General features: G+C 45.8%; 1 protein-coding gene across 1 annotated transcript; it reads left to right on the top strand.

Annotated features, from left to right (window-relative positions):
- The first annotated feature begins 47160 nt into the window (after nt 1-47160).
- On the top strand, nt 47161-138082 carry TLR8 (toll like receptor 8). The gene is made up of 2 exons (XM_069639385.1): nt 47161-47379; nt 134598-138082. The coding sequence occupies exon 2, from the start codon at nt 134606-134608 to the stop codon at nt 137801-137803; it is 3198 nt and encodes a 1065-aa protein (XP_069495486.1). The 5' UTR covers nt 47161-47379; nt 134598-134605; the 3' UTR covers nt 137804-138082.
- The last annotated feature ends 6097 nt before the right edge of the window (nt 138083-144179 follow it).

Raw genomic sequence — 144179 nt, 5'->3', positions numbered from 1 at the left:
AATAAGTCTTGTGGGTTTGATCTTGCTCTTGATTGGCCGTCCCGCTCAAGTTAGAGCCAGACTGCGTCTCGAGGGGCTGGGCTACACTTCTCTCCACTCCTCATCAGAAACTTCTATGTCTCGCAAGTAAGAATCGTCCAGCTCTCCCAGGGACCAGTCGTCTGCTGGTGCATCCCTCGGCCCAATCAACTCTTCAGTGTCTGTCCCCTCTGCATTCTCTGAAGTGGGATACATTTCGGGTGGTTTTACATCCGTCATTGTCCTCTGCGGTGATCATGGTTCCCTTCACCTACCTGACAGTAAGGGGTATTGGTGCAAAGCTGGTGTCCTCTTTCCAGTGTTGTTTCTGGCATACCACCACTTTGTCCCCTACTTCAAATGTCCTTTCTTGTGCACCCCTTCTTGCATCGGCCATCATTTTCATCTTTATTTTCTCCCTCAAATTCTCCTCTCCAATCTCAAAATCAGATGGCATGGACACCTCGGTAGATGAAACCTGGGGTTTTCGAGTTCTTTGTCAAGGGCCGAACATGCGATCCTCTGGACTTCTGCCAGTGGTGCTGTGAGGCATGTGGTTCTAGTCTCGCAGCAGTTGGTATAGGGTCTGCTCAAAAGGTTTGCTAGACACATGGGCAACTTGCAATTACCTCTTGTTGTTCCTCATGAAGCGCTCAACCATGCCGTTGGCCTGGGGCCAGAGGGGCATGATCTTCCGATGCTTAAACCCCATATATTGTGCAAAGTTGGCAGAGTGCAGGCTGGTCAACGGCAGACCGTTGTCTGACTTAATTATTTTTGGGATGCCATACGCTGTCAGTATGCGGTCCAGGGTCAGTATGACGGCCAAAGCTGCCGTGAATGACACAATCTGCACCTTCGGGAGTCTTGAATATTTATCCATTACCACCAGAGCATAAGTGCCATCTCGGAGTGGGCCGAAGAAGTTGATTGCCAACTCCTCCCAGACACCTTCCAGCAATGGGGACATCTACAGCGGGTTTGGCCGTGCAGTTGATGCTACTACACAACAGATCGCACAGTTCTTCAGTGTCTCTTCAACTTGTTTATTCAGGCCGGGGAACCATATCTTTTGTCAGAGCAGTTTTTGTGTGGACACCACCACCTGGTGCCCATCGTGCACCAAAGCCATGACTTTCTGATGCAATGACTTAGGCAGGATGATCTTACACCCTTTCATCACAATATGGTCCTCAGTGACAGTGAGCTAATCCTGCACTAGCATCATGTTCCTGACATCCTCTTAGGATGCAAGGTTAAGGTGTTTAGCCATTTCCTTTGCATATTTTAGCCTTGATTGGACAATGCACTGGGAGAAAAGGGAAGAGCTGCATCGGCTGCCAATTCTTGTTGTCATGTTCTCCATGCTATGGAAAATGGCTACATTTGGTGGCTAACATAGTGCAGATAGGCACCTGCGATTGAGTGTTCTGGTTATAAGGTCTCAGCAGGATGGCGGGAGAGGTAGTCAGCTGGCTTCTTGTCCTTCCCTGGTCTGTGGCAGACTGTGAACTTGTAATCTTGAAACCGGCCACCCCATCTCGCAATGCGTGGTAGCATCCTTGCTTTTGGGTTTCCGTAGATGGTGAGGAGGGCCTGGTGGTCTGTGGCGATTGTGAAAGCCTTCCCAAAGGAAGAGATGAATGTGCTTGCAGGCCCAGAAGACTGCCAGGCTTTCCTTCTTGGCCTGCAAGTATTTCTGCTCCATGATCATCAGGCTTCGGTTGGCATAGCACAAAACCCTTGGGTCAGGTCGTGGGGTCATATTGGGACAACACCACGCCAAGACCCACTAGGCTGGCGTTAACGGTCACTTCCATTTCCTTAGCTGAGATGAAATATTCCATATCAGTGGCGTATGCAATGTTCATCCTTATAGTCCCAAAGCTAGTTTCACACTCCAGGGACTAGATGAACTTCTTTCTATCTCTGGTACACTCCCAGAGTGGGGCGCTCACCCCTTCATACATTTCCACATAACTGGAGCAGTTGCTTGCAAGGCCTAGGAATGACCTCAGGTCTGATAAATTTGTTGGGCAATGGGCCCCTTTGAGGGATGCAACTTTGTCAGGGTCAGGGCTCATACCTTTCTCTGAAAATATGTGCAGAAGAATTTTAGTGTTTTTTTCCTGAATTTGCATTTGTCTTTGTTAGTTGTCACCCTAGCAGCTTCTAGTGCCTGATACACTCGATGCAGCATGTCGTCCTGCTTCTGGGTGGAGTTGCCAAAGTCTAAAATGTAATCGCTGTAATTAAGGTAATTTGGGATGTCTTCGATGACTTGGTGAATCTCCTCTTGGAAGATTTCTGCTGCAATGATATCCCAAAATACAGTCTTTTGTAGCAATATATCCCATGTGTGTCACAAACGTGGTACAGTAGAGTGACTCTGGGGCAAGCTCCAGCTAGTGGTAGCCCTTGTTGAGATCCAGCTTTGACTACGGTTCCCTCATTAAGGAGGTGAATCATGTCTGTAATTCTGGGGGCCTGGTGACATTCCCACTTTATGGCTATATTCGGACACCACATGTCAACACAGAACCGAATGGACCCTTCTGCAGATTTCTTCGGGACTGGTACAATCGGTGAGACCCATGGGGTGGCACCTCCCACCGGTTCGATCATGTTGAGATCCAGTAGGCACCAGATTTCCTCTTCCACTTGCTTCTGGATATTAATAGGGATACCCCGATAATTTTGGGCAACTGGTTTGACTATCGGGTCAATTTGGAGATGCACCTTTCAGTTATGCAGCTTGCCAAGGCCTTTGAAGATGTTGGGAAATGCAGTGACGACATCACCGTCCGGTGCCAAGTATTTGTGGGCCTTCATGTGATTTAGAATGTGGACAAGGCCCATATGAATGGAGGTTTGGCAACTCAGTATGCATCCACTGTTAGCTTCGGTAGAGAGCATGTGCAACTGGTTGCGGGCAGTGTGTGACTAGTGTGCGCACACTGTTGTGAACATCCCTTTGCTTGGCAGTGGTGTGTTGGAGCCGTATGGGAAAATGTTCACCCTGGATGGCCTCAGTCATGTCAGATGTGGTAGCCGGTTATAGACATCTTCACTCATGATGTTCATCATTGAACCAGAGTCAATCAAGAATTCAGTCGGGGTGTCATTGACTTGCAGGGCTAATGTGGGGCTGTGTTCCTTTGGGAATTTATTGCCCAGCACCCACATGCAGCCACTTTTTTGTTGATCAACTGGAGAGGATGAGGATTCACTCCCTGACTGTGATCTCAGTTCCACATATCATACATTTCTCCTCAATTTGTAGGATTCTCTTTTGTTTGGGGACCTGCATGATATTCAAAATTGCTCCTTGTCACCTTCACCGTCGGCTGGGCGAAAGATCCCGATATTCACAACCTGACTTCCGGTCATCAGAGCAATGTTTCAGGTGTCGTTGTCTGCTCCTGGGGGAGGTGTGGGGTTTGTAAGATATTTTGTCTTATTGCAGTAAATTTGGGGTTTGGCAGTATTTTCTTACCGTAAAAATATTGGCGGTAATTTGGTGGTAAATTTTCTCTGCATTTAGATTGGCTTTGGCCTCATATTATTTTAGTGACCATACTTTGTTAGCTTACATTGGTGGTAATTTTAGTGGTGTGTTATTTTACGGTATTTAGTGGTGAGCATGGTTTTCTCCCTTATACTATAACCCCATCATTAAACAAAACCTTACTTTCTATTATGATACCTCTTAGTTGTCTGTAGAGAGCCCCAGACCTATGCACTGTTGGGACCCAATAATTGTATTCAGAGCGCCACCTACAGTTTGTGGTTGGTATCACTGGCTTATCTACATCCAGCGATCTATGCGCCCTTAGATATCACTGGCTCATGCACGTCCAGCAATCTATATTATATCAGATTCCTTCCAATCAGCATGCAAGGAAGGTACACACGCACACACAAACCTTTTCTGTCACTAAATATTATTAGCTCCTTCTGGGTTGTTATTTTACCTGCAGTAGTAAATTGACAAATGCACTACTGAAAAGAAATTAACATCATCTCTACTGTATACTTTATATGTATATAAATATGTTCACAGAGGCAAAAATGACACCAAAATCCCATTTGTTTTTATATACTCTCATTATATTATATAGAAATATAATTCACAATCATTAATTCTTACCATGGATACATTGCATCGTCATCTGGAATACAAAGAGAAAACAAAATAGAACAAGCAGATGTTTTAAAATAAACATGCATTGACTTCCCTGCCTTTCTGCCCTGTACTAAAGCTCAGTCATTCATGCAGCATTTCACAGTGTCCTCACTTGTACGTATCTTACCAAAAGTGTTTCTTTGAAGTTCCGAGCATGACCTCACTACTTTCGCAAATGCAGGTCCAGTATCAGCATTGACAGCTTCTGTAAACTTGTGTGTGTGTGGGGAGCGCTGGCAGATATCTTCTCAAGCCAGTGCTCTGTGGCCCCTTGGATTCCGTCTGTCTTCACAGCCCAGTCTCCACTAACTGCTCTCTGCAAAATTTGCCATTAGCAAAACTCAGAGCCTTCCTACTTTATTTACGTGGCATGTCTGCAGACACTTTCTTCCAATCAGGTTGAAAGAATGTTTTCTGCGCCACCCTTAATTTTTAGAACAATGAAATCCTTGCTCTCTGAGCAAATGTTTCAATTCATTTCCTGCTGCGCATACTTTCCCTCTGCTCTCCAAAAGTTAACACAGAAGAAAAAGAAGGAATAAAAATGCCATTGTGCATTTAAACTGCATTACAGCAGTGTCACAAAAATATGTATTTTCACCTCATTTTGCACATGAGACTACATTATAATGTTAAGAAAGTTAGAATTAGTATTTAGTAATGTTAATTGAGTTACTTAGTTATATGAATAATATAGTCTTACATGCATGAGGTATCCAAAAGAAAAATGGTGCACTTCATTTTTGTCCTGGCAGCACTAAGCTTCTATGCGTGCCTTTCTCTGACGTTTCAAGTTGTGCTTGGCTGTCTTGTAAATTATTGTCACGGTCCTGCTCGTCTGCCACCCAGCACCAATACATGCGCCTTTTCCTTTATTTCCTTTTTTTACCACTGCAGTTTTGAACTAATCTAATTGCATGTTCCATTCCGGATTTTGGATTAAACCAGCAGATGCATTCTGGGACATGTATGCTGTCCAAAAAGCAGAGGGCTGGAGGAGGCCTATTAAATACATTTGTTTGCAGCAAGCTACCAAGAGCTGCAGAGGGCCTGATTGCATTCACCTGTTCCAAGGTACTGCAGGCTAGGCTGCAGAAAGCTTGAGAGCATTTGATTAGAAACCAATGCTGCTACTGCTGCAGGCTACTGGAGCCAGGGCTGGGCTTAATTGAACCCAGCTGCCAGAGTCTGCAATCAGCTCCACCCTGCTGACCTGCTGGCTGGGAGGGCCTTTATAAGCTCACTTTGAACAGAGGCAGTTGTCAGTCAACTGCTTCCACTGGGAGTTCGTGCTTGTGCTCCTGTTACCAGTTTTCTTTGACCTTTCCTGGGAATACTCTTTTGGCGATTTGATTCCTGTTGCTGTTTATGCTTGCAGCTCCCTCTCCAGTCTGCTGCAGCCTTCTGCCCTGCTCCTCTGAGCTCCCACCTGACGGCTCTGCTGCACTCCACTGCCTTCTGCCCTGCTCCTCTGGGCTCCCACCTGACGGCTCTGCCGCACTCCGCTGCCTTCCACCCTGCTCCTCTGGGCTCCCACCTGACGGCTCTGCCGCACTCCGCTGCCTTCCGCCCTGCTCCTCTGGGCTCCAACCTGACGGCTCTGCCGCACTCCGCTGCCCTCTGCCCTGCTCCTCTGGGCTCCTACCTGACGGCTCTGCCGCACTCCGCTGCCTTCCGCCCTGCTCCTCTGGGCTCCCACCTTACGGCTTTGCTGCACTCCGCTGCCTTCTGCCCTTCTCCTCTGGGCTTCCCTGCCTGGCAGCCTTGCCACACTCCTCCGCCTTCTGCCCTGTTCCTCTGTTCTCCTTGCCTTGCTTCCTGCCTGTTCCAACTTCTGATGTACTATCCTGTCCTGGTTATTTCTTTCAACACTGCTTTCTACTTGTATACATCTTGGTCCACTGTTGTGTCTCCACTTGAATCCGTTTTACAGTGTGACCCTGGGTTGGTCTCTGCTCAGATCAGATAAGGGAAGACTTCTGTTGCCTTCATGTAGTCTGTTGAAGTCGTACCTGCCTCAGTATATGGTCTTTCAGTTTTACCCTTGCACTGAGTACCACAGTTTCCTCGGCACGCCCAAGTCATGACGTTGCTGTATGACTGTTGTTAAGAGTAATCTGCTGGTACCTATCCCAAGGACTTTCCTTGAACCCTGAAGACCCCATATCATATTCCAGTACACCCTTATTTCTGAACAATCCGTGTTGCCCAGTGTACTTGCTTGTCTTTGCCTTTCCTTTGTCTCTTTGTTTACAGCCTGCAGTTCCTGTGTATTCCTGTTTCAACTAACAGCTTGATATGTACCTTTAATCTGTTATTTGCTAGCATTGTCTCGGGAATCTCCCTTAAATCTACTTGCATACAGGGAGAGATAGCCTCTGCCCTGTGCTCTCCGCCTAGACTTGTGACAGATTGACTGAATCAAAAAGAACATTCTGATTCTTGGGCCAATGCTTGTTTGATCCAAGATGCCTTTGAAGAAAAACAAGAACCCTTGGCGTACCCCTATATTCTCCAAGCAAACTGTCAGCACCCAGTTCCTTGAGACTTTTACCCATAATGAAGCTACCGCCCTCAGAGAGAATGGGTATCTCCGTGCCAAATATTTTTCACTTTTTTTCTGCCAAACCAAGTACTCCGGGGTGGGACTCTGTGTTTTCTCCTAATCCCGACTTGTTGAGCACAGAACAGTTACAGGAAGAAAGTATTGCCCTGTCACTATTCTGTGTGTTAGGGCTGACATCATGAAGCAAGATTCTAAGACGCTTTATGTTGGTGCTATGCATTATCCTGACTAACACAATGCCACTCATGCCTCTGGACTTGGTTCTGTTCCACAGATCTACTCTGAAACCTCAGAGTATTATGCTAAGATAACAGCTGATCCTGAGCCTTCTACCAATAAACCGTATGTTAAAGAAAGACCAGCTAAATCCCCTGAGGACATCTTTGCTTTGGGAAATATCCAGAAACAGCTATTTGCTCTAAAGAAGCAATCCATGGATTTATATGAAGACTATGCCATACTGTACGAGCTTAACGTAAGAGAGGGATACATTTCATCTTCAGATAACCCATATCACCCTGAACCAGACATTCTCTCTCTAATTATTGATGACATTTGGGTTCCTCATGAGTTGCGTAAGTTAAAAGAAAGAACATTGGAGAAAATAGAAAGATTGAAGCAGGAATATGCTTACCAGTTGCAGGTTAACTTGGAGTGCGAGTGCTCTTTTCCTTCTGTTCAAGATGCCAGCCAGGTTTTCCTAAACTACGATCTATTTGGTGAAGACCTGTCCTCCTGTACCTCCCTGGGTGACTCCTTTGAAAGGCCTCTTCTGTTGCCTGCTGAAACTACCTCTGCTATCATTTCTGACACTTCTGCAGATTCGGTACAAGACCTTTTCCAGGAGCCTAACCCTAGTCTAACTCCAATGCTGTCCTCTGCCCAAACTCCTTCCTTGGTTCCAACACCAGTATCCAGCACTGCCTCGCACATGGACAGCAATGCAATTGACCTTTCTAGTGTTTACAACCCCACAATTACTCCAGTATCTGAAACAAGTGCCAGTCCAACAACCCTCTTTTTCAAAGACTGTGTTTCAATGCTTGCTCATGCCTGTGACCTGAATCGGTGTCCAGTCATTTGGTCGAAAATAAATGGTCGAATGACCATTTGATCGAATCAAAATGGTTGAAAAAAAAGGTCGAATTTATTTATTTATTTATATATTTTTTTTAGTTTTGGTTGCTTAAAAAATATTTTTTAATAAAGAAAAAGGGGGGTTGGGAGGGAATGCCCCCCATCCAAAAAAAAAAAAAAAAAAAAAAAAAACTTTTTTTCGACCATTTTACTTCCATCAAATGGTCATTCGACCATTTGGTTTTCGACCAAATGACTGGTAACCACCTGAATCAAGACTGTGCATCCATTCTTATCCCGGTGTCTACTTCATCACCTGAAGTAATTCAAATGCCCATAACTGAAATGAATGAAGATTACCTTGAATGCAAAAGCCACCAAGATAGTTCAGTTATGCCACAGCCATCTGAAGGTAAAACATTTTCCTTCCGTTCTGAGTTACATTCAAAACCGCTGTATCCAAAGAACAACCTGAAACCAGCAATTCCTGTGTCTGTGCCAGCCTCTATCGCTGTATCCTCTAAAGAGCTTCAGTCTACAATTCTGTTTTCCTGCACACCCACCTTACGTACTGATGTACCTTGCGAGTCGTTTGGTCTGGTGGTGAAGAACAATCATCCCTTTGCATATTCTGATCAAAGTACTACACTGAAGGAATATGAAATCTTTACCTGGGCATTGATTTCGACTTTAGTGCTTCAAGCCTTACTCTTTCTACTGCTGGAAAGACACAATGGACTATGCCTTCTTTTGGGGCACAAGGAGGGGCCCTGTGAGGGGGGCATGCTGTCACAATCCTGCTCGCCTGCCACCCAGCACCGCTACATGCGCCTCTTCCTTTATTTCCTTGTTTTACCGCTGCAGTTTTTGACTAATCTAATTGCATGTTCGATTTTTATTTATTTATAAAGCGCAGAAAACCAGGCCCAGGGGCAACCGGGCGCATACTATTAAACATGTTACAATAAAACATTAGTTACACAGTAAGTTACAAAATATACAGCATATATACATAAACAGAGGGGTACCATTAACAGAATATAATACAAGTACAGAGCAGACAGACATGTATATACATGTCCTGTACCACACAGGGAGACTGAACTGAGTAAGGGTATCATGGATCTTGGGAGAACAGCCATGTTTTAGCATTGTTCTTGAAGTAGTGGAACAATGGTTCAGTTCTAATAGGCGTGGGCAGAGCGTTCCAAAGTTTGGAAGCTGGGACAGGGAAACTCACCCCACCAGCTTTTTGGAGTTTACATCTAGGCACGATGAGGCTGTGAGTTTGGGCTCCTCTAGTGGGTCGAGTGGATGTGTGGAGTGTGAAGCGAGCGGACAGGTAAGGTGGGGCGTTGTTGCTCAGGCATTTGTGAGTCAGGGCTAGGATTTTCAGGGCAATTCTTTGTTTTACTGGGAGCCAACGTAAGTCCGATCTGATGGAGGAGATATGGGAACGTCTCGGGATGTTTAAGGCTGCCCTTAAGGCATTGTTTCGTACAGTTTGCAATTTATTAAGGTTAGACTGACTAGTCCCAAGGTAGAGAGCACTGGAGTAGTCAATTATGGCCATGACAAATGTTCTGGCGAGGGTGATGCAGTTGGTAGAGTTTAGGAAGGGTCTTCAGGCGGTGATAAGTTTGCAAGTATAAGCCGAAGCTGACTTAGTTTGTCTGCATTAGTTTGTCTGTTCATGGAGAGCATGGAGTCGAGATAGATGCCTAGAGTCTTGGTGTCTTTGGAGACTTTAATATCGTTGCCGTCAATAATGAAGGACTTGTAAGTTTGGTCTAATTTGTTGAGCCAATGATTTGAACCTAGAAGTAGGAGCTCGGTCTTATCATCGCTAAGGCAAAGTTCGTGATGTGCCATCTAGGCCTGCATGACCAAGTAAACATCGTTAAGGGCTTTGGTGTCAGCTGTGTAGTCACCCGTGATGGGGATGAGTATCTGGGTGTCATCCGTGTAGTTGGTGTAGGAGACACCCAGATAGTCAAGCACATCGAAGAGGGGCTTGGTGAATACGTTATACAACGTAGGGGATACACACAAGCCTTGAGGAACGCCACAATGAATGGGGGAGGGGTCCGGTGAGGCCATGGGTGAGAAGACCCTCATAGATCTGTTGCTCAGGAATGAATGGATCCAGGCATTGGCAGAGTCAGAGAAGTGGGCTGCAGATTTGAGATGCTGGCAGAGTATTTGGTGGTTGACCAGATCAAAAGCCGCGGAGAGGTCAAGGAGGAGGAGAAGAGCTAACTTCCCTTTGTCCTTTAGTGACTCCATCTGAGTTTTCAGGTCAATCAGAGCTGATTCCGTGCCATGTTTAGGGCGGAACCCTGATTGTCTTAAGCCCAGAAGATTGTTTAGTTCGAGGTAATCCTGAATCTGCAGGTAGGCTGCACGGTCCAGGATCTTGAGCAGGAATGGGACTGTAGTGATTGGTCTGAAGTTAGTTGGGATATTAGGGTCAAGGGAGGGTTTTTTTGAGGAGTGGGATAACCCATGCATCCTTTAGGTTGTCAGGGACAATACCCGTCCTGAAAGAAGCATTTATGAATGCTGTGATGAACGGGGCTAACTCATGAGATGCTTCCTTGATAATAGGTGCTGGGCAAGGGTCACCTTGGCAATTGGATGGTTTTAAATTGTTTCTGATGCCTCCTACTTCGAGAGTAGTGAGCGGGGAGAAGGAGAAAGGTTTATGAGAAGGGTTGGCTAGGTGTGTATTGAGTGTGAGTGTGGTCAGTGGTTGGTAAAGCTGTAGGGATTTCTGTTTGTCTATGATTTTGGATTGGAGGGTGGCAATTTTACCCAAGAGTGCTGACTGAATGTTGGAGCACCAAGTGCTGTCTTTGGTACAAGAGTCAGGGGGGGCTGCAGGTGTCTCAAGTTCCTTAAGAATATTAAAGAGTTCTTTGGTGTTAGACTGGGCTGATATAATGTGGTTATTGTAAGAATCTTTTTTGCCTGGAGTACAGCTTCTTTATAGTTAAGGGTGGCTATTAGAAGACTGCCCTTGTGGGCGTCAGAGTGGTGACTTCTCCAGCGTGACTCTGCAGTACGTTTCTCTTTACGTAACACTCTAAACTGGGGGGTGAACCACGAGTTTAGGTGTGCTCGTTGTTTGGGTTTCCTCAGTATGAGCGGGGCAATGGAGTTGATGGCTGCAAGCACTGACTGGTTGTACATGTCGGCTAGGGTGGTGGGGTCTGAGCAAGTGTCAGGAGCATTATTTAATGTGTGAAGGATGAGGGGGAGTAGTTTTTCAGTCGTTATGTTCTTTTTATTTCTGGTGAGGGTGGCTGGGGCGACCAGAGGCATGGGTGGTGAAGCTGCTTCGATACTGAAAGTGATGACGCGGTGGTCAGACCAGATGCAAGGGGCGTTGGATAGTACGCTAATATTGCAAATGGTGTCACTAAGCCAGTCAAGGTACCGCCCTTTAATGTGGGTGGGTTCCTGTATGTGGTGTGAGAAGCCTAAATGTGTTAAGGTATTAGCGAGGTCGAGGGCCGCAGGGTCATTGTGGTCTTGGTGTCCTAGATTAAGGTCACCAAGAATGATTGTTTGAGAGTTAGATTTCCACTCCATTCCATTCCATTCCGGATTTTGGATTAAACCAGAAGATGCATTCTGGGACATGTATGCTGTCCAAAAGGCATAGGGCTGGAGGAGGCCTATTAAATACATTTGTTTGCAGCAAGCTAACAAGAGCTGCAGGGGGCCTGACTGCATTCACCTGTTCCAAGCTACTGCAGGCTAGGCTGCAGAAAGCTGGAGAGTATTTGATTAGAAACCAATGCTGCTACTGCTGCAGGCTACTGGAGCCAGGGCTGGGCCTAATTGAACACAGCTGCCAGAGTCTGCAATCAGCTCCACCCTGCTGGCCTGCTGGCTGGGAGGGTCCTTGTGAGCTCTCTTTGAACAGAAGCAGCAGCCTACTGAAGCCAGGGCTGGGCTTAATTGAACCCAGCTGCCAGAGTCTGCAATCAGCTCCACCCTGCTGGCCTGCTGGCTGGGAGGGCCTTTATAAGCTCACTTTGAACAGAGGCAGTTGTCAGTCAACTGCTTTCACTGGGAGTTTGTGCTCCTGTTACCAGTTTTCTTTGACCTTTCCTGGGAATCCTCTTTTGGCGATTTGATTCCTGTTGCTGTTTATGCTTGCAGCTCCCTCTCCAGTATGCTGCAGCCTTCTGCCCTGCTCCTCTGGGCTCCCACCTGACGGATCTGCCGCACTCCGCTGCCTTCCGCCCTGCTCCTCTGGGCTCCCACCTGACGGCTCTGCCGCACTCTGCTGCCTTCCGCCCTGTTCCTCTGGGCTCCCACCTGACGGCTCTGCTGCACTCTGCTGCCTTCCGCCCTGCTTCTCTGGGCTCCTACCTGACGGCTCTGCCGCGCTCCGCTGCCTTCCGCCCTACTCCTCTGGGCTCCTACCTGACGGCTCAGCCGCACTCTGCTGCCATCCGCCCTGCTCCTCTGGGCTCCTACCTGACGGCTCTGCCGCACTCCGCTGCCTTCCGCACTGCCCCTCAAGGCTCCTACCTGACGGCTCTGCCGCACTCCGCTGCCTTCCGCCCTGCTCCTCTGGGCTCCCACCTGACGGCTCTGCCGCACTCCTCTGCCTTCCGCCCTGCTCCTCTGGGCTCCCAACTGACGGCTCTGCTGCACTCTGCTGCCTTCCGCCCTGCTTCTCTGGGCTCCTACCTGACGGCTCTGCCGCACTCCGCTGCCTTCCGCCCTGCTCCGCTGGGCTCCCACCTCTGCCCTGCTCCTCTGGGCTCCTACCTGACGGCTCTGCCGCACTCCGCTGCCTTCTGCCCTGCTCCTCTGGGCTCCCGCCTTATGGCATTGCTGCACTCCACTGCCTTCTGCCCTTCTCCTCTGGGCTTCCCTGCCTGGCAGCCTTGCCACACTCCTCCGCCTTCTGCCCTGTTCCTCTGGGCTCCTTGCCTTGCTTCCTGCCTGTTCCAACTTCTGATATACTATCCTGTCCTGTACCTGGTTATTTCTTTCAACACTGCTTTCTACTTGTATACATCTTGGTCCACTGTTGTGTCTCCACTTGAATCCGTTTTACAGTGTGACCCTGGGTTGGTCTCCGCTCAGATCAGATAAGGGAAGACTTCTGTTGCCTTCATGTAGTCCGTTGAAGTCGTACCTGCCTCAGTATATGGTCTTTCAGTTTTACCCTTGCACTGAGTACAACAGTTTCTCGGCACGCCCAAGTCATGACGTTGCTGTATGACTGTTGTTAAGAGTAATCTGCTGGTACCTATCCCAAGGGCTTTCCTTAAACCCTGGAGACCCCTTATCATATTCCAGTACACCCTTATGTCTGATCAATCCATGTTGCCCAGTGTACTTGCTTGTCTTTGCCTTTCCTCTGTCTCTTTGTTTACAGCCTGCTCCTGTAGTTCCTGTGTATTCCTGTTTCAACTAACAGCTTGATATGTACCTTTAATCTGTTATTTTCTAGCAATGTCTCCGGAATCTCCCTTAAATCTACTTGCTTACAGGGAGAGATAGCCTCTGCCCTGTGCTCTCCGCCTAGACTTGTGACAATTATGTACTTTGCATGCCACCAACAACACCTTTACATGTCATCCTGGCTAAATAAAAAGAAAACATATATATATATATATATATTACATGGCCAGGGTAGTGGCCATGTAGTTATGGTTAAGTTGCTGTTTCCATAGGAAGAGCACTTTTTGGGCAGCTTTTAACTTCGCTCCCCCTGGACTAATCCTCTCCAAACATTGCAAAAAAAGTATATGGCCCACTCTGAATTTTTTTGCAAAGTTTGGTGAGGATTTGCCCAGGGGGGGCAAAGTTAGATGGGGGTCCCAAAACTTTTTTTTTCCCATAACTGAATGGGAAAAAAACTTTGCTCGCGCCTACAGCTCAAACCGCTGGACGGACTTTCACCAAATTTGGACCAGGAGCAGCGGCTTGGTCCGAAAGCGTGCTTTTGGAAATTTGGTGAAAATCCGTCCAGTGGTTTTTAAAAAAATGACCAAAAAGTAGGCCAGAAAAAATTAGTGATATCTGACACACTTCCCTGTTCGCGCCGCGAACAGGACAGGGATTGGGCAAGCGGGTTGCGTGGTGTCTGCGGACATGTTACGTGCTTTCCCATTGGCTGTGGTGCAGCATGCAGTGCGTCGTATTTTGCAAGACGCCCTCCATCTTTGTTTGTGGTTTGTCTGAGAGCCAAGGAACGGTATGTGCCGCCTGCTAGTAAGTGTCTTCCTTCTGTTCCCTCCACCCCCGCTCATGCCCGTGTCTTCCTCCCGTTCCCCCCAACCCCCGCTCATGCCCCGTGTCTCCCCTGTTCCTCCAGCCCCCGCTCACGCCATCGGCACGCGGTGGCCTGCGGAGGGCCGAGGAGTGGGATTTGCCGCCTGCACACTAAGATTATGTCCATTTCTCCCTCTCGATTCCTCCCCCCAACGCCCGCTCATCTCCCGTGTCTCCCCTCTTCCCTCCCACCCTCTGCTCATCCCCCGTGTTTCCTCTGTTCCCCCCGCTCATCCCCTGTGTCTCCCCTGTTAACCCCCACCCCCCGCTCATGTCTCCCCTGTCCCCCCACTCATGACCTGTGTCTCCCTTGTTCCCCCCCGCTCATGCCTTGTGTCTCCCTCCTGTCCCCCCCACCCCAGCTCATGCCCCGTGTCTCCCTCACGATCCCCCACTCCCCCACTCATGCCCCGTGTCTCCCTCCTGTACCCCCCACAACTCGCTCATGTCCCGTGTCTCCCTCCTGTACCCCCCACCCCCCGCTCATGCCCCGTGTCTGCCCTGTTCCCCCCACCCCGCTCATGTCTCCTCCTTTCCCCCCACCCCCTGCTCGCTCATGCCCCGTGTCTCCCTCCCGTTCCCCCCCACCCCCGCTCAAGACCCGTGTTTCCCTGCTGTCCACCCCTCACCCTCTCCTGCCCCGTGTCTCCCTCACGATCCCCCCACCCATGCCTCGCGTCTCCCCTGTTCCCCCGAGCCCCCTGCTCATGACCCGTGTCTCCCTTGTTCCCGCACCCCCCGCTCATGCCTCGTGTCTCCCTCATGTTGCCCCCACCCCCTGCTCATGCCCTGTGTCTCCCTCGTGTTGTCCCCCACCCCCCACTCATAAGCCCAGTGTCTCCCTCCAGTACCCCCACCCCCGCTCAGGACCCGTGTCTCCCTTGTCCCCCCCGCCCCCCGCTCATGCCTTGTGTCTCCCTCCTGTCCCCCCCACCCCCCTCTCATGCCCCGTGTCTCCCGCTCATGCCCCGTGTCTGCCCTGCTCCCCCCACCCCCCTCTCATGACCCGTGTCTCCCTCACGATCCCCCCACCCATGCCTCGTGTCTCCCCGGTTCCCCCACGCTCATGACCCATGTCTCCCTTGTTCCCCCCACCCCCCACTCTTGCCCTGTGTCTCCCTCCTGTTGACCCCTACCCCCACCCATGCCTTGTGTCTCCTGTTTCCTCCGCTCATGCCCCGTGCCTCCCTCCTGTTGCCCCCCACGCCCTGCTCATGTCTCCATTGTTCCCCCCACCCCCGCTCATGACCCGTGTCTCCCTCATGATCCCCCCCACCCATGCCTCATGTCTCCCCTGTTCCCCCGCTCATGACCTGTGTCTCTCTTGTTCCCCCCACCCCCCACTCATGCCCCGTGACTCCCTCCTGTTGCTCCCCCACCCATGCCTCATGTCTCCCCTGTTCCCCCCGCTCATGCCCCGTGTCTGCCCTGTCCCCCCACCCCCGCTCATGTCTCCTATGTCACCCCTGCTCCCCCCGCTCATGACCCGTGTCTCTCTTGTTCCCCCCACCCCCCACTCATGCCCCGTGTCTGCCTCCTGTTGCCCCCCACCCCCGCTCATGCCCCGTGTCTGCCCTGTTCCCCCACCCCCTGCTCATGTCTCCTCTGTTCCCCCCCACCCCCCGCTCATGACCCGTGTCTCCCTTGCCCCCCCCACCCCTGCTCATGACCTGTGTCTCCCTTGTTCCCCCCTGACCCACCTCTGATGACCCGTAAATCCCTCATGATCCCCCCACCCATGCCTCGTGTCTCCCCTGTTCCCCCCCACCCCCTGCTCATGACCAGTATCTCCCTTGTTCCCCCCACCCCCGCTCATGCCCCGTGTCTCCCTCCTGTTGCCCCCCACCCCCCGCTCATGCCCCGTGTATGCCCTGTTCCCCCCACCCCCCGCTCATGTCTCCTCTGTTCCCCTCCAACCCTCGCTCATGACCCGTGTCTCCCTCCTGTCCCCCCACCCCCTCTCATGCCCCGTGTCTCCCTCACGATCCCCCCCAACAAAGCCTTGTGTTTCCCCTGTTCCCCCCACACCCCGCTCATGACCAGTGTCTCCCTGTTCTCCCCACCCCGCTCATGTCTCCCACCTGTCCCCCCCACCGCCTCTCATGCCCCGTCCGTGTCTCCCTCACGATCCCCCCACGCCCCCTCATGACCAGTGTCTCCCTTGTTCTCCCCCACCCTCCCCACTCATGCCCCGTGTCTCCCTCCTGTTGCCCCCACCACCCGCTCATGCCCCGTGTCTCCCTTGTGTTGCCCACCACCCCCCGCTCATGCCCTGTGTCTCCCTCGTGTTGCCCACCACCCCCCGCTCATGTCTCCTCTTTTCCCCCCTGCTCATGCCCCGTGTCTCCCTCCTGTCCCCCCACCCGCCTGTCATGCCCCGTGTCTCCCTCCTGTCCCCCCCACCCCCCTCTCATGCCCTGTCTCCCTCACGATGACCCCCACCCATGCCTCGTGTCTCCCCTGTTCCCCTCCACCCCCGCTCATGACCAGTGTCTCCCTTGTCCCCCCCACCCCTCCGCTCATGCCCCATGTCTCCCTCCTGTTGCCCCCAGCCCCCGCTCATGCCCTGTGTCTGCCCTGTTCCCCCCACCCTCGCTCATGTCTCCTCTGTTCCCCCACCCCCCGCTCATGACCCATGTCTCCCTTGCTTGTCCCTCCAACCCCCACTCATGCCACGTGTCTGCCCTGTTCCCTCCACCCCCCGCTCATGTCTCCTCTGTTCCTCCCACACCCCGTTCATGCCCCGTGTCTCCCTCCTGTCACCCCCACCCCCTTCTCATGCCTGTGTCTCCCTCCTGTCCCCCCAACCATGCCTCGTGTCTCCCCTGTTCCCCCCACCCCCGCTCATAACAAGTGTCTCCCTTGTTCCCCCCACCACCCGCTCATGCCCCGTGTCTCCGCCCTGTTCCCCCCACCCCCCGTTCATGCCCCGTGTCTCACTTGTGTTGCCCCCACCCTCCGCTCATTCCCGTGTCTCCCTCGTGTTGCCCCCCACCCCCGCTCAGGCCCCGTGTCTCTCTTGTGTTACCCCCCACCCCCGCTCATGCCCTGTGTCTCCCCCTGCTCCCCCCACCCCCCGCTCATGTCTCCTCTGTTCCCCACCACCCCCCGCTCATGACCCGTGTCTCCCTCACGATCCCCCCCACCCATGCCTCATGTCTCCCCTGTTCCCCCCCTCTCATGACCCGTGTCTCCCTTGTTCCCCCCACCCCCGCTCATGACCAGTGTCTCCCTTGTTGCCCCCACCTCCCTGCTCATGCCCCGTGTCTGCCCTGTTCCCCCCACCCCCCGCTCATGTCTCCTCTGTCCCCCCCACCCCCCACTCATGACCCATGTCTCCCTCCTGTCCCCCCCACCCATGCCTCATGTCTCCCCTGTTCCCCCCCACCCCCCGCTCATGCCCTGTGTCTCCCTCCTGTCCCCCCCACCCACCTCTCATGCCCCGTGTCTCCCTCTCGATCCCCCCCACCCATGCCTTGTGTCTCCCCTGTTCCCCCCCGCTCATGACCCGTGTCTCCCTTGTTCTCCCCCCACCCCCCGCTCATGACCAGTGTCTCCCTTGTTCCCCCACACCCCCTGCTCATGCCCCGTGTCTCCCTCGTGTTGCCCCACCACCTGCTCATGCCCCGTGTCTCCCTCGTGTTGTTGCCACCCCCCGCTCATGCCCTGTGTCTCCCTCGTGTTGCCCACCACCCCCCGCTCATGCCCCGTGTCTCCCTCGTGTTGCCCCCCACCCCCCGCTCATGCCCCGTGTCTCCCTCGTGTTATCCCCACCCCCAGCTCATGCCCCGTGTCTCCCTCCTGTTCTCCCCCACCCCCCGCTTATACCCCGTGTCTCCCTCGTGTTACCCCCCACCCCCGCTCATGCCCCGTGTCTCCCTCATGTTGCCCCCCACACCCCGCTCATGCCCTGTGTCTCCCTCCTGTACCCCCCACCCCCCGCTCATGCCCCGTGTCTGTCCTGTTCCCCTTAACCCCCGCTCATGCCCCGTGTCTTCCTCCTGTCCCCCCATCCCCCGCTCATGCCCCATGTCTCCCTCACGATCCCCCCCACCCATGCCTCGTGTCTCTCCTGTTCCCCTCGCTGATGACCCGTGTCTCCCTTGTTCCCCCCCACCCCCCACTCATGACCAGTGTCTCCCTCCTGTTGCCCCCCGCTCATGCCCCGTGTCTGCCCTGTTCCCCCCACCCCCTGCTCATGTCTCCTCTGTTCCCCCCACCCCCACTCATGACTCATGTCTCCCTTGTTCCCCACCCACCCCCCGCTCATGACAAGTGTCTCCCTTGTTCCCCCCGCTCATGCCCCGTGTCTCCCTCGTGTTGCCCCACCACCTGCTCATGCCCTGTGTCTCCCTGGTGTTGCCCCCACCCCCCGCTCATGCCCCGTGTCTCCCTCGTATTGCCCACCACCCCCCGCTCATGCCCCGTGTCTCCCTCGTGTTGCCCACCACCCCCTGCTCATGCCCCGTGTCTCCCTCCTGTACCCCCCACCCCCCGCTCATGCCCCGTGTCTCCCTCCTGTCCCCCCACCCCCCGCTCATGCCCCGTGTCTCCCTCGTGTTGCCCCACCACCTGCTCATGCCCTGTGTCTCCCTGGTGTTGCCCTCACCCCCCGCTCATGCCCCATGTCTCCCATGTGTTGCCCACCACCCCCCACTCATGCCCCGTGTCTCCCTCGTGTTGCCCAACACCCCCCGCTCATGCCCCGTGTCTCCCTCGTGATGCCCACCACCCCCTGCTCATGCCCCGTGTCTCCCTCCTGTATCCCCCACCCCCCGCTCATGCCCCATGTCTGTCCTGTTCCCCCCACCCCCGCTTATACCCCGTGTCTCCCTCGTGTTACCCCCCACCCCCACTCATGCCCTGTGTCTCCCTCGTGTTGCCCCCCACCCCCGCTCATGACCAGTGTCTCCCTCCTGTTGCCCCCCACTCATGCCCCGTGTCTGCCCTGTTCCCCCCACCCCCTGCTTATGCCCCGTGTCTCCCTCGTGTTGCCCCCCACCCCCCCTCATGCCCCGTGTCTCCCTCGTGTTATCCCCACCCCCTGCTCATGCCCCGTGTCTCCCTCCTGTTCCCGCCCACCCCCGCGCATGCCTGTGTCTGTTCCGTCTCCCTCGTGTTACCCCACACCCCCGCTCATGCCCGTGTCTCCCTTGTGTTGCCCCCCACCCCCCCTCATGCCCCGTGTCTCCCTCGTGTTATCCCCACCCCCTGCTCATGCCCCGTGTCTCCCTCCTGTTCCCGCCCACCCCCGCGCATGCCTGTGTCTGTTCCGTCTCCCTCGTGTTACCCCACACCCCCGCTCATGCCCGTGTCTCCCTTGTGTTGCCCCCCACCCCACGCTCATGCCCCGTGTCTCCCTCCTGTACACCCTACCCCCCGCTCATGCCCCGTGTCTGTCCTGTTCCCCTCACCCCCCGCTAATGCCCCGTGTCTCCCTCCTGTCCCCCCACCCCCCGCTCATGCCCCGTGTCTCCCTCACGATCCCCCCACCCATGCCTCGTGTCTCCCCTGTTCCCCCCGCTCATGGCCCGTGTCTCCCTTGTTCCCCCCCACCACCCGCTCATGACCAGTGTCTCCCTCCTGTTGCCCCCCGCTTATGCCCCGTGTCTGCCCTGTTCCCCCCACCCCCTGCTCATGTCTCCTCTGTTCCCCCCACCCCCGCTCATGACCCGTGTCTCCCTTGTTCCCCACCCACCCCCGGCTCATGACCAGTGTCCCCCTTGTTCCCCCCACACCCCCCGCGCATGCCCCGTGTCTCCCTCGTGTTGCCCCACCACCTGCTCATGCCCCGTGTCTCCCCGTTGTTGCCCCCACCCCCGATCATGCTCAGTTTCTCAAATGTGTTGCCCAACAACCCCCCGCTCATGCCCCGAGTCTCACTCGTGTTGCCCACCACCCCCCGCTCATGCCCTGTGTCTCCTCGTGTTGCCCACCACCCCCTGCTCATGCCCCGTGTCTCCCTCCTGTACCCCCCACCCCCCGCTCATGCCCCATGTCTGTCCTGTTCCCCCCCACCCCCCGTGCATGCCCCGTGTCTGCCCTGTTCCCCCCACCCCCTGCTCATGTCTCCTCTGTTCCCCCACCCCCGCTCATGACCTGTGTCTCCCTTGTTCCCCACCCACCCCCGGCTCATGACCAGTGTCCCCCTTGTTCCCCCCACACCCCCCGCGCATGCCCCGTGTCTCCCTCGTGTTGCCCCACCACCTGCTCATGCCCCGTGTCTCCCCGTTGTTGCCCCCACCCCCGATCATGCTCCGTTTCTCAAATGTGTTGCCCAACAACCCCCCGCTCATGCCCCGTGTCTCACTCGTGTTGCCCACCACCCCCCGCTCATGCCCTGTGTCTCCTCGTGTTGCCCACCACCCCCTGCTCATGCCCCGTGTCTCCCTCCTGTACCCCCCACCCCCCGCTCATGCCCCATGTCTGTCCTGTTCCCCCCCACCCCCGTGCATGCCCCGTGTCTGTCCTGTTCCCCCCACCCTCCGCTTATACCCCGTGTCTCCCTCCTGTTACCCCCCACCCCCACTCATGCCCCGTGTCTCCCTCGTGTTGCCCCCCACCCCCCGCTCATGACCAGTGTCTCCCTCCTGTTGCCCCCCCGCTCATGCCCCGTGTCTGCCCTGTTCCCCCACCCCCTGCTCATGTCTCCACTGTTCCCCCCACCCCCCCGCTCATGCCCCGTGTCTCCCTCCTGTTGCCCCCCACCCCCCGCTCATGCCCCGTGTCTGCCCTGTTCCCCCGCACCTCCCGCTTATGACCTGTGTCTCCCTTGTTCCCCCCTCACCCCTGGCTCATGCCCCGTGTCTCCCTCCTGTCCCCCCCACCCATGCCTCGTGTCTCCCCTGTTCCCCCCGCTCATGACCCGTGTCTCCCTTGTTCCCCCCACCCCCCGCTCTTGCCCCGTGTCTCCTTCCTGTTGCCGCCCACCCCCGCTTATGCCCCGTGTCTTCGTGTTGCCTCACCACCTGCTCATGCCCCGTGTCTCCCTCGTGTTGCCCCCACCCCCGCTCATGCCCCATGTCTCCCTCGTGTTTCCCCCCACCCCCTGCTCATGCCCTTTGTCTCCCTGCTGTACCCCCCACCCCCCACTCATCCCCCGTGTCTGTCATGTTCCCCTCATGCCCCGTGTCTCCCTCCTGTCCCCCCACCCATGCCTCGTGTCTCCCCTGTGCCCCCCGCTCATGACCCGTGTCTCCCTTGTTCCCCCCACCCCCCGCTCATGCCCCGTGTCTCCTTCCTGTTGCCCCCCACCTCCGCTTTTGCCCCGTGTCTTTGTGTTGCCCCACCACCTGCTCATGCCCCGTGTCTCCCTTGTGTTGCCCCCACCCCTGCTCATGCCCCATGTCTCCCTCGTGTTGCCCCGCTCATGCCCTGTGTCTCCCTCCTGTACCCCCCACCCCCCACTCATGCACCGTGTCTGTCCTCTTCCCCTCACCCCCCGCTCATGCCCCGTGTCTCCCTCCTGTCCCCCCACACCCCTCTCATGCCCCGTGTCTCCCTCACGATCCCCCCACCCATCATGCCTCGTGTCTCCCCTGTTCTCCCGCTCATGACCCGTGTCTCCCTTGTTCCCCACCCACCCCCGCTCATGACCAGTGTCTCCCTTGTTCCCCCCACACCCCCCGCTCATGCTCCATGTCTCCCTCGTGTTGCCCACCACCCCCCGCTCATGCCTCGTGTCTCCCTCCTGTTGCCACCCACCCCCTGCTCATGCCCCGTGTCTCCCTTGTGTTATCCCCACCCCCCACTCATGCCCCGTGTCTCTGTCCTGTTCCCCCCACCCCCCTGTGAATGCCCCGTGTCTGTCCTGTTCCCCCCACCCCCTGCTTATACCCCGTGTCTCCCTCGTGTTACCCCCCACCCCCGCTCATGCCCTGTGTCTCCCTCTTGTTGCCCCCCACCCCCGCTCATGCCCCGTGTCTCCCTCCTGTACCCCCCACCCCCTGCTCATGCCCCATGTTTGTCCTGTTCCCCTCACCCCCGCTCATGCCCCGTGTCTCCCTACTGTCCCCCCACCCCCCGCTCATGCCCCGTGTCTCCCTCACGATCACCCCCCACCCATGCCTCGTGTCTCCCCTGTTCCCCCCGCTCATGACCCGTGTCTCCCTTGTTCCCTCCACCCCCCGCTCATGACCAGTGTCTCCCTCCTGTTGCCCCCCCACTCATGCCCCGTGTCTGCTTTGTTCCCCCACCCCCTGCTCATGTCTCCTCTGTTCCCCCCACCCCCGCTCATGACCCGTGTCTCCCTTGTTCCCCCCCAACCCCCGCTCATGCCCCGTGTTTCCCTCCTGTCCCCCACCCCCTTCTCATGCCCCGTGTCTCACTCACGATCCCCCACCCATGCCTCGTGTCTCCCTTGTTCCCCCCACCCCCGCTCATGACAAGTGTCTCCCTTGTTCCCCCCACCTCCCCGCTCATGCCCCTTGTCTGCCCTGTTCCCCCCACCCCCGCTCATGTCTCCTCTGTTCCCTCCGCACCCCCGCTCATGACCCGTGTCTCCCTTGTTCCCCCCACCCCGCGCTCATGACCAGTGTCTCCCTTGTTACCCCCCACCCCCGTTCATGCCCCGTGTCTCCTTCCTGTTGCCCCCCACCCCTGCTCATGCCCCATGTCTTCCTCGTGTTGCCCCACCACCTGCTCATGCCCCGTGTCCCCCTCGTGTTGCCCCTACTCCCGCTAATGCCCCGTGTCTCCCTCGTGTTGCCCCCCACCCCCGCTCATGCCCCATGTCTCCCTCCTGTTCCCCCACCCCCCGCTCATGCCCCGTGTCTCCCCTGTTCCCCCCCACCCCCCGCTCATACCCTGTGTCTCCCTCGTGTTGCCCCCCACCCTACGCTCATGCCCCGTGTCTCCCTCCTGTATCCCCCACCCCCCGCTCATGCCCTGGGTCTGCCCTGTTCCCCCCCACCCCTGCTCATGTCTCCTCTGTCCCCCCACCCCCGCTCATGCCCCGTGTCTCCCTCCCGTTACCCCCACCCCCTGCTCATGCCCCGTGGCTGTCCTGTTCCATTCCCCCACCCCCTGCTCATGCTCCGTGTCTGCCCTGTTCCCCCGACCCCCCGCTCATGTCTCCTCTGTTCCCCCCACCCGCCGCTCATGACCCGTGTCTCCCTTGTTCCCCCCGCTCATGCCCCATGTCTCCCTCCTGTCCCCCCACCCCCTCTCATGCCTCGTGTCTCCCTCACGATCCCCCCCACCCATGCCTCGTGTCTCCCCTGTTCCTCCCCACCCCCGTTCATGACCAGTGTCTCCCTTGTTCTCCCCACCCCCTCGCTCATGCCCTGTGTCTCCCTCCTGTTGCCCCCCACCCCCGCTCATGCCCAGTGTCTCCCTTGTGTTGCCCCCCACCCCCTCTCATGCCCAGTGTCTCCCTCGTGTTACCCCACCCCCGCTCATGTCCTGTGTTTCCCTCCTGTACCCCCCAGCCCCCGCCCATGTCCCGTGTCTGCCCTGTACCTCCCACCCCCCGCTCTTGCCCCGTGTCTCCCTCGTTTTTGCCCCTACCCCCGCTCATGCCCCATGTCTCCCCTGTTCCCCCCCACCCCCGCTCATGTCCTGTGTGTGCCCTGTTCCCCCCAGCCCGGCTTATGCCCCGTGTCTCCCCTGTTCCCCCCTGCTCATGCCCTGTGTCTCCCTCGTGTTACCCCCCACCCCCCGCTCATGCCCCGTGTCTCCCTCCGGTTCCCCCCCACCCCCCGCTCATTCCCTGTGTCTCCCTCATGATCCCCCCCCACCCACCGCTCATGCCCCGTGTCTCCCTGTTGGGACACATACCTGGAAGGCTGCGGGTCGCCACTTCCCTTGGCAGCTCTATTCCAGGTATCGGATCGTCGGGAGGGGGATTCCCCGACGTCCAAGCGTGCTGCCTGGTTTAGTTTACGGGCGCACGTGTGTGCCACGGACCAAGGCGACCGATGGCTTATGTTCCAAGCCTCGTTCCATCCCCGGCAGGACCGCGGCACATGCGTGGGCCATCCGCGCTCCAAGCCTCGGCTTCATGCCACGGCTGTAAATAGCAGTCGGGTGCGGGGACGAATCGCGTCTTAACGTGGTTCGTTCCTGACCCACCGTTGTTTCGCCGCCCTACTTCTGGCTCCAGTTTGGATCTTGTTCCCGCTCTATTCTTTGCCCTTCAGTTGCTGGGTCTGGGTTTCCTGTTCCCACCTACGCCTGGTTCCTATCTCTAGTGGGGAGCTTCCCCTGCCTGGTCTCCCTTCTCCCTGGGTCCTCCTCCTCCTTGGCTTCCCTGGGGGTCCTTGGGTTCTCCTTCTTGGAATCCCTGTCTCGCTGCCTTGCTGGGGTACCAGCCTGCTTGCTTGCCCCTAAGGAGCCTCACTTGGACTCGTCTTGGGCTGAACTACTTCCGCTTCTCTGGCTATCCAGCATTCCTCAGCCAGCATTTAGACTGTCCTTTGGAATCCTTTTGGAACTGTGTGTGTGTCAAGTCCTTCACTACGATATACAGAGAGCTCCTCCTGGGGTCCACGACCAGAGCATTGCATCTCTTTGGACTCCCATACCATCTTGCAGCCAGTCCTGCCTGTGTTTGCTTCTTCTGGACATCAATCTACCACAGGGAGAAGGTCTGTGGCGTCGGGGGGTGGTCCCCGTCCATTCCTGTGCCCCCGAGACTGGATTGAGGCTACTTCCTTCTGCCATCATCTCTACTACTGGTTTCCCTGAACTGCAGTCTGGCTCCTCCAACACGGACGTCTTCTGGAAGCAGAGGTACGTTCAAGTTACGTGACGCACAATTAACAGATTAAGACGCCTTACTACCAGTTCTGATTCTGAGATGGATGAAACCGAAGACTTAAGAAACGAAATCAGGGCCTTACGTGCCGAGGTGTCCCTCCTACGTCAAGAGAATCTTACCTTGCAACAAGCAGTAGCTCATGGGTCCAGCTCTGTTATCTCTGCTGAGACTGTTATGGCTCAGACCTGTCCGGTTAAGTTTGATGGTGATCCTCGCCGAGTGTCTGAATTTTGTAACCATTGTAGGATCCATTTCTTGTGTCGTCCAACGCATTTCAACCAAGACAAGGCCAAGATAGGATACATCTTGGTCAATTTAGTTGGAAATGCATTGGCCTGGGCTACGCCTCTGGTGGTAGCCAAAAGCCCTATTCTCGAGGACTTTGTTGCTTTTGAAAAAGCATTTTTGGAAGTGTTTCAATCTCCTAACCTTGCGGCCACAGCTCAGAATCAACTCATGGATTTGAAACAGGGGTCAAGTGACATTATTTCCTACATCAGTCGTTTCTGGCAATTAGCCACTGGTTCTCAATGGCCAGAGGTTACCCAGAAGACACTGTTTTGAAGGGGTTTAAGAGAGGAATACAAGGACAAGCTATTGCATATTCCTGAACCTGATACCTTACAGTCCCTCCAAGAACAGGTCCTACGAATTGACCACAGGTTGGCTGAAAGGCGGAGTGAGAGACGTTGTTCGGAGAAAACACTTCCACGATTCCTGAATTTACCACCCAAGGTGTCGAGTCCCACTGAATCGGCGCCTGAACTGATGCAACTGGGAGCCTTCAGAGGCCCCTTATCGGATGCGGAGAAGAAGAGAAGAAGAGATCTCAGGTTGTGCCTGTATTGTGGGGCCTCAGGACATTATCTCAGTACCTGTCCACTACGACCACTCCGGAAGTCGGAAAACTAAATGGCCTGTCATACGTAGGGAAGGCAACGACAGGCCCCTCCTCTTTTCCAGTCCTTCCGGATAAAAGACAGGAGAAACAGCCAATGCAGCCTGTGGTCCTCATGGCTCTGCCTATTAAAGTCTCCTGGTTTGGTAACGAACCCGTTGAGGTGTTGGGCTTGTTGGATTGCGGAGCTTCTGGCAATTATATTGATGTCGATTTTGTGGCCAGGAATGGGATCACCTTGCTTGAGAAGAAGCGTGCTTCAATGGTGGAGGTTATTGATGGGACTCCTCTGTCTTCTGCCCCAGTTCACCAACATACAGGAACCCTGCAACTACAGATCGAAGGGCATCATGAACAGATCTCCCTGGACGTGATTAAAACACCCACATAGCCCATTATTTTGGAGTTACCTTGGTTGTTGCATCATAATCCAAAAATCAACTGGGAGACTCGAACATTGGTATTCTGTTCTGATCGTTGCACCAAGGAATGTTGTGGTAGTGGTCCCTCACTGACAACTGTGTCTACTTCAACACAGACCGATGGGGAGAACAGATCCTGCCTTTATTCAGTCATTTCAATACCACCTGAGTACATCGAATTTCAAGAAGTTTTCTCTGAGCAAAAGGATATTCCATTACCTCCTCACAGATCTTTTGACTGCACCATAGACCTGTTAACAGATTCAGTGATACCACATGGTAAAGTGTATTCTTTGACGTCCCAAGAGAAGGAGGTACTACGAGAATATCTACAAGAATGAATCCAGAAAGGTTATATGGCACCCTCAAATTCTCCAGCTGGGTTTCCATTATTCTTTGTCAAGAAGAAGGAGGGTACCCTACGGCCATGCGTCGACTACAGACAACTGAATGACATTACCAGAAAGGACAGATACCCACTTCCTTTGATTCAAACTATTATGGAATCCCTACACAAAGCCTGAGTGTTTACTAGCTCGACCTATGAGGGGCTTATCATTTGGTGCGCATAAAGCCTGGAGATGAATGGAAAACCGCATTCAAGACACCATTGGGACATTACGAATATCGGGTAATGCCTTTTGGCCTGTGCAATGCCCCTTCTGTCTTTCAGCGCCTGATGGATCATGTATTTGCTGACCTAATTGGAATCTCTGTCTAGGTGTACTTGGACGATATCCTAGTATTTTCCGAAGACCTGAAAGAACACACTACTCAGGTGAAGGAGGTCCTTAAGAGACTACAACAGAATCATCTATACGCTAAACCGGAGAAGTGCCTGTTTCATCAGGATCATATCGAATTCCTTGGATACGTGATCAGTGCCTCCGGAATACATATGGATCCTGCAAAGGTCCGTGCCATCATGGAATGGAATACCCCCAACGATCAACAGTCTCTTCAATGCTTCCTTGGTTTCGTCAATTTCTATCGCCGTTTTATACCGGCTTTTTCCAAGGTGACCGCCCCTCTGTCCAGCTTGACCAGCATCAAGAAGATTTTTGAGTGGGGACCAGAAGCCGTGGCCTCTTTTCAACAGGTGAAGGTGGCTTTCAGTACCTCTCCGCTACTTTGTCATCCTCGGGAGGATAGGCCGTTCATTGTGGAGGCCGATGCTTCCGACTTTGCGATAGGGACTGTTCTGTTACAATATGACCCTAAATTAGACATGGAATTTCCTGGGCATATTATTCCAGGAAACTCACGGCCAGTGAACGGAATTATCCATTTATAGAAAAGGAACTTCTGGCCATTAAGACCGCCTTTGAAGAGTGGCGTCACCATCTTCTGGGGGGCCGGTTTCCGATGGAGGTACGCACAGACCATCGCAATCTACAGTTTTTATGATCTCTTCAATGTAGAACTTCACGGCAGGCTTGGTGGGCATTCTTCTTTTCGCATTTTGATTTCAACATCACCTATGTACCGAACCCCCGGAATGTGAAAGCAGATGCACTGTCTCGATCCCTTGAGGATGATATCAAACATGAAGGCAGAGATCAACCAGTGCTGGCCCCGAAACATTTCCTTTTGGCCTTGGTACCATACTTACAGAAAGTTGCCCAGGAAACGTCAGTGGATCCTAGACGGTCTGCCTTACTGACACATCCGCAAGTGCGTGAAAAGGATGGCTTGCTGCTCTTTTGAAATAGGTTATACTTACCCACCGAAGCTCTACGTAAAGCCATACTGCAAGGTTTACATGATTCCAAGATTGGGGGACATCGAGGAATCCGATCTACACAGGAAGTGATAGCGCGCCAATTCTGGTGGCCTGGATGGGCTACTCAGGTCAAGCATTATGTGGAATCCTGTCCTATCTGTGCCCAAGTCAAGATTCCCCGTAGGACACCTTTGGGCTTATTGCAACCTACTGAAAGACCACCTATTGTGGATCTACCTAGTTCTGAAGGAAACACCTGTATCATGGTGGTGGGAGACTGTTTCACTAAAATGGCTCACTTCATTCCCTTTGAGAAGATTCCCACAGCAACTCAGATGGCCCGATCCTTTCTAAAAAACATCTTTCGTCTGCATGGGTTACCAGAAAAAATAATATCAGAACGAGGCTCTCAGTTTATCTCAGCTTTTTCGAGTCAACTGTGTCAACATCTGGGAATTCATCGAGCCCTTAGTTCTGGTCATCATCCTCAAACTAATGGGCAGACTGAGAGGACAAATCAGACTTTGGAACAGTACCTACTATGTTTCACAAATGCATCTCAGTCTAATTGGATGTCACATCTTGCTTTGGCTGAAGTGGCCTATAATAATTCAGTTCATTCTGCAACCGGATTCAGTCCTTTCTAATGTTCGTCTGGGCTTCATCCCAAGCTGCTGCCTCTTTCTCCTGTTCAACCCAGCCCAGTCCCTTCTGCGGATCAGTTGGTTTCCGAGATCCAGACCCTTCACCTTCGGGCAGCTGGTACCCTGGCTCAGGCACAAGAATGCATGAAAAAGACTGCCGATAAACATCAGAGTCCTGATCCTCTGTTCCAAGTGGGAGATCGGGTGTGGCTCTCTTCTAAGAATTTGCCAGCTCGAAATCTACCACTGAAATTGGCCACCAGATTCCTTGGTCCCTTCTGTATAACCAGACAGGTTTCCCCGGTAGCCTTTAGGTTAGCTCTACCAGCATCCTGGCATGTTCATCCAGTGTTTCACGTTTCCTTGTTTAAAGCCTATCGCCCGACCCTTATGGTCGTTCCCCTTCACGTCCAGTGGCCATTGAGGTTGAGGGTACGGCCGAATTTGAGGTCCAGAAGATATGTGATTCCCGTTACCATACGGGGAGGTTGCAATTTTTGGTTGACTGGAAGGGTTACCCTGTCTGTGATCGCACTTGGGAGCCTGTGGGTAATGTCCATGCACCTCGTTTGGTGAGGGAGTTTTATCGCCTTCATCCCTGGAAACCTGGTGCTCCTAGTCTTTCTGGAGGGTGTCATGGTGTTAGGACACATACCTGGAAGGCTGCGGGTCGCCACTTCCCTTGGCAGCTCTATTCCAGATATCGGATCGTCGGGAGGGGGATTCCTCGGCGTCTGAGCCTGCTGCCTGGTTCCGTTTACAGGCGCACGCGTGTGCCGCGGACCAAGGCGACCGATGGCTTGTGTGCCAAGCCTCGTTCTCGCCGTGGCAGGACCGCGGCGCATGCATGGGACCATCCGCGCTCCAAGCCTCGGCTTCATGCCGCGGCTGTAAATAGCGGTCGGGTGCGGGAACGAATTGCGTCTTAACGCGGTTCGTTCCTGACCCACCGTTGTTTCGCCGCCCTACTTCTGGCTCCAGTTTTGATCTTGTTCCCGCTCTATTCTTTGCCCTTTAGTTGCTGGGTCTGGGTTTCCTGTTCCCACCTACGCCTGGTTCCTGTCTCTAGTGGGGAGCTTCCCCTGCCTGGTCTCCCTTCTCCCTGGGTCCTCCTCCTCCTCCTGGGTTTCCCTGGGGGTCCTTGGGTTCTCCTTCTTGGAATCCCTGTCTCGCTGCCTTGCTGGGGTACCAGCCTGCTTGCTTGCCCCTACGGAGCCTCAGCTTCACTTGGACTCGTCTTGGGCTGAACTACTTCCGCTTCTCTGGCTATCCAGCATTCCTCAGCCAGCATTTAGACTAGACTGTCCTTTGGAATCCTTTTGGAACTGTGTGTGTGTCAAGTCCTTCACTGCGATATACAGAGAGCTCCTCCTGGGGTCCACGACCAGAGCATCACATCTCTTTGGACTCCCATACCATCTTGCAGCCAGTCCTGCCTGTGTTTGCTTCTTCTGGACATCAATATACCACAGGGAGAAGGTCCGTGGCGTCGGGGGGTGGTCACCGTACATTCCTGTGCCCTCAGGACTGGATTGAGGCTACTTCCTTGTGCCATCATCTCTACTACTGGTTTCCCTGAACTGCAGCCTGGCTTCTCCAACACGGACGTCATCTGGAAGCAGAGGTACGTCCAAGTTACGTGACGCACAACATGACACTCCTCACGATCCCCCCACCCCCCGCTCATGTCTCCTCTGTTCCCCCACCCCCCGCTCATGCCCCGTGTCTCCCTCCCTTTCCCCCCACCCCCTCGGTCATGCCCCATGTCTGCCCTTTTCCCCCATCCCCCGCTCATGTCCCATGTCTCCCGCGTGTTGCCCCCACCCCCCGCACTTGCCCTGTGCCGCCTCTGTTCCCCCCACCCCCGCTCATGCACTGTGTTACCCCCCCCCGCTCATGCCCAGTGTCTCCCTCCTGTACCCTCCCACCCCGCGCTGATGCCCCGTGCCTCCCCTGTTCCCCCCACCCCCCGCTCATGCCCCGTGTTTTCCCTGTTCCCCCCACCCCCTGCTCATGCCCCGTGTCTCCCCTGCCACCCCCACCCCCTGCTCATGCCCTGTGTGTGCCCTGTTCCCCCCCACTCCCTGCTCATGCCCTGTTGAGTTCTCTTTATACACCCCGCCTTCCCTTTCCAGGGTGGCCATCTTGGTAAAAGATTTTTCTTCCTACACCGTGACGCTGCAGGCGTCCCGGTTTGGGAAGAAACATCTTTTTTTTTACCACCCGGGGTTCCCACTTTGAGGACCTAAGATGCTAGTGGTCTTCATCTATTGAAAAGGATGTTATGGTGACGTTGCACTAATAAAAACCTATGAAATTCAATGAAAAAACTTTATTAAAGGGACGTTATGGTTAAGTTGCACTAATAAAAACCTATGAAATTCAATGAAAAAACTTTGTTAAAGGGACGTTATGGTTAAGTTGCGCTACTAAAAACCTATGAAATTCAGTGAAAAAACTTTGTTAAAGGGATGTTATGGTTAAGTTGCGCTACTAAAAACCTATGAAATTCAGTGAAAAAAATGTGTTAAAGGGACGTTATGGTTCCAAGTAAAACCGAAAAACCCCTGAAATTCGCCAGTTATGGTAAGCTAAGCAACCATAACTCGCGCCACCACCGTGCACTGCTAAGACTAACACCCACAACATCAAAGATGACATCCCACATGTCATTGATGACATCACTGATGACATCACATGTCTGGCTCACTCTTTTTTCTTTTGCTGACATATCTAGGCCACATGGTTTTCTTCAGTAACATTCAGAAACTAAAAATGTTATTTTATTTGTAGACATATCCTTCAAGTAGGTTCTTACAGTAATTCCCTTAGAGTCCAGTCACATCATATGAAACATATACATACGGGAAGACACAAGCTTGTAAAACAGCAATCCTTTTTGTGCATAAAGATAATCAATAGACTTATTAGCACTTTCTGATAGTTCTGTTTTTTTTATGGCTGTACTGTCCCTGTATATGGTCATATTTGTATACATTGTACTCAGACTACTTTCCTTAGGGTCCAATCACATCAAGTGATACATATACATAGGGTAAATAGCAGCTTTGAAACAGAGCAATCATTTATTTGCATGAAAATAATCAGTTAAGTTATGAATTGTTTCTGCTACTACTTTTGCTTTTTTGCTAACTTCACTTTCCCTGTATATACCCATATTGGTATGTGTTCTTGTCTCTTTGTGTTTTGTCTATAATAATGCAATTATGTAATACATGAGGTTTATTACCTACTTATTACATATTTCACAGTACACAACAATCTATTAAGAAAACAATTATTTCATTATTCAACATATTAACATTACGAATATTATACCTCCATCTTGTACGCTGCACACAATGCTATGTTTCTGCATGAGTAGCTTAGTATACTAGATAGAACCCCATAATAGAATGCTATTTATATCAATGCATCGTTCAATGCACTAATTAGGTTATGATATTTATTGCAATGATCCGTGACACTTTTTTTCGCAACATTATAATAAGAATCCCTTGTACACATATTTCATGAAAAGTACATACACATGTGATGTCATCAGTGATGTAATCAATGACATTTGTGATGTCATCTTTGATGTCGTGGGTGTTAGTTTTAGCAGTGCACGGTGGTGGCGCGAGTTATGGTTGCTTAGCTTACCATAACTGGCGAATTTCAGGGGTTTTTCGGTTTTACTTGGAACCATAACGTCCCTTTAACAAAGTTTTTTCAGTGAATTTCATGGGTTTTTAGTAGCGCAACTTACCCATAACGTCCCTTTAACACATTTTTTTCACTGATATATATATCATATTACTGCTGGCAAAATACCACTACATGCTGGCAATAAAATGCCATTGCATTTTGGTAAAATATATCTGTTCTTACATATTCCCTCCTTTTCCGACAATTCTGGCTACCCAAATCCACAATTTGAGGAAAACCAAATTGTTATTATTTCTTTTCATCATGTGAATCACAATTGAAATATTAGCTACCTAATATAATGAACATTGAAATATTTCATAATAAACCACTGCTTAATCACAATAGCAGTAACATCTCCCAAATGTGTCCATGAGTCCTCATACACATGTGCATATGTATGTATAGTTTTTCTTTTTTTAAAACAAAGTGTCCGCTATCAATATTTTATGTATAATAACAAAACAATAAAATAAAATAAATAAATAAAATAAATGCCTAATATAATTAACTAAAACAAATAATTAAAATAACAAACATGTATTTCTCCACCACAGAATGTTCAGTTCCATAGAATAATACTATGCTTCATCAGGAACGCTGTAGAATTAAGTTCAGTTCATTACTGTTCTTTTAAAAATGTTCACCAATTTTATGATTGACATGCACCTCTACGGTTCATTCGGTGAAATCCATTTTGGCACCCTTGTATTCTTTTCCAGAGAAGCCATCTCTTCGGGCATCCCAGTTACTTTGTCTTCACCTCCATATTTTGGTCTGGAAGCATAACTTGAGCTTCATCTCGTGGACTCCAGGACTCCGTCATCTCTCGTTTCTTCCAGTCCTGCGACCTCAGACCTCAAAAGATATATTAGTCATTCTAAATCAAATAGAAAAGAGACAGATTAAGCACATAGCACAATACCAATTTCACCCTTTTTACCATGAAAAAAAAAATATATATATAGTCCAAAATATTCCGCTTCATTCTGAAACTAAGCACATGTTAAAGAGAAAACAAACATGCACAAAACACCATTAGACATCAAAATCAACATTGTACCATAATAATTCAATTTGCTTCAGCCCCTTATGTCAATGTTTATCACCCATGGTATTTTCATTTACATTTGTCTCTATAATAAGGACCATAACTATTTTTATTTCTATGATGTGGAATATTATGAAAACAGCCACTGCATCTTCCCTCATATGTCTTCAGGGCACTTAAGCTGTTTCTACTTGCTCAAGTCTCCTGATTTCATGTTTGGGATGATAGGGCTTGATTTGGTTACCATGAACAAATTGCTCCGTTACCATTTCACCCTCTGTCTTCAATATTTTATAAGCTACTGGAGACACCTTCTCCACAATTTTAAATGGCCCTTGCCAGGCTGCAAGAAATTTTGAATTTTTCTGTTTACCTTTTCCAAAGTGAAACTTAAATACCTGATCCCCTACATTATACTCTTTCACGGACATCTTTCTATCATAATATGACTTTGTACTGTCAGCAGCTCTCTCCAAATTTTGCTGCACAAAAGCAAATGTGTGTTGTAAATGCTTCCTCTGCTCTTCCACACATTCATGAGCTGTAGATCCACTCACAAGTGTTTGCTCATGTGTCCTGTATACTAAATGTTGCGGCAGTACCATCTTCCTACCTGTCAATACCTCATGAGGACTGATACCTGTTGCTTTGGCAGGAGTCAATCTGATTGCCATCAAAACCAGGGGTAATCGTAAATCCCAGCTGGAACCTGCCTCTGCTACAAATTTCTTTAATATTTCCACAACAGATCTATTGCAATGTCAATATTCCCAGAAGAGGCGGGTCGGTATGCAATATGCAGTTTTCTTTTCACCCCCAGTATCTGCCACACTTTACTCATTAAAGCGCTTGTAAAATGACTTTGTCTGTCTGACTCTATTCTTTGTAGTAACCCAAATCTTGAAAATATATGATTTACCAGTAATGTAGCTGCGGTTTGCGCACTACAATCTGGTGCAGGAATACACTCTATCCATTTTGACATCAAACAAACCACGCTCAAAATATAATGGTTCCCCCTACTCGACCTTTTTACAGGCCCTACATAGTCTACTTGCAAGTCTGACCATGGAAGGGTTAAGCCTCTTTTCATCAGTGGAGCTCTATGCATTGGTGAAGCGGGTTTAACTTGGGTAGATACTAGGCACACCCTAGTATATAATTCCACATCTTGGGACATATGTGGCCAATAAGCATAATCTTTCAATATCTCTAAGGTTTTTTGTGAACCTCTGTGTCCTGCAGTTATTGCATCATGTTAGCATTAGCCCTCTGAATGAAAGGGCTACCACCCACTGTATTTGTCCTGTTATGGATTCCCTGATCATGAGTCCATCCTGTAGTCTAATTCGTTTTTTATTCTTTAACAATACCCTCAACTCTTCTTTTTCTGTAAAATCATTCTCAGTTAAAGGATTTTGTTCGGGGTCCATTAAATGATTATAATATATTCCCAAAATTGGATCATCTTTTTGTGCCTTAATCAGATCTTGATCTGGTGTATCATAACTCCATTGGACTACTGGTTGTTCTACCTCTTTTGGAGCCTCAGAGCGTGTAACTGCATCTATTTGTATTTCACCAATTAAGTGTTCAATGGGTAGCAACTCTCCCATTGCAGCCCCTAAATGATCTGCTTTATCAATTCCCTCCTTATCTTCTCCTGGAGTTTTTAAATGTCCACAAATTGTCCTCCAATATATTGTTAAATCATCTCTGACACTAATTTGGCTATAGCCTGTATAATTTGTCCATGTTTGAGTGGCTTTTTATTATATGTAAGCATGCCTCTTGCTTTCCAGCCAGGCAAATATTCCACAAAGCTATTTCGTGAATAATCAGAATCAGTCACCAGGACAATTTCACTGAATTTATTATCAACTGCAGTAGTAATTGCTTTATAAATGGCTGCCAATTCTGCTACCTGACTACTCCTAGCCCCAATTCTAATCCCTATACTAGGAATGCCTTCACATTTCAACCAGAAATTCCCAATTCTTGATACCAGCTGTTTACTGCTGTCATTTTCAATGTGAAAAGCACAACCGTCAACATATACGGTTGGTAAATTCTTGCATGTTTTTTCATCAAAAGGTTTGTTTGTGATTGTTCAAACTCCTGCAAACTAGATTCTACCTCTACTTCGTCTGATACACATTCAGCTGCACAATCTGCTGATCCTTTAGCAATTGGGCTCTTTTTATTTTGGCCATACCTCACTTTCACAGGAAAGCCTTGTAATGCTAATGTTCATTAAGTAATTCTGGACTGTGCTAGGTTGCCTGACCTAATCCTTTTACTCTGTAAAAACTGCAATGGTTGATGATTTGTCTCAATGATTACCTTTTCTCTTTGAACAATGGGGTGGAAATGCTGCAACGCCCACACAGTGTTCAAAAGGGCCTTTTCAAATTCACTGAATTTAATTTCAACTTGAGAAAAAGCCTTACTTGCATAAGCAATGGTTTTTTGGTTCAAATCATGTTTTTGAGATAACACTGCTGACATACATTGTTCAGTGAAATCTATTTCTATAAAGAAATCCCTGTTTTTTATGGGGTATGCTAAACATGGTGCCTTTATGAGACATTCCTTTAATTTAGCAACTGCCTCAGATTGCTCCTTTTCCCATTTACAGGGCGCATTCAGCTTCAATAGTTTAGTTAATGGTTGAGTAATTTCAGCATAATTTTCAATACATTTCCTGTTATATCCCGTCATTCCTAATAAACTTTTTAAACTTTTCACATTTCTAGGATCTTTCAATTTCTGTATGGCCTCTACCTTTTGCTTTTGTGGGTTTAGTCCATGTTCAGTTACTTCATTCACCTTTTTCTTGCACCATTGTGCTTTCTGTAAAGATACTTTGGCACCCGCCTTTTGTAATTGGCCAAGTACATGTCTAATTTCATCAAAATGGCATTTTAAGTTTTCATTTTTTATCAGGACATCATCCACATAAACTATAGTTCCTATTTCCGCTGCATCAGGCATAGCCTTTCTCAAAAATATGCCAAATTCGCTCCCACTATTAACGTACCCGAATGGTGTTCTAGCCCTTGCATATTGCGTTTTATCAAATGAAAATGAAAACAAATTCTGAATATCCTCTTCCAGTGGCACACACCAATATCCAGATGTGAGATCTAATGTAGTAAACACCTTTGAGCCATGTACCTGAGCAAGGCCTTGATCAATGAATGGCAGTGGCCATCTGGACACTGGCACTCTTTTATTTAACTCCCTCAAGTCTGCACACAGAGGCCATTGACCATTTGGCTTTAACACACCCAATATAGAAGTGTTGGAGGTGCTATGAATGGGCCTGATAATTCCCAGAGACTCCAAATGTTTAATTATCTCTGCCAATGACTCTAAACATTCCAGTGGTAACCGATATTGGAGCACAAATACTGGATTTCTACCACACCCCGTCGGTAATGTGGCAACATGTAAATTAGTTAGACCGCAATCATATGCATCTTTGGCAAAAATTTCTTTAAATTCCATAAATATTTTCTTCAATTCATTTGTATCCTCTTCGCTATCACATGCATTTGCTAACAAAATCTGTTCCTCCACCATTTTTGAAAATTCTGGAGGAATCTCTGTGCCTTCTTCTAACTGTGTGGCCATATCTCTCTGTAAAGCTGCCACTTTTAAATGTTTTGGCATATCAGCTTCAACTTCAATGTGCTGATTTTCTGTTTCATTTTCATTTAAATTAAATAATATACAATTCTCTTGATGACAGCACACTGTCTCATTGGAATCATAAGGATACACAGATTGAATTTTAAAAATCCCTTTGGGTTGAGAATCCAGATATTCTGGCAACACACCCTGTGCATCTACATATCTCTCAGGGATCTTTCCAGTCACTATGTTATCGAAATCTACAGTATAATGTGATTTTTGTATGGCCATTCCTAATGAAGAATTTTCATCTAAATGAATATCCTGACATCCTTTATTGTTCATCATAATTTTAACAGACCCTTCCCCAACATCTATCAATGGGGTGTATTCATAATTCAGGCCTTGTTGCTTCATGGATTCATTCAGGCACAAAAATGCATCAGAATCTTTCATTTGCTGTCCATTCTTCCACTTCAGTGTTATAGCAACCTGCTTGGTGAATGCAGGAATAGTAATATCCCTTTTCACCTGTAATTCAATTGCATATGGTACCAATTGTGCGCAATGATAAGCCTTTCTCTTGTCTTCAAATTCAGGTGCAGGCCTGCCTAGCTGGGACCATATTTTTTGGTTAAGGAAATCTAATACCATGCACATTCTGTGCATAATATCATTACCCATGTAAAAATAATTGAGTGTTCCACTCACTATCCACACATTGAGGTATATGGTTTTCTGTCCAATATTAATCTTTAGCATGCATCTTCCGGCAATTTGGTTTTCAAAATCTGGGTTGTCCAAACCAGACACATATTGGTTTTTAATTCTAAATTTTGGGATGTCCTCCCTCTCCATTATTTTCTGCAGTGATTTCTCATTAATAAAGCTCCGTTCCTGTTCAAGCGCCAAGGTAGCTTTTACCACTTTACATTGGTCATGTATACCAATGTGAACCATGGCTGCTCATCTTCCATGTGTATTTCAGCAAGAGTGGTAATGTGTTTTTCTTTGTCTGTTTTAGGAATAGTATTCTGTTTGCATTTCTTCTCTTTTAAATAAAAGTACAATGTGTGTTCATCAATTTCAGTTTGCCATTTCTTCCTGGGATCCAAATAAATCTGCACAGATTAGTTTTCTTTTTAATTTTGCATTTTATACTGACACATAAAAATGACAGTGACACTAGGCACACAGCTATTCTGTAAGTATACCTCCACTGCATCATTCATTTTGGCAACGGTATGGCATTCATTTATACTGCTGTTTTGTGATTTTATTTACTTAGGTCTTAATGGTTTTTTGGTTAAGGACCACAGTACTCCATTTACCCCATCTATGAGAGGAGACAAACTTTTCAGGCAATCTGTCCCCATCAAAAATGGAATTTCACAAATAGATGTGATCAACACTTCCTGTTTCATTCTGTGTTTTCCTATCTTTATGTCAACCTCAGTGACACCCACGATAGGCACCTCCTCACCATTAAAGTTATGCACTGGTCCTTCACTCTGCCTCACAGTGATCTTGTTCTGTGGAGATCTCCCTTCATTGATAATTTTTACCAATTCTTTGGACATAATTGTGGCCTGTGCGCCGGTGTCAATCATTGCAAATGTATTGCATTTCTCTTCCACTGTAATGGGAGCATAATATCTGTCTTCAACTTCCTCTAACACACACAAAACATGCAAATTCGTACTAATTTCAGGATTTATTTTTCTCAAACCTTTTTCACTTTTGGCTAAGCACATTGGTAAATGGAAAGACATTTTTCCCTCCTTTTTGTCCATATCCGTTTCAGAAACCTTACTCATTTCCCCATATTCAGAGATCCTTTGGAATGTGGCCACTGTACGCCCTTCCATCCGGGGGTCATCGGAATTCACACTAGACTTTTCCAACTGAATATGCGTAGAAACATTATTTGGTAATTTGTAATTTTCTAATTCTAGGCATTTGTGGATATTTGACATGGAATCCATCTTTTTAACTTCCTCAACAATCTGTGGCTGCTCAAAGAACTCTTCAGGTGATTGATCTGTACCCTCTTTTTGAGTACTTATTCTTTCTGCCTGTATTTGGTTAGTGTTTTGATTGTCTAGGGAAAGCGTTCTAGCATCCCCACTTACTCCCTGTTCAATTGCATTACCCATGCATGAGTTGTCTTTCTTAATATGTCCCTTTGTTCTTTTGGAATTTCATGTTTTCCTTTTTCATTGGTGCAAATGTCCAACATTTGATTTAACTCCAGGTTAAAAAGAACTTCTTTTTTAGATGTATTTGCAATTCCTGTCACATGTTCAATTGCCGGTAACTTCCTTTTTAAATCATTAGGCATCTCAGAGTCATTATGCAAAATCAAATCAAGGCAATCTGTCTTTTTAGCATTGCAGGTATCATTAATATTTAGTCACTTATTATCGGAAACCACCCGGTAATTGCTATGGCCTTCTGCCCCCTCCTTTGATGACTGTTTTTGTGCTGTACAGAGCTTTCCTATTTGTTCAGCCAACATTTTCACTTGAGCCTTGAGACACTGGAATCTTTCCATCTCTCTAGAACCTTCTCTTTGTGGCCTAGATTGATATTGGTTGTTTTCCCCCTGATTGAATCTATTCTGATATCTCTCAGGAGAATGGTTTCTATTGGGGTTGTTTCGGAATTCTTAGTTCATATGTGGAGGTGAGCGGGGTGCACCTATCCTTTGGTCGTTGTCTCCCGGTGATGGTGATTCATTGTATTGACATGGGGCATAATTCTCTGCCTCATGTCCTGTCTCTCATTTTGTGAGTATTGTCCCATATGCTGATTCCCATTTTCAGTAAATCGATCAACATATCGGGGTCTATCCTGATTACCACAGATCATGGTGTTAGGGTCAAATCTGCTCTGTGTCCCCAATGCCTGGTAGGGACCATTATTTCTTTGATCTTGACTTTGTCTCTGATTATTGTTCATACTGACATATCAGGCCGACATCCTGCCCGGAGCCTGTCTCCTAAGTACCTAGGGCTAATATAGCTCTCCCTATTACTAGGATCATGTGATTGAAACATTGGTGCAGGGAGCGACAACCTCTGTTGATTACCCCTTTGTTCAGGTGTCACATTATTTTTACCTGGACTTTGAGCGGACTCAAGGGACCTTTTGGCTGACCTGATCTCCATCTCTGTTGCTGAGGATTCTTTAAATTTTGGTCTAGTGTCTTTCATTTTATCACTCTCTCTACCCTGACAATATAGCACCTGATATAGTTTTGTACTTTGGTGCACAATCCATTCAAGGGACTTATCATGGTCAAATTCACGGACTAACTGTGATATGATGTCTTTCTGTAGCCATAGAAGTAGGCAGTTTTAAACTCATTGGAATTGGGGTCAAAAGATACATCAAAGTGAGAAAAAGCTCTTTTTAAATCTTGCAAAAACTGGCGAGGTGACGTATTAGGCCCAGCCGTAATTGTGCAAGCAACTTTCTTCGCCTCCTGTATTGATTGGAATGGAGAAAATACGTCTAATCTCTTTTTCAAACTCTGCCCATGTCATGTTCTGCTCTTCATTTAATCCCCTAATGATGCTGGCTGTAGGAGCGTCCAGAGTTAAGTGAAAGTATTGTCTGTATTGTTCTTTAGGTATCTGGAGGTCTTTAAATATATCGTCCACCGCTTCTAAGTGGTCCTCTATACAGCACTCCCCTCCTTTTTAAATGGTTTGATCAGAGCCTTGATTGATTTCATTATTTTAATAGGGCTACTCATTGCTATGTATGAAATTGCACTACTCTGTGATTCAACCCTTGTTTCAGGTGTAAGGGATTGGTGGCGGCCCCCAATGGGTGTGTGAAATCCCCCAAGGGTGCTGCAACCAAGCTCAGTCACCGGCCCAGCCACTGGGGCACTAGTTCTGGGTGCAGAAATACAATTCGCCTCAACTCCATTGAATGTGGTGCCCTGTCCTTTATCCTGGGACCTGGAAATGTATATTTGCTGTTCCAAATCCTTGCACTTTTTAAGGAGCCCATCTGCCTCCTTACGCAAATAATTGGTTTCATCACTCATCTTATTAATCACACTTTGCATATCGCTCATTTGCATTCATTGAATTCTTTGTCTCTTTTGTCACTTTCTTGAAACATTTTAACTATCTCTTGTTCAGCATTTTGAAGATCACTTTCTTTCTCAAAATGTTCTTTTTGTAAAATCTGCATTTCCAAAACAACTTCATCTTTATCTTGTCTAATATGCTCTACCAACGCTTTCCAGTGTTTTAATTCTTGCTCACTATCCTCAAACTATTTCTTTCTTTGAGCCAATTGAGTGTCGAGATCTTTACATTTTGACTGCATGTCCTTTTGACATACCTCTAGTTCTGCTCTTAATTTTTCCTCTTGTTCACTAGCTCCATCCAGTTAAATTTTTAATCTGCTAATCAGCTTGGCATAATTTTCTTGCATTCGCAGAGACCTATTTAAAATGAACCATGTCTTGGCACATAGCCGTATCAGACAATCTTTCTCTGCATGTTTAATTGACAAATGCACTACTAAAGAGAAATGAACATCCCCTGTACTGTATACTTTATATGTATATAAATAAGTTCACAGATGCAAAAATGACACCAAAATCCCGTTTGTCTTTATATACTCTCATTATATTATATAGAAATATAATTCCCAATCATTAATTCTTACCATGGATACATTGCATCGTCATCTGGAATACAAAGAGAAAACAAAATAGAACAAGCAGATCTTTTAAAATAAACATGCATTGACTTCCCTGCCTTTCTGCCCTGTACTAAAGCTCAGTCATTCATGCAGCATTTCACAGTGTCCTCACTTGTACATATCTTACCAAAAGTGTTTCTTTGAAGTTCCAAGCGTGACCTCGCTACTTTCGCAAATGCAGGCCCAGTATCAGCATCGACAGCTCCTGTAATCTTGTGTGTGTGTGTGGGGAGCGTCAGCGAGATATCTTCTCAAGCTAGCGCTCAGTGACCCCTTGGACTTCCGTCTGTCTTCACAGTCCAGTCTCCACTAACTCCTCTCCGCAAGTTCTGCCATTAGCAAAACTCAGAGCCTTCCCACTTTATTTACGTGGCATGTCTGCAGACACTTTCTTCCAATCAGGTCGAAAGAATGTTTTCTGCGCCACCCTTAATTTTTAGAACAATGAAATTCCTGCTCTCTGAGCAACTGTTTCAATTTATTTCCTGCTGCACATACTTTCCCTCTGCTCTCCACAAGTTAACACAGAAGAAAAAGAAGAAAGAAATAAAATGCCAGTGTGCATTTAAACTGCATTAGAGCAGTGTCACCAAAATATGTATTTTCACCTCATTTTGCACATGAGCCTACATTATAATGTTAAGAAAGTTAGAATTAGTATTTAGTAATGTTAATTGAGTTAGTTAGTTATATGAATAATGTAGTCTCCCATGTATGAGGTATCCTAAAGAAAAATGGTGCACTTCATTTTTTGGCATGGCAGCACTAAGCTTCTATGCATGCCTTTCGGTGAAGTTTCAAGTTGTGCTTGGCTGTGTTGTAAAATTATGTACTTTGCATGCCACCAACAACATCTTTACATGTCATCCTGGCTAAATAATTATAAAAATAAAATAAAAAATAAAAAATATATATATATACACTAAAAATAAATCTTTGTTGAGGAGACGATATGGTTAAGTTGCCCTAATAAAAACCTGTACACTTCACTACAAAAATACTTTCCACCTCCCCTTTATGCTTCAAATTAAAACTGAAAACCCCCTGAAATTCGACAGTTATGGTAAACTAAGCCCCCAACCCTGCCACCGCCTCTGTGCACTTCTAACACTAACACCCAGACAATGAAAGATGTCATCTCAAATGTCAATGATGACATCAATGATGACATCACTTGTTTAGCCCCTTTCTTTTCCTTCCCTGTCATACATATATATGTGCATTCAGTAAAAACAATTCACTTAGTATGTTATACTTCACAGTGCAACCAAAAACCACTGCACATTCCCCCATTATAATAAGCTAAGCAACCACAACTTGCACCATCTACGTACATTGCTAAGACTAACACCCAGGACATCAAAGATGACATCACAAATATCATTGATGACATCACTGATGGCATCACATGTGTGCCTCCCTTATTTGGGGCTCTTGGACTCAAGGTAAAAAAACAATTGCCCCTTTACTTTCACTCGGATGCGCGGGCGTACTGAGGGGTCAACCAAAAAAGCAACTTGTGTGGCCTTCACTCAGAAGGCAAATACATTCTTGCTTTGAAGCAACATAATGAAATCTAATTATGATAACCTGTACTCCCATACAGCTTCAGAAGCGTTGTTTCAAGCAATCAGTGCAGATGATGGCCTTAGTTCTCAAAACTGTAGAGGCCAATCTGAGGGAAATATTAGTGCAAAACACATTTTAATCCACACGCTGTAATTGGTCGTGGTGCAGTGAGCACCAACTTCCATTTGAACGTATCATTTTGCAGACAAGAAAACTGCACTTTTTCACTTTGTGCTTCCACAGCTCATTGGGCCCCCTCAAAGGTCACCTTGTGAAATACTATTACTTGAGTGTGAGAAGTCTAATGCTCTCTTGTTTTGGAGCTATTTCTGGCGGTATCCGTGCACACGAAAACAATAGTAGAAGAGAGGGGGCCACCGAACAAAGCTACCGTACTGCACGCTATTTTGCAAACAATCTGGGAAAGAGCCACATGGTTGTGAGCACAACCTTTTCCCCCATTCAGTGTGAGGGGAAAAAAGACGTTTTGAGAACCCCTCCCCCTTATAACTTTCGCCCTCCTGCACCAAACATGACCAAACTTTCCAACCAAAGTCAGAGTGGGTGATATATATTTTTTCCAAAGTTTGGCGACGATTAGTCCAGGGGTAGGACATTTATAAGGCAGCCAAAAACAGTTCTTTCTATGGAAACAGCCACTCCACCAAAGCAACACAGTCCCTAAAGTCCCTCTCGAATGTGCTGCAGTGGGTGCCGGCAGGACCTAGAGGTTAAGATATATGTCCACGTACTTTTCAATGTATAGGTGTACAATGGCTTATCCCTCCACCGCTAACAAGGTCGGTACTGAGTGCATGGGCTTCGGCCATGCAGCCAAGACTGTACACCCTCTCCAGAACCATCTGAAATGCTAACCTATAGGACGAGTGTATGCACTGCAGTAATATGAAGTGGTGTTTCTGGGCAGGGCCTAGGGTTTTACGAGTATGATGTATGGGTTACGTGCTGCAGCCATGGAAGCAAAACTCTACATCCTGCCCACAATCACCTCAGTGATGTACAGTAGTACGGGGGTATTGATAGGTGTGCTATGCTTCACTTATTCTGGCCAGACACTGCACTCCTACCTGTTTGTATATAGATATTATTGCAATGTGTTGATGTGCATTGGCTCATAACTCCAGTGCTTATAACATTCTTGTTGGGTGCATGGCCTTTGGCCATGCACCCAACACTGTACACTCTCCCCTCAACCATGTAAGCGATAATCAATACTACACGTGTAGAAATGGTCGTGACATGCAGCGGTGGTTGTGGGCAGGGCCTACAGTCTTGGAAGTATGGCCTTCGGCCTACGGCCTACGGCCATGCATCCAAAACTCTAGGCCCTGTCCACAACCACTGCAGCATGTCACGACCATGGTGGCGTACTAAGGAATAACACCCATAGGAAAATGTAATGTAATCGGGAAATACACTCAAAATTAATGGTCACTAACGCCACGCGTGTCCTGCGAACATTTTCAAGGTGCCTGTACACAGTACGGACTCAAATAGTAGCCTTACTAGATCCTTCATTTTCTGCACGTACAAACATCCTGAAGAAGGTGCCAATGCACGTTATTTAGGCCCTGCCCACAACCACTGCAGCATGTCACGACCATGGTGGCGTACTAAGCAATAACACACCCATGGGAAAATGTAATATGATAGGGAAATACACTCAAAATTAATGGTCACTAATGCCACGCGTGTCCTGAGAACATTTTCAAGGTGCCTGTACACAGCACGGACTCAAATAGTAGCCTTATTAGATCCCTCATTTTCTCCAAGTACAAACATTCTGAAGAAGGAGCCAATCCAGAATATATAATAGACAATTGCCGGCCAAACAAGTACAGTATTTCATCCGTCTCTTACTCTGTGATCCTCCCCACGCACTGTAGGAGAGCAAAACAGTTTTGAAAACAATATTTCGCCTCTGGTAAGTAGCGCGCTGTCTTCGGATCCAAGATGTCGGGCACATCCACACATTGTGACGTACATCACGGCTCGCTGTAGCCAATCGGCGCAGACGTTGCGTGTCCGCAGTGATGACGCCACCACCCCTGGCCAATCGGTATCATGTCTGCGGAGCGAACAGGGAAATGTGACTGCGGAGCGGACATAGATATCACTAATTTATTCAGACATATTTTTTGGTCATTTTAAAGGAAAGTAGATGGATTGTCAACAAATTTACTAAAGCACGCTTTCGGGCCCAAGTCCCTGCACCTGGCACAAATTTGGTGCAAATCCATCCAGCGGTTTCACCTGTAGACGTGCGTAAAGTTTTTCCCCCATTCAGTCTATGGGAAGAAAAGACGTTTTGGGACCCCCCCCTATAACTTTGCCCCCCTAGCCCAAACATCTCCAAACTTTGCGAAAAAAATTTGGAGTGACCCATATACGTTTTTTGCAAAGTTCGGTGAAGATTCGTCCAGGGGGAGCAGAGTTATAAGCCACCCAAAAAGTGCTCTTCCTATGGAAACAGCAACTTAACCGCAACTACATAACTACTGTGGCCGTGTAATATGTCATATTACTGCTGGCAAAATACCACTATATGCTGGCAATAAAATGCCATTGCATTTTGGTAAAATATATCTGTTCTTACAGGTTGTTCCTGCATACCGCCCTAAAATGGTCATCACCCCCACAGGTCATGCATTTTTGGCCCAGGGCAGGGCACGTGCCCTTGTGGGGAATTTCATACCCACCGGTCTTGTTGGTGCCTCTGGTGTTGTCCTGGGAAAGCTGATGCTAGTTTCTTCTTGAGTCAGTTTGGGCCATGGCCAGGTTTTAATCCAGGGACCATTGTTTTTGGAGTAGTGTCTTTCTAAATTCAGGGGACTCACATCCTGCTATGAGGATGTGAGTCCCCCTCAAGCCCCCAGTGCTCTTTACTGGAGAAATGCAGTATTACTACATGTAGTGCTACTGCATGTCTAATACCGTCTAGGGTAATGTTTTTCTGTGGGGGTGGGGAGTACCTCCACAAAAATACAGACACATTTCTTGGATATGGGTTTTTAAATCCGATAATAATCTGAGTGGTAAAACATGTATTATTTCGGAATCCTACATGCTTTACCATTACTGCACAACTTGTTATGAAGCCCAAAACGGAACAAGGGGGTCTTGCAGCGAATATAAGGCTGCTTTTGTAAAGAAACTAATCAGTCGAGATTTTTAGGTACGTATAGTAATCATTTGATGCCAAGAGGTGACAAATGATGACAGTACTTTGCCAAGTGACATCAATATCATCCAAATGGTTTAAGTTACTGACAATACTTGATAGTACTTGTATGGCAATGGTGTGAGTAAATTGCCCTTTGATGGCAATGCCTGACAATGGAATAGGCTCTTAGTGTTTGGATGGACCTACATGGCAGGAGTGTGCGCTCCTGTGTTTTGATGGCAATACCTTGGTTCGAGGTGCCTAGTGATGCAAATCCTGGCAATGGTGTGATTACCTGGCCTTTTGAGCAAAATAAGTGGTGTCTGATAGCAATGCCTGCCATATGATGGGAGCACTGGAGGAAATCATGACAATACAGGCAAGTGATGGTAGTGTCTGGGCATACAGTGACACGCTGCCAAACCGTGGTTGCTTCTGGACTATCTACACACCGGCTACGCAACAGCCTGAACTACTGGCTATGTCAGTGCAGGCTCATTTATTTATAGGTGATTTATAAGTCACCAATTGTGGGTATTTCCTAGCACATGACTGTTGCCTATAGTAAACACATGAGCTGTACTTTCGGCTAGTAGTTTCCCACACGTGCTAATTCTATTTAAAAGATTAGTGTTTATTTCCTGCAAACAGCCTTGCGAACCTCCGAGGCTTGGGAGGGTAAATCGATGCGTTTAACTCTTTTTCCCACAGAGATATCACAGGGCCGACGAGCAGTTCCACTTCCCGTTTAATCAAGTTCATTTTTTTGAGAAATGAATCGGAGACGGCGCCATTTCTCCGGTCGCCCGTGCGCGATAGGCACTGCCATTTCGCCTGAACGCTTCTCGATCTGAAGACCTTTTCGCTTCGACATCTTTTGCTTGCCACTGGCTGATCTGATTGACAGGTAAGTGTTTTCTGAGGTCGTCCAGGAAGCGGCTATTTCACCACAACAAATGAGTGGAAGGAAGCAAACGTGCACACACATGATAGCATGTGCGTCCGTTTCGCTGTGTGCCTTTATTATATCGTAAAGAAATGATTGTGGGATACTGTGTGTGTGTGGTTGCGTGTGAGTGTGTAGAAAGGGCACTACTGAACTGGCATACACACCAAACAGTCCAATAACCTTGTTACTGAATGTGTACTAACATGAGATTGTTTAAAAATATTGTCAGAAATACTTCCATATTTTACACAGCTGTGGCGGAATTATTTTACTTCCGATTTCTCCCATAACCTCTGATGCTTTCAATGCTGTTTCGTCTATTGCGTTCTGCTTCACCTGATAGCATCTACTCGCTTAACCAGCCGACAGGGAGTGAGTATCCTCTTCAAGTATTAGTTAAGGCTGTTTGCTGCAATAGAAACACTTCTGTACAGGCGCGTTATAAATGCCATATCATATATCATAACTGTCTAACAGAACGGGTTGCACAAACCGTACCACAGCAGCACAAAGTGAGAGAAGGCAACTAGACAGCCCTGTGGCACAGAAGGAATGGCGCCAGATTCTCCCAGAATATATATTTTTTTTAAATGTTGATATCTAATTCATTTTACCATTTTGCAATATTCCAAAAGAATCTGGATAATAACTATAGGGTACTGCTGCTAGTGCTCAGCAGCCGCAGAAAGATGTGTGTGCCACATAGTGGTGCATGGTACAGTGATCTAGCACCCATCTGAGAAGAATGGCACTGCTACACAGCATGGCAGTAGACACTTTACCAGTATGAGAGAGCCCTGCACCAGATCCAACTACACCAATCTTTAATGTTGCGCCAGGATATATATAACTCAAGTTATTGCTCTGGTGCTGTTTGGCATGATTTCATATGATATGATGTTTTATTTATAGCGCGCCCATACACAAGTGTTTCAAAGCGCGACGAGGCAGGGGAGGGGGGGTCAAGAATACAATTTTACTAGGCCCAGTGACATTGAGATCGTGCAAGTGCAGGAGAGAGGAAAGGGGAAAAGTGCAGAGGGAAGGGGAGGAGGAGCAGGTGCAGGACATAGGATCTAAACATCAAGAATCAACACGTGTGGCCAGCAGGTGGCAGTGCAAGGTTAAGTGCAAAATAGCAAGTGATAGATAGTACAGGTAGATAGACTGCAGTGTTACAGATACAGTCGCAAGTGCAGGGTTGCCAGGAGGCTGTGCAGGCATGCAACTGGGAGGGCAGGGGCCTGGGCCCGTGGTTCACAGGGTGGCCAGGTAACCAGAGCAGTATCAGGCAGCAGATCAGCAGGCAAGATGAAGAGAGAAGGCAGAAGCAAAGAGGAAAGTCTTGAGCTTCTTCCGGAACCGTAGGCGGATCTGCTCAAGTTTCAGAGAGGCAGGGAGGCTGTTCCCGAGGGAGGCTCCCGCCAAGGAAAAAGCTCTACCCCCAGCTTGTTGCTTGGAAAAACGCCTGACCCTCAAGCAGTTGGAGGTTGAGGGGCAAAGGGCTCGAGTAGGAAGATACTTCAGAAGAGAAATCTGGAGATATGTTGGCCCTAGGCTCCAGAAGGCTTTGTGGACAAGGCAAAAGGTCTTGAATTTGACCCTTGAAGCTACTGGGAGCCAATGGAGGGATTTCAGTGCTGGAGAGATACGATCCCTGGGCTTGAGGCAAAGGACAGGTCTTGCAGTCCTGTTCTGAATGAGTTGCAGAGTACGGAGAGTAGAAGCAGGAAGATTTAGAAAGAGGCTGTTACAGTAGTCAAACGTAGAGAGAACCAGAGCTCTAGAGACAGTGCGCTTCTGGGGGAAGGAGAGGAAAGGGAGAGTACCTCTGAGGAAGTGCAGTTGGTAGTTTGACTTCTTAGAGACGTCGGAGATGTGAGGAGAGAAGGAGAGTGTGGAGTCAAAAATACCCCAAGGTTCTTAGCCTCCTGGTGGGAGCAGGAGGAGGCCCAAGGGAGGCCAACCAGAGAGTGAGGGGAAAGAGGGTGCAGGTGTGCCAATGAAGAGGATCTCCATCTTGCTGGCATTCAGGCAGAGATCATTGGCGGCGCACCACTCTTGGATTGCAGAGAGACAATCTGTGATGAGAGAAGGAGAAGACGTGGCCATGGGGAGCCTAAGAGCGAGCTGCGTTTCATCTGCATAGCACCGGAAGTTCGAACAGAAAGAAGCAATGCAGTGTGAAAGAGGTGCTGGGGAGAACCTGTTTAGAGGACGTTTTCATAGATCAGACTTGTCTGGAAACTTAATCGGGGAGAAGAGAGGAAAGGCGGAGAAGGGAGGAAGGGTGGCTGCAGGGGGGCTGGCGGGAGATGAGAGTGAGTGGGGAGAAGCAGGAGAGGCCCAGAGTGTGGACAGAATGTCCTTAGTTTTAGAGATGAAGTGAGAGGCCAGGGCCATATAGAAGGCCAGGGAAGGGCCAGCTCCTTGCAGATTTTAAAGCATTCGGCTATGTTGTAGGATGCTGCAGCAACGCAGGCTTGGATGTGAGCTCTCTTCTTAGTGACGCCGGAGAGTCAGTATTGCCTTTGGAGCAGGCGACAGGCCAGTTTGTCAGAGGGTGCACAAGATGCCAGCCATTTTCTCTCAGCCACCCTACACTTGCGTTTAAGGGTGACAAGGTTTGAATCATACCAGGAGTTGCACTTGACTTTCGGCTTCATACAGATCCTCATAACAGGGGCAAATACATCGAGAGATCAGAGATAACAGAGTGGAGCATGGAAAGGGCTGTGTCAGGGCGTGAGTCAGCCAGAGGTGCAGGAAGGGGAGAGAAAGATGCAGGGAAAGCCTCAGCTGACACACGCTTCATGGGCGAATGACTGAGAAGGTGTGTGGCAGTGAGGGTTAGAGAGAGTGAGAGCAGAGGAGAAAGTGGTCGCTCCAGGAGAGAGGAGTGGTGAGAGAGTTAGCGAGGGGGAGGTCAGAGGAGATCAGAACATCAAGAGTGTGCCCTGCAGAGTGAGTCAGGCCAGAAGGAAGAATAGAGAGAGGGAGAGGGAGAGAGAGTCACAAAGGTTGTGGAAGAGTCCAGTGGCGGGACAGGAAGCATCCAGGTGGATGTTGAAGTCGCCAAGGAGGAGGAGTTGAGTGGTTGAGGCCAGGAGGGAGGAAGAGAGGTTTGCCCATTCAGAAAGGAAGGAGGTGATAAGACCAGGTGGCAGGTAGATAGTAGCCACTGTGAGAGAGTGGCCAGGAGACAGAGAGAGCTTACAGACCAGGCATTCAAGGGAGGAGTAGGCCTTAATAAGAATGGTCAGAACATAAAGTGCAGACAGAGCAGCTGTTGTAGGCCCCACTGGCCTTATTTCTTCCAAAGTATATCTGAATTTTACTCAGACAATGACAAACTATTCCAGGGTGCTGCTAAAGATCCGCAATGTGCTGCCAGAGCTGAACTCGTCTGCATTTTAGAGCCCTGGGCCTGTTTGATCAGTCCATCAGTGTGCCAGCTTGCAAGGTGATAGTGACCACGCTGCCATGCCAGATCCCACATTTTTAATTTTATTTTTTATTTGCATTTTTAAAGCGCTCAGACAGCCCGCAGGCATCGAGGCACTGTTATAGGATTTTTTAATTTTTTTTTGCGTAATTGTTTTTTTGTCTTAGTTGCGTATTTATAACGTGCTTAAATACCCAGAGGTTTCTAAGTGCGGACCCCGGGATCAAACCTGTGTTGCTTTGTGTCGTCTTGCTTCCAAGCTGAGCACGTTGCCGCTGAGCTATCCTCCCGGAACAAATTGACATGAAAATGCCAGTAATGTGCAACAAGATGCATATGCCATCTTTGCAATCCTCTCAGAGATTTACCATGAACGATTTTCATTGCTCACAAAATATTGTTCCATGTCATTTTCACATTGTTTCCCCCAAAAAACCAGGCCCGTTTAACACATTGGGCCTCATTACGACCCTGCCGGTCCGGAAAAAACAGTGGCGGTAAATCCGCTGCCACTGTTGTTTTCCGGACCGGCTGATTCCGAGTTCTGCAGGTGGGAGGTGGTACTCCGCTAGGTCTGACCTGGCGGGAGTAGCGCCCCCACCTGCAGGCGGAAATGGAAACACCACCTCTGTCATAGACTGCTTCTTAACCACTCATCATAGCTGTATTTGAGAAATGGCAACATTGTTTACAAACGATTAAATAAGTCATTATTTCAAATGCATTAATTACCTTCCACTGTAATAGAGCACAGAGCCTCAGACTGAAGAAAGCAATGAAGCTGGCATGTTAATACCATACAACAAAACGTACACATTGTTGTTTCCAAATAGTCACAGCAACATGTTATTTAATCATGTATTTGAGCAATTAAAGTTATGACGATACTTTCTAAAAACAAGCATTGACAATGCCAAAATTTTGGAATTTTGTGAATGCATATGAAAGGCACTTGCCAGGCACTGCCGTAGTGGTATTAACTGGCTATTAATGGTAGTACCTGCAACATGCTGCAAATACCTGGGCATACAATAGTAGTGCCTCGCAAAGGCCTAATACCTTTACACAAGCTAAAAATGTAGGATTTGTGAATGCTTATTTTTAACAGGACTTCTGTGAAAGACATGCATCGTGTTTATAAATAGAGTGGCTGAAGCTAGACCTGGTTAAGAGATTTGTATTACACCAGTATTAAGTTAACAACTCCAATTAAGTCATTAATCCTTGCAGGCACTTCCATTGCAAACTTTGATGGTAAGGCATGAGAAACGTGAGCTCAAAGAGTTCCCATGTGGAGGTGTTTTGGGCAGGGAGTGGCAGAAACTGGGAGGGAATGACCATAGGGATTAGCATATCCATGGGCAGTCAATGGGTGGGCAAATCACCAAACAACCCCAACAAAGCTTTGTGTCCATCCTCATATGCCATTTCTCCCTATCTGTACTCTAATGCAATGGTTTTGGCTTATATGTGGTGCTAGTGCTTAAGTTGTATGAAAATAAGTGCCAGGGCCCAAATATTTTTGACCATGCTTGTGGCACTATGGGCCGGCAGTTCCCACCATTGCTGCCACCACCCACAGCTGCTCCCCACAGTGTTGACACAATAGGGGTTAAACTACAGCTCACACTTGCTTATTGGGGTTGATGGATTCTCTGGCTATCATTACTTCATAATCAATCTGATTCTGAGACAATAAGTTCTGGAACTCAGAAATAAGTTCCAGGGCTGAGCCCCGGCAAACACCCCCACAAATTAAGCTAAGCTAAACTAAAAAGGCAGAGCACATATCTGAATTTAAGACAATAATTCAATTTCATTGTGGATTTTTCAAAAAAAATGAATGGTACCATTGAAGCGTCAATAATATCTGAATGCCACTATGGCATTGACAGGATGAGAATGCAGCCCTGTTTCAAAACATTACAAAAATGTGTACTCCCATCGACCCATGTGAACGCTGCTATGCCCAGGTGGCTTTTCCCAATAAAAGAAATATGCATGCCCCTATTGCTACAAAGGCCTTTGTCACAATGAAAAATAGGACAATCCACAAATGCAATTCTCTTTTTGGCCAATGCAGAACCTTAGGAACACTACCTCAGCTTCTGCATCCCTGTAAACGTGTGCAAATAAAGTAATGGTGCTCAGTTTGTCAGCCTCACAGTGATGAAAGGCTGAGTCTGCACTGCGAATACTTGAATTTCTGTGCTGCGGAGGTGACCAGCAGTCCCAGTAGCATCTCCCAGAACTATCCCACCTAGAAGAGAAAACAACCTGTGTCAAGGTGGTTAATGAGTGGCCAGCCATTTCTTTGCATGAGTAACTGTGGGGCCGGGGTGGTACAGAACATTAACACTGTCATTCAGATGCACATGGAAACAATAACAACTGGGACAAATGGCAGTGGCCCCCAACAAAACTTCTTTCTCACATTCTCTGTGGTGTGATAGTTTTAGATGAATAATGAATGTTTTACCACGACATGTATGTGGTCATTCATCATGCATTCAGTAATCAGGGCACATTGCAAGTAACATACAAAAAGATTCACATTCCTCTGATAAATCACCCCTCCTAAAAGCATGTGGCAATCATGTTGGTTCGGAAAAGGCTAAGGTGGCCAGGTTTTGAAAATAAAAAACCAGGACAGACAACAAATCTACAAGTAGGTCTAGCGCCCCTATCCCACTCAACGTTCACCCACTCGGTAAGATTACATATTAAAATAAATACAATTGCCAGTACTTCTCTTATAAATAAACTGCAGATTCGGAAATGGCAGTAAGCATGTTAAAAACAAATACGCTTTTGCATGATTTGTATTATAGGCTTTACAAAGATTGGTTTCTTATCCAGTATCCGTAGCGCAATCAGTAAATGCATGTGGCTGTGAAAAAAAAGGGCGGGGGGCGTGAGCCCCCTGGGGTGGCAGAGATATGACAACACTGATAATGGGTAGCTAACAATTGATTATATATATGTATATAAAAAGAGAAATGTGTGGATATTTGTGTCTGTTCAAAATGTTCAGCAAACTTCGAACATGCTACACACCAGAAATGTGGCATGTGGGTAGGTTCCATCCTGTAGACAATGTAAACATTATAAAAATTTACATTTTCAAATGTTTGCGGTCTGCAATTCTTGGATATGTGTGTGTGTTTGTTCGAAATATTGAGCATACTTCCCAACATGCTACAAACCTGAAATGTGGCTTGTGGGTAGGTTCCATCCTGTAGACAATGTAAACATTATAAAAATTTACATTGTTCTAATTTCTTTTTAAGTGACCTGCAATGATTGCATATGGGGGTGTGTGTTCGAAATATTCAGCATACCTCCCAACATGCTACAAACCTGAAATTTGGCACATGGGTAGTTTCCATGGTGTAGACAATGTAAAAAGTATAAAATGTAACTGTTTCTTTTTTTTAAAGCGGTCTGCAATGCTTACCACTACCATATGGCTCTTTGCGCCGTAGTTCTGCCATATGTTCTATGTTCATTGTTCCTAAAGTTCAGCAGCACATGAAAACTTCAGCCGTTCATTGTCCCTAAACAATCCACACTATCCGCACTCTAGCTGAGATTAGTGGCACTCACTTTTGAAGTCATGCGGTTGACACAAAATGGTGCTTTTGTAGTAATGCGGGTGACAGGAATTGGTGTATGGCTCTTCAATAGTGTCCGCAATGACATTGTACGTCACATTGTGGCAAATCTGTTATGATAATTGCAGGAACTTCATTTCCCATGGAAGATGATGAATGCATGCCACCTCAACAGTACGAAGCTTACATCCTTCAGCCGTACATGTACAGGTATGGCACTTCAAGCTTACACGCTTCAGCCCTAGGAATTACTGTGCAAAGTACGGGTACACCTGCTGGTCTCTATATACATTAAAGGACATTTGTGGATATATTGTTGTGTGTCTGTTCGAAATATTCAGCGTACATCCAAACATGCTACAAACCTGAGATTCGGCATGTGGATATGTTCCATGGTGTAGACAATGTACAAAGTAAAAGATATAAAAAAATGTATTTTCTTCCTTTTAAGTGTTTTTTTTTTACAGTGGGCTACAATGCTTGGTTATGTGTGTGTTTCTGTTGAGAATGTTTAGCATACTTCCCAACATGCTGCAAACCTGAAATTAGGCATGTGTGTAGGTCCCATGGTGAAGACAATGTAACACATATAAAATATACATTGATCCAATTTGTTTCTTTTGAAGCGGTCTGCAATGCTTGGATATGTGTCTGTGTGCATGTTTGAAATGTTCAGCATACTCCCAACATACTACAAACCTGAAATGTTGCATGTGGTTAGGCTCCATGGTGTAGACAATGTAAAAAGTATAAAAAATATATTATTCTAATTTGTTTCTTTTGAAGCGGTCTGCAATGCTTGGATATGTGTGTGTGTGTGCATGTTTGAAATGTTCAGCATACTCCCAACACACTACAAACCTGAAATGTTGCATGTGGTTAGGCTCCATGGTGTAGACAATGTAAAAAGTATACAAAATATATTCGTCTAATTTGTTTCTTTTGAAGCGGTCTGCAATGCTTGGATATGTGTGCTTGTCTGTTTGAAATGTTCAGCATACTTCCAACATGCTAGAAACCTGAGATGTGGCATGTTGTTAGGTTCCATGTTGTAGACAATGTAAAAAGTATAAAATATACATTTTCAAAAGAAAATGTTAAGCCATCTACAATGCTTACCCCTGATATATGGTTCATTGCACCCTAGTTCTATGTTCTTTGACCCTAAAGTTCAGCATTTCATGAAAGCCTCAGCAGTTCATTGGGCCTAAACCTTCCACACTATCAGCATTCTAGCTTACATTAGCAGCACTCACTTTTGAGGTTATGCGGGTGACACAATACAGCGCTTTTGTAGTAATGCGGCTGACAGGAAACGGTGCATGTGTCTTCAATAGTGTCCGCAATAACGTTGTCCATCACATCGTGGCAAATCTCATGATAATTATAGAAACTTCATTTCCCATGGAAGTTGATGAATGTATGCCATCTCAAAAGTATGAAGCATACATGCTTGATATGATAGGATAGTTTATTTATATAGCGCCTATACACAATGTGTTTCAAAGCGCTTCAAGGCAAGGGAGGGAACAAGGGAAATACAATGACATTCTTACAGGCCATGAACAGTAATGATGTGAAATTAACTATCGTACTCAGCCTGACGACATTTCAGATAGTGCAAGATCTAAGTCGTAGATAAGGAAGGGAGGGGTAGAGTGGGAAGGAAATGGAAACAGAGAGGTGACTACCGTACTAGGCCTGACAGCATTTCTGGTAGAGCCGGAGAAACCAAAAAATTAGGGAGAGGGGTGCACAAAGGGAGGGGAGGAACAAAACAAGCGACTACCGCACTAGGCCTGACAACATTTCAGATAGTGCTGGAGTGGGGCGGGGACAAGTAAGGGGAGGGCAGAGGAGCCAGACAAGGGGCCTCACTATGAGTCAGCCGGTCCGGAAAGAACAGTGGTGGTAAAACCGTCACCACCGGTCTTTCCGGACTGGCTGATTCCGAGTCCTTCCCCCATTTCCTTCTCCAAGCCATCCACAGAAATTAGATTTTGCAATGAGTCCTGCAGGCTGGAGGTGTCACTCCCGCCAGGTCTGACCTGGCGGGTTTAACGCCACCCGCCTGCAGGCGGAAATGGAAACACCATCTCTGTCATAGACGGAACCAGTGTTTCCATTGTCCCCATCCCCATGGAGTCCTATGGGACTCCATGGGAATGGGGACTTAAACAATTCCGCCTCCGGAATTCCTGGGTCACCAGGGTCGTAATGCCCCGGTAGTTCCGGGAATCACAGACGCAGTATGATAATACGAGTCCAGCGGTAACCTGCCAGTTTTTCCGGCTCGGTTAGCGCCGGACTCGTAATGAGGCCCAAGGTTGCTAACATACTAGGTCCAGGGACAATTCTGATAGAGTAAGTGCATAGAAGAAAGTAAGAGGAGGAGATAGGAAAAGGCAGAAAGGGAGAGGAGGAGAGAACAGAGAGTAAGCGGCAAAAAAGAGTGGAGATGCAAGAGGGGAAAGCGAATAGAATTGCAGAAGTCAGTAGTAACACATAATGTTACAAGCCTGGATACAAGATGAACATGGGAACAGTCTGATTCAGGGCCACCATGAGAAAGGGTGTCGCACTGTGAATCAATGAAGTCCATAAAAGTAAAATCCAGCATTGGCCAAAAGACGGTGATGGTGAAACCAGAATGTGTCAGGACAGACTCCTGCAGAAGTAGGCTGGAGGAGGGGTGGGGAGCATCGTAGAAGAATACAGTAAAACAGGCAACACCTATGTTCGAGAAGGGGGGTGGCACAAGGGAACATCACAGGAGGACCAGAGGGGTGGGGATTGCTTGTAGGGACAGAGGGAGTAAACATATGTTGGTGCATGCTTACCTGATGTCTGGGCAAGGGTTCGAGCCCTGGGTCCTCCTGGTCCAAAAAGGAATTGCCCTTTTCTTTGTCTGCTCTTCGCTTTGAATTCCCAGGCGAGAGATGCCCTTGATCTAAGAGTTAAGAGCAGGAACGAAGAGGCAGGGCTAAGAAGGTGGGCGGGGATTAGGCCAGGTGACCAAGATCCACTTGCACCTGCTCCCAATCTGCAAAGGAAAAGAGGCTGGAGGGCTCCTTAAGTAGGGAAAAAGAGCGGCAACCAGGAAGGCACCAGGTGGGCGGGGCTTGCTAAGTGGGGAAGAAGAGCAGCAACCAGGATGGCATCAGGTGGGTGGGGCTTGCTAAGTGGGGAAATTGCAGAAGTCAGTGGTAACACATAATGTTGCAAGCCGGGATACAAGATGAAGATGGGAACAGCATGATTCAGGACCACCATGAGAAAGGGTGATGCACCGTGAATCAATGAAGTCCATAAAAGTCTAACAGTACGCGTACAGGTACGTCACTTCTTTAAGCTTACATGCTCCAGTCCTACAGCAACTGCACTTATTTTGAGGTTGCTGCTGCCTCTGCTGTAGATCACGACACCAGTAATGTTGCTGTGCAATTTCAAAGCTCCAACTCATAGTAGCTGGAACTGATTTGCGGTATTCATGCTTTTCTCATGGTCAGCTTAATGTGGCTTGCTCCAGAGTTGGAAACAAAGACAATTTGTTCACACTAGCTCCTACAGGAAAAACTAGCAATATTGTCTACAAAGAAGCATTGGTTCAGTTAATTAAATACAATTCAAACTAGGACTGAAGTAGAAATTATCATGCAAAGCACCGGTACACCTGCTAGTATATATATAAAAGGGAACTTTGTGGATATGTGTGTGTGTCTGTGCGAAATGTTCGGCATACTTCCCAACATGCTGCAAACCTGAAATGTGGCATGTTGGTAGGTTCCATGATGTAGATAATATAACAAGTATAAAATATACATTTTTCACATTTTATTTTATTTTAAAGCATTTTCTTTAAGCGGTCTACAATGCTTGCATATTAAATGTTCAGCATACTTCTGAACATGCTACAAATTTGCAATTTGTCACATGGGTAGGTTCCATGGTGTAGACAATGTAAAAAGTATAACATTTAAATGTTTCTTTTTTTTAAAGCGGTCTGCAATGCTTACCACTACCATATGGCTTTTTGCGCCGTAGTTCTGCCATAGTTCTATGTTCCTAAACTTCAGCCGTTCATTGTCCCTAAACTTTCCACACTATCAGCAGTTTTGCTAACATTAGCAGCACTCACTTTTGAAGTCATGCGGTGGACACAAAACGGTGCTTTTGTAGTAATGCGGGTGACAGGAAATGGTGCATGTCTCTTCAATAGTGTCTGCAGTGACGTTGTCTGTCACATCGTGGCAAATCTCTCATGATAATTACAGGAATTTAATTTCCCATGGAAGATGATGAATGCATGCCACCTCAACAGTACAGCGCTTACATGCTTCAGCCATACACGTACGGGAATGGCACTTCAAGCGTGCATGCTTCAGACCTAGGAATTACAGTGCAAAGCACAGGTACACCTGCTAGTTATCTATACGTGACACCTTGATTTGTTGCATCTCTTGGTCACCCTCCCTTTCATAAAACCGGGATGGTTTAACTTAAAAAAACTCTTGGGTGAGGGGTGGGGGTGGGTATGCGGTTGGATAGTGGGCCTAATTCTGCTTTGGTTTCGGGTGTTTGATCACCCTCCAACAGGCAGAAATTGGCATGTAACTATCATAGAAAACATGAAGACAGAATTAAACTGTTTTCCACAGTGCTGTTTTCAGGAACTGACCAGCAGGGTCAGCTCTAGGTTTGTGGGGCTCTGAATGGTAAAATATGCGTAGGGCCCCCTTATTTGTGTTGCAGAAAATTACGTCACAAAATGAGTCTTTAATACCAATGAGAATCAAACAAACTGGTTCAGTATATGAATTTGAACTGGCAATATCTGGAGTGAGACTTATTTCTGGGTAGCTGACGGAGTGAGATGAATCATTTGTAGAGACCCCTAGCTTTGTCAGATAAGCCCGAATGAGATTCATGGTTTTGCCCGGGATCACACATCTTTGTCACATGGCTAAACCAGAATTTAAGAATAATCTGCAACTCGGGCTCTTCTACACATATCTTCGCAGCTGTAGATAGTAGAAATATTCTTTCAGACAGGTGTTTTTGCCACTTTGGTTTGAAAACACAATCTGACTGCTGAATGCAGGGCATAAAAGCGATGTTTCTGTTTTGTTAACTGAAGTTAACTCGTTTTTGCAGCAGTTTCATTATTGCTTTTATTTGTATGGTGTATGTATTTGCCATATTGTCCAAACTAGCAATATATCTTTAATTTTAATGATTATATTGACTGTCAAAGAAATTAATCTTCAAGGACAATGTAAATCATCACAACCAATTTGCCAATGATCCTTTCCCCTCCTCACCTCCATGTTTGGCTTTCAACCATACTCTGTTGATAAGGGGGAGTTGAGAGGTACACACACCATCATTAAATAACTCCAGAAATATAGGAATCCTTACGGAAATACATTAAATAGAAAGAGTACAGCTGTTGCATTATTTCCCCATTGTCAACACTACAAATACCAGAATGCAATTCATCAAAAGGATACAAAATGGCTTGTATTCTTTCGTTCAAGAATTAAAGATACAAATAAAAACATAGGGTGAAAAGGCAACGTTAGTGTTTTTCATTGTTTGACAAAGGCATGCTTCATATGATGCGAGTGAAATGGGACATTCCACAAACAAGTACACGTGTCTGACCCACCAAAAGCAAGCACAAGAAAACTAGCTAGATATGTTAACAAAAAAAGTTGCAAACTCTTTGAATTGCCTTCAAATAGGATAGATTTGGGCAGAAAACTATTTATTTTATTTGTGGTTTTAGAATAAAATACACCTATTGAACGCCTTGTCCAAAAGAATGCTTTTTAAATGGACCATTACCTACAAAGCGCTTCTACTTTAAATACTCTGATAAAACAAAGAGCTTGGTAAATCCTAAGTATGAGACCCTACAGGGTCTTATGGGTTGCTGGGAGGGGGACGGGGTGAAGGGGATATTTGTCTTTTGAAGTGAGTCACGGGTGGTTGGGAACTGACAGCAAAAAGAGCTATGTGCCGAAGCAGTATTTTAAGTATTAGTTTGTGTACTTGTTGCAGCTGGTGGCTGCGGTGCCCCCAAGAGTGTGGGGCCCAGGGCGACTGCACAGACTGCCCATGCCTAGGGCCGGCCCTGCTGACCAGCATGGTGAGGGTTTCAATGAGCAGCAATGGCCTCGTTCTGAGGGCGAGGAAGAATGGCAGGAAAGTGGTGGGCAGGCACGACAACAAGTCATTCCAAAATGGGGCAAAAAGTGCCAGCACCCACGCAGGGTGCCTACTCTGAACATTACAGACGCTTCCTAAACACAGATGGCAGATCACTACCAGGATGTACCAATAAACGACTTAAAGGAATGCAATTGATTTTTGAGCCTGAAGGTTGGCGAAGCCTTCAAATGGGAGGAGAAGGTGAGTGACAGTGCATTGATGCTCTGAACGTGCCTATTAAGCAATGTCTGTAAAGTGAGTGTCCATCCACACATTTATAGTGAGACACGGTAAAATCCCGCACTACAGACACATGCACAATGGCATGGTTCTGCTATTTGTATGAGTGTATGTGGTGCGCAGCTTCCACATCTATGAGCCACTTCCTGATTGGCACTTCACTGTCTGTGGGCCTTGTGATCAACTATTACTAGGCTCCATGGGCTACACTGTCGAAAACACTGTGTAGACCTGTAGTGCATAGGTCTGCATGGCACCTCATGCATCTCTGTGGTAAATGCACCACATGACCTTCCACTGTGAAATGGGTGAAGATTGGAGCAACTGTCACACAAGGAGATCAATGGCATAGAGCTTTCCATTGACTGTGTTCACCTTGAGCTGGTCAGTGGTTAACCTTATGTGGTCCTCCACCAAATGCAGGATCGGTTTCAGGATCTAAGTAAGGACTTTTGATAAAATATATGTGGTTGTCCTATGTTGCACAAGCCCTCAAACTACTGTTTTCCTCTCGGTTATCCTGATGTCTGCCTTCGTGGCATACCCTTCCGTGTCTAGCCCGTCACTAGCTAGAATGTATTAGGCAGTCATCTTTATGGATGACAACCTATTTCGTTAAACCCACCGTGCCATCCTACTCTGCTGTTTAAGTTTTTGGTGGCGATTGTGACGTGCATGCATTGGGGGAAAGGGTTGTTCTTGGGCACAATAACTCTTTTGCAGTTAGTACCTTATCTGAAAGTGGCAACCAGTGGCTTAGTCTGCCATCGTCTGTATTGCATCCAACATGGTTGCCGCCATTTTTGTACTGCCAAAATAAGTAAGGTATTCTGCCAGTAAGGTGGGGCGACTTGGGAAAGAGGTGCAAAGCAATAACCCCTTTTGGGGTTTTGGATCCTAGTCGGTGTGAAGGGAAAACATGTGCAGTGGCATTCTGAGTATACTTTTTGTATTTAAAATGTGTTTATTATTTTAGTGTGAGGCACTCTTAAACCATTGCAAGGGTTACTGGTGCGGTATTAAAAAATAAAAAAATAAAAAACATTCTTAACCTAATGTAACATACAAAACTCCTTTGACATGAACTCATTTATGCTCTCTTAACTGGGCTCCCCTTCAGTCACCCTTTAGGGCTTTAAGACAGCCAAAGAACCTTTGGGGACTACACAATGAGCCAACATAACAGTGTGCGCCTGCATTTTCTGCTTCAGTGAGTGCCTTCCTACTACTCCCCTCAGCGTGTTGAACTAGCTGGCCTCGGGGCAATTCTACGGTTAGATATCCTTACGTTAGCAGTGCAAATTGACTTCTCAAGCCTTCTCCTTGAAGACAGGAAAACGTACTTTGAAATGAACATCTTAGCCTCTGTTCCAGGCTTCTAGCCAAACGTTTCATTTGGGAAATGGGTATATGTCTCTATGTGTGGGTGGCAGTGCAGGAGGACAGAGGAAAGGAATGATATTTAAACCTCTATCTGCTTTTTTCTCCTGCCTCATTTTGGAAACCCTTTAAAGGAAAAGGGTTTTTGGAAAGAATTTCAATGCATGTACTAAAATGTACTTTTTCCTGACTGCCAAACAATGTTTACTCTGCAGTTAGTGTTGGTGTTGGTGTGTTTTGAAATGTTTTAGTGAGGGGTTTGAAAAGAGTTTCACACATATCTACTGTCCAAATATCCCGTTTATCCTGATTCTGGTAAAGGAAATAGGTCTGGGGGTCTGATTTGCAGCCCATTTATTTCAACAGTTTTAAATGTAAATCCGACTGTTGCCTTTAAAGGGTCTCCAAGTACACAAGGTCCCCAGATTACCATTTGTCTTGCTGTGGAGTCCGCTTTTAGAGTAGATTAGTTTGTGTTTCATGACTATTTCCTCCATTCTGGGCCTGAAGCCTGTCCTGGAATTCTGAGCGTGAAGGCCGTCCAGTGTTGTAGAAAGAGTATATTATCTTGTAAATATCTATTTTCCCAAAGCTATCTGGGTTTCTTCCAACTGCCACCTGGCATCTTAACTATGCAAGTGCAGTTCAGGGAAGGGGTTCCAAAGGGGTGGTGCGTATGCAGATCGTTCCCAGCGGAACCCAGCAACCTCCTAAGAGGGGCCCAGTTTCCACAAATATCCAAGATTCCTCAACGGTTTGCTGGCATGGCAAAAAGGACTGTATCCTGAACAGAGAATATGTATACTGGAAGCCACCGTACCCTGGAAGGGCATTCAGAGTCACCCGCATATCCCTACTATAGAAATAGCTGCTTGCAGTGGTTCGGGGCTGAGGGGCCAATCCCTGCTTATTATTGGGCACAGCAGTGCTTCTATTGTTAGCTTGCCGCCAGGCATATTCCATTCCATCTCCTCTTTGCTATGAGATGGCCTTACTGTGGCATGAAGTGGTATACAGAACACAAACATGGTTTACTGTACATGGCCAGACATGGCACATTTACTTCATTAATTCTGCCAGTACCACTCGCTTGGCTTTGTTACCACCAGCATTCTAGTTGGATTGGCAGCTCCAACATTATTATTTAGGAATTTCCCAGTGGAGCCATAAATGGACAAGTCATGTTTTGAAGCCTTCTATCTACCAGTACTGCCTGAGCACACTTTCGAGCCCCAACACAGCCAAAACTACTCATCTCTGTCTCTTTGGTACACCAAAACTGTCTTGGCATCTCAGTGCATATGCAAGCTCAACGCATACCATTTGCGTCTCCTCCTACAGATAGTCTGTGTGTAATGGAAAAATACATATCCATAAGAATACAATTATTTCACCCTGCATAGCCCTATCCCTGTGTCTGCAAACACTTTTGCCCCTTTCCCGCCCTCTTATTTCATCCTTGCTCCATCGATTCTTCCCAGCACACTACGGTCAGGTTACAAAAAGGGTGGGTCATTAAAGCGCCTCAGACAAGTATGCTGCACTTTGAAACCACTATGATGATGGTGATGTGAGGCAGTATAAAAACAGTAACCTAACATAACTAGGTCAGACTTCCAGAATCATCTGTTTCACAACAGAGGGCAATTTATTTGTTTGTGTGCTGCACTTGAACATTTGGGATGCTACGTCTGACAATGACAAGTGCTGCAATTCAGCAAGAGAGCAGATTCTCCTGAAATACCAGAGTGCTCCTTAAGATCATCGGACCAGGATAAAGCAGTTTTCTCACTGTGGTGGAAACGAGGTATCAGCAAATACTATGAGGTGTTTCTCACAGTCCTGATGGCTGGTATATTGTAGTTATTAATGAAGAGTCTGGTTGCAGGGAGGCAGTTAAGCAAGCAATAGGGATTCATTGGGAGCGGGAGGATTCCCTCTGTTAGCTGTTGACAATTGGGGCAGTTCATTGGAATGTTCCTGTCATAGCCACAGATCACAGGCAATGCCTGCTAGCACTGCTCTCAGTAGTCCATTGGCCTCCCCTTCTTGGGACAGGATCAACCCAGGAGTCACAGTCAGATGTCTCTGAGCAGGTAATGTTGATGGCTTGCAATTTAGCTGTTCCCACCGGGTCAAGGGAAGAAGGCATGATGTTGGCTGAGGAGCATACACACTGGCAGACCTTTTATCTCAGAACTGAGCCTTTGATGAATTGCCAGCCCAGCCGACCATTCCCATGATTTGTCTTGGGTTGGCTTCTTCTTCATTCTTTGGGACTCATCCGTAGGTTCCATAAGATATGGGTGCAGACCCTGTGGTTAAATAAGAATCTTGTAAGCCGAGTTTGACTAAGATCCCAATCACAGGATTGCTTCCATTCATACATTTTGTGGGCAATCAGTCACTGGGTTTTGCTGGATTCATACGACCACAGACATCGCCCTGGATTTTAGTCCAGGTGTGATTCCAGACATGACTCAAGCATCAGGTCAAATCTTCTTCTGGAAGCACAGCCCTTGCTCTCACAGACAGGCCAAAGTCATGACCATGTACGGCAACAGCCATATACCACTGACTCGCTAAGGGCACAACGTTAGCCTGATAGATGCATTACTGTATTGTACTTAGGGGTTCCTGGTAAAAACATCCCAGAGATACAGCAGGCTGTATCTCACTAGAATTATATACATCAGCAGGCTGCTACCTAATGGCGCTCCAATGTGAGAAGTGAGTTACACAAGGGATAGGATGCATTTGGGACACCCTAAACCATAGAAACATAGGGCCACACAGGGGCTAATGCTCGATTTGCAACCCTGATAAGGCAGTTGACGAGGACACGTCAGGTTAACCTCTCACCAAAAGTGCAATTTAAGACTTTCAATCTCATGCCCTTTAACACCCATCCCTGTATTCAAGCATTTTAAAGCACACAAACCGAAAAAAAAAATCCAAATGTAATGGCACTGGTAAAACATGGGTTAAATTCTATTGAAAGCCCAACCAGAAGCAATTCTGCGTATCCACTTTCGAAGAAACTATTAAGGACATTGTACTGGAGGTACGCTTTTACATTCCTTCCCAAGCCTGTGTCATGAGCACTACTCCCGAGGAGCCAGGACTGGCCCAGCGCCCCCGGAAGCAGACCCTTCTTCCACATCTCCGGACCCAGCAGACCCCTACAGGGGCCCTTTGGAACGTGTCCTGGCGCCTTTGGCGCCAGGCTCAATAAGGACTTCAGTCCCGGCGCCATAGGCGCCGGGCTTATATTGATAAACTGTGTAATAATGCTTGGGTGGACTTACCTGAGGCAGACCATGCTGCATATTTACCCAGAACAATCCAGTCTGGCTGAAGTCCCCAGCCATCAGGGCTGGGAGGAACTATTTCCTCTATTCAGGAACTCTTTTCTTACCTGGGTGGGGCCGGTGGAAGAACACACACCTGAAGCATTTCTCTGCTATTTAAACCACGCCCGATGGAATACACGTGCTTCGCGTTATTCTGCATCAGCAGCAGGACGCTCACCGAGTCGGCTCCTGCATCCTGGCTCCTGACATGCCCGCCAGCACCCGGAACACCTGCAAACAGACAAGAAAAGAGAAGGCAAGCATTAGAAATTATACTTACCGGAATCCGGCCTCAGCAATCCTACCTCCGACGATCCTGCAAAGGAAAGGTACAAGATTAGCAGCGCTCTCAAATGCTCGCAGTCGCGCCGCCTTGCCTTACCCATCCGTGGCCTCGCCGAACTCCACCGCGGCCACGACGCCGGCAGCATCTCGGCACCTGAAAAACAGAAAAAGACAGTCATTAGAGGTGCCCGCTCTAAAGCGGCCACATTTCTTCCACTTACTTACGTGACTCATCACGCGCGACAATGGCTGTGTCGCCGGCAGCATCTCGGCACCTGTAAGCAGAAAAAGACAATCATTAGAAGTAAGCAGTCGCTTTTCTTTCACTTACCTTCCTCCACCGCGGCCACGACGCCAGCTACATCCCAGCACCTGCATAAGAGGAATACATGGTGAGCACTAACTAAGCACGGAGAACAAATACTCACCAAGAGACTTACCTGCTTTAGGTTTCTGGGCCCCGGCTCCTGTGGAGAAAAGACACTCATACTTACGGCTACCGCAGGAGAGACGAAAGGACACAGTGTCCGCAACTATTTCCCATCCAGTGACGTAACTGGATTCTATGCACCCCTGCACCTGAAGCAGGATGGAGAGCTCATCTTTACAATACCTAAGGTGAGAGCTCGCAGAAACCAAGTTGGGGGTCAAGAAGAGTGAGAAACGGGAGATTGGTGGGACCACATATCCACCCCCGCTGGTAATCAATCCCTTTTCTTCCACCTGCAAAAAACTTACTCTACAAGCCAGGCAATCCAAATTCGGAGGCCCCGTCCAGAGCATCTTCCGGGCCCTGCGCCTCACGATAGAAGAAACGGTAGCAGTCCAGTTCGGGTCAGCGTCTCTGTGGAAATCAGGTGATCGTTACAGCCTGCTTGTTAAAATGCCCCGCAGTCCCCTGACCTTTCCCACTGCTTTATTTTATTTATTTCAGCCTATCACCTTAGACTGCTCTACCACTCTTAATCCCCCTCGTTATCCCCCTACCTCACACCTTATCACACAGTTTAGTTGTTGAGTACATTAATATGGAAACAGAACAGCAGTTGCCTTCCAGGGGATCAGCATGATCAGCAGCAATCCAGCAACCTCTGCATTATTCACAATATATCTTTGTGTTGTCCTCTTTGCCCCTAACAACCTCCCAGTCCTTTGAGCTACTTGTTTGGTTGCTCTAAAGCCACCCTGCCGAAATGAGGGGTTAGGGAGGGGGGCATTAGGATGGGGATCATCTTACCTTCTTCCATGTCTGGTGGGTTATTATTGGATGATTTGGTTTATCAGTCCCTTGGACATGCTTTCAGATGCATCCTTAAATAACCCTTGCCCATTAGCTCCAGATATTCCGGCCTTTTGAATAACATGGACTCTTCTTCACCCTCTCTGCCCTTCGGCTGTAAATGTCATGAAGGTTGCTGCTGATGGTCGGGAGGCATTACTAGGTTTTGAGTGAATTGCTGCAAGGAGGAAAGAGAGGTATCAGGGTTACAGGGCACATACTTCCACCATACTCTCACTGCAAGTATTAGCAAAGCATGGCTTCAGGGCCAATCTCAAACCCGAATGGGGGACCACAAACAAAACACAAAGACCTAAAGATGAGTGTTATCTTTTATTATGTTAGGTCATGTTATATTATATTGTGACATGTTATGCTAGTTTATGCTATGCTTGGATATGATAGCCTATGATCCTGTGGACAGCATCTCTGCACTACAGGGGTCTAAATGATAGGACTCCTTAGATGCGTTGGTAATTTGATATACTTGTGGGCTCATTACAGGTTTGACACTAATCCGCTGATAATTCCGGCAGGTTACTGGCAAACTCACCTTACTGTTACCAGAGCCCGATATCCTGGTATCACCGGGATATTATGGGTGCTGGCAACGGCAGTAAGTTCCCATTCCACGGAGTGCCACAGAATCACTGTGCCGGTGATTGTGGCAATTATTTGCCGGTAGGGGCCTGAACTACTGGCAGGTCAGGCTTGCCGGTGGATCAGAGCCCTACCAGCAAACCTGGAGTGTGCCAGTCCAGTAAAAATGCCAGAGCCAGTACTACCAGCATTTGTTTCCGGCATTTTTGTTAGGCAGAATTATATGCAGTACCCTTTGGGAACACCACACACAATTAGGACTACAAGTGACAGTACAAATTCACCTTTGGTACAAGCCTGTACTACACAGTAAAGTGCGAGCGATGGCTGAGCAGCCAGACTTATCTCAAGAGAAAGTGAGCAGTATCAATAGTTACACAAAGGACAGCAATTACTATGATTCAAATAAACACTGACTCAAGGTTTCTGAGTAAAAGAATATACATTTATTTACACATCAATTATTAAACATTTCACTATTATCAAGCAGTTGAAAAATCATGTTTCTAATACACTACACCGCACCCAATAGATTCTGAGTTAGGCTCAAAATGAAGTGTGAGCAAAATGGCACTCCAGCAATTTAAAAGGGAGGGATAGACAAAGTTAGACAGATGTTGAGCAGCACCAACAAGTAAGTAAGCAGGGCAATCTAGAAAAAGGAACTACAGTGAGGAGATCAAATTAAAGGGGCCTGGCCCAAAGTCAATTGACCAAAGTCTTTGAAAAGGATCACACGGTTCAGGGAAGTTTGCGGTTAAACCTTTGCCAAGAGTTCAGAACGAAGTTGGTCGGATGAAAAGGTACTTTAATGAATAGAGAAGGAACAAGCCCTCAGATTGGCAAAAGGTTTCACATACTTCCACCGCGGCTGTACGAAATGAACAACCGTGTTAGCACAGTACCTTTAGAGCAGAAGAATGCTGTAGCTGCGGCAGACATTCCTGGCAGGTCCTGCAGGCTCACAGTTCCTGAAGCAACTGTCTGACTGACAAGAAGGAGGAAGACTGGAGGGTCCTGCACTGCCCAGGGAAGAAACCAGAAAGAAACCAGGAAGCGGAGCAAAGCGACGAATAAAAGGTGCGCTCCTTAAAAGGCAAGCAGGGTCCGTTTCACCTGGCTAGCAGTTTGGCGAACTGGTTGTTCCCACCAGCTCAAGGGGAGAAGATTCCTTGCAGATCTTCCCTGCCGTCGAAGTTTGAAGATTCAGACCCGCAGCACGGCTTCACCGGGAGGTTCAGTCATGGTAGAGGTCCTTTTCTGTCAGCTTCTCTTCGGTTCTATCGATCCAGTGGTGACTCTGCCTTTCCAGCCCCAGAGATCTGCTTTTTATGCAGTTTTCCCCCATTCACCCAGCCTGGCTGTCAATCACACAACGGGGTGGCTGTCCCGCCAGGACAGTCACCACAGCCAATCATACCAGAGTGCGACATGGGTCTCCAAGGAGACCCTGTGCAGGGAGACTCAAACCCCTCCCTCACATCCTGTCCTCCTCAGACATTCAGGTGCCTAAGAAGGGCTTCTGTGCAGAGGCCCGCGAATGGTCGGCGAACAAAGGAACCAAACCTGGTTTGGCGCGCAGAGTAAAACACGAGAAAGACTTTTACAAAAAGAAATGGAGAATAAACCCAGCCGGAACCGTATACAAATGTATATGGTCCAGCGGGTTTAAGTTCGAGACTACCAAGATAGCCTAAAACAATACCAAGGTTATTTAAAATAACGGCGGTAGGAAAAATAGGGTAGATACCACTGCCACCAGCCAAGTCTTAATGAAAAGGGAACAAAACAATGTTCCATGAGAAACAGACAAAAAGGGATAAGTATTAACCCTTTCCAGAACTCTATGTAAGATAGTTTGTACTGGGACTGTAAGTTTAAAAAGACTAATAAAGTCAATGGGCCTCATTACGACCCAGGCGGACTTCGCGGTGCTAAATGCACCGCGAAGCATGGCGGAAAGCCGCCGATAGCGCCATGGGGGTTGGCGGATTTACCGCCCCATTCCGACCTCGGCGGAGCGGTAAATCCCCAATCCCCATTCTGCCCTTCCCCATTCCCATTTTTGCCCCATAGGGTATAATGGGAGTGGGGAAGGAGTTAATTACGCCACCGTAAAATACGGTGGCGTAATTAACAACGAGGTCCCGTAGCGCCATGGTTTTCTCCGGCTGGTAAAACCAGGCGGAGAAAACCTCCATGGCGCTACGGGAACTCGTAGTATGGCGGAGAGGTACGCCATGCACTACGCTGGCGTAATACCCTCTCCGCCAGGGTCCTAATGAGGCCCAATGGCAACTTTACATGTTCTCAGAGACAGTAGTCAGCCCCAGAAAATGGAGTCGGAGTTGGGTAGTCTGAAAAAGACAACCCTGTGTCACTGCACTGAAGGTGCTGTGTAACACAAAGTAAAAAGATGATGCCTATGGAGTAGGTGAGGCTCCACAGTCTATGAACACAAAAATGTTAAACACACACAGCAAAACACATGTAAGAGTGGGAAAAAAGGCTCACACTCTTACCAGGTGAAAAAAATAAATCTTAGAAATCCTGCAAAGCTGCTGAGGGACTCACTCGGTAAGGGAAATTAGCCATTTTGGAGAATTCTCCCTAACAATTTTTACCAGACTGGTACACACGTAATGAGACCCTAGAAGCTGTCTTTTTCCATCTTTATGCCAGAACTGGTGTCTTCCTTTCACAGAGCATAGGTTGCACAGATTGATCTTTCATAATTCCAGTCCATGCTTTCCTTCCACACTTTACCTGCCCACCCCTTTCAATTTGCTGTTTTCTCTCAACCAATCACAATGTATCAATATTATGTGCCATGGGTCCCCCATGTCACAGTTCTCTTGCCCATTCCTCTGGCCCTTACCTGCTAATCTTCTCCTCTCTCATGCCCTTTGCATCACGCTACCATTTCCTATCTCGTTTGCCATGCTTTCCCTCATTCTAGGTTCACCTTCCTCTGGCCATTCCTCTGTCCCACCTATCTACAGGTTACCGATATGCTGTACAACGTTCCCTGACAGTGCCTGCACCCCACTATCCCACTCCAGTCTCCTATGGATTCCGTGGCTCAGCTCGGCCTACCTTTCTAGCTTCAAACATGAAACTTGCTTCTGAAATGACAATGCACCAATTGTCTATTCCACTTTCCAAGGTAGGCATAAAACTCACTGTTGTCCACTGCACTAAGACAACAAGAGCCTTCCCAGTTATCTACGAGCAAAGGTTGTCTATCTTTCCAGATCCCTAATTTCAGGCACCAGACTACTAATCAATGCTCTAGAGATGCTAGCATTACCCTACATGCTTACACCCATTCTTCCTTCTCTACAGATCCACCCAACCCCCCAAGCTATAACTCTTCTTTCTATGCTGGCTGTCCACAACATCTGGTTTGTCTGTACTCTACATAACCAAGACCCAGGATTCTTCAGAAATGTGTCTGGCGGCCCAACCTCTCTCCACTTTTTTTGGTCTCCTGATGTAAATGGAGTTTCAGTGCTAGATCATCTCCTTTGGGCTGGCCACTTACAATATTGCCTTCCTTGTCTAGGCATCACCATTCTTGCTCCTCTGCTGGTTTGGCATTAATGTTGTCCCTGACCCAGATTTAAGTGTGGAAACTTCATGCACACCTCTATTAGTATAGCATATTAGGCCTGCTTACTGACCTTAGGCAACTAGCTTGTGAAGGTTTTCAACTCCTCCCCACCCCACTGCAGTCAGGTTGTTTAACAATCATTTACCATTCAGCTCACGTACCACCTAGAATAGCACAAAAAAAACATGGACCATGAATTACAATTGAATTGATGTCCAAGCCACTACAGTGCCAAAAACCTGACTATAATACAACTAACTGAAACACTACAGATCTGAGGCAAAGTAAAAAAAAAGCCTACCCTTGAGACAGGATCACTTATCCACTGAGGTTTTGTTACAGTTCCCTCCACTCCTCCTCCCTTCTCCCAACCTTCCTCAAATACCCCTTCTCCAAGTTACCCTCTCTTACCTTAATCCTTCCTATCCCCACCAATCCCAATGCTTCATCCCTCACTTCCCACTAATGCCAGTCCACTTGCTTCCTCACATAGCCACCACCTACCTCAGCCCCCTCACCCCTCTCCTCTTTCAACTAACAATCCTGAGCCTTCCCTTATCCCAACAACTTCACTCCCACCTGTTTCCCAACCCCACCTCCTTTTCAACCCCCACCTTTTCAACCCTCCTCTACTCCAGCCACCCCATTCCTCATCTTCTACTTTTCTCCTCACAACCTTTGCCCTTCTCCTATCCCTTCTTCAACCCACCTCCATTTCAAACACCTCTCTACTTTCAGACATTTGATCTCCCTCTCACCTCTCCCTCTAATCCTTGACCACTACCACCACAGTACCAGTGGCGCAACACAAAATGTGGGGGCCCCCCTGCGAGCCATGCGGAGGCCTCCCCCCACTCAGCAGCAAATCAATGGTCGCGCCACACCTAGAATATCACACTTGGGTAATACGCACAAACGTGCAGCTGAAGGGACATGCCGCACACTGCACTAGGAGAAAGATATAAATATGCATTTTAATATAATATACAGCACACTTTCTGAGAAAAATTGGCTAAAAAGCCAGAGTGTTTGCAATTGTTTTGTAGGGTAACACCAATCCAATAGATGCAAGTCACCAACAGTGCACAGGAACATTAATGCTTTGCTATTAAAAATGCCATGCCACAATGAAAAAATGTCCAACTGGCTGCACAATGTAGACCAGTGTAGACACGTAATAACAATATAGTAAAGCTTGCCAGCCCACATTTAGACATATCTAGACAGGTTGCACCAAAATGCCAGTCGAAGCAATAACAGTCATCAAGAAGAGAACACACACATTCAAGTCCGTGTCTCTGAGGCCTCTAACAACACGGCTAAACTCTTTAAAATGTGAAAGGAACTTGTCAATCCTGTTGCGGTCTTTACCTCTGTTGTTCCCTCCCAGGCCCTCTGTATGGCTCTGTCATCCCACTTCTCCGCTAAAACTCAGGACATCCTGTCCTCCATCTCCTCTTCCTCTCCCTCTTCCCCTCTCGGCCCCCCATTGGCAATCTCTACCTCTCTTCCTCCTTTCTCCTCTTTCTGTCATGATGCCTACCTCCAAGGAGCCGAGTCCGACCCAGCAACCCCAGAGGACACAGTCCTGGCGCCTTAGGCGCCAGGCTCATGTTGGACCCCTGTCCTGGCGCCTTAGGCGCCAGGCTCATAAAGCTAGACATGTGTTCAAGTGTTTCAATGTGCACTTACCTGATGCAGACCATGCTGCTACATCCAGGCTCTCTTGAGGCCTGAATGGAACTACTTTACCTGTGGGACTACTTTCCACCTGGGTGTGGTCGGGGAAGGATACATACCTGATCGGTGGAAGGATACATACCTGGAACTTCTTCCAAAGCTATTTAAACCACGCCCGATCAGCAACTCTTGCTTCGCGTTGTTCTGCTCCTCGCAGCTGGACGCTCACCGTGTCAGCTCCTGCATCTGGACTTCAGCCACGCCTGTCAGCATCCTGGGTCACCTGCAAAGGGAGATAAGAGAGAATTGGGGAGAAAGAAGACCTTACCTGCTAAAGCTGTATCACGGAGACATCACACCGACGATCCTGAAAGGGAAGACATCATTTTTAAAAGCATTTCGTTTCGATCGCTGCAGCGCTGCATTTCACTCACCTTTCCTGGGCACCTCCATCTTCAGCAGCGATCATCCGGATCCGCAGCCACTTCCCAGTGCCTAGAGAGAAAAAGACAAGAACACAAAGTGAGAGAAGGAAGGGAACAGGAAAAGCTCAGTTTCCTTCTAAAACTTACCAGTTGGGTCATTCCCATTTCATTTCGGGTCCTGCCGCTTCCTGGCATTCCGGACCCCGGCCCCTATGGGGAAAAAAGACAAAGACATTGAATGAGCGAATGCAAAGACATTACCCGAACGCTCATCCAGAACTTACCTGTCATTTATTGGAACTGCACGTTTCACTTCGGGTCGGCGCCATATCTCCGGCATTCCGAACCCCGGCCCCTAAGGGGGAAAAGACATAAGCGTTAGCGCTTGCTGCAATAAGACAATGAACATTATTATTAAGCTTGAACTTTTGAACTTGCAACAGAACTCTTACAGCGCCTTACCTGAATAGTCAAGTTTATTTGAACTTCCATCAAACCTCAATCCAGTGAAGTAACTGGGTTTCAACGCGCCCCTGCATCAGAAGCAGGATGGAGAACTCATCCTTCCAGACCCTAAGGTGAGACTTCACGGGGAATCGTGGAAGGGTATCGTGAAGGCTTGGAAGGAAGTGGGAGGCTTGAGCATTATTCCGTCAGTAGGTAATACTCCCTTTTCACGCACAGGGGAATATTCCTACGAGCCAGAGAAGCCAGAGTAGACAGAGAAGCCAGAGTAGAGGGGCCCTACCTGTCCATCTTCAGAGTCCTGCGCTTCACCATTGAAGAAGCATCAGCACTCGAAGCCAGACCTGCACCTCCGTGGGAATCAGGTGAGCGTGACAGAACGCGAAGCCTACCCACAATTTCCCACCCGGATGCTATGGAGACTTCCGAGACAGATCAGCTGGCCCAGCTTTTGGGAGAATTACGGGCAGAAGTGCACTCAGCCCGCCAGGAGACTAACGCTCTCAAAAGAGAACTGATCCTATCCAAGGAAAGAACAGATGACCTGGCCAAAAGGTTATTGCAGGCCCAGGCAGGGCACACTCCTTTACCTAATTCCGGAGGTACTTCCACATCAATGGGTTTGAATAACCCGGTACAAATCAATCTACCTGGACACATGCCTTTGGCCCCGCCTGAACGTTTTGCGGGGGATCCCAAGAAATATGCCTTCTTTATGAACCAATGTCGTTTACACTTTCTATGCAGACCTGGGGCCTTCCCTAACGACCAGACCAAGGTAGCCTTTATACTATCTTACCTCAGTGGCAGTGCTGCCGATTGGTCTATTCCATTGGTAAATCAGGATGATCCCATTCTCCAGAATTTTCAGGGTTTCCAGGCCAGCATGGAAAGATTGTTTGCTCGACACTCTCAAGGACAGGCCCTTGATAACGAACTGCTATCCTTATGACAAGGTAATCAGGATCTCCTGTCCTACGTTGCCATCTTTAATAGACTGGTTTTGGAAACTGGATGGCCAGAAAACAAAAGGATCACATTGTTTCATCGAGGCCTGCGCGGAGAGCTTAAGGATGTTCTAGCTCAGATAGTAGATCCACCCCAGGTCTGCGCAGACTACATAGACTTGGTGGTTCAACTTGATCACAGACTTCAAAATAGAAAAGCAGATCGGTTCAAGTACGAAACCCGAGTACAGATCAAAACCCACGCCAACTTCAAGAGTACCGACGTATCCGAACCTATGCAAATCGGCGGTGTTAAAGGACCATTAACGCAGAAGGAACGAGAGAGAAGACGTCAAATGCAACTTTGTCTGTATTGCGGGACTTCCGGTCACTTTCTTTGAAATTGTCCGGTTAAACCACCTAAGAAGGTGGTTGGAGCCACTGATAACGATTTATTGACACCTGATTCGGGAAACGACCTAGCCCGACAAGCGTAGTGGTCCGCTTGCCGAGCTTGAAAACAGACTCTTTGACCTCGCATTTTGTCATGCCAATGGTGTTCGTGGACCCAAAACAGCCTCAGCAGTTGCATGCTATAAAAGCATACATCGACAGTGGAGCTATTGGAAATTACATAGACCGTGAATTGGCTTCCAGGATTAAGCTCCCTCTCCGCCCGAAAGTAACCCAAGATGTAATTACTACAGTAGATGGAACCGAAATAGCCTCAGGGCCTGTAACGCATTCCACTGTTGAAATGACACTGGTGGGTCAAGATGGACATAGGGAAACAATCGTGTTTGATGTGATCAAGGCCCCACAATTTCAAGTAATTCTTGGAATTCCTTGGTTAGAAACACATAATCCCAGAATTGACTGGCGAGCAAAGAAGATAAGTTTTCCTGATTGTGAACCAACTTGTTATCCAATAAATCCAGTTATGGGTCTAGCCTCAGCAACTTCCACCCCTGTACAGCTACCGTCAGAATACCAAGAATTCCAAGACGTTTTTCAGAAGGAACAGGCTAACACGTTACCTCCCCATCGGTCTTATGATTGCCAAATCGATCTGGTACCCAATGCTCAACTACCTTGTAGTAGGATTTATGCTCTTACGGAACCTGAGAACCTGCATTTGCGTCAGTATTTAGATCAGTACCTAGCCAATGGTTTTATTCGCCCGTCCAAGTCTCCTGTCTCCTCAGCTTTGTTCTTCGTGCCGAAAAAAGAGGGCAACCTTAGAACATGTATAGACTATCGCGCCCTAAACCAAATAACGATTAAGAATCGTTATCCTCTGCCCCTGATCCCTGAGCTTATCGACCAGGTGAAAGACGCTTGTGTGTACACCAAGTTAGATCTTCGAGGAGCTTATCACCTGGTACGTATAAAAGAAGGCGACGAATGGAAGACTGCATTCCGCACCAAATTTGGGCTCTTCGAATATCAGGTGATGCCCTTCGGTTTGTGCAATGCACCTGCCGCCTTTCAGTACTTTATGAATGATGTTCTTCGGGAACTTATCGATGTCTGTGTCATTGTTTATATTGACGACATCCTGGTGTACTCTTCTTCAGAATCCGATCACAGAAAACATGTTAGGGCTGTTCTTGAGAAATTGCGCCAGCACAGACTATTTGCAAAGCTCGAAAAATGCGTTTTTCATACCACAGAAGTTGAGTTTCTCGGATTCATCCTGACACCACAAGGAGTCCGAATGGACTCGCGAAAGGTGGACGCCATCCTCAAATGGCCATCTCCTAGCTCGGTGAAGGGAGTTCAGAGCATGCTCGGCTTCGCCAATTTCTATCGAAGATTCATCCCGGAATTTTCCCGAACAGTCCAACCCATCACAGCTCTCCTAAAGAAAAACAAACGCTTTGAATGGACTCTTGAGGCCGAACAAGCCTTTCAGGACCTGAAAACCAAATTCACATCTGCACCTGTATTAAAGCACCCGCACCCAGATCTCCCTTATATTGTGGAAACCGACACATCCAGTTCGGCCATGGGAGCTGTCCTGTCGCAAAGAGACCCAGAAACTAACCAACTACACCCAGTGGCCTTTTGGTCCAGGAAATGTTCTCCTGAAATCAACTACGCAATTACCGACAAAGAGTTACTGGCTATTAAATCTGCTTTCAAGGCTTGGCGTCACTACCTTCTCGGGGCAAGACACACCATCACCGTAATTACGGACCACAGAAATTTACAGTATTTAAAGACGGCCAAAGTTCAATCTTCACGACAACTCCGATGGGCTCTATTCTTTGCGGAATTTGATTTTGTAATTACCTATCGCCCTGGCTGCAAGAATGGTAAATCGGATGCCTTATCCCGGATTGGCATGGAAGAACCCAATTCGAGTTTAAAACCTGTGCCAATCATACCTGAACAAAGAATCTTAGGCCTAACTTCATTGCAAACTATTGAGGACATCCAAACGCAAGTAAAACAACTTCTAGACTCTTCAGCCTTACTGGAATGGAGTCAAAAAGGTCCTCATTACACCGTTAAGGATGATTTACCCTACTTCCAGGAGCGGTTGTTTCTGCCAAGTAAAGAATTGCAAGAACTTGTTATTGCCCATCATCATGAATCATTAATGGAAGGGCACCCTGGTATCGCTAAAACGGAGGAAAAAATCAAACGCCACTTCTGGTGGCGTTCTTGGAGAAAAGACATAAAGTCTTTTGTATTGTCTTGCGGAATTTGCGCCCAAAACAAGGGTCAAAAGAAAAGACCAGCCGGCCTACTTCAACCCTTGGATATTCCACCGGCACCATGGCACACCTTGTCAATGGACTTTATAACTGACCTGCCTCCTTGTGCTGGTTACAACACTATTCTTGTAATTGTGGATCTATTCTCCAAAATGGCCCACTTTATCCCTTTAAAAGGTTTGCCTTCAGCTTCCACCTTGGCCAAGGAATTTCTGGAGAATATAGTTCGCATACATGGTTTCCCTTCCATATTAGTCTCGGATCGTGGAAGTCAATTTATCTCCCATTTTTGGAAGAAGTGTTGCCAGCTAGCACAAATAGATGTGCGGTTATCCACCAGCCACCACCCCCAGACCGACGGACAAACCGAGAGAACCAATCAGACTCTCGAGCAATATCTTCAGTGCATGTTACACCAATCCGAGTTAAATTGGAAAGACATCCTTTGGATCGCAGAATATGCATACAACAATTCAGTGCATTCTGGAACCGGACAAACTCCTTTTTATACTTTGTATGGTCACCATCCTCGGACCTCTGACCTAGATCCACCTCTGACCCTGGAAATGCCCGCAGTAAATCATTTGCATTCCACAATAACCAGAGCCTTCAAAGAAGCTGCAACTCATTTACAGCAAGCCAAGAAAAAGTATAAAGAAAACGCTGATTTGCACCGAAGTAAAACTCCTCCTTACCAAGTAGGAGACCAGGTATGGCTAGCAACAAAACATTTACCCCTCAAGGGCCCGCGAACCTTCAATCCCAGATTCATAGGACCTTATCCCATCAAGGCTATAATCAATCCCGTGGCCTTTAAACTGGATTTACCGTCCAACATGCGTATTCATCCAGTTTTTCATGCATCACTTTTGAAGTCAGTACAACCAGGTACCCGACTGTCCAAGCCTCCAGACCCAGTTCAAATTGGAGGGGAATTAGAATTCGAAGTTAAAGATATTTTAGACTCCAAGGTGTTAAAGTCAAAACTCTTCTATCTTGTTGACTGGAAGGGATATGGACCTCAGGAGAGATCGTGGGAGCCTAGTAACCATGTTCACGCACCTCGATTAATACAAAGGTTCCACCGGAGATTTCCAAACAAGCCAAGACCCCCAGAGGGAACAACCTTGGGAGGGGCCTTGAGGGGGGGTACTGTCATGATGCCTACCTCCAAGGAGCCGAGTCCGACCCAGCAACCCCAGAGGCAGGCATCATTCCCCCCAGGGAAGTGCCAGCGGGCCCAAGCTGGATCCCTTTGGACACAGTCCTGGCGCCTTAGGCGCCAGGCTCATGTTGGACCCCTGTCCTGGCGCCTTAGGCGCCAGGCTCATAAAGCTAGACTTGTGTTCAAGTGTTTCAATGTGCACTTACCTGATGCAGACCATGCTGCTACATCCAGGCCCTCTTGAGGCCTGAATGGAACTACTTTACCTGTGGGACTACTTTCCACCTGGGTGTGGTCGGGCAAGGATACATACCTGATCGGTGGAAGGATACATACCTGGAACTTCTTCCAAAGCTATTTAAACCACGCCCGATCAGCAACTCTTGCTTCGCGTTGTTCTGCTCCTCGCAGCTGGACGCTCACTGTGTCAGCTCCTGCATCTGGACTTCAGCCACGCCTGGCAGCATCCTGGGTCACCTGCAAAGGGAGATAAGAGAGAATTGGAGAGAAAGAAGAGAGAAAGAAGACCTTACCTGCTAAAGCTGTATCACGGAGACATCACACCGACGATCCTGAAAGGGAAGACATCATTTTTAAAAGCATTTTGTTTCGATCGCTGCAGCGCTGCATTTCACTCACCTTTCCTGGGCACCTCCATCTTCAGCAGTGATCATCCGGATCCGCAGCCACTTCCCAGTGCCTAGAGAGAAAAAGACAAGAACACAAGGTGAGAGAAGGAAGGGAATAGGAAAAGCTCAGTTTCCTTCTAAGACTTACCAGTTGGGTCATTCCCATTTCATTTCGGGTCCTGCCGCTTCCTGGAATTCCGGACCCCGGCCCCTATGGGGAAAAAAGACAAAGACATTGAATGAGCGAATGCAGAGACATTACCCGAACGCTCATCCAGAACTTACCTGTCATTTATTGGAACTGCACGTTTCACTTCGGGTTGGCGCCATATCTCCGGCATTCCGAACCCCGGCCCCTAAGGGGAAAAAGACATAAGCGTTAGCGCTTGCTGCAATAAGACAATGAACATTATTATTAAGCTTGAACTTTTGAACTTGCAACAGAACTCTTACAGCGCCTTACCTGAATAGTCAAGTTTATTTGAACTTCCATCAAACCTCAATCCAGTGAAGTAACTGGGTTTCAACGCGCCCCTGCATCAGAAGCAGGATGGAGAACTCATCCTTCCAGACCCTAAGGTGAGACTTCACGGGGAATCGTGGAAGGGTATTGTGGAGGGTTGGAAGGAAGTGGGAGGCTTGAGCATTATTTCGTCAGTAGGTAATACTCCCTTTTCACGCACAGGGGAATATTCCTACAAGCCAGAGAAGCCAGAGTAGAGGGGCCCTACCTGTCCATCTTCAGAGTCCTGCGCTTCACCATTGAAGAAGCATCAGCACTCGAAGCCAGACATGCGCCTCCGTGGGAATCAGGTGAGCGTGACACTTTCTCTCTGACAACACCTGACGAGGTTTCTAGACAAGTCCAATCTATGAAAGTGTCATCCAAACAGGTGCGCTCCTGCCCCACAAGAACCATCAAGAACCATATTGACACCCTCGCTCCAGCCTTGACTGATTTCTGTAATCACTCTTTCGCCACTGGAACTTTCTCCTCTCCCGTTCCTTATGCACCCACTCCTCAAGAAGCTGTCTGCCGATGCTGCCTGCCCGACAAACTATCGCCCAATCTCCATCACCCCTTTCCTGGACAAACTGTTGGAAAAGCTGCCCATCTCCCAGCTTACTCTCCACACAGAATCTGTTGGTTGTCTCCATGACCATCAGTCTGGCTTCAGAGCTGCCAGAGGCACAGAAACTGCTGTCCCGAACACCTGTGAAGATCTGCTCTCTCACCTTGATTCAAGCATTCCTTCTGTCCTCATCCTTCTTGATCATTCCTCTGCTTTCGACACGGTCACCCATGCAATCCTGATCAATCCTGATCAATCGACTCCATGAGAACCTGGTCATCACTGATCAGGCCCTTGAGTGTATGACCTCCTTCCTCTTGGACTGCCCCTCCCAGGTCCAACTTGGTCCCTTTCTCTCCGCTCCATCCTCTCACTCTGGTTTTTCAACCTCTACGTGGCCCTTTTGGCCCACCTGATCTCTACATTCTCCTCTAACTTTCAGTGTTATGCGGATGACACTCCGCTTTCCTTCAGGCTCCCCTCAGACTCCTCTCCTCTCTCGCTCATTCCTGACTCCAACAATCTCTGCCTTAATGTCAGTAAGATGGAGATCCTTCTCATTTGGACTCCTGCCCCTGCTTTCCCTCTCTCACTCTGGCCGCCCGCCTTTGGGCCCTCTTCCTTCGCCTTCCTGCAAACAACCCTGGTGTCATCTTTGACTCCACTCTCTCTTTCTCTCCTCACATCTCGGACATCGCCAAGAAGTCCCACTACCAGCTGCTCCTCCTCAAAGGGACTCTTCCCTTTCTCACTTTCCCCCAGAAGCTCACTGTCTCCAGAGCCCTTGTTCTCTCTAGGCTGGACTACTGGAACAGCCTCTTTCTCAATCTGCCTTCCTCTACTCTCCAGCCTCTGCAACTAATCCAGAACAGGACTGCGAGACGTATCCTTGGCCAAAAGCCCAGGGATCGTATGTCTCCAGCCCTGAAATCTCTCCACTGGCTCCCAGTTGCTGCAAGTATCACGTTCAAGATCCTTAGCATTGTCCACAAGGCTTTCTGGGCTTGGGGCCCGCACTACATCCAACGCTCTCTTCCAAAATATCTTCCTTCTCAAGCCTTTCGCTCAGCTACCTACAACTCTCTAAGAGTTAGACGCTTCTCCAGGCAGAGAGTGGGGGGTAGATCTCTCCCCTCTGCAGGTGCCTCCCTATGAAATAGCCTCCCTTCCCCTCTCAAACTTGAGCCGGACCACCTGAAGTTCCGGAAGCAGCTCAAAACTTTCCTCTTCTCCTCTGCTTTCTCTCTCTCCCTCCCCTGCTGGCCTACCTGACCTACCTGTCTGCTGTACCGACTAGTTGCTTTGCTACCCTTAGAGTCTCACTGAGTCCAGGCTCTTTCTTGATCAGTCACCCGTGCACTGCCTCTGGGCCTACTATGCACCTAGGGGCTCTAACTGTAACCCTACAGTCCCTTGGTCTCCTTGAACTACTCAGAGCTGCGCTGCCTGGCTGCACTTATTCAGAGAATTGCTGCCCTGTTTTTCCCTCCCTCTTCCTTGCACTTCCCCCCTCCGTTTGCCCTGGTACTTCTCATTCTCGCACTTGCACAATCTGAATGACACGAGGCCTAGTAAGATTGTTTGTCTTGTCCTCCCTCTATCTTCCCTCCTTTGTCTTGTCGCGCCTAGAAACACTTGTGTGCAGGCACGTTAGAAATGACTTATACCATGTCATTTGATCACAGATGCCCAGAAAAATATACAATGCTGCAGTAAGAAAAGGCTAGATTGGCAGCACCCAAATGGCAGTCTAGCCAGGTAATTCACTTAGCAGGAATGCTTTATCAGAAATGCCCAGTTAAAAAAAAGTAAGACCAAACTGAGGAATGACTAGACTGGCTGCACCAAAATGCCTCTTTAGCCACTAATACCACATATCATGCCTGCTTAGTCTGGACATGGACAGCCATTATGATTTGTTGTACAATCCTGCCCCCAGCCCCACACATCCCCTCTCCGTCCCACCCCAACCTCCAAAATCAGCTGCTTGGCCCAGAATTACCTCCACGTCCCTCTTCCTTGCCCCAGAGCTTACGGTTGAGGCTCCGTGCCTCATAGGTAAGTACTGGGATGAGGAAGAGTGGGACTAGGAGTAATAAAGATTACACGCAGCTAAGTCGGGCATTACCTCCATGTACCTCTACCTCATCCCAGTACTTGTGTATGAGGCAGAGTGCCTTATACACAAGAACTGTCTCATACACACTGGGACGAGGAAGAATAGGGCTAGGAGTAATGAAGATTAGCAATAAGTAATCCAGGCATTAAACACAAGTATTGGTGTAGCACAATTGAGTTGACTGGGATTCAGCACTCCCCCCCCCCCGAAATGTTGGGCTATGTTGACTCGACCTGGCTGACCTTCAGAGCAGTTGCCAGACAGAACAGGACACAGATGTTAAACGGCACCTGGGTTTCGCTGTTAACAAGAACCCAGCAATTACTAACAAAAATCATTTCACTGTTAGTACCTGCATTCAGATGCCAAATCTTTTAGGCAATTGAAATTGTGATGTTGGTTTAATACTTGCATGCCAGGGGAGTGATTGGAAGAGTAGAGAGGGAACAGGAGACCACTCATTCTCACAGAAGTCCATAAGTGGGTGCTTTCAACCTTAAAGTAGAGAGTTGACTGCTTGTAACATTGAAGCTGCACAAAACAGTCTCATTAAAATGCGTAAAGAAATTAGATGCCAAAACAAATATGTTTGCCCCTCCCCCACCGCCCATGAAGTTAACGCCTCTCTCAACATTTGAAGGGTTAGCCCCCAAACAAAATGTAGGTTTTGTTGCACCCCTGAACGCAAGCACACACACCATTCACCATATACACACGCACACTCAGCCATCCATACATTTAAATGTGCATTCTTTCACCATACAGGCACACCCAGGCAGCCATCCATACATTTACATGGGCACCCTTTCACCATACAGGAGCACACCCCCAAGCACCCACCCATACATTTGAGTGTGCACCCTTTCACCATACACTCACACAGGCAGCCACCCGTACATTAAAGTGTGCACCCTTTCACCATACACTCACACAGGCAGCCACCTATACATTTAAGTGTGCACCCTTTCAACATACACACACACACACATCATGGGGTTGAGGGGAGCCCTAACACTTCAAAAAGAAATTGGGGATCATTACAACTATGCCGTACTGGAAAAAACAGTGCTTGTAAGCTTACCGGCACCGTTGTTTCTGGTCCGGCATAGTACAGCTCTACGGGCGGTTGCCGTCCTGCCCGGCAGGTCAGACCTGCCTGGCAGAACGGCACCCACCCGCTTAGTTTTCACGGAAGCACTGGCTAATGGTGCAGGTGGTTCTGTGGTCCCCATTCCCATTGAGTCCGATAGGACTTTATGGAAATGGGGACTTACTATTTGCTGGCGCCTGACTTCCGAGACCGCCGGGCAGGGCTTTAAGTGGGGTAAGAAATCGAGGGGGGGCCCTCATTTGGAGGCGTGGCTTGTGGGAGGGGCGTGGCCTAAAAAGTACGCACATCGTATCGTAGGGTATACACAAAAATATATATAAATGTTATATATTTGTGTGCGTACCTTACTATGGTTTGTGTGCTATGCAAGCCATCTTTTCTAAACATAGAAATATGTAACATTTCTACGTTTATAAAAGATGGCTTGCAAAGTACACACACATAGTAAGGTACGCACACAAATATATAACATTTATATATATTTGTGTGTATACCCTACGATTTGCCTAGTTTTCAGGCCATATTTTTTAAACATTTCAGGTTTATAAAAGATGGCTTGAAATGTATACTTTTCAAGCCATCTTTTATAAACCTCGAAAAATGTCGAGGATTCCCCAGGTTCGCCGAGGGTTAAAGACGCCTCGGCGACCTGGGGAAACAAAGGGACAGTAACTGCCTCTGGTGACCTCTCGCGCGAGGGGTCACCAGATGCAGTTACTATGACTGACGGAAGTGGCAGCCAGTCACAGCGTCGCTGTGGCTGGCTGCCACTTCTGTCAGCTTGCCTGACTTCATTGCAGGCGCATCTCCCGTCGCGGCTGCGGCCGCGACGGGATAATGCATTCCGCCAATGTTGCGGTAGGACGGGGCCCCGGCAGGGCCCCGGCTCAGTCCCACTTTTTGGAGACTGCCGGGGCCCAGCCCCGGCAGGCCCCGGCCCACTTTAAGCACTGCCGCCGGGGTTATAATCCCCCAGTGTTACCGGGAATTCGGGCGCCGTTAAATCATTACGGGTCCGGCGGCAACCTGCTGGTAGTACCGGCACGGTTGCCGCCAAACCGGTAATGAGGTCCATCGTTTCTTTTTGAAGTCACTCTGACTTCATAAAGAAATAATCTCGGTTAAGGACCGAACCATAACGGAAATAATTTCTTTGTGAAGGCAGAGTGACTTCAAAAATAAACTATTTCTTTTTGAGGTCATAGGGCTCCCCCACCCTATGGAGGCCTATAGTTTAGGGTCTTTCATGTCAGTTTCTTTTTGTAGTCACTCAGCCTTCATAAAGACATTATTTCTGTTACAGAAATAATTTCTTTATGAATGCAGAGTGAATTCAAAAAGTAAGAAATATATATTTTTTGTTATAAATAAATATCTTTTTTTTTCTACAAGTGCCTAGGACATGTGCTGGTGGGGCCCCCCGCACAGCGGGGGCTGCAGGGGCTCCTGTTACGCCAGTGCACAATACCAAATCTTGCCTACTCACGCCTATCCTTCTCACCTGTGGTTACATTTCTACCACAACCTACACTCGTCCTTTCCCCACCAGTAACACCACACATCCACCCCACTACCCACTTTCTTTGCCACTTTACTGCCCACTTTTTCAAACCTTTGAACTGACAACTCCCTACTTGCCCACCTCACCATAACCACCTACCCAGTCACACTGGATCCGCTCCACCATCTCTTCATTATCCCCTCTTTTCCTGAGCAATACCCCCACACAAACCATGCCCGGACTCCTACTCCTCTTGTTCAGAACTAAGACCGTCATCTTCACTTCTGACCCTCCTTTCTTTCTTCCCCACACCCTATGCATTTTTCAATCCCCCAAATCCGCGTAGCCATACCTACCTCAAATACACCCATTCCTCCTCCCAAACTAACCCTCTCACCTCCCCCTCTTACCTTAATATTAATCTCCACCCTTTGTTAATCACCCCATCTGCTTTTTTTCACTTGCCCGCTGACCACTTATCACAAGCCCTGGCACCGACCCTTACCTCCTATCCTTTTCAGATTTTCAGATAAACTACGTCTGCCCCTCATGTCACTTCAGGTCAAGTGACAGTCTGATTACTGAAATACCTCACCCTACTCATCGGGCAAAACCCTCTAAGGGCTGGCACGCTTTATTAACTCAGAAACAAACCTTTTCTTTCCAGCAATTAGGGAAGTAATTGTGCAAAATGGCTGACTTTGCAACTGTGTGCAGTTTTTACTGGTTTTGGGATCCACCATTTCCTTTGCGGTTGACATTTCACAACAATTCTCGTTGCAGCATAAAATCAAAGCACGCATTTATGTAGGGGAAGTCCATTGTACTGATAATGAAAGCTTATTGCTTGCTAAAGTACATTTTGTGGGAAATAAAATATGCATTAAAAAAACGTCCCAATCGAAGAATAGGGACTTTCATGAAAATAGCATTTCCCGGGGGGTGCCCGGAGCACCCCGTACTCACAACCCTGCCACCGAATAGGTGATGCCATCAGTGCCTGTAGTGAAATCTAGAGGCCCAAGGACTGTGGATTTGAGGAGCAGCGCAGAGGGGAGTAGTGAATATTCGGACAGCATCGTGCCCTACAAATACCAGCAAATACGCGGGGACGTCCACTCAGATAGTTCCTGCAGGTCCTGGCAGGTCTGGCAAGGTCGGGTAATGGCTGGACAAATATTTCTGTTAATGGTGTAAATACTGCTAGGCGTGTTTGTTTCCTACTTGAATCAACACCGATGCTTCTGACGAATGTTGGTTTTGCTTTTGTTTCTACCTTCCTTGCTGCACCAAGTTTGTGGGAGGAGCACATTGCATCCTACAGCAGGAAGACGAGTTTCAAGTGAGCCATAATTGATCATTGATGATGAGTCTGCCTGGACAGAGTGCAAGAGGCACTGGTAAGCCTACATTGCTTATACTGCCAGCGACCAAGGTATTACCCACTTTTGCAGAATTGCAATTTCACCGGTTTCTTTTGGGTTGCTGCTTTTCGTTTACTACAAAAATATAGATAGTAAAATGTGGGTAAGGTATAGGAGGGGGGGGCGAGGAGTGGATGGGGGGATGTGAGGGTTCTCCCTCTGCTTTTTGTGTTAAAAAATCTGTAAGATCTGGCAAAACAAATTCAGCGAAATTGCCATTCTGCAAAATAAATGTGAAGAATGGTCATAGATCCGCGACCAAGGATGACTGCCAAGGAATTTCGATCGGTTTGATCACTTTGTATTCTTATGCTGTTCTTAATCATCATTTAACCATGTAATCAGAGCTAGTACAAGCTGTTGCTGCTAAAACCTGTCGGTTTAAAGGCAAATGATTGTGACTGTGGGCCTTTTCTCTTTGGGTTACATGGCAACCACACTGCATGAATGAGCACATTTGTTTCTTGATGCTGCCTTATGGTGTAGACTTAAGCGTACTAATGGCACCAAACAGTATTTATTAGGACTTCCCTTTTGATTATTGATATAGCTGTGATTTTAAGTTGAAATTAGTAGTGTGTCTTGCATTGACCATGTGTTTTTCTAATGTGTTACTGTGGAATGGATCCTTATTTGACAGTGTAGCTTCAGTATTTTAGTTACAGGTTGTTTTTTCCACTCTGGTGTGATAATGATGAAAAGAAAAGCAGCAACCTGGAACGAGACTGTCTTCAATGTGCACCTTGGATTCCTTCCTGTCCTAGAGGTTGAAACTAAATTAATGTCCTCCCTGGCACCATGTTCCCTCCCAGGGATGCTATGGATATCACTCTGTTTGGGCTCACAGTTTAGGCTCAGACATCCATGAACACATGTACCTGTAAGCCGGTATGTGTCTGGCCCCGATTGCTGACACCCTCTAGGAAGTGGAACTTTTGGCTTGTTCCTAAATATGTACCGCCTGTCCTCTTCTGCCTGTCTGCTCCTCCTAGCCTTCCCCTGTAATGAGATAAAACACTGTTGGTCCGTGGTTCTGGATGTAGGCTACACTAGCTGCACTACTGGCAACCTTATAATGAGGGCCATTGTTGGTTTTAAAATATTGTATTAGTAGAGTGGATATTGATCTCTCACCCCTGCTTTTTAAATTGTTATTTGGCCCATGTAACCCTACTCTAATTAAAAAGACTTCAGCTTGTGAAGGTAACCTGGCTGTGAACTGTTGAATACTAAATTGGGATCAGATTGTTTAAAATAATTGAATTGCTAAAACTGTTGGCTAATTATTTAAACATCAAGGCCTGTTGCTCTTTAAATATGCCCCAATGATAATTTACATGCATTTTATATTTTTCACAGTTGATTTGGATATGCTGTCGCTGTGTTCACCTCTGTTTCTCACTCCATATGCACATATGTTGGCTTGAGGATTCATGTAAGGAAGCTATGCTCAATGTATTACTAGCTGTTAAATTGAGAGAACATTATTAAATATCTATTGTAACTTTGAGAAAAGAATATATAGGTTGCACCTTCAATTACAAGAACTGTGAGAGTCAACAAAGCTTGGGAGGAATTTTTAGAGGCTGCAACGGAGGTGTATTCAAGAGTCGTATGGTTCTTAAAGTCTAATGACTCAAATTTCAAGTGAGAATTGGGGATTGAAACAAAGACTGATAGCTGTTTTTTTTATTTTCCTCTCTCTCTTATCATAAAGATAGTCCTTCACTGAATTTAGTCATTTTGATTATCTAATGATTCGGTGTGTATCAAAGTAGATGAAGTACAAAAGTGATTGCTTTGATGAAAATAAATACATTTCCGGTTCCGGATTTTATAACTGCTGTTTTTTTTTAAAACTGCACCCTGGTTTTTGGACACCCTATTTGTTTCAGTATTTTTAACACACGTTGTGACGAAATGACTTTTGCCCCCAGGAGTACATAGATGAGCAGATTATAAACTATAAACCGCCTACTCAGCCCTCACACTGCCACAAAAATGGAGTGATCCCAACCATAAAAATGAAACAGCCACAGTCAAGAGATATGCCTCCTTTGCCTTTCCTGGTAATGTGGTTCGAGGGCAGTCTCTACTCTTAAGGGGAGTGTGAATGTGAAACAGTAGCAAACCAAACAGCAAAGTATAGTAGTCCAAAACAAACAAATGTCCAAACAAACTAAATAGAATATACTACAAAACATAATAATGTAAAAGTAATTTAAAAAATAATTAAATCAATTTTACAATAATATAAAAGTAAACATGTGTTATAAAACCGTTAGAAATGGGTTTGGTAACTTCAACAAACCAACAATTGTACAGAATACCAGCATAAAAGGATACATGTAGGGTAGATTTGACCAAAAAGGATACACATAGAGTCTTCCAGAGATGACTCGATGTACCTAGTATCTGCTGAATAGCGACCTTCCAACTGACGGCACTCTTCGACTGTTAAAGAAACAGCCCAAGGGAGGAATCAGTGGAAAGGGCGAGTAAGTATATAGGAGCCACCAGCCTGTTAGGAGAAGAATAAAGGAGATTATAGGAGCTGATTGAGACAATATAAGACAGTATGTTTCGGTTCGAAAAGCCACTGACCTGTTTTCTTTTAAAAGGCGAGTAAGTATATAGGAGCGATCAACCTGCTACTGTTGTGTCTTTAGTAATCCCCACAATAGAAGACTCCTAGCCAACGACAGGGAAAGGTAAGTTAGTAGGGAAAAACTAACCCGCACGAAACGAGGGCCACTCTAGATTCGGGATGGTGCACGCAGGATAGCGTCCATAAAGTCTCAGTGCACTTGATGTATGGAGGTGAAGAACAGAGACAAAGATTGGAGTAAGGATGGAAGTTCGTGGGATGAGAAGAACCAAAATACAAGCTGGTAAGTCCTTTGCAGGAATTGCCCTCAGAGGTTGTACAACAGAAGGGAGTAAAGGAAGCCTCTCTCACCTTTGAAGGAGTAAGAATGTTCGTTCCGTGAATAGAGCTGGTTGGAGATAATGGAGAGGAATGGTGAATCCGGAGCACAGCCCCTCGGAAGAGCTGCAGGTACAACAATAGGAGGCTGCATAGAGTTCAAAACCTTCAGGTGGCAGTCGCAGGGTAATGCGGCAAAGACAGCGGGGGCAGCCAATACCAGATAATGGCCCCCCGCGGGAAAGACTGCAGGGGCCGCTTCGGGAGGTTGCAGAGTTTGGAACTTTAAGGTGGCTGTCACAGTGTAATGCAGCCAGGACGGCGACTCAATAGGAGATCGAGCAGCCGAGCGTATTCCGTGGAGGAGCAAGGAACGAAGCAAGAGCAACAGCTCCGGAACGTAGAACTAACGACGATCAGAAGCGCCGAATACCGGAACTTCCGGGTTTAAGTACGTGTCAGCTGATTAGCGCGTAACACATGACCAACGCATTGTCAGCTGGCTATCGCGTATGCCGGAAGAATCCTTAGAGGCACTACGCACATGAAGGTGGAATAGAAGAAAGGTATGTAAGCATAACCAAATGTTGCAAATAATGTCAACGTATTCTTTTGCCGGGTACTTTATTAAACAGCCGCCAGCGAGTGTAGAACGGTCTAGCCGTTCGCTGGGCTGAATGACAAGACGTCGAGGAGAAGCCATTGGCAGGCATGACAACATGGCCGCTCCACGAATAGCGTCACCCGTAGCACTCCATGTGATGATGTCATTGAAACACCACATCTAAATAAATGTAGCATTCTAATTTTCTCTGACACTTTGACACACTCCCACATTACACAAGAAAGATAACAGTGTTATCAAAATGGACGTTACATAAATCACGTCATCGCGTCTAACGTCATGCAACAACCTCACCCATTCACCATATAAATAAAAGGAGCCATTTTGAATGAAGTGGCATTGGCGTGTTTGTGATCGCAAAATGAGCACGCCCTACAATAGTGAGCCAATCTGTTTCCATTTGATACCATTACTTAAGGTAATATGATCTTAAATATCCTTCTCTCTTATGACTCCCCCCATTACTAGGAAATTCATTTTTTCAAAATAGCATAGACTTTTGTGAAATGTTTGTTTTCTTGTTTTCTCCCCATCAGAATGAGAGATGATTTGGAAAACAAAAGTATAGCAATCCATGGTAAATGAATGCTAGCAAATAAGAAAACATTATCATTGAGGTTAATCACAATATTGATTTAATACACTATCTAATACATTGTATAGTTACATTTTCATCAAACAAACTTGTCAGCATTCATTCTATCATTATATCATTTTAGATGTGTCCATAATATTTCAAACAATGAATCCTCCGGATGAACGTTAACATGGCAAAACACGTGTTGAAGATTGGAAAAAGCATTTCAGTATTTTGAAAAAAGATCTTTAATTTAAAAGTGGATTTGAAGATTTGAAAATGTATAATTACTAATAAGAGGATGTGTATTTTGAAGGTATGAAGAGGATTTGATTAAGTATTTCAGGATTGGAAAAAAGAGAGGATGTGAAGATTTAAAAATCACAGTATGTGTATTTTGTAGATTTAAATGAGGAATTGAAAACCATAAGAAGGCTTGAAGATTTGTAAATCTGAAAATAATCAAAAGGATTATCAAAGGACTTTAAAAGTGAATTAACATTTGAGAAATATCATTTTAACACGTGAAGTGATTTGACCAACTAGGAATATCTTTTTATGAAATGGTGAAAATATCTCAGACTAATAAGTCATTTTTTATGTAAATGCTTTATGCTTGTTTATTTTCTTTTTTAGTTAAGCAAAATATCAATAATGGTCTGTGCACAAGTAACCACATTCAACAGCTTTAAACACATATTGGAAATAATAGCAGGATTTTTGTTTGCAGTATGCTAACCTTTAAGCACTACATTACAAGTAGCGCACAGGAAGAATTTTGGTCTTGCTACCTACAATTTCATATAGGATATGTTCTTGTGTGAAAAAGGCGTTAAAAGTAACCAACCAGTCTCTAAGGCCCTAAAATGGGCCTGGGCGTGATTAAGAGTCAATAATACCTTCTGGCTGTTCTCGGTGATTCAATAGCATCGAACTAGGCTTCTTGGCTTTGTGCAAGCTTTGTAAAGATCAAGAGTGCCCAAAGTAGCAATCTTAGGGTCTGGTGGTCCGACAGTGCATTTTGGCACCCCTGCTTTTTCACTTATACAACAATTAGCTTTATTCTACATTATGTGCTCTTAATTTAGATGTGCCACATTTTGCAGGTGTCAGCATATCAGTTCATGTGCATACTGAGACTGTGTGCCTCTAGCCAGTTCTCTGAAAGTCCTGCAAAGACTAATATCTGCTTATACACGTTATATGTCTCAGTTAGGTTCATCAGTTAATTTGGAGAAATCAGCTACTATGTAGTTTATCACAAAGCAGAAAATTAAAACAAGATCTTTAAACAAGGTAAGCACTCTAAATGGCTGTTAGCCATTATTATTATTTAGGTGTATGATTTAGTGAGCTGTTGAATGGAAAAGCTGACTCAGGGCAGGTCATTTAAAATGCTGTTGAGTGTATATGAAGCTACGGCGAACTGTATTGCAGCTTATGGCGCTGGTATATGGGATTTTATACTGACCCATTACAAATGGCTGAAAATTATTTTTTATATAAAAGTATCTAGAACATCCGGCCATCCAAATTATGCAGTGCACAGAGATTTGAATATTCATTTTATTTAATACTCTCCCAGAGTGGCTCCTCTCCCAGTACTTTTTATGTCCATATGTTTGCAGCAATACTAATGCTACATTATATATAAAGGTCCAAAAATATGTTATCCAGACCTTGCAAGATTGCAGGGTTCCAAGGATAACATTTGTTAATCTGGAACTATATGTAAACATATACAGAGCTAAAAAATATACAAAAACATATTAAGTCTAAAGAAGCAACCTCAACATTATTTGCAACATGTTGTCATAAATATAAAATCATAGAGAACTTACCCTTTGTGGAATACATTAGATCAAGACATAATTGTAAACTGGACTAAGAAAAAGAATGTGATATGTGAAGTGAGCGATTCTTACAAAGCAAAACACAAGGATAAATCCACATTTCAGTACCTAAAGTAAAAACAATCGGACTTTCGATAGTGGTGAACATAACTTTTTTCGTCTATGAAACCATAAAAGCAGCAGCACAATACATATTGCACATACAAATATCAAACAATAAAAAGTTCAAGAATGTCATATCATGTAAATTAAAATCAGATCCAGGGATAATGAGTTCAATCAGCGAATAAAGAATTCAAGTTTTAACACAACAATCAAAATATGCTTGATCTTCTTAGCCAAGCTCTAAAAACATACTTCGAGATAAAATACACTGCATTCAAATAATTCGTAGTTTTACAAAAAAAGTACAGCTACAATTGGCAATCTAAATTCCCTTGACCTAAAAAGTGGCAGCAAATAGCGTTTGCGCAAATACTTGTAACCTGAGCAAAACAGTAAAAAAATGCATTGTTGTTTCTTGAGGGAATCCACAAACCTTACATTGACAGTCATTAAGACGTGACCATTTTGCTGTACATGTGGCCAGTTCAACTGAATATATAAGGCTGCTTGTGCATATCCAGGGTCAACATGATCAAAATAAGGTTCAAAGCCCACAAAAGGTTTTAACTCCATATACAAGAGGCCAGTGCTCAGTTTAATACAAGCCCCTCTCATACTAATAATGGTTGTTTTGTGGCACTGTTTTTTCACCTGCTCGTTTACACCTAAGGTGAGACTGGCAGGGCTTGACCAGCATATGGCCATGTCTAAACTCGCTATTCTGTTATGGATATGCCTGAGCCAGGGCAAGGAGCCCGATCCTGGTCCATTCAACAGGTGAATTAATGCATCTCTATATTTACTCAGCTCAGGCACACACCATATACTAGCCCATTATAGCAAAGCTTTATTCACAAGAAGCACAGATATTGGTTTAAGATCGCATTCCCCCCGCAGGCTCGCCATGGCTGCTCTTCTGGGTTGCATAAGAAGTGTTCTTAAGAATTTGTTGTCAACTACATTTAAAGGGGCATTAGAACATTGCTCCCACAACTCAACCCTGTGCAAGGTTGCCGACCATCCTTGAGCTTTATGCAATTTAATGGCAGGCGACACTGCACTCCTGCCTTGTTTATGATAAAAACGGCAAACTCCTGCACTATGTTTCTCTAGAGTCGCCACAGCCTTTAGGTGGTGAGCCGACCAAGTAAGATCCTCCAAGAACCTAATCCCCGGGTTTTCCTACGAGCTCACCTGTTCCAGAACACAGCCCTCATTTACAATTTTCAGTTTAAAGTTCTTACAAGACTTTTTGCCAAATACATCACTTTACTTTTCTCAGAATTGAGCACCATAGACAGTTCCTTACATTTTCCAACCAATAATTGTAGATTGTGTCTTAGCCGCATAGGAGTGGTTGATAGAAACACTGCATTGTCTGCGTAAAATAACCCAGACACAAACTGTCATTGCCCAGTTTGGGTGGATCGAGGCTACTTACCAACAGGTCCTTCATAATTACATTTATATATATGCAGAATAAGAGGGGGACAACACACACCCATGGCAAACCCCCCCTCTATACTGCAGAGGATTGTGTTGTCTCCCCTCGTAGACCCCACCTTACAGATGCTCTGTTACAAGTAAATAAGGACTGGATACTAGCCAGGATATATCCAGGCATGCCCTTATTGCATAAAATTGACAAAAGTGTACTACGTGAGACACAATTAAACACAGTACGTAGGTCCACAAATATTGCAAATATTATACAGTGCTTTAGTGATACATATGTGGCCAAGACTGCGCTTAACATAAAACACTGATCCATGGTGCTAGTCCCATTCTGGAACTCAGCTTGGAGGTGGTTAATGTGGCCTCCTTCAGATATCCAATATTGAAGGTGAGTCAGCAACACTTTGACATAAATCTTACCTAAAGTGTCCAAAAGGGAGATGGGCCTATAATTGCCCAGAAGTTTCTTATCTCTTTTTGGATAGTGTTATTTTCATTATGTATAGTTCTAATAGCTACAGAATTTACGAAATGTTGATAAAGTGCGGGGATTTATTTAAATTAAATAAACAACTCAGTTTGTACATACAAGATCAACCTAAAATAATACACACAAAGCAAATACACTAGATAATTGTTTCAGGTGCAGCCATTTTAGAAGATAACATATGTATGCACAATTATGGTTGGATAATCCACTTACAGGTTTGTATATATATGAATAATGTAGCATGGGTCAATAAGCAATTGATAAAACATTAACAGTGAAAGATAACTATGGGAGACAGGTTAGCAGTAAACATTTTAGAAGTTAGTAAAATAACTTTGCAGTTTATATGATTATCTATATGTGCAGAAATCTGTGCTTTGGAAGTACAATAGGACAACTTTGGTATAGGGTATGTGAACACAACAGAATGATAATTATTGAATACAAGAGACAACCATTGGCTATGCATTGGCAAGAACATCACAAAGGAGAAGATTATAAACAGTTACAATTTGTTAGTATTGAAAAAGTAACAATGAATAAAAGAAAGGTTACATAGGGAAACAATTAAGACAACAAGGAGGCCAAGAAAATCATTGTATTCAAAGCCTTGGAATGTGGACTGAACAAGGACAATGGACTACGCAATTTCTTTAACAGACATAGCGCTGTGGAATTGCATATAACAAGTCTGGATACAATATAAACAAATTACTTGCTGTATTATTTTTCTCTCACTGTTTATCACATGTAGTTTATGACATGCAATACAAAATACTTGTAAATAATGGGACGGTTATTCTCTTATCGTGAATATTTGCGAGAAAACTTTTAGTGAAATTGGTGAATGTAAATATTAATTTCATGGAAATCTTGCAATTTAATTTAAGATCAAAACTAACCATGAATAGAGCAGTATTGTGATAAATTGAACTATAATAATCAATAAAGTAACTTGAAAACTATTAGAAGACTGTCAATGCGCACAGAAAAACTTGCGTAAATATGTTCAACCAGATATTAGAATGTTCAGAAAATAGCAATCAAAATCCGATGCTATAAATGATTAGAGCCACACATCATAACTTGAAAATTTCTTCATGGAATTGTAAGGTAATAGCCGACACGTGTTTCGAGCCCGACGGTCGTTTTCGGGGCTATTTGTTACCCATAGTACAGTACATTATTGAAATACATAAAGAATATACATCAAAGTCCACGATCACCCGTCTGGAGACTATGAAAGTCTAGCCCATGTGAAGGACCTTATGTAAAGTGAAATCCAAAATTACAGAGTGGAATACACCTCTGCCACCGTGACATAATTTATGTAATACGAAACTACTGTGCAATAATGGGAAACAATTCCTTACCCTCTGGATGCACAGATTTTTATTCGAACCTGTAATTGGTATTGTGTATTTGTAAAGTTCATATTGCCAATTGTAAAAGACATATAAGCGATATGTTATGAACTCATATGTAATATTGCCTACCTTAAATAAGATGTTTTCCAATGACCTTAAGTCAAGATAACGCCTGGTCAGTTAGAACAAGGTCAATGGGTTAAATACCCGTGTCACTGCAAGCAATATATACGCATAGTCAGCATGCCTGATTATAAGTGTGAGGTATATAGCTCCTATAGAATTGAAATTTACCTTTCATGGGTGAGAGAATCCCCACAATCAATAGACTAACTCCCCAGAGCCAGGACACCGCTGTACAAGTAGATACCGCGGCCCACTGCGCTCGGGAATGACGTGTCACGTAATGACATCACGCGCACAGATGCGCGTGACATCACAATATAAACATGACACGTAATAGTAGAAAGATGTGTTTTTGTACCGTCCTAATCCTCTAATATTCTCTAAGTGTGTGGTTGTCAAGTTTATAAAGTTAAAAGACATTATTGTTTGGACGTTAGGTTGTAACAATTGAATATACCAGATATAGACTCCTAAAATAGGTGTCGACTCAAGCTTTTGAGAGCATCAAAACGTTCATGAATCAGTGGAATGGATTGTATGTCTTATGGTCTCCAAAGGGGTTGAATCACAGACGCCGGGCAAGGCCCCCACCTGTTCTGACTTGAGTGTCGTGTAGACCGATGAGTCCTCTGTCCCCAAGTGACGCACAGGGGAACTTAATAGAAACCCGCTGTGCGACCTTTGAGGCCACAGGTGGGAGATGTCTTCCCAGATCCACGGAGCCTCTGGAACACCGATGCTGCTGTCGAGAAGGAACGGGGTTAAGTACCAGGCAATCACAATACAGTCAGATAAACAAAAGGATCCAAAATGTCTTACCTATCTGGTGTAAGGGTAACCCAGGTAACCTAGTAGAGAGGTTCGAGACTCAGATGATGCGGCGGTCCCTGGAATGGTAGAACCGCAGGTTAGCGTGGATGAAGGGTTAGCCACCTGTAGGAGAGAGGGCTTGACTTGAATCCCAAGAAGGGAAAGGGCGTAGAAGTTCAGCAAGGTAACCAGGGATGATCCAAAGGCAAGTCGAGGTGAAGTCCAAAATCCGGCAACAGGTCAACAGTTCCAAGCAAAGGTACAAAAGGGGTGTCCGAGGGAGTCCGAGGTAGAGTTCTGTGATCAAGATAGCAAGGAGCAAGTAGTAACGCCAAACAGGGTCTGAAGCCAGCTGAGAAGCAATGAGTGTTCTGTCTCTCAGACCTTTATACTGTGTGTCTGGGAGTCATGTGACGTCTCTGGATCATGTGACGTCCAACAAGGACACGTGACTCTGGATCACGTGACCGACGTGGTGACGTAACACCGCCCCTTCTGCTATACGCTCTCCAAGGCAATTGCCAATGCAGAAAGGGTTGCAATCGAGCCCGTACACCAAAGCTGGTACGGGGTTTTCGGTTCTTTGGGTTAACCGAATCACCTGAGCCTGGAACCGTGGGAGGGGATGGTGGAGAAATGTGAGCAGTGTTCTGATGTGTAGTGAACTGGTGTGCAGAGGATCGTCTAACATAGCCCCCCCCAACGGCCCACGACCCCGTGGGCAGGACGGATGATCCTTATGGAAGCGGGCCACCAGCCGAGGGGCGTTCAGATCCAAGGCGGAAACCCATGAACGCTCCTCCGGGCCGTAACCCTTCCAATCCACCAGATATTGGAGCCTACCCCTAAACCATCGGGACCCTAAAATGGCCGACACCTCAAAGACATCAGGAGAGGACAGGGACACCGGTGCAACAGGGGTACGAAGGCGGACAGAATCGGGGCAAGGCTTGAGGAGGGATACATGGAATACAGGATGGATACGCCAAGAACTAGGAAGCACTAGACGAAAAGCCACCGGATTCACTACCTGTGAGACTACATACGGGCCGACAAAACGAGGTAGCAGTTTCCGGCAACCCACTAGGCGAAGGTGACGTGAAGACAACCAGACCCTAGAACCCACCACCAGAGGGGGAGCAGCCAGACGTTTGCCATCCACACGGGCCTTCATGGCAGTCTTTGCTTCCGTGAGATGCACCACAGTACTAGCATGTACAGCAGACAGATCCCTAAGACACGTCGTGGCCGCAGGATTCGAAGAACTAGAAGCATCAGGGACTGGCAAGACCTTGGGATGTTGGCCGTAGAGGGCGTAGAAAGGAGAATAACCTGTAGCTGAATGAGCCGCGTTATTGTACGCGAACTCAGCAAGCCGCAAAACGGCCAACCAGGAGGTCTGATGTTGCAATATAAGGCAGCGAAGATACTGCTCCATAGATTGATTCGTCCTTTCGGTCTGCCCATCGGTCTCAGGATGATATGCCGAAGAATACCTGGTATCAATGCCCAACAATTTAGTCAACGACCTCCAAAACCGAGAGGTGAACTGTGATCCCCGATCGGATATAATGACCGAAGGGAGGCCGAATAACATGAACACATGTTCAAAAAACAAGTCCGCCAAGACCGGGGCCGAAGGAATACCTTTACAAGGGACAAAACGAGCCATTTTTGTAAACGTGTCCACCACTACCCAGATGGAGTCAAAGCCTCGTGACTTGGGGAGATCGGTAACGAAATCCATAGTCAGTGTATGCCAAGGCCTGGGAGGAACTGGAAGCGGAAGTAGCAACCCAACCGGTCGGCCTCTCCGATGTTTAGCCTGAGCACACACTGCACATGAATTGACATAGCAGTCTACATCGCGCTTCATAGAGGGCCACCAACACCAGCGCTTGAGAAGATCTAAAGTGCGCTCTTGACCGGGATGGGCATTAAAAGGGGCATCATGAGACCACTCAAGGGCCAGATTACGAGTGTCAGGTGTGGGAAGGAATAGACGTTCATGTACGAAAGGCAACCCATCAGAATACACGGGGTCCCATTCTCGCAACTGGTCGGAATGATTGCTAGTCCAGGATCGGACTGAGTCTAATAATGACAATGAAGGTGTACAAAGACAAATCACATGACTCTTTCCGAGAACAGTGTCAGGAAAGGTTGGCAACTCGACCCCCCCTGGGGAACGTGACAAGGCGTCTGCTTTTCCATGTGCAGTGCCAGGACGATGCATAATACGAAAATCAAAAGAGGAAAAGAAAAGATGCCATCGGACCTGTCTGCTATTAATGCACTTCAATGAGGCCAGATCCTGTAAATTCCGGTGATCTGAGTATACAGTGATGGGATGTTTGGCCCCCAGAAGATGATGGCGCCAAACACGAAAGGCATCCATGACAGCCAAGAGTTCTTTCTCCGTAACAGTGTAATGAGTCTCAGTACTGGAGAACTTACGGGAATGGTATGCCACTGGGTGTAATTTGCCTGTTGTAGGACACGTTTGTGACAATACCGCACCGAGAGCAAAAGAAGAGGCATCTGCCTCTACTATGAACGGAAGATCAGGATTGGGGTGCTGGAGTACCGGTGCGGTAGTGAAAGCAGTTTTCAGAGCCTCAAAAGCCTCCTGATGTTCCCCGTGCCAATGATAGGGTACCTGAGGACTAGTCAGAGCCGTGAGCGGCGCAACAATTGTGGAAAAAGAAGAAATGAAACGTCTATAAAAGTTGGCGAATCCCAAAAAGGCCTGCAAGGACTTGAGTGTTTGAGGTACTGGCCAATCTAATACTGCTTTGACCTTAGATTCGTTCATGGATAACGCCCCAGGGGTGATGTGGAAACCCAGAAACTCAACAGAAGTTTTATGGAACTGACATTTCTCAGGTTTGGCAAATAAGGAATGTTCTCTCAAACGGGATAGTACTTCTCGAACATGCTTTACATGGTCATCAAGATCACGAGAAAAGATTAAGATGTCGTCCAAGTACACAACCATGTAAACGTCCAAAATATCCCTGAATATGTCATTCATGAATCGTTGGAATGTGGCTGGGGCATTACATAGGCCAAAAGGCATGACTAAATATTCGTACAAGCCGTAACGAGTACAGAAAGCCGTTTTCCACTCGTCTCCCTCGCGAACGCGTACTAAATTGTATGCGCCACGTAGGTCAAGCTTGGTGAAAACGGAAGCATGAGTTAAATGGTCCAGAAGTGGGGTGATTAACGGGATTGGATATCTATCCTTTTTTGTGATAGCGTTAAGACGTCGATAATCCACACAAGGGCGTAAATCCCCCTCCTTCTTGGGTACAAAGAATATGGGACTTGCTGCTGGTGAAGTGGAGGGACGGATGTGTCCTAAACGTAAGGCGTTCTGTACATACTCTTTCAATGCTTGTTCCTCCGAAGGGGACAAAGAATAGATCCTGCCCGAAGGGATAGCGGAATCAGGAAGTATTTCGATTGGGCAGTCATATGGTCTATGTGGAGGAAGTACCTCGGAAGAGCCCCGATCGAAAACCGATTCGAATGCTTTGTACTCAGGCGGAACCCCAGACACCAACCCCCCAACAGTATGTGAATGAACAATCTCTGGATCATCAACAGTGAGTTGAGCTAAAGCTCCCAAGGCCCGAGAAGGTGTGTCAGAGGCTTGATGGACCGGGAGACAATAATTCTGACAGACTTCGGACTCGAAGAGTACAGTGCCTGACTGCCAATTGATCAGTGGGTTATGTTCACGTAACCATGGAATTCCTAGTATGATACCGAATTGGGGTGTGGTAATTAAATCAAAACATAAGGTTTCTGTGTGTGTTTCTTGTATGTTCAACAAGAGGGGTGCAGTTTGGTGTCTAACAGGACCAGAAACCAATGCAGAGCCGTCTACGGCTTGGACATGTTCCGGTCGTGTTTTTACCACTAAAGGTAGGTTGAGGGAATGGGCCAAATCAATATCTATGTAATTACCAGTGGCACCTGAATCAATGATGATATTGACTGCATGAAGAAGGCCTGTAGAGGGACATAGAGTAGCCTTTACAGAGACGGGTTGGACACGAGCAAAGGCAAGAGAGGTACCCGGAGATGATGACGGGACACTCGACCTGTTCTCCGGATCTAAGGTCGAGCCATCCGAAAAACCTGGCTCTTCTTGGGACGTCGAGGACACTCTTTCACAATATGTCCAGTGGTGCCACAATAAAAGCATGCATTGTCCACCCTTCTACGTTCCCTCTCTGATGTTGTGATAGGACTACGTAAACCTCCCACTTGCATAGGTTCTTCTGTACTGGAAGCAGGAGTACTAGCAAGAGTAGGATGGGAAGAGACCCCCAATTCAGCTCTACGCTCTGATCGTCGTGCATCTACCTGCAAGACGAGATCAACCAATTCCTGATACTGAGTAGGCATAGAAGGGATCACTGATAAAGCATCTTTCATGGTGTTACTCAACCCCCTATAAAAGACCACTGCCCGCTTGTTTTCTGGCCATGATGTTTCTGCAACTAGCTGATTGAAACGGGTGATGTATTCTATCAAAGTCCTTCTACCCTGAGTCAGTTCTAAAAACTCCAAATCCCTAGACTGCGCCTTGTGTCGAGTATCGAATACTCGAGACATTTCTAGAACCAACAAATCAAAGTCGTAAAGGACTGGGCTATTATTCTCTAGCAGGGGATTAGCCCAAGCGGCAGCCGTTCCGGCTAAATGGGAGAGGGCGAAGGCGGCTTTAGTAGTGGAAGTAGGAAAAGCCAAAGGTCTGCATAAGAAGTGTAACTTGCACTGATTAACAAAGGTTCTGAATTTCCTGGGGTCAGCTTGATAGCGTTCCGGAGCAGCCAGGGGGGAAGGAGATGGGAGGATCATTGGAGTTGGGACTGTAGAAGTAGCCAAGGGAGGGGGTGTAGTGAAGGAGCTGGCATCTCCAAATTCAGGGTCTGCAGGAAGGGAATGCTGAACACTCTGTATGGAATCCAACCTTTGGTGGATCACTGTGTTCGCGGCTGCCAGATCTGCCCTTAATACTGTAATTGCCTGGACTAAAGCAGCTATGGGTTCTTCCGTGGATCCCTGCATCGTCAAACACGACTATACGGCTTCTCAGTCTGTTCTGACTTGAGTGTCGTGTAGACCGATGAGTCCTCTGTCCCCAAGTGACGCACAGGGGAACTTAATAGAAACCCGCTGTGCGACCTTTGAGGCCACAGGTGGGAGATGTCTTCCCAGATCCACGGAGCCTCTGGAACACCGATGCTGCTGTCGAGAAGGAACGGGGTTAAGTACCAGGCAATCACAATACAGTCAGATAAACAAAAGGATCCAAAATGTCGTACCTATCTGGTGTAAGGGTAACCCAGGTAACCTAGTAGAGAGGTTCGAGACTCAGATGATGCGGCGGTCCCTGGAATGGTAGAACCGCAGGTTAGCGTGGATGAAGGGTTAGCCACCTGTAGGAGAGAGGGCTTGACTTGAATCCCAAGAAGGGAAAGGGCGTAGAAGTTCAGCAAGGTAACCAGGGATGATCCAAAGGCAAGTCGAGGTGAAGTCCAAAATCCGGCAACAGGTCAACAGTTCCAAGCAAAGGTACAAAAGGGGTGTCCGAGGGAGTCCGAGGTAGAGTTCCGTGATCAAGATAGCAAGGAGCAAGTAGTAACGCCAAACAGGGTCTGAAGCCAGCTGAGAAGCAATGAGTGTTCTGTCTCTCAGACCTTTATACTGTGTGTCTGGGAGTCATGTGACGTCTCTGGATCATGTGACGTCCAACAAGGACACGTGACTCTGGATCACGTGACCGACGTGGTGACGTAACACCGCCCCTTCTGCTATACGCTCTCCAAGGCAATTGCCAATGCAGAAAGGGTTGCAATCGAGCCCGTACACCAAAGCTGGTACGGGGTTTTCGGTTCTTTGGGTTAACCGAATCACCTGAGCCTGGAACCGTGGGAGGGGATGGTGGAGAAATGTGAGCAGTGTTCTGATGTGTAGTGAACTGGTGTGCAGAGGATCGTCTAACACCACCCAACGCATATAAAGCAAGATTCCATTTTGTCATAAATCACAAGAACATAGTAATTCATAAGAAAACATGCATCTCATGATCTGAATTTAAACCAGTCGCCATTGTTCTCAATAGGCAGATTGTTCTTGCCTCCATTGTACGTAATTTCAATTGAATATCACCTCCCCTCTTTCCTTTTTTAACTTTCATCAGACCCAAAAACCGTATAGTTTTCAAGTTACGCACATGTATTGTGAACCATTGAGTGGAGGGTTCACTTTTAGTAAGACTCCTGCAGCCGGAAACATTTAACGAACTTTAAGGCTGGTGAATAGCGCACAATTCCAAGTATCTTCACACTCGACCTAATTTATACTTGTTTCACTAGATACATATTGTGCTAGCTGACTACCAACTTCTAATATGACGGACTACATGTGTAACAGGGATGAGGATCGGGCCGCACTTTTTGCACCGAGAGGGAGCACGGCAAATCCATTTAAGAGTAATTTTAGTTCAGTTGAAACCTTAAAACAGAAATGTATCAAATTAGAGAGAATATCTAAAAGAGAAATTAATAAATATTGGGAGCAAGCTTCATTGGTGAACTATTTAGAAAATAACATTATCCCACGTGGTCTAAGAATTTTGATTTTTCCAAACTTCGATAAAGATGAGGATGCAGATCTAGCGGAGCAATGGGAACACAATCTCAGCTCCAGCTCCAAAAACATGCTTGAACTTCTAATAACACATGCAAATAGAGAACACAAAAGGGTTATCGAACAAATCAATTTAGTTAAAGATGAAATTAAGACCATGATGAATGCTTAAACAACTAAGCAAAAAAACTATGAAAAAATGAATGAGATCCTTAGAGAATATCAAGACAATATTAAGATGAGAAAATTCAGAAAATTCTTTAGGGACGATAAGGACTACAGATTGGACAGGGTTTATACTTTTCAAACTAAATATGACAATACCGGTCCGAAACCTAAACCCAGCTCATCACAATCTATTCTGGCTAGCTCTGATCCAGAATCAGAGGAGGAGACTAGAGAAGGTGCAACTTCAGAAATAGATAACTTCACAACTAAAGAATCTGAACCCCAAAATCAACGGGGTCTTACTTTTTTTAGAAGAAATTCGGAGACGCAAGATAGGAGATCAAAGATCATTTTCTCGCAAAGAAGTCAGGTTTCAAACTCCTTCAGGCAGTCCTATTCAAACAGGAAGTACCACACCAGGGGGCGCGAACATCAAGCGCAAGCACCAGCTCAGACAAAGAAACAGGCCGTCCAGGTATTTTGACAAGATCAACGGCCAGAAAGAGACTTGCACAACAACAACACTAAATTTAGTTGTCAATCTATCGGATCACAACCTCAAGGAAGAGTATTGAACAAGGGCCTTTCTTTTGCACCTGTAACTAACACCAACTTTATGGATTTTCAAATTGATCTGTTTAAATTTGTACGCAGGTGCGTCCTTTCAATCCATCTAAGATCCCAGAACCCTTGAGTACTTTAACTTTGTCAGACCTTAAAAACATTGAAATTTTGACCAATTTGAGCACAGAGGGAAACTCAGACTTGAATTCTGTTTGTGCAGATTGAGGAGTTATTACCAGTAATTTGGAAATTCCTGAACTTAAGCCAACATTGAAATTCACACCGCAAATTTTGACGGAGAATGTCATTGACATTTTTCACAAATCTATGTTGAAAGATATTCACAAGCGAATGGATCAAATAAAATATTTCAACAAAAACCGGGCAGCTGGTAGTAGAACACACGATAATCTTTCCAAATCTGAATATCAAGCTCTGAATTCCCTCATGCATAACAAAGCAATTACCATTAAGGAAGCGGATAAAGGGGGCAATGTGGTGGTACTCAATACCAAAGATTATATTCAAATGGGTATCAATCATTTAACAACACCACACTGCTACAAACTTCTTAATATTAACCCTATGAACTCCATTGTATTGAAACTCAATAATTTGATCACCAAATGGCATTTAAGGGGACTTGTTACGGATGAAGAAAATAAGTTTCTTATTGTGAATAACCCAACAATTCCAACTATATACTTTTTACCCAAAATTCATAAAACATTCAAACAGCTGCCTGAGGTAAGGCCAATTATGAGTGGCATAAGTTGGGGCCACAGAGGGTCTCTCCCAGTACTTAGATGAGGCCCTTAAAACCTTTGTGGTAAAAATGAAGTCCTATATCAGGGACAGCACTCATGTTCTGCAATTTCTAGACACTATAGAATGGCATTCCAACTATTTACTTGCAACCTTGGATGTCACAGCACTATATACTAGTATTGGACACGATCTGGCAATCAATGCTTTGGAGTTTACTTTCAGGAACTGCTCTGCTTCTCACTGGCAACATGTTGAAATGCTTAAGGATTTTTTACTTTTCACTTTGAGCAATAACATCTGTCTACTTAATGACTTATTCTTCCAACTAGAGAGGGGGGTAGTGATGGGTGCAAAATTTGCGCCATCCCTAGCGAACCTATTTATGTCTCAATTAGAAGAAGAACACATATATCAACACAATACATACTTACATCACATAATTGGATGGAAACAATTTATTGATGACATTATTATAATATGGACAGGCACATCGGAATCTTTCTCTGACTTTGTTAAAAATGCCAACAACAATAAATTTGGGATTCAGTTTACGGGATATGCCACCTCGTTGAACATAGATTTTTTGGATCTGCACATCTTTATTTCTGACAACCAAATTCAAACCAACACATATCGCAAACCAACAGAGGTAAATTCAGTTCTTCACGCTCACAGCAGCCATCAAAAGGCAACTGTCAATAATATTCCAGGGGGTGAGTTCTATAGAGCCCGTAGAAATTGCAGTCGCGACTGTGATTGCCAACAAGGATGTCAGTTGCTCAAGAATAGATTTCTGGAAAGAGGATATAGTCCCAAAATCATTAATGCAGCATCTAAGAATATACATGAATACCACACAGAAATAATTAGTCAATAAATGCAGGAAAGAAAAAACAGATACACTACCGGCTGCGATCATAACTCAATATTCTAGAGACAGTGCTGAATTACATCGTATGGCAGCCAAGCATTGGAACATTCTCCTATTGGATAAAGATCTGACACCATTCCTTACGGACAAGCCTAAACTTACCTTTACTAAAGCACCCACATTAAGAAACAAACTCAGTCCTTCCTTTTTAAATATACCAACTACAGAATTACAAAGTTGGCTTATAAAGGGGGATGGTTTTCATAAATGTGGTCATTGCAACCAATGTAAATATGCTATGGACAAAACATATATCTTTAGAGATTCATTCAATAATGAAATAACCATAAAAGATCATATCAACTGTATAACAAGCTATGTTGTATATGTTATTGTATGTGTATGTGGTAAATATTATGTGGGCAGTACCATCAGGCAACTACGCATACGTATACGTGAGCACTTAGTGAGTTTGAGGAATGTTGAACCTAAAACACCATTGGCCATTCATTGGCAAAATATACACCAAATGGATAGCACGGAAGAAATACGGTTTTTGGGTCTGATGAAAGTTAAAAAAGGAAAGAGGGGAGGTGATATTCAATTGAAATTATGTAAAATGGAGGCAAGAACAATCTGCCTATTAAGAACAACGGAGACTGGTTTAAATTCAGATCATGAGATGCATGTTTTCTTATGAATTACTATGTTCCTGTGATTTATGACAAAATGGAATCTTCCTTCATATGCGTGGGGTCGGGGCCTTGCCCGGCGTCTATGATTCAACCCCTTTGGAGACCATAAGATACAATCCATTCCACTGATTCATGAACGTTTTGATGCTCTCAAAAGCTTGAGTCGACACCTATTTTAGGAGTCTATATCTGGTATATACAATTGTTACAACCTAACGTCCAAACAATAATGTCTTTTAACTTTATAAACTTGACAACCACACATTTAGAGAATATTAGAGGATTAGGACGGTACAAAAACACATCTTTCTACTATTACGTGTCATGTTTACATTGTGACGTCACGCGCATCTGTGCCCGTGATGTCGTTACGTGACACGTCATTCCCGAGCGCAGTGGGCTGCGGTATCTACTTGTACAGCGGCGTCCTGGCTCTGGGGAGTTAGTCTATTGATTGCGGGGATTCTCTCACCCATGAAAGGTAAATTTCAATTCTATAGGAGCTATATACCTCACACTTATAATCAGGCATGCTAACTATGCGTATATATTGCTTGCAGTGACACGGGGATTTAACCCATTGACCTTGTTCTAACTGACCAGGCGTTATCTTGACTTAAGGTCATTGGAAAACATCTTATTTAAGGTAGGCAATATTACATATGAGTTCATAACATATCGCTTATATGTCTTTTACAATTGGCAATATGAACATTACAAATACACAATACCAATTACAGGTTCGAATAAAAATCTGTGCATCCAGAGGGTAAGGAATTGTTTCCCATTATTGCACAGTAGTTTCGTATTACATAAATGATGTCACGGTGGCAGAGGTGTAGTCCACTCTGCAATTTTGGATTTCACTTTACATAAAATCCTTCACATGGGCTAGACTTTCATGGTCTCCAGACGGGTGATCGTGGGCGCGGGTCACATGTCCAACAGCGTGTTTTTTATATATGGATACACTAATACGGATATATCTCTTTGGATTATGTATACATATAACACATTTTATTTTTCTTAGCAAAATATTCACGATAGCGAATATGAATTCATTAGTTTCTTTCTCCTATTTTCTTTCATTTACATTTGTTCATCCCGAACCTTCTACCAACTGGTGGGGTATGCTATAACTTCATTTCAATTTTCGTTTTTGTATTATGTTTCAATCATGGGTGGACTTTGATGTATATTCTTTATGTATTTCAATAATGTACTGTACTATGGGTAACAAATAGCCTTGAAAAAGACCGTCGGGGTCGAAACACATGTCGGCTATTACCTTACAATTCAATGAAGAAATTTTCAAGTTATGATGTGTGGCTCTAATCATTTACAGCATCGGATTTTGATTGCTATTTTCTGAACATTCTAATATCTGGTTGAACATATATACACAAGTTTTTCTGTGCGCAGTGACAGTCTTCTAATAGTTTTCAAGTTACGCACATGTATTGTGAACCATTCAGTGGAGGGTTCACTTTTAGTAAGACTCCTGCAGCCGGAAACATTTAACGAACTTTAAGGCTGGTGAATAGCTGATTTATTCTAATCAATAAAGTAGGCTACATTTGTAAATATAGAGATACCTATTTAGTAAAACCAAGAAATCCATATTTGCGATGATACCTAGATTTGTTTAAGTTCCATGCTTTTACTTTTATTAGTAAATCGTAATACTTTCATAATTATTTTTCTTATGGAAAAGAAAACATGTTAGATTCACCAAGTTATGTTTTACTGTTTTGCTCACTGGATCAGCTAAACCAGTGTCACATTGTATAAGTGATTGGATGGCAGGATGCATGTGTGACCAAGGGCCCATGTCACGTGGCTGTGGCAGGGCATATTGGTCTATTATATAGCTCCTAAAGGCGGATAGTTTATTTCTATATGTGAGCTACATATTCCATTTCCACTCAATGCCACAGAGTAGTTTATATCAAGTGTGGGTACAATTCTGTGTGCTTACAATAAAAAAAATATAAAACCTTTATTGAGGCAAATATGTCCAAGGTCTGTTCTGGGTATAATACACAAATCCTAAAAAAAAGTCACTCAATCTCAGATACTTCATATTATTTTGTTTTTGTGCTCCGATACTTGTTGTCATTCTTTGAGTATTTGCATGCATGAATCAACCATTTGCCAAGCAGTAACTGTGCTAATAATTTACAACTACCATTTTTCTGGACGACAATACCAATTATACTTCTTACACACATGGGTTTTAAACATTCAAAACATGTATAACATAGCCCGTCCCTCCAGTTGAGAGTACTATAGATCCAAGCAACACTAGTAGATGATGGTGCCATCTCATGCATCATCGTCACCTGGGTCAGCCGTAGCCGTAGGAAAATGGTCAAACTACCCAGATGCACTTGCTCCAAATCACCATCATTTGGAGCAATATACGTGTTGAGTAAGACATGTCGAATAATCTTTAGCACGGATAGAATTTCTACATTTCTGGCTAACAAACTTGTCCTTCTGCCTCTGATGATATGCTTTGCATCATTAAAAACAAATTCAGAGCTGATACTGGTGGCAGGACACAGGAGATATTTATTTTTCATCCTGCTTAGTGTTGGCCACTACTTCATTTTGCTCTGCCAATAAAGGAAAGGCTTGCCATCTATTTCTTTAGCACATTATCCACTTGACTATTTCCTCTGCTCTCCTTCTTAATATGGGCATTCATTCTGTTTTCTGTGCCTGGATTTGACAAAGCTTTTCCAAATTGGGTTCTGTGTTTTTGATTGATTTGTGGAAGTCCCTGTGTTAGAGAACAAATGCAGACTTGAACTTGTACTGTTGTGCTCAAGGGTGAATGATGGAGACATTGGAGAGGCAAGGGATTTCCACTGCCCTGGCAGTGTGGTGTCATTGGTGGGGTGGAGGTGGTGCTGCCACTGAGCCTTCTCTCCTTGCAGGTGGAATAAGGGAGCATTTCTCCAGTTTTCTTTCTTGGGAAGTTAGAAGTGAGACCTCTACCTTTCATGCTGCAATTTGTTCCAGGATCCACATCTTGTAATGTGCCATATCAGCCTCCAAAAGTGGAAAGGTACAACAGACAATGAAGGTCTGTAGCATGGGCTTAGAATTTTGACAGAAATAAAAACCTCAGAGCAACCTATATCTGTGTTGAAGCTGGTTTGTTTCCTAAAAGTGCATTATGCCATGAGCTAGACACTTCTTCATTTCTGAGGTCTTGCCCTTGTAAGGATCAGGTATTTTATTGCATGAACCAGAGCAATTAAATCACTGATAGTAGTGTATTTGCTTCCAGCCTGCATAGCATATTCCAAAGGTGGGCGAAGGTGGATCATCCATTTCAAAATTCTCTTTTGTCTAGGACAAAAGATATATGTGATCTTGCTTCACATTTGTGTTTCATCACATACCAGTTGATAGATTTGTGCTGTTGCTGGCAGCAATAAAACATTTGGAATAATTAATTCCTCTTCATGGAAACCCCCTGTATTATGCCGAGAGTTGGGCCATTTGTGGTTTGTGATCTTCTCCACATGTTTAGTTTTCAACAGAGTTTCAGAAATTGACTTAAATGGTGTGAGTTATGGAGTTTATGTTGACAGCTTTCGTGTCTCTTTTTTGTGCTGTAAGGTCCAAGCACTACACAAAACAGGGTACATCCGTAATTGACATCCATCATTGCATGCATAATTTTCCTACCTCTGTCACTAATAACAAACACAACAGTGAAGCTTTTTGGTCTGAGCCATCTAAAGGTCTTGCCATTGAACACTGCCAGGATGCTTACTGTGCTGTGTGTACTCCTTTAGCATGGCAAATAATGAAACAGTTTGATTGCTGTTTTTTTTTTATCAGTGTAGCTATAGAGGTAGTAGTGGCGTTTATCCATCTAGTGTGCAGCTTCTTAAAAGTAGCCCAATGAACATTGTCTGTTGCGTGTCCATTGTTACACATGACTGGTGTGCTTGGAAGACTCCAGGAGTGTTTTAGCAACTGCCACGGAAAGTGTTTATGAAGATCTGGAATTGTAATTGTAAGCAAATATGTTCAAATCAGTAACTCATATTTTGGACAAACAGATACGAAATTCCTGGAATCCTTTGTTGCCTTCGCAAGAGTGTGGCAGTAGTTGCTGCTGGACTTCGATATGCAGATTAGGTGTTTGTTGAGAGTTCTTATACACATAGCTCCATGTTCATCGAGGGAAAAAAAAGGCTCACCTATCAGGAACATTCATGGGCACGTAATGAAGTTTACTTTGTAGCGGCAACGCAAGCCGGCATCAGCAGCCACATTTCTATTCAGATCCCCAACCTGGGTGTCATTGCGTGGGAAGCCCATGACAGACCCCTCAAACCCAAGCCTTAAATGTGCGATACTGCGCCGCTCAATGATTCCCAAAGGGTGTCTGAAAAGGAGTGTGTCAGCGATATAAACACGTACCTGTTAGCTGCAGTGGGGCCGATGATGTGGCTGCTCCCCACTTAAGTTCACAGCTGCTGAGGCTGTCCGTCTCTAGCGAGTCGAAAGCCGGTCCAAACACATCTGTTATCTCCGAAAGCCGGAACATCAAGCAGTGTTCCTTGTGCATGGCTGGGCTTATGAAGGCCGGGCACATCCCAAGATGGCTGCCACAATGGCATGATGGGGCTTGTAGTACCCATTTTACATTTCAACAATGGAGCCCTCAGGGGATTACACAAAGGCCCCAACAGGTGCACCTTGTTATGCCTTGTGCCTTTTCAGGGGGGTAGTATCCAGGAAAGGAACCTGCTGATGATGCTTTCTGCAGCGGTTTGGGCTGAGGGTGGGATTTGCCCGGAGTAGACACTGAACATTACAGGGCCCACTCAGTAAGAGGGGCAATGGTCTGAAAAGCTTTCCAGACAGGGGCCAGATTGGAAGACAATATGAAACCTGCAGATTGGTCGAAGGAATCGACCTTCAAAACATTTTATTTTAAACCTGTAGAAAAGGTGGCAACGTTGGTGGTAAGTATACTTAGAACAGCATAATCTGAGCCTCTGGGTCTTGATATAGAATTCAGATTTTCCACACATATGTTACATAAAGTCCATAAAGTTGTAGTACAGTGGTGCAGCAGTGAAGTGCTAATGCAGTGTTAACAGAGTTACCACTGCATTACTGCTGTTTTTTACTGCACCACCGTACTCGTAATGAGAACCAATGTCTTGGGCAATGGTGCCCCAGGCAGTGGAACTTTCTTGCTAGCTGAGACATGAACCCACAGCAAATGTCCTTGCCATGTAATCACAATCTTTGCACAGAAGGATTTGGTAGGCAACAGGTCACATGGATTTGAGGGTCGATTTCCTCTGGTGCACTCAAGATACTCCCCATTGCTTGAGGGAATTCCAGGATCTTTGGGCTGAGCTTCATTTACTTGAACATGTAGAAATCTGACAGTCTCTACGGGGGCTTACATTTCTGTTGGTCTCCAAGTGGAGGTTCTTCTTAAACTGAGCTACCAAAGAGGAAGTCTCCATAGACACAAGTCATTCGGTAAGAATTTCAAGAGGTAATAACTCATGCTTACTGTTAAAATTGTTGTGAATGTAGAGGAGGACCAGTGGCAAATCCTCGGGCCATTTGAGACCAGTCTCCAGACAAATCTTGGACAGACTCTTCTAAATCTCACAATTTTGGTCTCATACAATACTGTTAGATTGAGGGTGATAGGTGCAATGTTTGCGCTGATTAATCTTTAGATCCATGAACATTTCCCTAATTACCTAGATAGTGAAGTGGGGGCTATATTTTGAGAATCAGTCCTTGAATGTTTACAATAATGTACCCAAACACAGATTCTAAAGCCATGCTGAATGGGAATGGGGATTTAATTTTTTTGAGGCACAATCCTCCAGTTTGCCCAATGTAGAAAGATTTAAATAGAGAATCCAAAAGGGAAATTAAAAGATAGCTCCTGCAAAATAACCAGTGCCCTTTAATGTAAATTGGAAAACTATGGGTTTTATTCACAGAAGTGTGCTATAATGGCACAATCCCATTGAAAAACGCTTTGTAAATCAAGCCCCATGTGTCATGTTCCAGATCCCTAAATATCTTCTCAACTTTAAAATCTTCTCAAAAATAACATTTACAAATGGGGCTGAATATGCTATATGAAGTATTTATAAAAAAACAGCAAGGAATCTAATAAAACGGAGCAAATGAAAGGAACGCCATCCTGACACTAATGTATAACAGACTCCCAGAAACCACTTGGTTGCTGGGACCGCATTTCACTGAGACAGACCATTAAAGGGCCTATCTCGTTGAAATGGCTAAAACAAAAACAAAGCCTTTCCATCCCCGCCATGATTTGTGCCTACCAGCACAGTGTGGTGACCCTCGTTTCTGGGCATTTTAAAGCGCATCCAGTTTTTGAATTCAGGATGTGCTTTAAAATGGCCAGAAATGCCGCCCTATTTGGGCAAATGTGCAAAAGGGGAGTGAAGGGCATCTGAATGAGCACTTCTAAAATGCACTCATTAAGGAGCCCTTTGTCAATCTCCTCACTTGCGACAGAATATGGCCCTTAATGTTTATTTGCTCTTAACTAAATGTGTGTAAATTAAAAAGGAACCCACCTCCTTAGCATATATGAACCCGGCTGTCGTCTTTGCTTTGGTTAATGTAAACCAGCCCGGGGAATGCCCAGGTAACATTCGCCTTCCTATACCAGTCAAAATGTCGCTGCACGATAGAAATGAGATGGCAGTCGGGTTTACTTATAATGGCTCAATAACAAAATCCTTTCAGGTTGCCCAGAGGGACAAGAATGTGTGCTTTGCTCCTTTGTTGTTTAATCTGTTTAACATTCAACTATATGCCTTTTTATCAACCAATGTAGGAGATTATACAGTGTTGGGAAAGATACCTTTCCCCATTTTAGTGTATACCGAGGATTCGATTTTAATTGCCCATGCACCAAGAGCATTACATAATCTGATTACCTTGTAAACTAGCCATATGACTGACCTGAGGATTCATGGTAATGCTCAGAAGTAGCTGATAATGTAATTCGGCTGGGCTTCCAAGAATGATCACTTCTGTGTCTATATGACAAATAGTGAGATGATCCTGAGCGTTGGGATTACGAATATTTGGGGACTACATTCTCTGGTAAACTGAATGACAAGGGCCATTTGAAAAAAGGATTCTAAGATGTCCCCGCAATTTTATCCTAGGTAGTCCTAGTTGACATTTTGCAATTAAAGAACAATCCCCTGCTTGAACCGTATTTGTAATGCTGGTCCGATAGGGAGTAGCGTGCTCCCTTTGACATCTGTGCACAGCCTGCAGATGCAGGTTCGAATCCTGGCAGGACCAAACTCAGCTTTTCATCCTCCCGAGGTCAATAAAATGAGCACCACACACTGTGGGTAATAATAAGCAGCACTCAGATAGATACCTGAGGGTTTCTAGTTCTGAATGAATTAAATGATTTGTTGAAAATAAGTCATTTAAGCAAACCGGAAGACTTAAAGGAGAGTTCCGGGACTTTTTTTTTATTGTCCCTATGGTTCGGCCATGTGTTTTTAAGCATAACTCGGTAGATCGTAGAAAACTTTCCTATGGACCTTACCCGACTTTTCGTCCATTAACGCACTCGAAATCAGCCGCCATTTTCTGATAATCCTATCATTTCCCCCCATCGCCCTGGCTCACCTGCTTTTGCGGCACTAAATCAAATCCCCCGCCCCTGAGCCTGACATCAGCAGACGCGTACCGCCCATTTCCCAACGCCAAAGCACGTTTCGTGTCAACAATCGCTGCGCCTCAGGTAATGAAGTGTCGCCATGGAAATGGCAGGACGCCTCTTTCCTCAATAAGTATAAACACACCGTTTCACAACACACAGCAGCAGATTTTCGATTCCATTACTCTCGCTGTGTTACTTTGAGTATTCTGTGACTCGTTTCTGTGCTCTGTTCAGCTACATTCGCCGCTTCTAGGCCTTGTGAACACCTGTACCATCTCTGTAAATTATTTTACTTTCTTTACCACACAATGGCTACAATAATGCCGTATATGTACGAGCCCGAGTACACCGAGGAAGAACTACTGGAAAGGCAAGCACGCGAAAACGATGGGGATTCGGACGGCAGTTGGGAGGACCAGTCAACGGATGAAGAGCCTGGACCATGTCGCATGGACGGCGTCTCCACCTGGTGCACGTGCAATCGGTGCGAGCTAATGCCAACTGAGGGGGAGAACTGCTGCTGCCGTGAAAATTCCGGGTGCTTGGCCTACATTTCGGAAGGCGAGCCAAGTCCGCAATGCATCACCGAGCTGCCAGAGTTCAGGGAAGTCTGCCTCTCACGGACCGTGTTGAGGATGATGATGGTGCTTATGCACGAACTTCGCGGCACTGTTCGTCCGCGTAATCCGAGTAACGAGTAAGTATACTCTGGTTTTGATGTTAGTGAGTGATGCCACTACTATGTCATATTCTAGATAGAATTTTTTTCAAAGCAGAATGACATTTTTTACCTGAATCGACAGTGATAAGAAAGTTTTGTCATTTTAATACAGTTTGCATCTTTCATTTTCACAGGTGGTACAGGCTGGTGGCCTATCGTTGCTTCACTTGGTGGCTTCACGGGAGGCTCGGACACCGCGTTCGGAGAGTCATACCAGCCTGTGCGGTACTTGCCATTAGACAACATTTCCCCAGCGACAGTGGACAATACCGCGGATTTTCCCTGGATGTGCTGCAACCGGAACTTTACAATGTGTAATGTTTATTATTTATGTTCAATTGAAATTAAGATCTAAAATAAAACCCAACATATATTTTAACAATGGTTGTTTTGATTTTTTAAATGATTCTAGTGTGTCTCCATTGAATAGTCTTCCTGTGCCTTGTCTTGTCACACCACATGTCTCCGGCCAGCATCCTCCCTCACGCTGGCCGCCCACCTTCAATCCACATAACCGTTGAACCCATATGCAGCAGACATACATATGTTATTTTGCGGGTTGGCATCAAGCCTCCCGGCCTTGCCTCCTCCCCCAAAAATACTTACCACACCACTTTGTTCAAGCGTTGGCAATAAAAGGAAGGCCGTTGGATTTTATTGATACAAAACATGGTTATAGGTAAATAATCAATATGGTTGATCATAATAAATTCATCCTTTTGGTCACCGGGTACAGAGATGACCCCCTCTGGCCCGTGCCGCCTTGCCACCACAGGCCAGCCTGCTGCTGACTAACTGCCTAGGCATCCAGGGTCTCCAGGGTGAACTGCACCCATATATTCTCCTGGGAGGCTGAGGTATTTATAAACTCACCCCCCTGCCTTCCATGTACTAGATCCTTCAGCCTGCCTCTTACATGCAGTGAGATGGCCTCTCCTTGGTGAGGCCCTGCGGCAAACGAGTCTTGTCTGCACGACCAGCGCCCTAATCCACACCCCCCCCGCCCTATCAAAGGCAGTTCGCACCGGGGTACTTGTGCTGGCAAGTGGAGCTGTCAGGGAGCGATAAAGGCCAAGAGGTGCCAAACACCATGTACACTTCAAAGTGGTCTATAGAGCATGGGTTGTTGTTCCCATGTCTACCTCCAGACCCCGTGTCTCCTGCCAAGCATCCCCCCTCACGCTGGACGGCCCCCTGCAATCCACATAAGTGTGTCTCCATTCACGAGTCTTCCTGTGTCTTGTCTGCACGACCACCGCCCCAATCCACCCCCGCCCTATCAAAGGCAGTTCGCACCGGGGTACTTGTACTGGCAAGTGGAGCTGTCAGGGAGCGATAAAGGCCAAGAGGTGCCAAACACCATGTACACTTCAAAGTGGTCTATAGAGCATGGGTTGTTGTTCCCATGTCTACCTCCAGACCCCGTGTCTCCTGCCAAGCATCCCCCCTCACGCTGGACGGCCCCCTGCAATCCACATAAGTGTGTCTCCATTCACGAGTCTTCCTGTGTCTTGTCTGCACGACCACTGCCCCAATCCACCCCCGCCCTATCAAAGGCAGTTCGCACCGGGGTACTTGTGCTGGCAAGTGGAGCTGTCAGGGAGCGATAAAGGCCAAGAGGTGCCAAACACCATGTACACTTCAAAGTGGTCTATAGAGCATGGGTTGTTGTTCCCATGTCTACCTCCAGACCCCGTGTCTCCTGCCAAGCATCCCCCCTCACGCTGGACGGCCCCCTGCAATCCACATAAGTGTGTCTCCATTCACGAGTCTTCCTGTGTCTTGTCTGCACGACCACCGCCCCAATCCACCCCCGCCCTATCAAAGGCAGTTCGCACCGGGGTACTTGTGCTGGCAAGTGGAGCTGTCAGGGAGCGATAAAGGCCAAGAGGTGCCAAACACCATGTACACTTCAAAGTGGTCTATAGAGCATGGGTTGTTGTTCCCATGTCTACCTCCAGACCCCGTGTCTCCTGCCAAGCATCCCCCCTCACGCTGGACGGCCCCCTGCAATCCACATAAGTGTGTCTCCATTCACGAGTCTTCCTGTGTCTTGTCTGCACGACCACCGCCCCAATCCACCCCCGCCCTATCAAAGGCAGTTCGCACCGGGGTACTTGTGCTGGCAAGTGGAGCTGTCAGGGAGCGATAAAGGCCAAGAGGTGCCAAACACCATGTACACTTCAAAGTGGTCTATAGAGCATGGGTTGTTGTTCCCATGTCTACCTCCAGACCCCGTGTCTCCTGCCAAGCATCCCCCCTCACGCTGGACGGCCCCCTGCAATCCACATAATGCCACGACATATACACATCATTCATTCACAAACACACCCCTGTTTCGAATTCTTTATAACCCACTTCATATTTCTAATGAGCACTTCTTTGCGCTTTGCTAGTCAACCCGTGAAGGTGCTGGTTATCTGCTCTTCGTCTCTGTGAACTTCCGTGAACACTTCGAGGAAACTCCTCAGTTTGCAACCTGTGAACTGCTCCCTGTTCTACGACAAGAAACTACTCTGATCCCTGCATCTAACTGTTTGTTCGTCAAGGTAAGGCCATGTACCATAATCATTTTGCGTCCAATTTCTTTTCGTTCAAGACAGTACATGCAAGGAAATAGTCACATGTTCTGAGTTTACATTGGTATTCATAGAGAATTGTTGATCTTTACTTTTCAGAACTTTCCACAATGCCTGCCTGTTCCATTGGCGGTTGCCCTTCGAAGACCCATAATAAATCTGAAGGTACTATAATGCATGTTTTCCCTAAGACAATAGATCAGATAAGAGAATGGGTCCGATATTGCGGATATCCACCGTCTGAGCTTGAAAGTAGAGTCCTAGAAGTCTTTGCGGACAAGAGGGGTGATCGATACCGCATCTGCAGCAGGCACTTTAGCTCAGACATGTACTCCACATCATTGCTAATAAAGAAGAACACACCGCGAGCGAGGCGAAAATTGCTCTCAACCGCTATTCCCACTCTATTCGTCCACATCCCTCCACTGGTGAGTCAAGTTTACGTATTTATCTCTCGGCCTTGCGGTAGTGTGTAGCATTAGCTAACAATAATTTCCCCATTTATGTATCCACTCAATATGAAGGCGGAAGATTCTCCATCCGTTTCGTTATTGCAGTCATCGGCCACTTCGAGCGCCTATCGGGTAATCTTACTTGGCTATTCTGCCACTGACTTGTTTTAGGCATGTAAATCAATAGTTTTAATTTATCGTGTAATTATTTTACCTAATGGTACACCCTTGTACTCATCCTCTAGTCTTTGTTTTCAGTTATAATTATTGTTATCCAAAATAATGCAAGTACTGTCTTTCAGGGAGATGCTGAGGAGTCCAACGTATTGACGACTACCGTTGATGTCACTCAGATGCTCGAGGTACGTTTCCGGACAGTTCCATCGATGGAGATCATCAGATCTTGCATTCTTGTAGCGTGATTGTTACACACAATGTTTCTTTCGTTTTTAGCCATTGATATGTCCTTCTGTCGTCGCCCGCCTATGTGTCTTCTTTTTTCAATATTGTGTTCATTACTAATGAAAGTCCTATGTTTCAGGGAGTCGATGGGGCATTAGTCCAAGAAGAAGGGGGAGCATGCAGTTACGGGTCGGCGCAACAGCTTGCAGAAGTGTGCACCGCAGTTACATCGTCCTTTGATGTTCTTATGCATTTCGAGGTATGGATACTGACAGTTCGATCAAGCGAAATCATATGACGTGATTACATCCGCTATACTTCCTTCTTTATTAACGCAAGTACTATGTTTCAGGGAGATGACGGACCTTCTTCTACAAGAACATCACCCCTAGTAGTTGATGCAGATCTCTGGGTGGTGACACTTCCAACGATCGAGCAAATCGAATCATATTTACATATCCATTATTTATTTTAGACAACTGATCATTTGTGCAGGTCTATTTAGATGAGCCGTTGACGCCTGCACAAAGTTTCTGTTCTTTTTATCAAAATAGAAAACAATACTAATGCAATTACTGTGTTTCAGGGAGTCATTGAAGCATCATCTTCAATAATATCATCAATGGAAGTCTATGAGGAGCCCGAGGTATGGATCTTGACAGTTCCATCCAACTAGATCAACTATGCGTGAATAATTGTCGTTTGAATGTTCTACACAAAGCGTTCATTTGTGTTTTGCTATTGAGATGTACGTGGGTATTGGTCCCCAAGTACATTTTGTGTTTTCGACATTATTATACATACTAATGAAAGTTCTATGTTTCAGGGAGTCGATGGAGCGTCAGTGCGTGATGGATGTGCTTATCATGAAAATATAGTCGTTGCAGCGCAAGAGGAAGTGGAGACATGCACACACGAGTCGGAGCAACAGCGTCCTGATGTTGAAGTTCGAGGCAAGAAAGTTTCAAAGAAAAGAAAGCAAAAGAAGGTTAGTGTCCTGGTCACTATATTATGTTGTTTTTCACTGTTAATAGTTCAATACTTTAAGTTGTGTTTAAACTGAACATCCCTTTTCCAATCTGTCCTCTAGTTGCGAGTGGGTGTACGAACTAGATCTACACAGACAGTGAAGCGAACGAGAGATGTTGCTTGTCAAACCTTTTGGCAGGGACTTGAGACTGGAGATGCATCGTGCCAATGGGAAGAATATGAAGTGATTGACAACGGAGCTATACCACCACCAGCCATTGATAGTGAATGTCCTCCTGGTAGTTCGGATGCAGTCGGAGATCAATTCACAGAATCCACACCCGCAAAAACTAAGACCGCGAGAAAGTTGAAGAAATTGTCTTATTCACCCATCGCCGGAGAAGGAACAGATGTTGCAATGGAAGAGAATGAAGTGGACTACAATGAAACACCATCAATATCAATGAACATAGCGGAAGACGATATCAGAGATTCTACCTTTCATGTGAGTGACATGTCCTCAACGTTACAGGCCGAACCAGCTGGGATGCAGAGTGACAGTATAAGGAAAGAGGCCAAATTCATTGTATTCGATAGTTGTTTGATTTATATTATTATTCGGATGAAATGTGGGCATTCGGTTGGTGGGGAAGTATGTGGGGAGCCATTGATTAATGTGACTCGTGCAATTCGAGGCACTAACCTTAAAATACATGCCACCTGTACAAAATATCATCCTTTCTCATGGTCTGCACAACCCATGCTGGGGCAACTGCCAGCAGGCAATCTACTTTGTGCAGCGGCTGCACTTTTTAGTGGTTCAAGTTTTAAAAAATTAGAGTCTTTCTTTCAGCTGTGGGAATCCATTTCATTGCGAAAACTCAGTTCTACAAATACCAAACCGATTATCTATTTCCAGCCATTAGCGAAGCTTGGAGAATGGAAAAAATGTCTACTGATAGTACATTCGCGGGCAAACGGTTCAGGCTAGCCGGTGATGGACAGTGCGACAGCCCAGGATTTTCAGCCAAGTACTGCACCTACCACTTTCAGGACATGGAAAGTAAGAAAATTGTGAGTTCGGTGGTCGTGCAGGTGTCACAAAGTACATCCTCAGTGGTCATGGAGAAAGTTGGCTTTGTAGCATCATTGCAAGAACTACAATCGCGGGGAATGGTGATCGACCTGATAGCCACGGACAGACACGTTTCAATTGCCAAGACAATGAGAGAAGAGTACAAAAATATAAATCACCAATTTGACGTTTGGCATCTTGCAAAAACAATCAATAAAAAAATGTCTGCTGCAGGTAAAAAAAAAGAAATGCAAGGTATTTCACAGTGGTCCAAGTCAATCAGCAACCATCTTTGGTGGAGCTCAAAAACATGTGGAGGGTCGTTGGAAATTCTACTGGAAAAATGGCGGTCAGTAATGTTACACTGTACCAACGTTCACCGTTGGAACACAAACCAACATTTCCACAATTGTGAACATGGCCATTTGTCCACAGAGGAGGCACGGAAGAAGAAGTGGTTGATTCCTTCATCACCCACTCACAAAGCCATTGAAAAGATTGTATTTGATAAAACTATAACAAGAGATTTGAGGGGACTCACGGAATTCTGCCACACAGGAGATTTGGAGGTGTTCCACAATATGTGCCTAAAGTACAGGCCAAAACGATTGCATTTTGGCATGGAGGGCATGATAAATCGGACTCTTTTAGCGGTCTTGGCACATAACCATAATGTTGGCCGTCAACAAAGTAGGACGACCGGAACTTTAGGGACGCTTCGCTACAATAAGGCCTTCACTAAAAGAAGTAAACAATGGGTGATCAAACCAGTGTTTGAGGATATGCAATATGAGTTTATTGAGAGACTTATTGTTGACGTCCTAGATAGGCACATAAATGGAGTTGTGAACGAACCTGTGCAGGGGACAACTGCATTGCCACCCAACATTGCCTCTGTTCCATGTCCACCTAAAGAAGAGCTCATTGAGAAATACACATCACGGTTTAAATGATTGTAATTTGATTGTCTGTTCTCTCGAGTCTCCTCATGTCGCAGGCCCATTGAATATGTGTATCTATGTAATGTGTAAATAAAAGTGATTGCTCAGTTTACATGCAATGTGTCTATCCAACCAAACAGTAATATAAATCATTTTTCAAAAAATATAGAATGTCTCCGTATTTATGGTTCTCTGGGGCTGCAAAGCACGCAGACAAAATGCAAAGATGGAGTGTAAATTTCAAGTCCTGTGAGATGGCCTTACACTGAATGTAGCTAACTAGGAATGTGTGCTCGTTCAAAGTGAAGGTCAGCTGCTTTGATTTTTTGCTCGGGTGCCGGAATGGCCCACAACTCAGTATAAGGTTCTATTGTTATTTGACCTTGACAGGCCGGGACCATCCCGAAAGACTTCTTTTTGGGGGTGTGGGGCAATAACGTAAGAAACGATAATGAATATAATTTCAGAAACGAAAGCCATTTCATGTTCGTTCATTAGAAGAAATAACGTCGGCATAGAAGGAGTGGTATTTCGGGGCTGCCCTACGCACAGACACAATGGAAAATGCAAATATAATGTAAGTAACTCTTTAGATGAGTTTATACCGCAATTTAATTACTATACAGTAGCTTTAAAGACGGGTTAAGTTGTACTTGTTCGTTCTATGTGGCATATTGTTTTGTACCGCGCACTATCTTGAGGAGAACCATCTCCTTTCACGGAAGCACCTCAAAACCTTCCTCTTTGCTTCTGCTTTCTCTCTCCCTCTCCCCTGCTACAACTGGTCCACTGTCTGCGACCTCGGTCCTGGGCCCTTCCACTCTCCACCTGCACTGCCTCCCTGTCAACCCCTGCACTGGGGGACTGTCTCAGTATACTACAGCCCCCCCTTGACGTATAATACCCAGTTGCACTGTCCTAGCTATGAAATAATTTCCCGACCTAATATATAAAATGAATAATTTTAATAAAGATCTGATGGTGAGACTAATTTCATTTTTTTTTTTTGTCAAATAGGTACATCATCCAGACACCAGCGGATGGGTTTTTCAACCGCCAGTTGCTTCTCCGCGTGAACAACGTTACCACCCTGACCATTTTATGGGACGATCGCCAAGTACAAGTATGCCCTTACGCGGTACTAACGGCTAGATGCAACATACAGACCGTTGTGGTGCCCTAGTGCCTCGTTGTTGGAACAGCCATGCGATTATCAGTGCGACCGAAGAGCTTATTTTATCGTAAACCAACACCCTGTGTACTGCACACGAACATCGCTTGCCTCAAGACGAACTATTTTGGATCGAGAGCAAAGAAAAATGCAAATCGCTGAATATTCTCAAAACATTTGATGTCAAATAAATGTACTTTGCCAAATGTACAATCTTGACGTTTGCTTTTAAACCACAGTTTCATATTCCGAATTGTGGCGCTGTATTGTGAGATGATCTAAGACCCTGTGTACAGCAAAGGAACATCTTGTGCCTCAAAAACGAACTTTTTGGAACGTGAGCAAATAAAAATGCAAATCGCTGAATATTCTCAAAACATTTGATGTCAAATAAATGTACTTTACCAAATTTACAATCTTGCGGTTTAATTTAAAAATACAGTTTCATATTCCCAATTGTGGCGCGCTGTGTTGTGTGAGCTGATCTGTGTTGGTTTCCGGGTTCTGTGTGGAGTCGCGTAGAAGACGCCTGGGCGCGTTTGCCTACGCAGCACAGTCACGTCACGGATAGAGGCGGGGAATATGAATGTTTTGATAAAGTCTGTTTCAGGGGCGGGGGATTTGATTTAGTGCCGCAAAAGCAGGTGAGCCAGGGCGATGGGGGGAAATGATAGGATTATCAGAAAATGGCGGCTGATTTCGAGTGCGTTAATGGACGAAAAGTCGGGTAAGGTCCATAGGAAAGTTTTCTACGATCTACCGAGTTATGCTTAAAAACACATGGCCGAACCGTAGGGACAATAAAAAAAAAGTCCCGGAACTCTCCTTTAATTATGCTTATTAAACCGACTATGGCACACTTTCTGGGAGCACTATAAGGCTTATATCAGTCTTCCAGGGAACAACTTTGGGTTCTTTTATTGTCTCACTACCCTAAATATTTATCTTCAGTACAGGCACTACAATAACAGATGTAGGAGGATTCTCGTTCCGTAGATATTTCTTTATTGGATTCTTTAGTAAGATGGAAAGGGAGTTCCTCCCCAGAATGGGAGTCCTTATCTCCAAGGTGTCTCTCTGTGAGATCTCTCTTTCCGCCACCCATATGGGGAATATTGCATAGTGGGCACACCTCCCTAGTCTCACAAGGAAAGGCTCCCACCTGGGAAGAAGTGACTGAATCTCACGTTTCGTCCCAACGGGTAAAGGCTCTCTTGTGGTTGACTTTCTGGCACCCACACAATATGTTCTTCTGTCAGTCCTGCAAGACGACCTATCCTCAGTTACGGAACCTTGTGAGGCACGCAAGGTGTGACTCCCAACAGTTTTGAAGGATATATTTTAAAAATGAAGAATAAAAATAACAAAATAAAATCACTCAATCAATCACGGCAACATGCATGTGAAAACAACAACACTAGTTTCCTACAGTAAAACTCCATAGTGTAGTGCCTAGATTCAAGTGCTTTTCAAACTGTTGCTCTTTAACTCTGCAGGTTGGATTTCAAGAGCGCTCAAACAGAAGTCACAGACATGACAAATAGACCTTTCTTAGTTTCTGTACTGAACTTTAAACAAATGGTTCATTTGATCAAGCGGCACCCTAAGCCTGCGGGTATTTCCTTCAGTGAGTTTCCACAAGTAGTGAACGTTGTGTTACCAATTTAGACAGCGCTGGGGGAAGCTTCAGGATGACCCGCCCGTAATCTCAGTTGCAACGCTTCTGGTCAATGGATCCGAATCCTCTATGTCACCAAATTGCTGTGTAAAATAAAAACAGAGATTAGGTTGTATTATGTCATCTTCATAAATCTTTAATTTCACAGTGCTGTTGGAGACAAAATGCAAATACACAATGTATCCTGTGCAATAGAAGAGATTCTAGCCCTGCCACAATGAAAAAGAATTGTATATGTGTGTGATCGCCTGGGAAAGTTCATTTGATATTTGTTTGGCTGTATCAAAGCAGTAATAAGTGAAAGCGTCATACTTTGATTAATACTTTGTGCTCATTCCTTACCTAGGAACTGGTGGTTGTAAGCTTTGCAGATGCATAGTTCTCAACCATTTGTCTCGCAATGGCGGGTGAAATCACCCGATTTTGTTTTTGGCGGGTGAGACGCCCATTGGAATGAATGGGCGTGCAGGAAGCTTGGCGGGTGAGTCAGCCCTTTGCAAGGCGGGTGACACCCGCCAAAAGCGGGTGAGTTGAGAGCTATGCAGATGGGCAGGGAGTGTAACATAATTGGGCTGTAAAGCTGGTCTTTTATGTTGGCAGTAGCGGAGAAGCTTATCCGTGGGTGCCCTCCCTAACATTTCAAGGTGGAAGCAAACTACAGTACTAGTTATGCTAGCAATGCAGGACCATCCAGGACTCATCCACTTTCTATTCTCCCATTATGGGGCATTCATCAAGATGGTTTCTGAATCTTTCAATTCTTAACAGAGCATGTGCTTTTACAACAAGCCCCCATGTGTTATTGTATTACACTTCATATTAATTCAAACTGTCTGCTCAGCTCAATATTTGCTTGTCTATGTTAAACAATCGATAGAGTTATGCAGGAATACTGCTGTTTAAAAAAAAGTAGAACCCTGATTGAGACTGAGGAAATGTCAGTGGCAATGTTTGATATGTGTTGTGTACTCACAACATAGGGTTTGCTTAATACAAACAGCAATGAATCATTTGCATCCCTCTTAGGAAAAGGTGGAAACAAATATTTCACATCTATTTTTAATCTGTTTCTGTACCCCCAGCTTGGTCATCTCCACCCCAGGTGCACCACTATCACTGTCACTCAAAAAAGTCACAACTATACATGGTGCTACCAAAAGTGAAGAAATAACCCCAGAGATGGTGCCTTTCTAATGTAATCTTAAACAAGTTAGATCCACTAAGACCACTGACTAAGAATCCATTTTCACTAAAAGCTAAAGTGAAAGCAAACTCCAAGGTCCGATGGACTTAGTCAGTGAAATATTAGGCAGACATGTAAATAAGCTTGCTCCTGGAAACATTTCAACTTAAGTTCACCTGATGTGTCCAAATGCTCATAAACTAAATCAAAGTTTGGGATTGTCGAATGATTTGAGGGAAAATAATGTGTTTTTATTTCTAACAACTAATTTAGTCTTTCTTTTGTTTACTTAAATAAACAAATTTGCCATCTATGTAAAAAAGGATATCTTATACATTACATTTAGTTATACTTCTTATTGAGTCACCAAGGTACATCCGGAAATTACTGTGTTTGATGTATAATATTCTTCTATTTTATTAGTCAAAAATATATATAGTCATAGAATTTGTAATGCTTTTTCATTAACACATCGAAATTAAACATATTTCAGACAGACACACTCCTCAGAATGTTACTGTCATTTTCCAGGAATCTGTGTGCTCAGTGCTGAAAAACACATGGAAACCAAATACTAGATACACTTCGGTGATTACAAAAACAGCTGTTATTGAAAACATTTCTCATTTCATCTGTTCCTCCCCAAAGCCTACACTCCCATCTGCAATAACATTTCCTAATATGCAGCTTTCAATGCAGAGCGAAAACCTTTGTTAATTAATAAACCCCCAGTTTTGGGGTCTGACTTCTGCTGAACTGCTTTTTGCTGTAAAAATAAACAACATGGACCTTCAGTTTATACAATCATTTATCTCAACACTTGGCTCCTATTAGTTAAAATCATATCCGATTTTCTTCTTAACATGTAGATAGAGAAAACCCCCTCCATCATTCATTTCCATGTGTCTCTAACTAAAAATACTTACACACCTATTTATCTTTTTCTTTATCAACCAGGCAAGGTCAATCCAGTTGCTTCAGATAAGGCCTGGCATGCTCACAGCAAATGCGACAAGACAGGAATTTGACTACATTGCATTGACTACTCCTTTTCATCCATCAATGTTACACAACAAGTCCTTTACAGTTGAAAAATATTCAGCAAACACGTTGTTTCATGTTGCCGCTGGCAACTGGAACTCTGTGCAAGCAAACCACTTGTTAAAAGGCTCTCCTTTGAGTGAGGGAAAGTGGTGCTCTAGATTGTCAAACTCCAATATAAGTGGCACAATGCATTCTAAGGGCAGCAGGAGTCTGATTGTTTCAATCAGCAAAGCAAATGGGCCTCATTACAACCCTGGCGTTGGACCAAGGTGTAATTAGCACCATGGTCCATGCCGGATTCCGCCATGGTGGATGGCGGATTTACCGCCCCATTCCAAGGTTGGCGGGGCGGTAAATCCCCATTCACCATGGCCCCTTCCCCATTCCCATTTTTGGCCCATATGGCTCAATGGGAATGGGGAAGGCGCTAATTACTGCACCGTAATTTACGGTGCCGTAATTAGCACCAAGGTCCCTTAGCGGGTTGGACTTTAACGCCTGCAAAAAGCAGGCGTTAAAGTGTGAATCGGGCGTTAAGGGTTTAACGGCGCCGCAGCCTTTTATGGCACCATTAACCCCTTAACGCCAGGGTTGTAATGAGGCCCAATGTCTCTTTTCTAGAGAGGGAGACAAAGCAGCCCCTGATGAAGGATCAGAACCAAGGTGACAAGAAACCTAAAAGCCTTCCTCTTCCTCTAGTTTTTAATAACTCCTTTGCATGAACACACATTTCTATAGGCACCTTTAGGTACTCATTCAATAATAGCCTACCTTTTTAGTAAATGCAATTAATCTCTTATGTGCCATTCTGGAAACCCACCCATCAGGCATCATTAATCCTGCTATAGAGTTATGATATTTGGGATTCTCCAAACAATAGGCCTTTAAACATTCAGCAAAACAGGATCAAAATGTTTCAAAAACTATAGTTTCCTTTCTGCCACTGGTATGTACATATCTCAAAAAAAACATCTTTGTTGTTAATTGATTTCTCCTTTATCAGCAATCGTGTAGCATTTTAGGAACTTCTATCTTTCTCCAGATCCACTATTACAAAATCCCTTCAGTTTAAAAAGGTTGAAACACTTCATTCTCTGCAGCGAATACTGAAACCCTGCTCAGTTTCAGAGGTACATTATCATTTCTGCATTTAAGCCCCTGTGGCATTCTAGGAGCACACTATTCAGTGTGTTTCTTTAGGCACGCATTTCTGACTTCTACAGTAACTCATTTAGGAAAATAAATGTTTAAGCAAGTTAGCATTTTCAGCAAGCATTGCAAATGTGGGCATATGTTAGTAAATGTCAGTATGTTGTTAATTGCATCAAATTCATTTTCCCCAATGATTTAGTTATTCATATTTGTTTATGTTTTCAAAGCAGAGAATTTATATTGCTAAGTGTTACATGCGCACTAAACATATGAACACAGTTCGATTGCATTACTTGCCCATATCCCAGCACTTCCTTCAATTTTTAATCTACTCACCTGACAGGATATTGCAACTGATTGTTCATTTTTGGGTTGAGAAGATTGGTGCTTCGACTAGAAGGCACAGTGGAAGCAGTCCTAATTCTGGGTGCGTTTACAAAGTTCCTATGGGGGTTAAAATAGGGAGGAAAGAGGACAAATTACATAAACACAGCAGTCAGAAGTATTCTGTACAATCAGCAGTGTGAGTGACCGTATAATTACAAATGTACATCAGGTATGGATGCTGCAAAGAGTTATAGGAAAGGAGAAGAGAGGTGGACGTGCAACTGCATTGGTTAGGAGTTGAAACCTCTGTCTGGACTTGAATACCTTCACTGACTTCACTGCCTCAATGTTAGGTGCAAGACCATTCCAGTGTAGAGGACAGTAATGTAAAGGAGCAGAGGCAGGAGGTAGCATTAGGAAGACAGGAGACACACATGGTGTTTAGGGTTAGTGTGAGATATCCCAAGCAGGAAAGTCGAGTGAAATGGATTCTGCCATATAGTGAGAGGCTAAACTTGGGAAAGATTTGAAAACAACAAGCATGAACGTGTAAATGCACCTGTTCTGCATAGTACACTCAGGTGCGAGAAGATCAAGGTAGGTTACAGAGATGATAATGGAAAATCAGAATATTGTATTGTGCAGAAGGAAATGGTAGAGAGGGAGGGAGACCCATTAGTAGGCAAGGTCAGTAGACCACTCTAATGAGAACCAGGGTGGAGATGAGAGTGTTGGCCGATTGGTTGGTGTAGCGCATCTGGATCTTCTTGATCGAGTTTCATTGTAAATATATAATACTAGGCACCATTGAAAATTGAAAACTGAAAATGTAGACTGTATTCTAGGGGAAGTAATTTGTAATGACCTAGCAAATATGAAGATGACCCTAAACTCTGGTTCCGAAGATACAGAAGTAATAGAGATATATAAAGCTTTGTTCCTGGCAGTCAGACAAATTGGCTCAATGGAGTGTACTGCAAGGGATGAACATTTCACCTCTGGAACAGCTAGATGGTTCATCATTTCAGAGAGCAGAGACTGCAAAGTTAGATTGTAAGATTCCAGTCACCATTGTCTGATTGTAATTATAGTACACAAATGTGCTAGCATACCAAAAGATAGTATATAAGGAACACATGTGATCCCCTCTTATAGAACCAAAATATAATTAGGACTAGGGAGAGTTATCAAAAATAGTAGCAATTGGATCTCTCCAGGGGTTACATTATAGCTATGCGTTCAAAGGCACACAATGGTTTGATCATGTGGCTTCTAGGCATTGCTTGTCTTAGATATCCTGGAAGAAAACTAAATACATTCTCCACCCCCACTGATCACGAAAGCCACAATAGGTTCCACAATAGGGGTATCCACAGAATTTATATTGACATAATTGGATATGAGTTATAATGACATCAAAAGGGAGAACGTCTCCCTGTCAAGGAGGTATTGCAGTGAACCTATGAAAACATGATCTAAATATGCAGGTACCTATATTTCCCTCTTTATTTAATAGAAAAACAAGTGCCAAACATCTCTCCATTTCCTGGCAGAGAACTGAAATAATGTTATTATTTAAAATGGATCAGAGAAGTGACCACACTGGTATAGATCCATCTCCTTGTTAGTTGTTAATGCCAAGCTGAATATGAGAATATGGCTCCATCAATTATAGGATTGTTTAGAATACATAGGTATTCTATCCAAATGACAGCTGGACTTTTAGAAGAAGAAAAGCACTATGGATCAATGTTTGACATGGCACTTTATTATATGAAGGTGCCTGTAACTGAAGGATGAAAATTTATTTGTGGCTTTTATGGACATTTCGGACAGCATTCAATGCTTTAAATAGGAATTTACTCTGTGCCATTCTTGGTAAATTAGGTACAACAATGGTTGTTTATACTTCATTACCACCCTTCATCAAGGCAATAAGTCCTACAGTGTGGTCATCAGGGCTGTATTCTTGCCCCTTCTCTTTATAGTGTATATTAGTTAATTGTACCAAGGGCCATCCAATGAAGACACACCTTCTTTATCTTCAAAGGTGAAGCAGTAATCATTGTTCAAACATTAAAAGCATTATCTAGATTACTCAGTATCTCGGAAAATGATTGCAATCTCTGTGACCAGTTTATAAATAGTGAACAACTGAAGATTATGGTTATAGGCCAAAGGAAATCACAGAAATAAATTCTGAGTACAAAATACAGACTAAGAAGTGATCCAAGCATATGACTACTTGGGAGTATGATTCTCTGCTAATTTCCCATAGTAGCCCACATGGAAATACTCAGATTTGTATTTTGAAATTGATGGAAGCATTATTGCGATCTCATCATAATACGGGTGACAGTTTTGCAACTGCCCAAAATAAGTCATGTGGAAATGGTTTTTTGATAGATAACTTGTGAACAAGATAATTAGTTTTATGTATACTTAAAATCCCATGGATGTCTTTCACTAAAGTACATTTGTCTAGCCCAGGGGTCTGCAACCTTTGGCTCCCAGATGTGTTTGGACTACCATTCCCATCCGGCCTGTACAGCATAGTCAATGTCAGGAGATCATGGGAGTTGTAGTCCGAAACATGTCCATTCCCATCCGGCCTGTACAGCATAGTCAATGTCAGGAGATCATGGGAGTTGTAGTCCGAAACATCTGGAGAGCCACAGGTTGCAGACCCCTGGTCTAGCCTAAGTAATCACGCAGCTTTAGTAACCCCTACAATATGCCTGAACAACAGCAAATTCACAATTGTAATCCATCCTTTTAGCTGAGAGAGCCAATGACAATACGGTTACTGTTTTAGTCAAAACTGTGGAAAAAATATATAGAATTTCAGCCCCAGTACACGCCTGAGCTCCAACCGTTCAACTAATTTAAAATAACACAGGTATGTCCACTGTTTCCATGTTACAGGTCAGGCAGCTCATCCTAGAATCTTACATGGAGATTTGTGATCACTTGGGTCAATTGAAGAAGGGATCTTTGTGATTCCATAGAGTTCTTTTTGCCGTAGATGATTTCGTCACATTTTCTTTTTCTTTTATGACATTTCACCACAAATGTATCATAATGATATGATAGTTTATTTATTTTTATAGCGCCTATACACAATGTGTTTCAAAGTGCTTCAAGGCAAGTGAGGGAACAAGGGAGAATACAATGACATTCTTACAGGCCATGAACAGTAAGGATGTAAAATTAACTATCGTACTCGGCCTAACAACATTTCAGATAGTGCAAGAGCTAAGACATAGATAAGGAAGGGAGGGGGAGAGTGGGAAGGAAATGGAAACAGACAGGCGACTACTGTAATAGGCCTGACGACATTTCTGGTAGAGCCGGAGAAAAACAAAAGGTGAGGGAGAGGGGTGCAGAAAGGGAGTGGAGGAACAAAAACAAGCGACTATCGTACTAGGCCTGACCACATTTCAGATAATGATGGAGGGGAGAGGGGAGGAAAAGAACAGGGTGTTGCAGCAGGAAATTCTGGTATCTGTAGTTAAGAGCCAGCCAGGATCCAATGTTAGTCCCAGTGAAGTGCAAGGAGGGATACCACCAGTGTGGCACTCCAAAGTCAGGCATAAGTAGCCCGGTTCCAGCCCCTTTGGAGCCCCAGTGTCCAGTCATATGTGCAAAAATAAAGAGTGGTGGCAGGGGTGCGACTCTGGGTCCCAGCTGCAATCAGCTTAACAGTTCAATGATGTTCTCCTCCTAGCTCGCTTTCATGCCTCAGCAATCGTCATGGAGGCTGATTGGATTCAGGTGTGTAGGGTTGAATCCCTCTGGTAAGGACCATGATGTTGCAGCAGGGAATTATGGTATATGTGTTTTAGAGCCAGCCAGGATCCAACTCTCCCCCACTTTTCAATCTTAGTCTCCAGTGGGGTGTGGGAGGGTAGACCACCACTGTGGCACTCCAAAGTCATGCATGTGTAGCTCGGTTCCAGCCCCTCTGGAGCCCCAGTCTCCAGTTATATGTGCAAACAAACAACTCAACAGCCCAATGATATTCTCCTCCCAGCGTGCTTTCATGCCTCAGCATTCTTCAGGGAGGCGTATTGGATTCAGGTGTGTAGGTTTGTATCTCTCTGGTAAGTACACAGATTTTGTAGCAGGGAATTCTGGTATATTTAGTTTAGAGACAATCAGGATCCAACTCTCGCCCATTTTTCAATGTTAGCCCTCAGTGGGGAGGAAGCCGTTACCACCAGTTTGTCACTCCAAAGTCAGGTTACCTATGCCTGACTCTGGATTGCCACACTCTTGGTAACTACCTCCCCTCCCCACTGAGGGCTAACATTGGATTAACCACCACAAACATAAGTACACACACTGCAGGGGAGTCAGGGTGGTGTTTCTAGGGTGCAAGGATGAAGGGAACTACTTCTGTATCTCTTGATTCTTTGCACAGATACTCAGAAGAGTGGGGTGGAGTAGTGCTCAGACAAGTGAGCCGCAGTGGTTGCAGAGACTATTGGGAAGGCTTCAAGCCCCCTATCCTTTGCTGAACTCTCTCTGCTGATTGTTTATCACAGCTGGGCGGCCAGAAGAGGGGGTTTGGCGTAGGGCGTAGAGCGATGGGCACAAGCTTTAGGTGTTGGTGTCCGTGCGTTGCCCGGCAGACGAGTGGGACATTACAAGTAATTTTGGTTTCACAGACATTGGTGGAGAGGAAGTTTTCAGGTGATAGTAGCTTTGATATCTCAGACTAATGTGGTGGTACATATCTAGGAGTAGCAGGTCCTCAGTGACCTCTAGGTATTCCCTAATGAGCAGTTTTACATTCCTCCTAGAACTGTAGGAGCATTGGAGCAGTCCTGATTGTGACTGGAAAGGTGTCCCAGCAGGATGGGACATAGCAAGAGAAGGCCGGTTTTCCAGTTGTTTCACTCTGCATGCCAGTTTAGTCTAGAAAAGGGCAAGTGTCTGTTTCCTAGAGGAGCATGTCCCACCTGAGCCTGTGAGGTTTGTGGACAGGTAGGCAATTGTTCAGGCAGTAGTTGCCTTATATGTGATGCAGGCAGTACCGAATAGTATCATTGTTGACATTTGTTTAGGTTATGGATATGTGGTCACATTTCTTAGTACCCATTATGAGGCATGGAGCAGAATGTGGAACAGTCCTAAGGGTGGCAGGTGTGTGGATGAGATGCCAGTTAGGAGGGCATTCCCTCCATTGAGATGTGGGATTGCCATGGCCTGGAATAAGGTTCTGAAATCTTCAGGTGGGGGGAAATGGTTTTGATTTTTGGAGGTATCTAGTTGATACAAGTTAATTTGGGCTTCGTTTACTGATATGTTTCTGGAAGGAGAGATCAATGTCAAAAAAGAACCTGAGAGATTTCACACATGGTGAAACCATCAAGGTATATGTCATTCCGCCCCCCTTGTGTGGCCTCTTGTTTAGATTTCTGGCCTAGTAGGATACATTCCATTTTGGTGGCATTGAGTTTCATGTAGGCTCTTATCAAACAAACTTGGATGGAGAAGAGGCATTTCCTTAGGCATGAAATGTCTTGAGTAAAATCCAACTTCATGTATAACTGGGTATCGTGGTCATTCTTAAGGTGAATGTATAACTGGGCCTATAAAGAACCAAAGACAGAATAATCTGTGGCCACCCACCACAGGAGTAGTCACTAAGCACTCAAGTAATGACAGACAAATGGATTTTACTAAAGTGTTCCTGTACCTGCCACAGAAATTCATACATCCATTGTGCCCAGGTGCTGTTTTATTTTTTTTTTACAAGTGTTGGTATGTGTTGACCTCAAGCAGTATTTGTTTAGATACTCAAAAGAACATCACTAGTAGGAAATTATACGACATGCGGGTATAATCTACCCAGTGATGGTAATCATCACCTGTGAGACCCCAAGTGGTAAATTCATGCAACAGCAATTCCCAACACGATCATCTCTGCAGAGTGGAAATTTGCTGCCACCAGCCAGTCTTCATATTTTGCCTCTACTGGCAGGGGTATTTTAAAAACCATGGTTAATTATGATCATCAGAGACATTGCGCTAGCAGTAATACTAGGTACCATTCCACTGATTACATTCTGTTAAAGTGGTTATTTATCATCTTTTTGTTTTCTGTAATGAGCTTGAGAATTGTTTTTAACTTCACAAAGGTTCATGTGATATGGTCAGGGATTTATGCATTGCTGAAAGGTATTCTGTAGATTTCTGAGCAAATGCCATTGCTGTACACTGCTTTGAAACAACTACGTAATCAGAACCCAATTGCTATCAGCCAAAATCAATGTAGTAATTGCATCAGCAGTTCATTCGGCAATGTCCAGTGCCCAAATCATGCTTTATACTGCAAAGAATTATGAACATAATGTTTTGCAATAAATGTGTTTTCCTTTTTTTTTTTTTCCAGGGACCACAATGTTTTCAACAAAATACAATTTCTTGTTCCTACATCTTCTGATCTATGATGCCTCTCAATCACTTGCTGGCGGGCAGAACTGGAAAACCCTGCCGTGTGATAAGGCAACAATTGGCTCCTCCCTCCACTTCGATTGCAGTGCCCGCCGACTAACCACTATCCCTGAGGCTGTGGAATACAACAGCAGTTCTGCAGAATTAAATCTTTCAGAAAATCTGATAAGGGATATTTCAGAGCAATCGTTTCAAGGGTGGCACAGCCTCACAAAACTTAACCTGAACTGGAATCATCAGCACAAAGAACATTATGAGAATGTTTGTGATAGAGGGATGAACATTTCAAATGGTACATTCCGCAACCTACTGAACCTCATTGAGATATCTGCTGATGGCCTGACACTGTGTAATATCCCAACCGGAATCCCTGTATCCTTACGTAGGCTCAGTTTGCAGTACAACCACATATTTTCCATCACGAAAGAAAGCCTCTCAGAGCTGAGACATCTGAACATTTTTTATTTGGGGCACAACTGCTACTTTGGCAATGCATGTGGGGAACAATTCTCAGTTGATGATGATGCATTTGACGAGATCAGTAACTTGACGATACTTTCACTCTCCTTTAACAACCTCACACGCGTTCCCATCAATCTTCCTGCTACTTTGCGGGAACTTTATCTCAGCAATAACCAGATTAAACATGTTAATAAGTCTGCTTTTGAGAACCTCCGCAATTTGGAAATTCTTCACTTAAGTGGAAACTGCCCAAGGTGTTACAATTCCCCTTATCCATGTCAACCGTGCCCAGGCAAAGTTGCCCTTCAAATTCACCCACAAGCATTTACAAATCTGGAAAATCTAATGGAACTGAACCTCGGCAGTACTTCCCTTACTTGTATACTAGCTTCTTGGTTTGAAGGCACACCCAAACTAAAGAAGCTTAATCTTGCATTGAACTATCTAGTTCAGGAAATTGCCACTGGGGAGTTTTTAGTAAAATTACCCAATTTACAGGTGCTTGACTTGTCTTTCAATTATGCTAGAAAGGCATATCCAAAATACCTCAACATATCAGACAACTTTTCCAAATTGTCTTCTCTCAGAGAATTGCACATAAGAGGCTATGTCTTTGAAGGAGTGGTCTCTGAATACCTACATCCCCTTAAACATCTTCCAAACCTGAACATTCTTAACCTAGCAGTTAATTTCATCAAAAGAATTGATCTCACTGTCTTTCAGGAGTTTTCAAATTTGACTCTAATTTACTTATCAGAGAACAGAATATCACCTCTCTCCAAAAGCAAGGTCAACAAGTCTTGTGAAAATACAATACAGAGCCACAGAATTAAAGGCCGCTCAATTTTAAACCATGTTGAGAAAACAGTGAATGACGGCATGTGGCATTCTACTTCTGTCACCGGAGATGGAGCACACACACACTATCCAGCCCTGATTAAGCCAAAGTGCAGTAGCTATGGTAAAACCTTAGACTTGAGCCTAAACAGTATTTTTTATATTGACCCGGAACAGTTTCTAGGCTTTGAGGATATTGCATGCTTGAACTTGTCAAGCAATGCCATAGGACAGTATTTAAACGGCACAGAATTCATCTACTTGACTAATTTAACATATTTGGATCTTTCTTATAATAGATTAGACCTGGGTACAAATTCTGCATTTAGTGAACTTAATAAGCTAGAAGTATTAGATCTCAGTTACAATGCTCACTATTTCATAGTAGAAGGGGTTGTCCATGAGTTGGGGTTCCTGGAGCACCTACCAAGCCTAAAGGTTTTAAATTTAAGCTGGAATCAGATTTTTACACTCACACAAACCCAAATCAATAGCAGCTCCTTAGAACAACTCATTTTTAAAGGTAACAGGCTTAATAAATTATGGCAAGCGGGTGACAAAAGATACTTTGACTGTTTCAGTTCACTGAGTAATTTATCATACCTCGATCTTTCGCACAATATGCTAAAAAGAATACCAAATGAAACTTTCTCCAATCTGCCTCGGACCCTCACTGAGTTATATCTAAACAATAATGAATTGGATTTCTTCTCATGGACATCTCTGCAGCACTTTCCCCTCCTCAAGAAGCTGGATTTGAGTTCAAACAGTATATCAATGCTGGCTACCAATTTTCATATTAAAACAAATTCTCTGCAGACTCTGCTCTTGAAACATAACACCATTGCATATCTTCCAAACGGGTTTGTAGACAAAGCCTACAGTCTCACCCACCTGGATCTGAGTAATAATCTGCTCCAAGTTATAAACCAGTCCACATTTTCAAATCAAAGTGCCTTAAAGATTTTGGTGCTGAAGGGAAATCCATTTGACTGCACCTGTGAAACAATTGGTTTTTTGTGGTGGATGCAAATTACTAACCTAAGCATACCAAGACTGGCAACAGATGTCACCTGCTCCACTCCAGTCAAAAAGAAGGGCGACAGTGTGGTGTTGTTTGACCTGCGCACATGCAATTTGGAAAACATGGCACTGGCATTGTTTTTGCTGTCCTTCCTGGTCATTGGGAGCACCACAGTAATGCTGGTGCTAAAACATTTATTTTATTGGGATGCTTGGTATGTTTATTTTTTCTGTCTGGCAAAATTGAAAGGTAATTCATCTCTGGCTGTGTCCAAATGTCTTTATGATGCATACATATCTTACGACACCAAAGACGCAGCCGCTACCGAGTGGGTTATGAAAGAGCTGGCTGTTCACTTGGAGGGCAAGGAAAGCAAACAAGTTCTTCTTTGTCTTGAAGAGAGAGACTGGGAGCCAGGCAAAGCAGTCATCGACAACCTTGCCCAGAGCATTCATCAAAGCCGAAAGACAATATTTGTTCTTACAGAGAGATATGTCAAAAGTGGGATCTTTAAAACAGCTTTCTACATCGCTCTGCAGAGACTAATGGATGAGAGTGTGGATGTGATTGTGCTCATACTCCTGCAACCAGTTCTTCAGCATTCCCAGTACTTGCGCCTGCGGAAGAAGATTTGCAAGAGTTCGATTCTCGAGTGGCCTAAAAACCCAAATGCTGAAAGCTTTTTCTGGCAAAAACTAAAAAATGTAGTACTAACAGAAAACTACAGACGATATAATAGATTCTTAACAAATCTAATTATACCTCAATATAAACCGGAAAGCAGTTTCCTAGAGCGGTGGAATGACTATGCATCTTTCTGATTACCTAAAAGCAATGGTGATGATCACAGAATGATCATGGTCTATTTCTAAATCAGCAAATTTGGTAATTGTTCAATCAAACAATGTAATGATGAATGACAAGTTAAGAGAAACAATTGATGTGGCAATTGTTAATATCCTTCATTTTCATATATCGAGGTGTGATGTTTTGTTTTCTGCGAATCATGCTCTTTTTGAGTTGAGGGAATTTAGCAATTCGGTTAAATGTGCTTTGTAACCTTCTTGTTAAATGTAAACAATATAACTTGTGAATTCCTGTCTTGCTAAATGCTGTCATTCTTTAAATCCGAGGTAAAGACCTAAAGACAATTTGAGTTCATTTTGGAATAAAACATTTACATACAGATTAAAAAGCATCGCCAATGATTAGGGATACAATTGTCTGAAAGACATTACAAAGAATTTGTCTGAAAGGATTTCGAGGATTACGAATTTGGCGGTGCAGGAAAAAAGTTGGATGTAATACCGTTTACAACTACAGGTTTGCCGGTACTACCACAGCCGGTACTACTGTATGGTAATACCAGCAATTTTTTAAGCTAAAATGGAGGTGTTACCTCTAGCTTCAAGCTTGAGGTAACTCCTCCACTTTACCTCCAAGAGAAGGTTGGGGGTGGGGAGTCAGAGGAGACCAAGTGCAGGGGTAGACTTTTGGGGAAGGGCCTGGTGCCCTGTAAGATTCTCAAGGAACCAGGCTGCCAGGGAAGAGGCAGTGGGTGAACATTAGCAGAGGAGGGATAGAGGGTAGGAGGAAGAGAAAAGGAGGGTCTTGAGAATCTTCCGGAACTTAAGGAGATCTGTCTCAAGTATGAGAGGGGCAGGGAGGCACCTGCGAATGAGAGAGATCTACCCCACACTCTCTGCTCTTAGAAGCATCTGATCTGCAGAGAGTTGGAGCTAGAAGACTGAATGGATCGAGCAGGGAGGTATTTAGGGAGAGGGAGTTGGATGTAGCGGGGTCCCAGGCCCCAGAAAGCCTTGTGGATGAGGCAGAGGTTCTTGAACTTGATCCTTGCAGCAACCGGGATCCAGTGGAGAGATTTTAGGGCTGCTGAGATGCGATCCCTGAATTCTAGGCAGAGGATAAGTCCTGCAGTCCTATTCTTGATTAGTTGAAAGGGGCGAAGGGAGGAGTTAGGCAGGTTGAGTAAGAGGCTTTTGCAGTAGTCAAGCCTTGTTAGGACCAGAACTCTGGAGACATTGAGTTTCTGGGGGAGGTGAGGAAAGGGAGAATGCCTCTCAGGAGGTGTAGTGGAAAGTGGGCCTTCTTGGCAAGGTCCGTGATGTGAGGAGAGAAGGAGAGAGAGGAGTCAAAGATAACACCAAGGTTTTTTGCCTCACAGGAGAGGAGAGAAGCGAGGAAGAGGAGGTGACAGAGGAGGGAAGCTTGACAAAGAGTTGTGTGTTATCCGTATAACACTGGAAGTTAGGAGAGAAGGTGGATATCAAATGGACTGGGGGGCAAGGTAGATGTTTAAAAGCCAAGGCGAGAGGATAGAGCCTTTAGGGACACCACAGGTGGAGAGTGAGATGGTGGAGAGTGAGATGGAGGAGAGAAAAGGGCCCACTTGAACCTGGGAAGGTCTTTCAGAGAGGAAGGAGGTCAGCCAGTCCAGAGCCAGGTCTGTGATGCCAAGGTTATCATGAAACCGATTTCTAAGGGTGGCATGATTGACCATATCAACGGCAGAGGAAAGGTCAAGAAGGATGAGCATGGAAGGAGTGTTGGAATCGACATTAGCGAGCAAGTCTTCACAGGTGTTCAGGAGTGCAGTTCCAGAGTGCCTCTGGAGCTCTGAAGCCAGATTGATGGTTGTGGAAACAACAAACAGATTCAGTGTGGTGGATAAGCCGGGAGATGACCAGCTTCTCCATGAGTTTCCCCAGGAGGGGGTAATGGGTGTAGGGTGGTAGCTATCTGGACAGGAAGGCTTGGCAGAGGCTTTTTGAGGAGAGGGTGCACAAGGGAGTGCTTGAGGAGCGATGGGAAGGATGCAGTGGCAAAGTTGTGACTGCAGAAATCAGCCAAGGCTGGAGCAAGGGAGACAATGTTGTCCTTGATAGTTTTGGAGTAGCAGGGGAGCACCTGTGTGGATGAGACTTTCATAGAGGAGACTTGTCTAGAAACCTCATCAAGTGATATGGGTGAGGAAAAGGAGAGGAAGGTGGAGAAGGAAGGGGAGAGGTAGGCCAAGGCAGGTCTAAAGGTGGGTGAAGGAGAAGGGTGTCATGTAGAGGCAAGTGAGGACAAGATCTCCTGAGTTTTAGTAATGAAGTGAGAGGCCAGAGAACTGCATAGGGCCAGGGAAGGTTGAGGAGAAGTAGAGACAGCAGTAGGATTGGTGAGTTCCTTGCAGATCTTGAAAGGTTTATCTGTGTTGTTAGAGGCCCTAGAGATGCGGGCTTGGAAATAGACACTTTTCTTCAAGCAGATGGAAAGTCTGTATTGCCTTTGGAGCAGGCGGCAGGACAGTTTGTCAGACGAAGCCTGACACTTCCGCTCAGCAGCTCGCTGCACTTGCATTTCAGAGAGGCCCGGTCGGAGTCATACCAGGTGTTGCGCTTGGAGGCAAGCTTCATGCGGATCATCATGACAGGGGAAAGGATGTAGAGAGTGTTGGAGAAGGAGAGGTGAAGGTTAGTAAGGGCTGTGTCAGAGTGAGAGTCAGAGGCAGGAGTTGGGGGGGAGTGAAGGTGGTGGCAAAAGCAGCAACTGACACATACTTCATAGGTCGAATTATGGAGAAGGAGACCTACAGTGCGGGTGGGGGCTTAGCCGGGGGACCCAAGAGGTCCATGTGAGTGGACAGGAGAGCATGATCAGACCAGGAGAGAGGAGTAATGAGAGGGTTGGAGATGGGGATGTCTGCAGAGATGAGAGCATCCAAGGTGTGTCCTGCTGAGTGCATCGGACCGGAGGGCAGAATGGAGAGGGAAAGAGAGTCTCAGAGGTTGTGGAAGTTTCCAGAGGCCACATCAGGGGAGTTAACGTGTATATTAAAGTCTCTGAGGAGAAGAAGCTTGGAGGTGGAAGCCAGGAGAGGAGAGGTGAGGTCAGCCCACTCAGAGAGGAAGACATGGCCGGGGGGCCTGTAGATGGAGTCCAGAGTCAAGAGAGGATAGGAGAGACACCAAGCCTGCAGACAAGGCATTCGAAAGAGGAATAGACCTGATTGTGTATGATAGTAGCAGGGAACCACTCAGGGAGATCAGGGTCACTCCGCACTCAGACCGGTTAGGCCTGGGCTAAGAGAGGATCCTGTAACCCTCAGGGAGGAGAGTGTCAAAACTTAACAGAGCTAGCAGTGAACCATGTCTCAGTGAGAGTAAGGACGTCGAGGCCAAGGTATTCAAGGAGGTGGTAAATGTCAGAGGAGTGTTTGAAGGCATAGTCAGAGTTGAGGGTAGCTAAGTGGAACAGGTTGCTATTTTTTGAAGATATTCTCAGGATGGGTACAGGAGTATGGACCCGTCGGGGGTGGCAGAGGGTCCAGCGGGGTAGCAGAAGGAGGAGTGGCAGAAGAAGGGAGGAAGTTGATGAGAGATGAAAGACGCCAATCAAGAAAGAGGAAGTTGGCTGAGAGCCCTGGACCATGACAGTGGCATTTAGGTAGATATTAATGATTGCCCTAGAGGACAGGAAGGATGCCAAGAATACTTCTCAACGGGTGCCACCATTAATGGGAGAGGAAGAGAAAGGGGGGACCACTGAGACCATATTTGGAATCTTAAGCTCCGGAGAGGGAACGACAAAGAAGGTGTCAGCGAAAGTCTGCCTGGTAGAAGCGTTGACATAGGTGTCAGCGATGGGCAGGACTGGAGTAGAGACCAGGAGATCCTTCTTGAACTTTTTACTTACAGACTTCGACAGAGGAATAGGATAGGTGATAGAATAGCAGTTAGAGAAGATAGGGGGGATTAAGAGCACCATTGAGGGAGAGCGTGGAGAGAAGGAAGGGGAAGAGAGAGAGAGAGAGAGAGAGAGAGAGAGAGAGAGAGAGGGAGAAATGGCACCCCATGACACTGAACCACATCACACTGCAATGCAACGGTCTAGAATCAAGTGCCCAGGAAGGGAAAACAACCTAGCTTACATCATACAGCAGAAAAGCTAGACACCTAGAAGTGAGTTTTCTGGATAGAGGGAAAATCCTAGATAGAGGGAAAAGCCGAATTTATAAAAACAACAGCAAATGCAGAAACATACAGATTCGACTTTCCTCGAAAGAGGGGGAAAAAGCCTAATTTTAAACAAAACAGCAAATGCAGGAAGACACAGATTCGACTTTCCTAGAAAGAGGGGAACAAGCCAAATTTTAAACACAACAGCAAATGCAGAAACACACAGATTCAACTTTCCTAGAAAGAGGGGAAAAGTGTAATTTTAAACACACCATCAAATGCAGAAACACACAGATTCGAATTTCCTAGAAAGAGGGAAAAGGCCTAATTTTAAACATATGATAAAATGCAGAAACATATAGATTTGAATTTCCTAGAAAGAGGGAAAAGCCCCAAATGGCTAAGACAATTCACCTAGTTCTGGATAAGGACAACATACAACTGTGATGTGCAGCAGACTGCAAATGTAGCTAATACGAGTAATAAGAGAGGAGGGACAGTTAAATAGGGAGCAGTAGAGGCTGTTAACCCTGCCTGCACCTTTGTTACCTTGTCAGTCACTGATGGTTGACAGCTGCACTGCTGCTCCCATGGTGAGCACAGGCACACGCAGTCTGGAGCTGCTGCTGTAGGAGCTGCCCTTTGCCTCTGGCCCTTCACCAGAGGGTATGCATGGGCAGTGGAGCTGCCCTTGTGAGTCCACAGAAAAAGGGCAGCATGCCCAATCAGCGGTCTGGGGGTAGGTGGGAGGGAACCAGGAGGGGGAGGACACAAGAAGGGTTCAGGCAATCGAGGCTGTGATGCAGTGGGAGCACAATCAGTTCAGCACAAAGTAAAGTGCTTTTAAAATATGAGCAGAAGCGCAAAAAAGGAACTACACTTCACTGCAGCTCCTGCTGGATGAAGTGTGCAGGTAGAGGGCTCAGAGGTTCTGGTTTCTAATGGTGCAAGTGGCTCTTTTTCTGTGAGGGCAGAGTTGGGGGGAGTATCGGGCGAATGGTGTGGACAAGGGGAGGATGTTGCAATCGAGCCAAGGTTGGGCATGTTGGCCATCCCAGGAGGGAATCGAGTGGTGGGGTTGCAGGAGGCTTTTATTGCCCATATTGGCTCTTTCATCAGCTCTATTAGCTCCATTAGCTAGTCCTGACCCATCAGTGGTTGATGTGACTTAGTTAGAAGCAACATTGGAAGAAAATCTGAGCCCTATTCGTAGACTTCTTTCTGAGAAAGCCACCTACTAACTGGATGGTATATCCCTAAGGGGATGCCTGAGATAGGAGATTTAGGTCAATTTGTGGCTCTTTACAATCCTTCAAAAAGGGGGTTCTGAACACTTTGGCCATAATGGATGAATAGTTTTGAGGAGCTATCTGCCAAATGCTCGAAGGATATTTGGAAGGTGGCCAAGAATGTTGAGGTGACTAGTATGGATGCAGGGATAATTGATGGCACTGCTGGTACATCAGCAAGTGCTTCTAAGATAATTCGGACAGTCGCAGACATTTGCCTCCAGGTGGGTGATAAGCTCCACAGTGCAGTACTAGGAAGAGCATCCTTGTCATACATTAGGGGAATGGTAGGCGAGTGAGGTTTTAAATTTTCTGCCGTTGGCTGCTCCATTAGTGGGGGCAATCATGGGTGTCACTGGTCTTCCTAAAGAAGGCTTGGAATCTACAATTTCCTTGAATTAACAAGGCTAGCCATTGGATCAACATCAATCTGATAGGACCAAATATTAAATCTCATAACATTATGATGGGCAGAAGGGTAAGGTGGGTCTGTCCCCGGAGAAAGAGGTTAAGGAAGACTGAGTAGTGGTCACATTTGCAGATCATTCTCTTCTTAGTCATTGCTTAAGCTCCAACCTATCCAGAGGCCTTGAGCCAAATGTTGGTAGACTGGATAGTACGTTTGTCCAATTGGCCTTTTGCTATCCAATGACCAGGGGACCCAATAGATTGGTCCTAGAGCCCTCTGTGTCTAATAGGGGAAACCCTAATGGCAAGGGTTATTTTGGAACAGTGATAACGTATCCTAACAACTGTCCCATCTTGAACCCAAGGATAAGATCTGTGTTTGAGAGGGAAGCCAGGCCTGAAGTGGTTGATATGCTGGTTCCAGTATTAAATCGTTATGAAGTTTTTTCCACGATTGAGGAACTGGACTGACAGCTTAATCCCTCACCCTCTTTGCCAACAATATTGGATTTGGAGGATGGGGGAAATAAACCCTG

Source organism: Ambystoma mexicanum, chromosome 7q, assembly GCF_040938575.1.
Source record: "Ambystoma mexicanum isolate Mex_15411 chromosome 7q, UKY_AmexF1_1, whole genome shotgun sequence".
Taxonomy (NCBI): domain Eukaryota; kingdom Metazoa; phylum Chordata; class Amphibia; order Caudata; family Ambystomatidae; genus Ambystoma; species Ambystoma mexicanum.
The sequence above is the reverse complement of the archived record's forward strand: the minus strand, read 5'-3'. Positions and strand labels throughout refer to the sequence as shown.

Coding starts and splice junctions, on each gene's coding strand:
- TLR8 (XM_069639385.1), top strand. CDS start 134,606: ATGTTTTCAACAAAATACAATTTCTTGTTCCTACATCTTCTGATCTAT.